This window comes from Corvus kubaryi, unplaced genomic scaffold (genome assembly GCF_017639235.1).
Source record: "Corvus kubaryi isolate FWS band 111438036 unplaced genomic scaffold, C.kubaryi_AGA036_p1.0 split3-73, whole genome shotgun sequence".
Lineage (NCBI taxonomy): Eukaryota > Metazoa > Chordata > Aves > Passeriformes > Corvidae > Corvus > Corvus kubaryi.
This window is the reverse complement of record NW_024582091.1, coordinates 44,042,184-44,166,889: the sequence shown is the minus strand read 5'-3', so window position 1 is coordinate 44,166,889 and position 124,706 is coordinate 44,042,184. Positions and strand designations below refer to the sequence as shown.

General features: G+C 41.4%; 3 protein-coding genes and 1 long non-coding RNA gene across 13 annotated transcripts; 1 reads left to right on the top strand and 3 right to left on the bottom strand.

Annotated features, from left to right (window-relative positions):
• Window positions 1-12,567: 12,567 nt before the first annotated feature.
• On the bottom strand, window positions 12,568-31,469 carry IL20RA (interleukin 20 receptor subunit alpha). 7 transcript variants are annotated; one of them, XM_042017488.1, is made up of 7 exons: window positions 31,300-31,469; window positions 20,314-20,443; window positions 17,959-18,137; window positions 17,124-17,299; window positions 16,821-16,965; window positions 16,138-16,277; window positions 12,568-13,682 (listed from the first exon to the last, which is right to left on the bottom strand). In XM_042017488.1, the coding sequence occupies exons 1-7, from the start codon at window positions 31,376-31,378 to the stop codon at window positions 12,771-12,773; spliced, it is 1,761 nt and encodes a 586-aa protein (XP_041873422.1). In that variant the 5' UTR covers window positions 31,379-31,469; the 3' UTR covers window positions 12,568-12,770. The 7 variants fall into 7 exon arrangements, with proteins under 7 accessions (XP_041873422.1, XP_041873425.1, XP_041873424.1 ...); XM_042017491.1 differs by having other exon boundaries at window positions 20,328-20,412; window positions 31,300-31,397; XM_042017490.1 differs by having other exon boundaries at window positions 20,328-20,443; window positions 31,300-31,396.
• Window positions 31,470-31,490: 21 nt separating this feature from the next.
• Window positions 31,491-56,515, top strand: LOC121659408. The gene is made up of 3 exons (XR_006014310.1): window positions 31,491-31,678; window positions 54,188-54,278; window positions 55,875-56,515. It is a non-coding gene; the product is annotated as an uncharacterized LOC121659408 (long non-coding RNA).
• Window positions 56,516-57,852: 1,337 nt separating this feature from the next.
• On the bottom strand, window positions 57,853-67,308 carry IL22RA2 (interleukin 22 receptor subunit alpha 2). 4 transcript variants are annotated; one of them, XM_042017498.1, is made up of 7 exons: window positions 64,072-67,308; window positions 62,499-62,551; window positions 61,948-62,051; window positions 61,408-61,586; window positions 59,997-60,166; window positions 59,386-59,564; window positions 57,853-58,279 (listed from the first exon to the last, which is right to left on the bottom strand). In XM_042017498.1, the coding sequence occupies exons 1-6, from the start codon at window positions 64,073-64,075 to the stop codon at window positions 59,409-59,411; spliced, it is 666 nt and encodes a 221-aa protein (XP_041873432.1). In that variant the 5' UTR covers window positions 64,076-67,308; the 3' UTR covers window positions 57,853-58,279; window positions 59,386-59,408. The 4 variants fall into 4 exon arrangements, with proteins under 4 accessions (XP_041873432.1, XP_041873430.1, XP_041873433.1 ...); XM_042017496.1 differs by lacking the exon at window positions 64,072-67,308 and adding an exon at window positions 63,535-64,037; XM_042017499.1 differs by lacking the exon at window positions 61,948-62,051 and having other exon boundaries at window positions 62,401-62,551.
• Window positions 67,309-70,642: 3,334 nt separating this feature from the next.
• Window positions 70,643-92,993, bottom strand: IFNGR1 (interferon gamma receptor 1). Its single transcript, XM_042017495.1, has 7 exons — window positions 92,819-92,993; window positions 83,392-83,506; window positions 82,820-82,992; window positions 81,253-81,401; window positions 80,371-80,542; window positions 79,201-79,316; window positions 70,643-72,900 (listed from the first exon to the last, which is right to left on the bottom strand). The coding sequence occupies exons 1-7, from the start codon at window positions 92,904-92,906 to the stop codon at window positions 72,400-72,402; spliced, it is 1,314 nt and encodes a 437-aa protein (XP_041873429.1). The 5' UTR covers window positions 92,907-92,993; the 3' UTR covers window positions 70,643-72,399.
• Between the last annotated feature and the right edge of the window lie 31,713 nt (window positions 92,994-124,706).

Genomic DNA, 124,706 nt, shown 5'->3' with positions numbered 1-124,706 from the left:
GGAATCACGTTTATTTGTATCTTTTCCCTTCACGTCTGCCTCGCAGAAAATCCGGGCGCGCCGCGACCGCCAGGGGACGCCAAGCCCCCCCAAAAGAAGGAAAGGGATAAATACGGAAATTCGATCGCTGAGAAGTTCGGAGGGAAAGACCGTCTCATGCTAAAGAGTTGTCAGTGGCAAATATTCTAGACAGGCACTGGAGGATGTGGTTATTTATCCTTGACAAGGCATCCTAAGGAAGCTAAATATGAATTTCAGGTACATGCTAAAATAACACCATCACTTTTCATAATTTGATCGAGGATAACATTCTCCGCACCATGTACTTTAAGCAGGCAAAAATACATTGAATCCTTCTTAAAGAAAGAAATACAAAGAAACGCCACATCCTTTCCCACCCACATGTAGGAGCTGGGCAAGCACAGCACTGCAGGAGCACCAACTGGCTTGTCCGTGTGTCACAGCAGAGGTGTGGAGGGGACAAATGGGCTCCGAGAGTTTGGTGGGTTCAATGTCCTAATCTGCTGCTAAACAACTGGCACACCAAAGTACTGAAATGGAAAAAGCCATCACCCCACTTAAAAGCTTGCCAGCAGCCTCTCTTGAGAAAGTGTGGAGCCCCAGGACAGGTTGCTTGTGGGTTTAGACAGGTAAGTCCAGCTGCCGATAGCTGGTTTAAAACTTCCCTTGAATGTGCTGGTGGGGAAGGTGTTTGGAAGCCTGGAGAAAGATCCCCATGGAGATAACAAAAAGGAGAAAGAAAAAAGGTTTGGAAGTTCTTGTAGTTGTGTATGCCAGGTCTCAGAGGCATTTGGGCTTCAGGTTAGGGTTATGATTAGGGCTGAAAAAACCACAAAGCCCAGAGCTCCAGGGACACTGCAACTACAAAAAGCATGCCAAGGGGAGCACAGCACTGCCACAACATTGCTCCCTCCACAACTTTCTCCTTGGCACCACCCATGTGCTGGGAACCTTAGCCTCAGGAAAAGGCTGCTTTTACTGCTGTGCTTAGGGTTAGGGTACAGGTTTACATTAGACATGTGTACTTTTGAAGTTTTCGGGCTTTACTGCAAAAGCCTAGTAATGTGGCACTGAGTCCTGAAACTTTGCAGATTCTTTGACCTGCACGTCTTCGTGTGCTTTGTCACCCTTAACAGATTTCCTCATATAAAGCCTCTTCAAGAAGTCCTCAGTGACATGATTTACTTTTACACCATGGACAGCTTTCTGACCGAGTCTTTACTGAACTCACAAGCAGAGTAGGGAAAAGTATAAAAACTCAGGTGCAGCAAAGTCCTTCTTTCAGTCCCTTGGTGTTCTGGAAGTGAGCACATAGTCCTTCTAGTTCTGAATTTATAGAGTGGTTGAGAAAAAAAATCTTTCCTTTACTTGTCCTGAAATCCAAGGCTGCCCCTGTCCTGCCTGTGGCAGTGTGACCAGAGGCCCCTGCTCAGTACTGCAGTCCCAATCAGCAAGTGCTCATCCACAAGTGCTCATTCCTCCCTCCCCAGTAAAAGATGACTCTCCTCTCTGAATATGAATGTGTGTTCTTCAGACTCGAGTTTCTGCTGGCCTGCTTGCAGACGGATAAACTTCTGGGTGAACAGCTGGGTACCTGTGTCCAAGCTTTCCCTTCAGTTTGCTAATGAGAGGTTTCCAGTAAAGGAAAATTCCCATGGATGTTGGACATATCATAGAGGAAACTACCCAGGTAGATGAACCAGCTAATGCTATTTTGGGTGAGACACTAATTTTGGTGAATGGAAATCAGGCAAGATTATAAGCAGTCCATGAGATTGGATGCAAAATCACAAGTTAACCTTTTCAAAGAGGTCTAATTTGGAAATTAATACAAATGGAGGGATGAAAGTGAGTCTGAGCAGTGTGCGTTCTCATGTGTGGTTAGTTACAGGGCCAAGACTGCTCCAGGTTTATGCAGTAGCCTCAGTTACGTATCACACTCATGCTCCTTCAGAACAGCCTGTCTGGTTTAGCCTTCTAATATGATGTTTTTAGTCTTATTATATTATATATTGTAATATATTCATCTGGGAGACATCCACTTGGTTTATGTTTTTAGATATTGAAATAACATGTGGATTTCACCCACTGCAAGTTTTTGCCTCCGTAGATGTGCTCATTATAGACCAGAAGGTTCATGCTGAATCTACCATTGCCATTTTTGCTCTTTTTGTATTACTGACAAGATGCAGAGGAAATAAGGTGAGTCTGAACTGTGCTCTCAAACTCTTACAACCTAGACAAATAACACCGAAATGGAGTAGCTGAGAAAAAAGGGAGTGAACAGTGGGGTTCAGCATAAGTCAGAGTAACCAAATTCTCAGTCATCTGCTCTTCTTGAAACTGCGACCGACACGTATCTGGCTCTCTACTTCCTCTTGCACTTCTGGCAACACCTTTAAAATGTTAAAAAGATGAAGCAGGTTTATTCTACCCATTTAGTCCACCCATTTTGTGATTTTAACTTCCTATTTTGTTTGTGAAGATTTTCATATTCAATGAACAACTTCCCTTGGTAGGCTTCCCTCTGCATGGGAAGACTCGAACATCCTTGGTTTCTTTAAGGCACCTTAAGGGGCCTGGACTCCAATCCTTCCCTCTGAGAAAGCAAGAGTTTTGGAATGTTAGGGACTTCTTGTCTTGGCGTGTTCATGAACCTGCAGACAGGATCTCAGGTGCTGCCCTGGCCTCACCACACAGTGGCGTGACACATTTCTGCCAGTTTTCACTGTTTAGAGAATGAATCAATGGATTTCCCCTGTAGCTCCTGGTGTTACTTATAAGAAGTTGCAATGTGTCTTGGCAGCCAAAATGCTCCCACTTCTTCAGTGAATGAAAACTGCCTGAGGCAGAAACTGAGTCCCTGCATGAGTTGCACCAGGCAGACCAAAGCTGAGAGAGGTCTGGGGAGCTTTCTAAATACTAAACATGGAGTAATAGAGGCAGAAGTAGAAAACAGGAAGAAAAAAGATTGATTTGCCTGAAGTCCTAGTGAAGTGTGTTGCAAGTCTAAGGATTAAATGCTAAATCCCTGTCTGAATTTGAAATGCTAAGAGTTTTCCATCTCTAACTGAAGCTATATCTTGGTATTTCTACTGTGCTTGTTGCCATGAGATTTCTATTTTTAATAGATAATATTTACACTACCTATTTCAGGTGCTCAGTTTAACTGAATTTCAACCATGTACACTGACTTTTGATGTTTTGTTGCTACTAGGAGGACTGGAGAGTGCACTGGATCATGGAGTAATGAGACATCCTTGGTGAGACTGTTAGGACAAGGTTCTTTCCATCTAATTCAATGTGGGGTCTCATGTGCTCCCTTGCAGAAGAGACAAAAAAAGTAGTAATCAAATGAGACTGAAAGTAATCTTAGCCATCTGCCCTGTGTCATGGTGACCAGAAGTTAGAAGATAAGCAAATTTACAAATCTAGTCTCAATAAAGTTGCTTGGTTTGGTCTTTATTTGTATTTCCTGGGAACTCTGATGGACTCACTATAGCAGATAGCTTTCAGATAAATGTTAACAAAGTTATGAGGAACAGATCTGCCTTCTTACTAATGAAAAACAGAACAGTAAAAAGCTAGGGAAAACAAGCCCCAACTGGTCCATTGACTTAATGGATTTTGATTATTGCTATTTACTGGAATATTTGGCATTAGATCAGCCATGAGCAAAATGCTGATTTTTAATGGAGCCAGTAGTAACATGATCACTGCACAAACTAGAGAGGATAGGTGGGATGGTTTTGCTTTTACAGGATGGACTTCAAAACAATCATAGTTATTGCAAAGAAACCTAGTAGTGAGAGATTCTGCATTGCTGAATGCCACAGAAATGCCAGGAAATGATCAATTGTTAGAGAGTGTTCCAGGCATTCAGGACAAAATCTTCAGTTCCTATTCATTATCTGCATTATATCAAATGTAGCACTGAGCCCTCATCCCTGGGGAAAGGGGGAATTTCTATTCCAAATGCTCCAATCCTTGGCAGGAGTGTCCAATGCTCAGTGATCATAGGATTTTGGGTGCTGACCACCCTGTTTTTCAGACTACTCAGCCCTGGCAAGAAGCCATGGATTTCTCTCTCTCTCACATTTTTCATGTGGTTTTGAGAAGAAAGCTGGCAATTTGGCACTGGCTTCTTTTAAATGCCCTACACGCTCCGCATGTGGCCAGGTGGCACAATGGATCTCAAAGAAGCACTAAAATGTCAAGATTATGCTGTGATTTCCTTTGAGGTTAACTAGGAAATGAAAAGTGGTGTTAACCTCAAAAGACTTGAGGAAACAGAGCATGGCACGAGCAGCAGGGTAAAACATCTGTTGTAATAAGGTTCCATTGCCAGGAGAATGGGAAAAATAGAGCCTGTAGTATTGAGACCTAAGGCCAGCTGCAACGTAATATTGCCCAGCATTCTGCTGTAGAAGAAGGCTGTGGCTTGACTGCTCTCTGTCATTAACCTTGGTCATCTTATTTCTGTTAGTGGCATTGATGCAATCTTGGGAAAACAGGAGTGCTTTCTGATCCATGAGCATACTCTGCAACTTGAAAATGAAGAGGATTTGAGAAGCACGCTTAGATTGAACTTGTGTTGCTTATGGAAAGGTTTCTATTAAAGATAATGGTGTAAGTGGGGTAGAACTGGTCTCTCCTGAGAGACTTGTTTATAAGAAATTTATTAGTTTGCATAATGGAAGCAAGACCCTTTCTCTTTGCCACACAGATCAATTGTGTTTACTAATTGGGTAAAAGGTGTTGGCCTTGCCACACCCCAGTGTGTTGGACCAGAATGTGTTTACAGAGACGTGGGACTGTTTTGACAAGGGCTTCAAGGCTGGGTAGTTCTGACATCTGTGTTTTTGATGATCTAGAAGTACAATTGTCTTAAAAGATAAAAATTGTGATCAAATATTTGTGATGGCAATGAGAAATTATGGATGCTGCAAATACAGGAAAGACATAAATGAAAGTAAACTAATGTTTAACTACTGATATAAGGTACAAAAAGCTATTGCAAACTAGCCATCAAGAGACAAATGCAGTAGATAATTTGCAAGGCTTTTTAGGTTCATGCTCACATTCATGTATTATAAGCCATGAGATCAGTTTGCTGACAAACCTTTGCTTCCTTAGTAGTACAGGAACATACAGACCAGTTCACTGCTGATTCCAGAGGCTCAGCAGAGCAGGTGACATTGCTGCAGGTGACATTGCTTTAGGCCCTTTCTTAGCAGCTGCAATAAAGTCTCTTTGCAAGACTGAAAGAAAGGAGCAGAAGTCAGATTTCTATCACTACCCCTATTATTCCCTAGAAGCCTCTTTGCTTACAGTACTTACAGGAAGAGTTTGAGTGTCAGGTTCAGGCAAAGGCAGTAGCTGTAATTAATTTGGACCTCTCTGCCAAATGCTGTCATTACTTCATGCTGAGGATCCTGGTAGGTCTGTTCTGGGATGCAGACACTCCGATTTTCAGCAGGAAACAAATTCCCAGCAAAAGGAAGAAGGTAAAAAGCTCCTGCTGTTGCCTTGGGATATGTACAGGGCCTCTTTGCTCATCTTTAGCATCATTAAACTCCTGATTCCATAGAACAGAAGACAACTCTTAAACAGCTTTCACTGTTTTCCTTTGCTCTTTGGCAATGCACTCTGCCTTTACTGCAACCACCTGCACTGCCTGACATTAATTTTGCTGTCTGTCCGTTGACAATTGCTGACTGTCCCTTTCTGACTGATAACTGCTGCCCTACTGCCAGACTGCTTTTTGGCTACAGATTAAAAATGTGAGCTCCAAGGAGACTTGAGTGTAGGAGGAAAGCAAGAATAGCATTGAGCAGCAGAGCACACTGCTACCCATATTATCCCACAGCTAAGAAATATGGTGGGGTTTAAAATTTCTGGTTGGTCATGAAAACTCTACGGTTTCTAAACTCAAGGTTTCTAAACTTTGCATTATATCCTCATATAAGGATATAATACATATCCTGGGTAAATAATAAACATTTGTTTCCAGCAGTCTGTGAGCTATGCAAGATCAATCTTGCACGCCAGGGAGAAGTCCACACCGATTAAGATTTATCTTTAAAGCCTATTTAATTGTAAACATTAAATATTTCTTTTTGAATGCATATAATATGTAATAACTGCTTAAAGAATAAAATGTCTCTGTGACCACATAGGAAAACTTAAGTATATTCAGTTCAGGAGAATTATTTTGCGGTGTTTGTGTAAGTCAGTTTAGAAGGAGACAAATAGAGCACACAGTGGTTTTAAGTCCAGTGGGAGAAGAGTAAATAAGTCTCTAAATTACATTACACAGGCTGAGTCCCTCTGATCTCTTTGTAGATGTGATGGTGCTTGCATTACAAGGAGCAAGGGCTAATCTTAAGAACATCGTTTTCCCAGAGACAGGGTGAGAAGCAGTTGTACAGATATATCCTAACAACTCTTAATTTTGCACAGAGAATAATTAAGCAAAGTCAGAAAACACATAAAACCATTTTCCAACAGTGTATTGGTGAAAGAAGTTTTATATCAGAGAGTTTGCAGAGCAGAGCTCGCTCAGGGGGAGCAGCGGACTAAGAGTGAAGTGGCTATTCAGAGCTTAAAAGATCAGATGCCTGGAAGGTGGCACAGATAGGGAAGGACTGAGGAACCTGAACACTGGTGGAGAGGGTCCCAGGAAAGAAGTTTGCAAGAGTGGAACCACTTCCCTCAACCCATGCTTCATCTGAGGCCAAGAGCAAAGGAGAAGTGTAGAAACAGTCTCACCAACATGCCCTGGGATTTTTCTTTGCTGTTTGGATTGATGACATTTGCTGTATAAAACAGGAGCAGTTCATTCGATTCTCACCCTGTGACCTGACAAGATTGACTGTATTTGAACCACTCCAACTGATGTTTCTTTTTTTTTTCTTTAACTCCTAAAGACTGTCCTCTCTTCCCAAATTACCTACTCCACTGACCCAGTGTCCTTCTTGGAAGAAAGACATATTACAAAATAAACTAGCAAACAAACCACATCCAGTGAAACAACTTTAGTGTTAACATTAAGGAGGCTGTGGAAGAGAATGGGAGAGCATAGGGGCAATTGGAGCTCACTCCACTCAGCATAGCACAGATTAATGCCACCTTAAGATGGCTGCCTGGCATGACTTGTTATCTTTTCTTCCTTAGAGAGTGGTTTACTTAGATCCTTTTGGCTGACTTTGCCCTGAGGGTTGGGTTTGTCAGACTTCTGCTCTTGTTGGTCTGAACTCTGCAGCTGGTTCACATACTAAACTTTCACCTTAAAATTTAATATTTTTAATTTAAACCAAACTGGAGGTGTGTCTAGCCTTGAACATCTAACAACTTGGAGTAACCTGCACTATGATGATACATTGCTGGGGAACTGTGACTTTAGCAATTACTACATTGGGGAAGGATCATCTGTGTTTTGTTGTCTCCTGCCCTGCACCCTACACTTACTGTATGATGGGTTTCAATCCATTTTAGCCTTTCCAGGTATCAGTTGCCCGGTCTGTAAAAGTGGAAGATCAACTTCTCTTGCTTTATGTTTAATTACTAGTGCAGAAAATGCTTAAATATTTTGGTGTCTTTCCATCACACTGGAAGGGTCCAGGTATTTTTCAGTATTTCTTGCTGTTTTCAGCAGGGGGTCTTGCTGAACATTTTGCTCCACTCACAATGACATTATCATTGAGAATTTAGAAAACCAAAACAATTTGCTGCCCTGCTGCTGGGCCACACTGCTGTCAGCTTGCTGACTTACTTTGGACATCTGGAAGATGTTGTTTCTTAATGGCAGTTTTTGGATGGCAGAGCTGATGATGCGTGTTTATAGCACAGGCTGCTGCTGCTAAAGCCAGCACCTGGGTGAGTTACTGTGAAATGAGAATGCTCTGGCACCATGGGAGTCGCTGCAGCAATTTCGGGTGCTAGCAGACAGCATTTGCTCAAACTGCTGACAGAGGGGAGCAGCAGTGCTAGATTTCTACTTGGATGAATAACTTCTCGTAACTTTGACAAGGTAACAAGGTGTGAGAGATCTAGGAGGCCACCTTGCAATAATACAGAATTAGGACAATTCCCCTTCTGCAGGTTTCTCAGCCTGTAGAGACCGCGTAGTGTTTGAAGAGCAGTGGCAAACAAGAGGCCTTCACGGCATGGACAGTGTAATTGAAAAATATTGTAATTCAAGATATTGCTTCTCCAGCCAAACAGAGGCAAAAGCAGAGAGCTGAAGCAGCACTACTGGAATGTGTGTCTTCACTCAGGAGGTGAGAGTTTTCATAGCTGTGTGATGCTAAGGACCGAGTCCTCTTCTTAAAACCTAACTTAGGCCAGAAAAACTTGTCTTAGATAAACTGATACTGGAGGTATTAGAAAACAGAAGTACTTTTTGTTCTTTTTTTTTTCTTTTGTACCAGAAAAAAAAAAAAATACAGTGAGAAACTATGGGGCCAGCTTGGTGTCACTACCAGGACAAACTAACAAAAATCTTGATGGTTGCTAAGAGGTAGCATTAAACATGAAAATTACTTCCTACACTTACTGCTATGTGCTCCTGGGCTGATCAAGCTTGAAACCTACATGCAAAACTAAGGCAGAAAAATCTTGACATGTTGCTGTGTCTTCCTTTTAAGGAGAACTTTGGTGTTTTGTATGGACAACGTGAGACGGCTGAGCAGGTTTAAATCTTTGACTTCGCAAGGATGAACCACATCAGACATAAAAGCTTCAACTGTTCAAAAACATGGTGCTTGGAATAACTGTTCCTTTAACTCCACTGCAGAGATGAGCAAACATTTCTTATTTAAAGAGGAAACAAAGGGATTAATCAAATTTTAAGACTTGACAACATATGAACATCATTGTACCACTTAGCATATTCCAGGCAAAAAATGTCACCCAACTTTTAGCATTATTGTTGAAGAACAACACACTTGTTTGAAAGGCCTACAGGCATTAGGGAATTTTCACAGGCCTTGGTAAACAATCAATTGTCCATATTGTAAAATATTCAAACCATACTGCTCTTCTGTTTTAAATTTCAGGTGTTTCACATCCCAGTCATTTAGTCTGGTTAATCCTGGTTTGCAGGTTAGACCATAAGGAAGTCATGACTTATTTTTGTTTTGATATGCTTTGATAGATTTTGTCAGTCCCAAATTCAGGAATTCACTCCATTTTAGGGAAGTGCTAAAGCATTACTTAAAATTTAACTTGACATCAGCAGAAATTGAACATGTTTCTGTGTATTTGTTAGTAATGTAATTTGAAGTATTTCCTTGCTCAGGATGTTTTCATATTGTGCAATTTCTAGACCCTGAGAATGTTTCTCAGGGCTTTTGCTGGACCTTCCCTACTATCTGTAGGAAGAGCTGTGCTAAGTAATAGTGTTAGCTACTCTTTCCAGACCCCACCTCTGGATCCCTCTTGATCATTTCCCTGTCCTTCATGTGATCTTGCATAAAGTACTAGGGAGTTATCATGGATCCCTCACCTGGCTAACCTCATGCCCCTGGGTGGGCACTTTGCAGTCCTTATCACACCAGACATACGACTCACACTGCACATTTCCCTCATGTATTTGGACTTTTCCATCTGGTCATTCTCATTCTGCAGTAGCTTTTCCCAGGCTGCTCTACATCAGGTCAAAGGTATCTTGCACTCAGTTCTGCTTCAGTTTCTCCTTCAACACCCTAAGTTGAAGGAGACACCCTACTGTCTAAGTACTAGGCAGTAAAACCACGCTTGTAATTATAGTTACTTTTCCAAAACTGTGTGCCCACACCTAGCTATCAGTTTCATCACCATTAGATCTCATTTTGATAGCTAGGTTTCCTGTTTTTCAAGCTCTGAAGTGCATTGCTTTGGCCTTTTATAGTAGCATTTGCCTTTCATCTTCATGACTTATACTGTAAACTGGAGGCAGTTTTTCCAGTAGTAGTCACATCAGGCCTGTAAACACAGCCAAAGGTCTGGTTTTACTGCTGTTACAATCAAGAAATATACATCCTATTGTCCTCAACAAACCAGTTCTTCATTCTATTCCTCTCCCATGTAATTTTCAAAATCACTGATTTCCCAGATCCAGGTAACCTTGTGTTTGAGTATATCTGTAGTCTAGGTGTATGATTCTAGATATACCACCTTGCTTTTGGCTGCATTAAGTCTACTAAATGTGGCTAAGCAAAGTTTCATAAACTGCAGTAAGAGTAGGAACATGTCAGCTCTCTTACTGCTTGGCTCTTCCCTCTACTATTTTACAAATTTACATGGCAGTATTTTTCTCCTTGCTGACTGCTTTGCTGAAGGTACCATGCCTGATCAGCTTCATTTGATTAACATAATTAGAAGATTTTAAGGAAAAATATTAGTAACTTTGAGGATATTAAAAAGGCCATCAACAGTCTACTGGCCTTATATTGATGGAAATTGGCACTATAATGTCTGCTTCATCAATTCCAGAACTTGACTAGCTAACCTGAAAAATTCTTTTGCATATAAAAGAAAGTTCTTATCTTCGTTAACATCTTTTCCACCAGTGCTTTTTTTTTTGCATAGATCATTCTGAAAACACTTTCAAAATGTATCTGATAAACATGAAGGACTGTTTGCATAATCTAGTATCAGTTCTGAATTTAATGCAAATTCTGATCAAAAGGAAGCAACACCGAAAGTGCTGCAAACTTCTATCACAAATATTTTGGTCCAAAAATTAACCACTATTCCTAAGCAAAAATCTATGGTGAAAATTATTGCAAGAATCTCAGCATGTTGTACCTTAATCACAAGTACTGTTAACTAGGAAGCTGCTGCCTTTTCAAGTACAAGAGGAAATAAATGCTATACAACCTAATTGTTACTGAAAAGTAAAAACACCCCAAAACCAAACCAACCAAAAACCAAAAATCCAAACCAAAACAGGACAAGATGCAGTGAAAGATTACAACCACAAAAGAACTTAAAGAAGTGAGATTCTATGGATAAGTTACCAAGTCTTCAAATTTTAATCAGCAATGACTTGATTATGGTATGTTAAATATCCTTACAAGCAGATATCCTTAACTGCTGGTGCAAGGTTTGCTCACCAAACAGAAAAAGCAGCAGCAGACACCAGCAGCTGGCAAATAAGGCCAGGGGAAATCCACACCGAAAATAAGGGATACGTTCCTCTTCAAGGAATGTTGGTTGACCTATACCAACGTATTTACAGAGCTGAACCATCCTTATCTGTCCATATGTAAGAACTCAAGTGATTTGTCTTAGGGCAGCAGTAACTGGGTAATTTTTAATGGGCTACTGGAAAAAAAGTAAATATTGTTTCCTACCTATGAGTTAGAGGTGCCACATTGCAAAAGAAAATTACAAGATCATGGACAAAGAGGATAGTTAAGAAATCTTTAGGAAATACTGAGAAAGATTTTGGAGGACTGATTTTTTTTGGAGGAAAAACATTCACATCTCTCAACTATTTTCTTCTTTCACACTAAGCTATAATTCTCCTCTGTAATCCTCCTGATACACAAAGGTGTTTATGTAAGCTACATGTAACACTATACCTTTATTATAAAAGCAGCTGAGGACAGTTTTTAACTGCCTGATAAGGAGTCATCAGCATATTGTAATGCTGAGATTAGAAAAATTAGAAATATTCTAATGTAATTTCTGGTTTTAAAGTCTACGACTACAATTGGAAAATTCAGAGGATGAACAGTCACAGAGAATGCCAAGGCCAAGCTCATGCAACAACAACTGCTGAGAAAAAACATTTAGGTAAAGGTCTTTCTTTAAAAAAACACCTAACCATGTACTAGTTTGGAAGGTACAAATTTAAAAACAGATTTTTTTTTCTTCTTTTGCTTATCCTCTTCAAAACCAAACAAATCATTACTGTGAGGTTTTTTTGTGTACTGGGAGGAAAAATAAAGATTCAGTAAGTGAAAAAGTGACAAGTTTTGAAAAGGAAAATGCCATCTGCCCTAGTAAGTCATTTCTAGAATGTCCTGTAATTTTGCTATCCTAAATGTCACACGACATGAAGACAAAGTGAACTTGCATCAGAAGTGCTGGTCAGGACATCAGGCAATAAAAGCAAGCCCGCAGGAAGCCTTTCTTGGTGTGCCCCAGCAGGTGTGGAGTGTCTGAAGCAATGATGTGTCTGGGGCAGACCTCTCCCTCTGAGCTGGCCCTGCCACGCTGCCACTGAAGTCATCGGAGAGGAACAGACACTTGCAGGGCAGAGCCAGACAGATGCTCTGCTGCCTGCTGTCTGAGGCAGGACAAGGCATGGTCCAGCCAGTAAGATTACAGGCATTTCACCAAACCCCTTTGTCCTACAATTTTTCCAATATTTTTGGTTTGTTTGGATTTTGCCTCTAAAAATAAGTGCTTTTAAATGCTAGTAATTTGTTTTTGCAGGAATTGCAAGGTGGAAGCATCATCTGTAAAAATATTTATTTTAAAATATTTTTTTCTTTTTACTTCATTTTAAAATTATTTTATTTTTAAAAAAAGAATATAGCCTCACAACAATCATATTTTACACAAGAGGTTTATGATTGATGTCAAAATCATTTATATCACATCTGGAAACCATTATGAATAACATATAAATTGTTCGACTGAGATGGTTCCAAAAATTACAGCACATTAAGACGTGTCTGTTCCCCTGAGCCTATCACTCTCTTTAGCAAAATAAACAAGATTTTGCATTTTTGAATATTTTAGAAAATTACTTTTCAGTCTTCCATTTCTATGTGAAGTCCCCATTGTTCCTTGAACCGCAGGAGATACATTTTTTGGTCCTCAGATGATTCACCAGATACCTGTTTCTCATACAGTCTGAGCAAAATTCCTTCTTTGTCAGGATCATCATACTTGAATACTCCTCCACACACCTGATTTTCAACACTGGACAAGGTAGGAATATACAGTCTTCCACTGTGAGGATCCCAATCAACTAATGTGGTCTGCACACCTTTCTCTGTGAGGCCCTGTGTGATTTCTTTCAGCTGATGATAGGATGTCTGCCCAGATGTTTCAGTATCCAGGTCCATCAAGTTGATATGGGTCTCACCTGGCAATTCATGTGCTGCATCAACCACCTGCAAATTAAGTTCCTCTGTTTTCTGTCCCAAACAAAGGTCTGCTACCCTTATCTCCAGTTGGGGGGAATATGGTTGTCCTGTTTCCATACCAGCCAAGTCCCCCAAAGCAATCTGTGGCTCACCCTGTAGTCCCCTGGGGGCAGAACATTTCTTGTCTAGTTTCTGACCAGGAGTGAATCCTTCAGCCCTTACATCATGTTCATACTCTACTACCCCTGGATTTTTATCTTTCCAAGTATTCTGTGTTCCAGACTGGCCATGAGATGTCCAGTGTCCAGTCTGGTCCCCTTCCACTAAAGTATCTTCTTTCAGTGAAATCTCTTCATGTGAAATACCAAGCAAATATTTTGCTTTCAGCAGTTGTTTAGAAGGCAAATCCTTCCCTTCAGTGGCACTGTAAACAGCGCAGTATTGGGGACTTTTCCTTTCTGATAGACGGCTGGATTCCTTACAGTCATCCCCATTAACAGTGATAAGGTTGAGAACTATTTTTTCACTTGGTATGAAAACCCGTTCCTTGCATTTGTCAGTGTACTGCCATACCTGGAAAGTAAGAAATACTTTGAGTGAAGTATAATAAAAATACCATCTTGCTGCTTCTTATACCACCTTGTATTCTTAAAATATAAGGCTATGTTCGACCTTATTAGGAGGCTATTTCAATTTAGAGAAGAAGAAAGTTCACCACATAAACACTCAGGAGTGTCAACATGCTCCCTTTTTTTATTCTATCTAAAGTAAAACTATATTATGACCTGTTTTAATATCCCTTTCCTCACCTTCCCCATGTCAAAATATTGGTTAGAACCATTGTGTCAAATACGGGATTTGTTTCCACCAGCATAAACTCATGTGACTTTGGAAAAAACACCAGTTGTCTTCTCGGATCAAAGATTCCTGAATATATTCCACTCCTTTTAACCAGTGAAGAGAAAATGGTCGTCACAACCAGTTCCCACAAGCGGTGTCAGGTAACATGTTAACGTATGGCTGACACAGAATAAATTAGTAGCAGGTTTCCTTTCAGAGAGGAAGCTACACATCAGGCTGAAGCACTGTCTACGGAGCCTGCACTGTGCAGTCTGCCACAGGCTGCTTCTGTGACTCTCTGCAAAATCATCGAATTAAACAATAGCGATCTTCCTGAAATGACAGGAACACGTGGGCACTGGTGGAGTGAACAGGAAAAACAACCAGAAGCCGCATTTCAGTGTTTTCAAGCTTGAATGGAAGACTGAGACCATTAATTGATGTACCAAGTAGTCTGAAAGGTCCCACAGGACAGAAGTGCTGGACCAAAACAAACGGCTTATTCCACGTCCCCCCAACCACACAGGGTGCACATGTGGAATAGTCTGTATGTTGGGAAATCCAGAGCATCATTAAAATATCAGGTCAATATTCATTCATTACCTTAACATTGACTGACTCCAGAGGTGGAGAAATAAAATCGAAGCTCCAAGATGGTCATTAAAAAGTGCAATGAACATAAAAAAAATTCCCAACATTGACATTACATCTTTACTGGAGAAAAAACTCCAGGAGTTAAGAGTTTAGTCTGCTACTGAGGGGGAATTTTTCACTAGGTAGCCCTTCATGTTCTTGGATTTTAAAGAGTTCTGTCCTGTTAGCTCTCCAAGAGACCGAGCTACCTCCCCATACCATGCCCCACATCCCAGGGATAAAGCGTAAAGAATAAGACAGAGACAGACTTTTTACAAGGGCCTGTAGTGACAAGGGACAATAGTTTTAAAATGAAAGAGGGTTCATTTAGACTGGATATAAGGAATAAATTCTTTACTGTGAGTGTGGTGAGGCACTGGAATAGTTTCCCAAGAAGCTGTAGATGCCCCATAACTGCAAGTGCTCAAAGTCAGGTTGGATGGAGCTTTAAGTAACCTGATCTAGTGGCAGGTGTCCTTGCCCACGCCAGAGTGGCTGAACTAGACACCTTTGAAGGCCCCTACCAACCCAAACCACTCTGCGATTCCACGGTTCTGTAATAAAAGCAGTGCCTCATCAAGCGCAGATGTTTCCATGCACATCTGACTGCAGCAGCAGCTGCTCCACTCCTTCTGAGCCTTTCTGAACCCACAGTCCACCTGTGAAGACTTCTCCTGTCACTCCTGCACTGCTCTAATCTTCTTCAGCAAGATCAGCATGTTGAAACCAACTCCCTTGTATCTCCCATCCCACGGTGTCACGCAGATTGGATTAACATTGAAGTCTTTATTCATTATTATAATTGCATGCCTATGGTTGAGCAACTTGCTTAAAGATACCGGTGAGAAAGTTCTGTTGACCTCATGAGCTGGAAACCAGTAACATTTCATAGACTTTATGTGTTCTTTCTAAAAATCAACAAACTTTGCAGCACTAAGAAATTTGAGAACATTTTTTGCAGAAAGTGTATTTGGGCTGTCTAAATAACAGCATGTGTTTTTCTATACATTTTTGGGTGCTAGGAAATGGTACAGTATTTCGAAGTATTCTTGAAATCCAGGTTAAATTATCTGTATGAAACACGCGATAAATCCGTCACAATTAAGTGGAAAAATCTGGTAACACCCAGTAATAGTCCAAGAAAACATCATGGTGTTTCCATACTGCTTAATTGTCTTCCCTTCTTGTTTCTGAATTCAACAAATTAATAACTTTTTTCCAACTGAATTTACACAGTGCTTCATCTTAGATAAATTTATGGAGTTCTGACATCCTGACAGACCTTGCCTAGTACACCCCAGACCTTGCTTAAGGCAATGACTCTTCCCAAACCAACAGCTCTGTTCTGATCATTGCAAACTTGAGTAATTACTCTGTTTATCTTGCATTTAATAACCCTCAATGTGGTTTTCTTCTCTTGATCTCAGTGGCAACTAGAGCTTTTATTTGGAGCTAGCCATGTTTTCCTCCAAGACTGCTTGGAACCCTGGAAAACACACAGCTCTGCTGTGAGTGCCAAGGCTGGCAGTGAGCTCCTGCAACAGAAGACACTTACCAGGTTTGTTGGATGTTTTTGTTTGTGGATGTGAATATACTTGTGCACACAATAGCATATCACAGAAATAAAAAGGAGAGCCAGCATGGTAGGCATAACATATCCAAATGTGATTGTTATAGTCTCGTCTTCTGTTTTATCTGTTAATAAAACAAAAGTTTTCATTGCAACGGGCAACTTTTTCATGCATGCAGACAGTAATATGTGCATTCACCACACTGTCTTTTGGATACTGAATGCAGATGTTTTAGATAAACAAGGAATTTGCAGGAAATAAAAAAAATTATATTTGAGCTACAGGACGATGTTTATTATTGTCTAAATTATGAATTAAATTGTAAAAAGAAACAACAACCCCTCCCTTAGGTTCTACTGCTGCTAACTTCAGATTGACCCAGGTCTGCCACTCCCAAATCTCATTCAAGGAAAAAAAGCATTCTCCATGCACTAAAACTCCAAGAATGCAGATACTTTTCTTCAGAGGTACTGATGTACCTTCCAGACAGTCCCAGCTATGTGTTATTAGAGGCAATGTTTTTTTCATTGGTACAAGTGCACAGAGGAGGAAGAAACCATGCCAATTATCACTCTCAAAATGGATACATAAAAAACTCACTAATTCAATCACCATTATTTTTTCTAACTTGCATCTTCTTTTTCTTAATTTGCCACCTTACACATACCTCTCAATGTAGCAATGCAATGTTCTTTGGAAAAGCTGCTGTCCAAAACTGGTGTGGTGACATGTATCTGTGCACTGACACAATAAGCTGTTCCAGGTTCTAACCAGGGCACAACCAAGGTGTTGTTGTTGATGGAGAAGAACCACTGGAAGACATTAAAAAAATATTTTTCTCCCCTTTAACTCCTCAGCTACAGAAAGGTCACACATACACATTTTCTAGAAAGATTAATGATACTTTAAGAGCTGCCAGCTGCATCCTTTTTTCCAAATGCAATCAACATTCAACCTTGTCAAAGCTTACCCGCTTCCTTGTTTTTTTGTTGAGGACAGACACGTTGTACTGTAGGCCAGGATACACCTGAAGCAGAGATACGGATTCTTCCTCAGGACTTCTCTTCCACTTCTCAGGAGCAGTCAGAACGATTGAAATAGATTTGTCAGTAGAAGATACACTTACCATGGGTGGATCAATTTTAGCTGGAAAAATGAACATGTACAAAAAGCAGTCAGATTCAGCAGAGGCACGCTGATTTGACCAGTTTTGAAAAATTGATCATATTACATTTTTGCCATGTTTGGGGGAGTTTAAGTAGAGCTTTGAATAATTTACTTATATTGGTAAAAAATTGTTTGATCAGATAACTAAGAGGATCTCTATAGTGAGAAAGTGAACACTGACTTGCAATTTTGCCAAGGAATTCCTGGGACTTCACAGGATAAACAACCTTGAAACTCAATTTACTAAAATAGGCTGAATTAGCAATAGGTTCTTAGATTATCTGGCACAGATAAGAAATATTGGGCTCTAGAGTATGCTGACTGATTGGTTTAATAAAGCCTTTTCAAAATGAGTTATTTATACTGTGAATGTGCCACAGCTTTTATTTGCCTTGAGTAAGGCTTTACCATAACATTACAAAGTATTCAGTATATACCAGACTATATATATATATCTCCAAATTCCAATTTTATTATTTCAATTACTTCTGTCAAAAGCATAACTGTAGAACAACTGCAAAAAAGTGTAACTTCATGTTAAAATTAAAATACCATACACTATGAAGGCACATGCAGTCTGAGCACACATTACAAATCAAGGCCACTGAATGCCCGGCTGTGTGCTTAGCCCTCCTTACTGTCTGTTAGAGGGTTGAATCGTGTGGTCTCCATCCAGTCAGAGCATGTCCCATTTAGGAATGCTTTAACACTTGCATAGTATTGTTCTTCATAGTCAGAGGTCTCACTGGAGAGGTCACACCATGTTCTGTTTATATTCCTGCATTCTGGCTTTCTAATCCATTTGCCAACACCGTATCTATATTGAAAAAGAAAGAGAAAGGAGCTCTACAAAAGCTATTTCCATTATATTAGTCACCTCATAATAAAACTTTCTCTGCTTTATTACAGCTGATAAAACAGTTCCCATGTTTAGCAGAAATCTGAAATTTCAAGGAATCCCAACTTCAGCTAAGATGAAGCACAAGACTTCCACAAGTTTTTAATGCAAAATAGATTAGAGTAGGTCCTATCCAGAAGAAGCCAGATGGAGCTAAGTGGGATGTTCGTGATACCAATCTAAGTCAAGCTTTGCTTGCTCAGACCAGAGATCTCTCAACTTCAGTCTCCACAGCTTTAGTTTAAATTCTACACACACAGTAAGAGAGAAAGGATAACTATTTACATGGAAACAAAGAGTTCTGTCAGAATGGTCAGTGACTCAACTATGGACACAGATGATGCTCAGGGTCTCCAAGATGAATGACAGGAGACTACTCATTCCTGCCTGTTGCCTCATTTTCTAGTTTCAAAGAAAGCTTCAATTGGAACACAATGAACTTCAAAACCCTTCTAGTTGAAAAAAGGCCATGTATCTGCTACCAACAATGCTTGGTACTGACCAGCTCTTATACACTGGTAGAACAAACCAAGATTTCCTTGGAAAACTCCTGCTTGGATTTGCTCAGAAGCTCCTGCTCCTCAAATTCACCTTAAGAACTCCCCTTTGGCTGCTAATTAGTAAGGGCGAGTGGCTGTTTCTGCCTGACTGCCAGACAGGATCACTCAGCAGCATTTTCAAGCTGTCCCAAGGCCTTGCTCTCTGGGGTGGGTAGAGGCACGAGTGTTTTTTTGTTCAGTATAGCCAGTGCTCTCTGAACATTTTACCTCCTACACAATAGTCCTGGTTTCAGTCAAGGACAGGGTGAATTTTTTGCAGTAGCCATGAGTGGATGGAGCCTGGAGCCATGCGGGCATGGCCAAAATCTTAATGTTATTCCATACCATCTTTTGTCATTGCTGAGGGCATGGGAAAGGGACTCTCTCTCCATTCCAAGAAGAAAGGCGTTCCTTTCCAGTGAAGCAAACGAGGTGGATGGAGCAGTGTGGTAACATTCGTCCAGACCGGAGGGAGCTGTTTTGGGTGCCATGGCTGCAGTCAGGTCGAGCTCTGTGCTCTCTCTTTTGTGTATTTTTATCATTAATATTGCTGCTGTCACTGCTTTTTGTCTTATCTCACTGCTGTTTCCAGTAAATTGTTCTTATCTCCATCTGTGATCTTTGCTTTTTGTGCTTCCAGCTGGAGGTGGAGAGGAAGCAAGTGGTGCCATATTTTTTTAGCAGAACTACTGAATTGGAGAACACTGTTCCCAAACCATGACAACAATTATCGTTCACTCTGTAACTGCTGAGCACTCTCAAGGTACAAGAAACTTCCAGAGATCTACATTCATTTTGTTGATCTGAAAATATTCCTAGATTGAGGGAAGTGTAAATATTAGAGGTAAAGATTGGGAGCATTGCATCATCTGTCACAACAATGCTACACCTATTTAGAAGCCAAACTTCTATCACTGCCCTTCAGAATGACACAGTGCTCTCTCAGCGGGAACAAAGGAAATGCAGGCTGGTTCTCAATGCAAATTCCTTGACACCCTACTAAGGTGCAGACCTTGACAATGTAAGCGCCTGATTCCAACCACATTACTTGGTTTTGTACAATGCTTGATAACATCAGTGGATTTTCTCCTAGAAAGGCTTGCTGGATCAAAAAAAATCTGGGGGAGTGGGTCTGTCAGGAAAGAGCAGTGACACACTGGGTGTTATTAATATCGTATTAAATACTACATGTCCATTTCCATTTAAACGTCTACAGAGGACGTATGTGGACAGATACCAGTCCCCAGCACAGCCCTTTTTCATCCCTCTGTCTCATTTTAGAAGAAACGCCTCTGAAAGCTTCCATAGTATTAGAATGTTGCTTCCTACACTTCCTTCATAGGAAGAACATCTCCTTACACATTTTCTAACTTGGTGTGAAGTAAACAGTGCCAGAAGTAGAAGTTAAAAACCACACTCCTTAAGTCTAGCTCACACTTTAGTTCTTTCTTTACTTTGTATCAGCAATACCTTGCATGAAGTTGGGGTTTTTTTAAATTGTTATTCAAAATGCTAAAATAAAGTCAGTGGGAGATAAAATAAACAAGCCAACTTACACTGCATACTTCACCTTGTAGAGTACTCCATCACCTGTGCCTTCTGGTGCTGACCAGTGAAGGACATTCTTCATGTTTATAGACTCAAAATGGACATTCCTAGGGTTGGGCAAAGAACAATACAACTCTCCTGAGAAAGAAAATAAGAAAGGAACAACACGCACTAAGAATCCGCAAATACATACACTTCCAATTTAGCCAAGAGAGAGAGTTATTTTTGAAAAGGCCATAAATTCAACCTTTTTTAGCATTCAAAGTGTAATGTACTTGGCTATGGGAAATTTTTTTACAAGTGTCCCTACCTAGTGCAGTCTCAAATTCCATCTTTACAAGTGTGTTTTTTCTCTAGCAAAAATGACTTTGCCATTTATGACGGTCACTGGCATGGAAATATTCAGGGACTGGAAGCTAAAACTAGGAAAGCTTGGCCTAGAAGAGACACACTTTTTAAAAATTGTAACTGCATTCGAATTGAAGAAAAATTTAACACTGAAAATTAGAAAAATATCCTTTAATACTTCATTAGAATCATCTTGTATCTGAGTGGATTTTTAAAAGACAAACCAGGCATTTTTTAAAAATACACATAGAACCTACTGCACACACAGCTTTACAAACTGAAGTATGACTTTAATCTGGAGAATTGGACTGGATGATTCACAATAGCCCCAGTGTCATTTGACCACCCCTTTTGATTCTCCAGAAAGTCAAAAGCAAACATCTACTGGTAGGTCACACATCTAAATTGCTGTTCATTGAAATTTTGAAATAAATAAACAGGCAAATCTGGCTGTCTTAAGAGCACAGTTTCACATCTTTCTAATACCCACTACTAACCTCATAAATGTCATGAAGGTGCTCGCATTGCTAAATTGCTTGCAAAAAGAAGCCTGTGGGCCCAGGGGAAGAATCCCAAGTTCAAAGTTATGGCTCACGCCCCAGCTACTCCTGCCATGCACCGGGGGGAACAAACCCGAGACCAGCTCCGAAGCTGCCACTTCCCATTGCAGGTAGCCACAAGAGCATAATAGGGAAGAAAAAAAGTGACTCTGTGGGTTTTCGGGACTTTTCAAAACCCTGTCATTTCCTCCTCTAGGAATGCAATTCTAGTTCTTGAGATAACAAAAAGAGGCAAAGAAAAGGGGAAATAAAATCTATCAACACAAACAGTGGGAACCTGTTCAAATGAATAGTCCTTGAGCTGTTACTTCCGTAAGCAGACCTTACGTTTTTTTGTAGTATATTTCACTATTACTAGAGCAATAGTGTTCATCCTCCTGTGTATGTAACATGTAGCTGCTTTTGTAAGCAAAAGTCACCACCATTTTCCTGATTAATGTGCAGACTCCTATCTGTCTTTGAGCCAAACAGTAAAAGTTTTTTTCTCTTCAGCACATTTATTAAAACAATCTCCTTGCAATTCCATAGAGACCTATTACTTTAAACTGTCTCAGTGCAAACTCTGGGTCTTCCAAGCCTCTAGCTGCTCATTAATGCTGTAGTGGTATATGCGTGCATCTGTATCTTCAGATCACAGCACTGTTTATGGAAGGTATTTCTAATCTTGCTCTCTTTTATCTCTAGCTCTTAGTGTTCAGTAGCTTGCATATTCTAGTCAGAGAACAAGTTTTGTCAGGTATAGTCCTTAGGGCAAGCTTATCTATTTAAAAAAAGTAGAAAGTCCCATTTCCTTGACTCTTGGATGCAGAAATATCCCATGACAGTCAGCTTGTAAGAAAGACTTGGTTGTAACAACTATAGACTTGGTTGTACCAACATAAAAAAAGTTCCAGGGTGCCAGGGGATGTAAAAACAGCAAAACAGATTCTCCAGGAGTTTGCCTTACTCTAACACTTGCTTCCAAGTGGGAGATACAGAATCTAGAAAATCAAAGGTTTTCATTTCCCCAAAATAAATGTCCTCTGCAATTGCTTTAAGTGAAACCAAATGTAAAGATGAAGCTGCCCAGGAAAGCTGAGAAAACAGTTTGATTTTCTGAAGAGTTGTTTGCCTGTACCTTTCCACATTTGTCCACCCTTATTTTAAAACATTTGTATTCCTCAAGTACATTTTAAAGTAGCAAGAGTAATGCGTTTGGCTGTTACATTAAAATATTTTTAAACTATTAATGTGTAAAACTGGCTCTTTGACTTTTTAAGTTTTTTTTTTTTAAATTTTAATTTCCCTCCTCCCAGTGTGGTTTCTGCTGTGGTAAATGAAGTTTCAAAACAGAAACACTGACTGCAGCAGAGGAGCCAATCTCAGTATGCAGAAGCCGCAGACTGTATCTTTACAAGATCTAAAGCATTACAACACTGCTGGTTGTGCTCCCAGCTACCCCCAGCTCAATGAGATTTGGAAGACAGAGGGAACGAGACCATTAACTTTCCATGAGAAGCAAAAGCAGAGATTTGGTTTTTACTCCTGGTTTTGCCCCTTTACTAAAGGGCTCCTGCCCTTACAATAAATCGTGCAAGTTAGTTCTACCTCAATTCTGCACGTGTAAAACAAGAATAAAACTACCATACTCCCCTACGTCTCCAGGAAGAGTTAAGAATAAATTCCTTCCTGGCTATTCGGTGATCAGCAGTATCAGGAGGCACGTGTAGAAAACAGATTATACACAGAGCTTGAATGTTCCATGGTTATCAGTCAGGAAAGGGCTCAAGAATATGCAACAGCTGCTTGTTTCAATCCTTTAACTTGTCTTCAGTCTTTCAGTTTCTTGTCTTTAAACACAGTACATCCACTTATATTCTGATTTTATTTCCATTTTTCAGGATTAATGGCATGGGTGTCACATAGAGCATTTTCAGTTTGTACTGGCCTAGGAGCAGAAATCAGTCACACATGTTGCTTTGCTAGGTTAGGTCTGCGTCATTGATTGCTAGCAATGGCTGTCATTCAGTTCCCAGTACAACTAAGTCACTTTATTTATTTATTGCATGGAAAAAAATGGAACTCGTATTACTGTCTTTGGAAAGGCTGTAAATCAAACCTTGAGTAATATCATGGTTTACACCTTCATGATTGACATCTGGACTGGAATTAAAGTAATAATATGGACTTGCAAACTTCACCACCACAAGGAACAGCCAAGTCCTGATCTTAGAATAAGCTATAGCGAGACTCTCCAATAAGCTATAGCGAGACTCACTTTGCATGTGAGTGAAAAACCCCGCTGACGTCAGTGAGATTATTCACATGAGTAAAAGTCTGCATGGCAGGTGCTCCATCTTCTCTTTATGAAATCACCTGCTATGTTTAAAAACCTGGTCAGTTTGAATCACATAGAGCTGCCTGCCAAGTACCTGCCTTGCTGAAGTCAGTACAGTTCACAGCTCAGTTTTGGTTATAGCCCTGTCTATCTATCTACATGCACACACAGACACATACATACAGACACAAGGATAAACACACATGTTTTCCATGTTACAACCATTACCCATTCAGTGCATCTGTCTTTTACCTGCTAGGAGGTCCCCCTGCCTGCCTCTGTGACAAACAGCTGTGTTTAATGGCAGTGCTGCGGAACAAATACAGCTGCAGCTACCCATGTCCTCTGGCTCTAAACAGATATTTTAGCTTTGCACTTCAGTTGGGTAACCCAGCAGCTGCAAAGCATAAAAATACATAAATATAGAAAAGTTTAGATTATTTTTTCTGTGCAGTGGCAAAATTTCTGGGGTGGGGAGAAGGCAGAGGACTCACTGAGAGCTGACCTATTGGTATCCAAGTGCCTCCTTGTGTGATCACTGTTGGTTACTGTAGCCCTCTCAAGTAGAGTGATCATCTGCTATATTTTACTGTGGCATGGCACAAAGGTGCAAACACCAAATTATCCAATCAAATACAGCAAGAAGTATCACAGAACCCTCTAGACAACTGTAAGATAAAATTTAAGACAGTGAGTGATGTGGAAAGCATTAAGACAGAAAGATGAGCCCTACTGCAACAGTCTTGCTAGCCACAGCAGCAAAACCCAAGAACTCTCCCCCATAGTCCTCTCAGAATTCAACAGAGGAACTGCTTCTCTGACAATGGCGCAGACTTTGGCTTCAATTGCGGTCGTATTTTCTTATAAAGAAGTGGCCCTTGGTAGCACCTCTGATGGAAGCGAAACCTTTGTGCTGGGTACCGAATTTGTGGGCATCACTGCAGCTGTGCCTTGGCATTTGCAGCTGCCACTTCAAGGCCATGCATTGAACTCCCACTTACACACCTCAGAGAGGGGACAGCCTTTCAAACAGGCAGAGTCCCTGATTTACCTTATCCCACTGGTAGCTTAGATCCACCAGTGAAGCACCAAGCAATTAAGGATCAATCTAGGATACACTGCATCTGAAAATGAACACTCTAAACCACTGCCCTTTCTTTAGTCTTACAGTTCAGCTTTGGATGACTTCAACCATATTCCTCTGAAATCTCATTTGCTCCTTCTATGCTGTTGCTCTTATTTTTTGAGGAATTTTTTTCTCTCTTCTCTTCCTCCAGCTCATCAGTTTTGATTATGTTGTTCTCAGTGAAAAAGAGTCTCTCAAACACATGCCTAAGCATAACATAAAAATAAAACTTGTCATACTCAGAGTAAATGTCCATTTAGCATCATGTCTGGTGTCCCTCACAAGCAGAGGGTTGGGGTTTTTCTGGCACATCTCCAGCTTCAAGCAAGTCGGCACTGGCCATGCAGGAATGTGAGGGACTGCACCAAGTGGTAAACAGGGGGACTGAGCCAAAATTGTAGATCATAAGATAGACAGAGGAAGGGAAACCCAGCAAAACCAAGAATATACTTTAGCAAACTTATGACTTACTCATTGTCTTAGCAACAATTTAAGTAAATGAGTAAACTTCTTAACAATTAAGTGATCCTGAAAGCTTTTCTCTGTGCAGATTCTTTTTGACTCAAACTCAGCAGACTGAATAATGAGGAAGAGAAAAAAGAGCGGGAGGAGGAGGAGGAGGAGGAGAGGTACATAGAAGCCATTACAGCTCAGCTGCCTTTCTCCTGGTGGGTTGCTGGGTATGAAGTCAGGTTAGTGAAACCCTTTGACCTGAGCGGCACTGGTGGGAATGTGGGGAGGAGCACAGAGGTGATTTCCTGTTCAAGTCATAACAGCACTCGAGAGCTAGCCACAAAGCACACTCTTTGCTCTCCCACAAGAGGAGCCTGTCACTCCCTACACAGCTTGTTCAGAAGGGGCACACGGGGAAGAAAGATGGGCAGAAAGGGAAGCATAAGGCTGCATGAAAACCAGTTGGTGGAGCAGATGGAAAAGCTTGAGGGAAGAGGTGTGGAAAGGTGGGAGAAGGATGAGACTGAAGCACATGGGGTTTGTTTTTCAAGAAACGGGCAGGCTGCCATTGGAAACAGGGAGCCTGAGGAGGTAATTTTGTCAAAGAGTGTGAGTGGAAATACAGCCTGAAGAACAGGAGATACAGAAGTGGGACTGAAGCTATGGCTTGCCCTGACAGGCTCTCCTCCTCCATGTCAAGCCTTGTTGTTATTTATCCAAACCATGTGCTAACTTATAAAAAACACCTCTAAAGAGAATATTGGTCAAAGAACATTTCAGACTCAGTCCAGAAATACCCAACTTCAGAGAGGAGGAGGAAGTCTTCCCAGTCCATCGAAGGCTTGTTAGGAGAGAGCTGGAGAGGACCATGGCAGCTGACATCCATTCCTTTTTGCTAACTTTTATGAAATAAAACAAACTGAATTTTCTTCCCACTGCATTGCAAGTTTGCAAGTACAAGAGTAGAGCTCCCACTGTCTTCGCCATGCCCTGCTGCAAACACATTTACTTGATGCACTCCAGCAGGCAAAAGTTACTGTAGGTATGTTTTCTATTAATTCTGAGTGACCAGTACTTGCCTGAAACAAGCAAACAAGGTGAGTGAAATTCAAAGTGAGCTTGTCTAAAATTAGTCACAGCCCTTTCAAGGCTTTCAGAGTTGTAATCTGATGGAGGTGTTTTGTGCTTTATGGTTTGGTTTGGTTCCAGCTTGGTTCTTGTTATTTTGTTTTTTAATTTAAAATGCAAAGAGGTTTTGTTAAGTTTGTCATGCAAAACCATTTTTTGTCAAAAAGAGCTACATTAATTTTAAAAGCCCAATGGTGACACAATGCCATGACATGATAGCTGTTTTTTAAAACAGATGTTTTGAAATTATATGAAATATTGAAAATTGCCTGTCCAGCATTTAATGTTGAGGATTTTCTTTTCTACCTAGAACATGTTTAGCATTACCCATTTATTGCTGCTTAGATCAATCACATCAAACAGCCAAGAAAATGCAAGCTTAGTTAAAATACCTCTGACATCTTACATTTGTTTTCCAAAATATCCAAGAGTTAAGCTTTCTATTTGAAATATTGTAAAAATTATGCTCTGCGGCAGTTATCAGCCAAATTGCCATACACCACATTTTGGTACACTCCTAATCCATCTTTACATAAAATATCTATTTTTTACATATAAATTGAGCCAAAATTAGGTTTGGCTTTCATCATTCAGCACTGACTAACAGCTATTAGGCGACAACAGTCCAGTTAGAACTAACAGCATTGTATTTATTGCCTAAGAGATGTTGCTCGTTGCTCTGTGACCTACTGATGGCTTTTCTAGAAAAGGGATTTATGCTTTTCTTGGGAGTCAAAACAATTTTAATTAGAGAAATCCACAATTCTCAATCCACATTTTGCCTCGGACAGGAGACTGAATGTAGCATTGATGGGGGATGAGCATTTGCCTTCCTTTCTGAGGGAAAGGCAATCCTAAGAAGATGGAAGTTGAACACCTTCTTCTGCACCCGAGATCTCAGAGGAAGGACCAACACTCCCAGAAAGTTTGTAATGCCTCACCTCTCGCAGGCAATGCCTCTGGGAAGGAACTGTTTGCAGAGAACTCCTGGGGCATCCCCTCATTGGTGTGAGACTGAACAGAAATACGGTGCCTCTGAACAATACCCAAGTTACTGGCACACCAAGTACAAAGAGAAGAGCTGTATGTAATTTTAAATTTTTATCTAGAGATGGTCCTGAGTTCCAAAATTCAGGCTCTTACCAAGTTAAGCCTGTTAAAATATGGGAGCTCTTGTTCAGCTGGCTCATAAGGGTGGTTTTTCTCTCTCTTTTTTGCAGATAATCAATACCATTTCTCGGGGAGAACTCAATCAGCAGAAATCAATCTGTACAAGCCAAAACTATAAAACCAAACATAAACAGGAACCATACACACACAAATGACTTGAGTAATCCTAACCACTTGCTTGTCTTGGAATTAAGACTATAAAGGTCACTAGACAACAAGAGGCCCAGAAAGGAATGGTTATCAGCTACAGTGGTGAACCTGAGTGTTTGCTGAGGAACTGCAATGCACATCTAGGGTTTGGCCTTTAATCACAAATCCCAAGAGTGTTGGAAGTCCCTCTATGGAATGAACTGCCTCCTTTAACAATTTCCATTTCTTTTTAACAGGCAATATGAACTTGTCAAGTTGAGTCATAAGCAAAGCCGAGTACTAGGGCTAGATCGCAGTGTTGTCCAGAACAGCCTAGCATGATATTGGAAGCTGGAGATGAGAAAGTAGGGATGAACCTTTCAACTATATCAACATGCCACTCCTTCTTCATATACTGCAGTTCTCCTTATGCCAATATCCATTTTTATTTATTTCTATGTTACATTTATTCTTCTTTCCTTCACACTAGTGGAGAGCAAGGAAATACTGTGTAAAAACACCGAGCTCAACCCCCCCCATATACTTCCATTCTTATTACTGAAGCTTTATGCCCTCTCTGGTAAACACACAGATTATCACCAACACACATGCATTTCAATCTTGCAAAGTATATAGATATATACTAGGTTATACAAAATACTATATGCACAAGATTTTCAAGCTGAGAGTTCAAAAAATCATTCTGTTTTACAATTTTTCCCCACTGCTTTTCCTATCTCTAGCCTTTTATTCAGTATTTCCCAGAACAACATCAAAAGGGATGTTTTGTACATTCCAGTACAGTTCTAGTAACTGTGAAAGAAAACACATCGAAATTTGCTTAAAGGAAGGCCTGAAGCTGCTTCTCAAATTACTATTTATTAGTAAAAATATGGTAAAGTGTAATACGAAAGATGTAAATTAAATCAGGTATGTCAGTGCAGAAAAAGCAACTTACACTGCTATTAGAAAACATCAAAAGGGGGAAGCTTTCAAGGTTGCATCATATGAAATGTAGTTGATATAGCCACATATCAGATCCAGTGGGATCTAAAGCTGGGTGTATGCCAGCAAGGACTGCAACCCAGTATGAGCAGGTCTGTTAGATTAAAATGTTTATACTGAGAAAACCTTGTCTACATTATATACATTTCAGGGTTTTGCTTTTTAACACTGGACCACCTGTACTTGGCACTACATGAGCGGATGAAGCACATCTTCAAGGGCAGCTTCATCCAGAAAAAATCCAGTTCCAAGACTGTGTCACAATATACACAAAAATACAGTAAGGGAAATGATTGAGATTTGCTTCAAAATCACATACCTTACCTGAATGAAAATAGTAAAATATGCCTTAAATAAATCAAAATGCTCCTAGTTTTGCTGTACAGCATTCAGGCTCATTTCCCTTTCCTCACCATAGTATAGATATAGATACCATAGTATCCAGTGCATTCTTTCTTCTGTATGGATCTACAAGAGAGATACTGGACTCCACAGGCCAAAGATTTCAAGGATTCTCTAACTGCGGAAGAATGCGGTTAGGGAAACCTCCCCTAAAAGCAAGCAGAAGGATTTAAAATAGAGCTTGGTAAGTTAATGGATTAATATTCTACCACGTAAAAAATTCAGGCTGTTCCTTCACATCCTCACAAAAATTGCTGAACTCTCCCATGTGGTAAAGAGGAACATGCTTGAACAGTCTCGATCCCAATGGTTAAAAAATTAATTTTCCATTTTATTTCACATTTTCTTCACTTTTTTATTTGTTCTACAGTACAGATTTTTAAACGGTTGAGTGAAACACCAATTTATAAAAATCCCAATTGCAGTGACAAGTGAAATTTTTATCCTTGCTCAGATAGTCTATTAAGTACAGTTCATAGACAGCAGGGCCTGAAAACAGAATGCAGTTAGAGGCTGCTGGAACAGTAGATGTAATCCAGTAAGGATAAAATCATGCCCACTAACACATCACAGCCAAAACAAAAGGTGTTTTGCAAAGGTCAAGCTCTAATTTAGCATTTAAATGCTGCTGCTAAGGAGTTCAGAAAGGAACTTGACAAGAGATCCCAAGGAGACAGGCACAGGACAGATCCCATAAGATCTAAGAATCTGAGTCTGCAAAGTCCTGCTGCAAAACTGCATTACATGGCACTTGGGTCCTAGTTTCTGTTGTTGGATCAAAGTACCCAAAAGGGACTCCTCTACCTATCACTTCCCTTCACAGAAAGCACATGAGCACTGCTATGATGGTTCTGCACTTCATATAATTTCTTCCATTACTAGCAAAATACTTCTAGGATGAATTAAACTAGCATTTAAGGTCTCACGCTGAGAAAGGTAAAAATGGAAGCTCTAAGCCTTCAGTGGAAGGCACAGCTCTCCTTTCCATGCTGGTATTGCTGACTGTCAACAAAACTCTCAAGTTATGTCCAGCTAAAACCTCAGGAATGTGCAAACAGATTCCCTTCTTCCTTGAACAACCACTAGACAAAAGCAGCATAACCCCCTTGACATTTTTCTAAACTTTCTTCAGAATCAAAACCAGTAGTAAACACATTTTAAAGTTTTTTTTTAAAGGGGGACTGAATGCCAGTTGTACAGATTTTCCACACTTGCACTGATGACCATCAGACTTAAATAAGATGAAAATAATGTGGTCAGTTACTTAAAAAGAATCTGGCATTGGTACCTCTGAAAGCAACTCAAAATCACTGATGCCTATTGGAGTAGTTTGTCAAAAGAGTAACTAGGACACAGTACTTAGTGGTACTCAAAGGCATTCAGGGTATGAAGAACTCTCCTCACTGCCTTCCAGCTCTCACAAGATTGGAAAGTTTTGCTGTGGAGTTAAATGGGAGCAGATTCTGTCCCTGTGCATTGAGTTTTGGAGGCAAGACTTGCAGCAGAGAACAAAATCACAGAGTAGGTTTCTTAGAAGATCTGCTAATCCCTCCAAAGCCTTGCTCTGTTTTATAATAGGAGATATATTAAAAAAAGGAAATAATGTATGATTTTAACAGCAGCAGGGGACCCCCCCTGCACACACGTTCCAGGCTACAGTTTATAAGCTCATTCCCACTGGGTAACATCCTTGTCCAAGCCGAGACATTTTGCTCTCCGAGCTGCTCCCACAACCCACTCCAGCTGCCACCTTTTTTGCTCCGGGTCTCTTGTGCTTGGATGTGTGGCTGTCACCATATGATACAGCCAACCGGTGGGAGAAGGGACTTGGAGCCACTCAGGACACTAACAGGCGGGCTGAGTATCTCTGCCAAAACCCTACCCTTTTTGTTTTAATCTAGCTCTTGACTGCTCAGTTACACTCTTGAGGATAATGCCTGTCAAACAGAAGGGAAGCTACAAACACCAAAGGTATTTGGGGAATTATCGCGATGGGTGTAACAAGAACTATCTGAAGAGCACGCTATCGACTTAGAGGTGACAGCAAATCAACACAGAGCTTTGTAAAACCTAATTCCAGCTTAATTACAGAGAAAAAGAAAAGATGAAGCAACATTACAGAAATACCCAGTTCTCCTCCTCCAGTCGAAAACACCAACACCAAATGCACGGCTGTCCAGGGCGGACGGCACGGGAGCACCTGAGCCCTGCTCCGGTCCGCGGCTCCCGGGCGCCGGCCGGCCGGGGCTGAAGGAGCACAGCTCGGCCGTGCGGGGTCACGGCCCGCACCGCCAGCCCGGGAGGGATGCGCGTCCCCACCGCGACAGGCGGGGGCAGCGCCGGCACCCGCACCCACCTGTGCGCGCCGCGGGGCTCGGCGGCAGCAGCGACAGCAGCGACAGCAGCGACAGCGCCAGCAGCAGCCAGGCGCCCATCGGGGCCACATCTCCCGGCCCGGGGACTCCCCGCGCCGCGCAGGGGGTGGGAGCGGGCCGGCCGGCCCGGCGGGGCAGGGCGGGGCAGGAGGCGGGAGGAGGAGCCGGGCGGGAGGTGCCGCGCTGGGCGGGAGCGCTCCCGCGGCGCCGTGGGGCCTGCGGGACCCGGTGAGCGCCCGGGGATGCTGCCGCGGCCCTGTCGTCCCGCCGTGACACCGTCTCCAGGCTGCGGGGTGATTTCTGCTGCACCCCTCAGTGCTTTCACTGATGAATAATTCTCCCTCGAAACCACCGTGAGACGTGAGTGGGATGCTCTTGCGCACCTTTTTTTTTTTTTTTTTTTTTTTTTTTTTTTTTTTTTTTTTTTTTTTCCGGAGGAAGCTGAAGGCCAACGTGCTACATCACTGGGTGTTCAAAGATATGATTTTCCCTACTACTTCGCATTTAATTGTGTATTTGAAGATGGTAAGAGGCTATGGAGTCCCCATTCCTGGAGATACTCAAAATCCATCTGGTGATGGAGCTGAGCATCTTGTTCCACCTGACCCCGGTTGGAGTAGAGGCGCTGCAGAGGCACATTCCCACCTCAGCATTTCTGGGCTTGTGAGAAATAATATGTTTAGCTCTTGCTGGGGGTGTGTACAGCTGCTCAGTGCAGCCCTCACTGAGAGCAGGAGGTGAGAGAACCTGAAAGGGTGCACGCTGTGCTCGTGGGGTGCTACAGACTGAATACTTGGGGAGGCTCTAGCAGTTGAAGGTGCTGAGACATCAGCCCTTCTTCCCTGAGATAGACCCCAGCCAGCTCCTTTCCTGCCAGCTGACCTGATTCGCTGTCCTCCCAGTTGTTCTGTTCCCTTCAAGTTTACCTCCTCCATCTTGGCACTCTTTTGCTAGTTTTTGGTCTCTTAGTCTTTTCATCACCAACCATTCCCTCGGGCCTTTCTGCATAAAAGGAGTACCATGCAAACAAGAGCCAGGTGTCAATGCAACTGCTGCAGATCAATTCACTGAAGTGATGGTCAGCATGGGTTGACTGGTAGAACAAGAGGCTGTGTCTGGAAATTATTGTCTTGCTTGTTTAACTGATTCTAATTTGCAGAGGATTAGAAGCTGTACATGGTACATGTACAGAGTAATATATATTGTAAGTATCTATATACTTACAGAGATATACACTACAGTGTTCCACACTGGTCTCTTTCCCAGATTAGCTGACTCTGTCACTCTGTGTCTTTCCTGCAACTCCTGCTTTTTTGCCTGCTGTGCTGTTTGTGTTAGGAAGGGGGTACTTGATGCCTTTGTCCGCATACAGAGGCCCAGTCTGAAAGTGTGCTGAGAAAATGAGGTTTCTAGCCTCATTCTGGCTCCACAGACAGCACAGCTTTCCAAAGTTCAAAGCCATGGTCTCAAGGCAAGTAATCTGGCTTGCTCACAGTCTTAAGTATACATACCATGAATGATGAGAGGACCTATAGTGAGTTCAGGTACTCAACTGGACAGTGTCTCTCCTGTCAATAAATTTTGGCCAGATTTTTCACAAAGATTTTGATGAAAGATAACACTACTTTCTCTAACTAGAAATGTTTCCACATTCAGCTGAAACTTCTTAAACTCTTGTGGATAAATGGCATTTTAAGCAGAAGTGGGGAGAGGAGGCCTTCTGGTGTTTTTTTTTTTTATTCTCCTACCCTTGATCTTGGAAATGTCCCAGCTGACTTGACTTTTGAAGACTGGAGCCTGGCTTTAGACGGGAAACCTTGTCACAAGTGGCTGAAGTTTCTGAGTATTACAAAGAGTGGAAGTAGCCCCTCAATTTCAGTGTCTCATTTTCCATTTTCTTTTTTATCTTGAAGAGAAAAATTAATACCCTTTTCCTGCCAGAGTTTGGCACTGCCAGTACTATTTGCTATGACCTCTGACTGCATCTTCACCCATGACAGTGGAGCTTTTTTTCCATTGTATTTTGATCTTTTTCCTCTCCATCTTCATTTTTTCTGTCTGAAATAAAGGATATACATAAGAGATTAATGATGGAATAATCTAATTTTAGCAGGACAGGATCTCTCTCATTTGCATTACAGCAAATTTGCATATAGCCCTTAACTTCTGCAGATTTACTCCAGATTGATTGTACAAGAGAGGGGTTTTACTTAGAATTTAACTGCAGTACAAAGTAGCTAAAAGACTGAATAGGTTGAAGAATTTACTCTTTATTATAAAAAAAATTAGCTCAAGAAGTTAATTTAGCTGTACAATGGAAAAAGTCAGAAGAACATTTAGGATTATGTATCATAAATGGAAAAAAAATCCAATCCTTGACATTTTGATTTATTCTCCTTTTTAACTGGGTGTTGAAATGGTGTTAGGATAAGCTTCTACCTTTGTAAAATAAGTGTGAGAAAGAGATTATAATCTTTCCTGATAAGATGCTCTGTGACAGGTGTTCAGCAGCAGTTTGCTTCTCCAAGGAACTTGCTGGCAGGCTTGAGGTTTTTTTTTCACCTGACATCCTTAGCCCTAGAAGCCCAGCAGGAGGGAGGAAATTCTGTGCTTGACAGGGTGGGGAGTGTTGACTAGCTTGATTGCATCAATCTGGGACTGTGAGTGCCCTTTTTATTTTCTTTCTCTTTCCCTGGTCACAAGACCTGCAGTTGAAATCAAGTCATAGTTGTGCTTTTCAGCAATCTCCCTCTCATTCTCAGTACTGCTCACATTTCTTAGAAATATGTTTATTTTGTGGAACAGTGCACACACGGCTTTTGGCTCCAACACTACCTGTAATCCCACGCTCCTTTCTCAGTCTAAGTTGCTGTTGGCTTTCATTGGAAACTTGCCTGAGTGAGGCTGGCAGTGTCTGGCCTTGTGTTTCTGCCAATTGATGGTGATATGTTGACTGTGCTTGGGTGGTGACTGTTGCTGGGTGTGCTAGCAGGCGAAGAGTGAGGTAGATGGACTGCACAGATATTTCTACAGACTATATTTACTGTCTGCAAGCAATAAGAAAGGCCCTGTTTGGACAAAAATAGAGTTTCAGTCAAGAGAATCACAAGATGCATCCCACTGGATCTGGGCCTGCTATTGGTGAAGACAAGAACTTTTCTGAGATGTTTCCTCCTGCCAGCAAATAGAGAGATGGTCTTAGGAAATCAAGGGCCTATGCTTTACTCTGTAAATAGTTTAACTCAGGAGTGTAAATGAAAGAGTCATTTCAATGCATATAGCATGCGACATTACCAAATGTATCCATAAAGAACAACATGAGTACTAGAAGGAACTGGAAACTTCAGACATGTGGCCACAATCCAATCCAGCCTTGCACAGCTGATCTTTCTATGGAAATTTTTTAATTGTTTTAATTTAAGGTGCAGGTAGGCTGCCTTGGATGCTTTTTTAAATTATACATGGAAAAGATAAACCTACACTGTTGCTCAGAAAACATTTCAGGAAATTTTTGCCTTTGCATTCTTTCAACAGAACAGTAGCAGTATAGTAATCTTCAGAGGAACTTAAAGAAAAAGTGCTTGAAAATACTAAAAGATGCTATCAGACTATGTTTTGAAATCCAGATGCAGAACTGAGAAGGATGGTGTTTGTGTTTTGTGCTCACTGCAGGAACAAATCTGTGTCTTGTGTAACCTGAACAACCACCTTCCAAGAGGATTTTTTAGGTTTAACCAATTGGTTTAGGGTTAGATTGGGATGCTTTTTTTCTGATACTCTACAGTTTTATGCCTCTCATATCTGCAACGTCCTTTGCCTACTAATCAGTTCTTTGTTGTTGAATCTGTATTCTCCCAGCCAGGTTAAAACTCAGGTGCAGGCTACTAGGTTTTGCTGGTGCAATCAAGAGGCAATGGTCATCTTGCTGTTCAGCTCAGCAGAAGACTGATGGGAAGGTGTCTCTTTTGCTGATCCTGATACTTGTTGCTTTGCCAGAAAGTTCTTCTGACCCTGTTCACATCAATGGGAAGACTGTCTGACTGCTAGCTTTGCTACCCTTCATGCTGGTATTTAAAAACTCCTAAGAAAGTATCCAAAGGAAAATAAACCAGCTCATTTATTTGTGATACTTCCTTTCTGATTATGAAATTCACTCACATTTTGAAAATAAATGTATACTTACACAGGGTATGAGTTATATAAGTTAAATAGCATTTATCCCTTCTTTGATATATGAATCTATCAGAGCTTTGAAAGAGAAAACTGAGTGAAATAAAATTTTTTGAGTGACGATTCATGTTCCTCCAGACAGAGTTTATAGCTTATTCCTTGTGCTACAGTAGTTTCAGTGTAACAACAGTTACTCATCTTCCCCCATAAAATACCTCTCGTGAAAGAGGTTCTTCATCATCTTGTTTCCTAAAATATTTCTGTCATTTACTGTAAAAGATTATATAAAACTTCACAATTTTCAAGGTATGAAAACCAGCACAGTTATTTTCAGTCATAGGCTGAAGGAAAAGGATCAGATGTTTATATTTCTTTAAGACCTTCGATAAAGAGTTTAATAGATCTCATTTAAACAAAGTTCTTTTTCAGAACTTTGGAAGAATAAACGGGCCTGAAAGTCCTGCTTTTGCTCACAGTGAACTGAAACACCTTCAAAATTCCTTCTTTGCTCTTTGTAGATTGATTGACTAAACAAAATAAGCAGTCTTTTAACTCAGAGGTAAAACAATCAGCAGCAATGAAAAATCATTCTTAAACACAGCTGTAATTAGGAATACACCTACACAGCTGTACAGGGAGCTACCTAAAGTTCAAGTTCAAATGAATGAGAGTAGTACATATTCTAAACCCTAGAGATAGTTCAGTTGGATCTTTTGCAAATGCTTTGCCTTTTGTCTCTTACAAAGTGTTTCTAATAAATGCAAACATGACCAAGGAGAAAGTTCTCCTATACCAGGAGCCAACATGTGTGGAGATACTTTGTGTATAGGTTACCTGCAGTTAATAAGTTGAAAATGGATGTATACATCCTTCTGCGTTCCTGTCCCCTTCCAAAGCAGCCAGAATATCAGTCCTGTGTCAAGATGGTGCCACCTGCAGCTGAACCTCAGCTCCACCATGTCATGGGTTAACCGAAGGGAGTCAATTCAAGAGACTCCCTCCAGTGTCCCTGGAGCTCTAGGCTTTGTGACTTTCAGAAGCCTAAGCCTAAGTGGAGCAGTGAAAGCAGCTCTTTGCTGAGGCTGATGTTCCTAGCCCACGGCTGTTTGCTACACATATACTTTTTCTTGATCTTTTTGACAGTGAAGTCACAAAATAAAGGTCTCCTCACAGAAAAAACCAATTCCTTCTGAATATTCCATCTCACCTTCTTTTGACAATCCCTCTGTTATAAACATATAATATTGGCTTCTCGCAAGTATTAAGGTAGATATTATATAATGTTAGAAATGCTTTTTGCTGCATGGATGTAGTTTTCTTTCTTTTTAGCAAGAATGTTAGCAAGTGTGAGCAAGTAAGATAACCTCCAAGCAAACAGAGGATGAGGCCCGAGAAGCTGCTGATCAACACTTTGTCCAGAGAACAAAAGGGCCCAAAGGCTGCTCCGCCCGGAGAACGGGCGGCCAGGAGGGTCCGAGAGCCACTATCACCGCTCTGCCCGGGGAGCAGAGAGGCCAAAGCTGCAATCAGCCCTGACTGTCTGGAGAATTAAGAGATCCACCCTACTATCAACTCTTACCTAGCGGGCCCAACCCCAAGAATCAAAAGAAATAAAACCGCAAGGCAGAAGAATACGCATGCTCTAAAAAGGCGGAACCAAGGAGTGGCCATGCAGAACAGTTCCTGGAAAAGTTTGAATATGCATAGAGAACAGACAGTAAAAATGGTATAAAAAAGACTATTCCCGGGCATCAGGCGTGCTCTTGCAGAGCGCCAAGGCACCTGGCTGTTATCCCTTTGCTTTATTTTATGTGTCTCTTATTGTCTTTATATTAAACCCTTTAAATTCTCACAGGAGAGTGAACCTTGTTTTTCACACCTCTAAAATTAAACTGCTTATTATAAGACTTACACTCCAGGAAAGCATGGTAAGCCTTGCAGTGACCCCACTTGTTAATACCTTTAACGGAGCTTTTCCTTGTCTCTAATTCAATTAAGAGTAGTTATGATTTTCCACAATATTGCATGTAGGAGGATGTGGCACATAATTCTTGATCTGTCTTGGTCTACTGATACTGCCAAAACCAGTAAAGTTAAACCATTGCAAACATAGAAGTAAAAGTCATTCTTCCACTCTCCTAAGTCACATCTGCAGAGCTATTTTGAGTGGTGTATTCACAAATCCTGATTTGCATAGCCCAGAACAGCCGACCAAACCACTGAGCACAGCCAAGACCACTCCTGATTCATAAAACCAAATCCAAAGTGAGTTCACCGAGGTGGAAGAAAACTAACCATGACTGAGAAGTAAAAATCATAACAGCACTATTCCCAACTGAGCTTGACCCAGGACACTCACTGAAGCAGAAAGTGCTCTGGGAAATGCTTGAGTCCAACAGCCTGCAAGATGAAGTTTGATTTAAGATCCTCTGCTGCAGGTAGAAATCAGGTAATGCCTCCTCTAAAGGAAAACAACTGATATCCTTCCTGAAGAGACATCATTTATCTTGTCCTCAGAATGCAGCCTCCAGAACATCAGAAGGTTGTGCCCAAGGATTAAGTGGGATCAAGAGCAGCCTGATTGGACTGACCATGAATTGCATATCTCCCCACTGTCTCTTTGGGAGGAGTTAGTAGAGGAATAATGACTCAGTGTGTCATTTGTATGCATAGGTTTCACTGGGCTACTCAAGTCATTTTATTTCTTTCATCCTCTTCCCTTTATTAATTTGTTGGATAATTAAGTGGTATGATAAGGCATAACTAGAGAAATCCTGCTGTGCAAAAGTAGGAAGGATTAAGCTCCCAAGAGGTCTCTCATAAACCTTCAGAAAATCACGATGACGATATGCTAAAAAATGTGCCTGTCCTGCAAACCAGACTTCTTAAATTGCTTATCAGAAACATTAAGATACAGCCTTGTAGGAGAGAAATGAGTCTAGCAAACACCTGGAACAGGAGGGAGACCTATTCCTGCCTGGGTCCTAAGAGTCCAACCTATCCTTTATACTATGACACCTGGCCTAGAAACCGCAGAAATCTCAGCTACCTCCCCTGCTGCTAGAGGCATCATTCTTGGCCTGAGAAGTAGAAGAATGATGCAATCTCATCTGGGTTTAGATCAGACATCTGAATTTGTGGGCTTACTCTATGTTCACAAATTATTTTTGAACACCTGCTGTTTTTTTAATGCTGCTTGTTTGTAGTGCTACCACATCTGCATGGCTAACATGCCTGAGCTTTAAAAAGTCTGATTTTCAGTCCTCTGTTCACGTGTTTGAGTTTCGAAAACAACACCTATTTTAGGTGTCTTCCTAAAACGGAGGACTGCAATTCACTTGGGGAGATCTTCTTGTGATTAGTGCTGCAAACAGCAAGAAAGTCAGACATTATTATTAACTTAAGTGCCCAAAGTCAGTCATGTCTTTGAAATCAGATAAGCCTGAATCTGGATAATTTATATTTTCAGGACTATTTTATCACATGGGCAGTAAGACTGGGGCCACCACACACAGGGCAGAGTTCACTGCAAACATGTAGATGCAATGGCCATCACACAGGCAGGTGTGACATGTCCAAAACTGTACTTAGGGTGTGCCTGCTGGGGGGATCACCCTTCACATTGTGGCCTAACATGGTCTGCTTAGCCCAGGCAGCACTGCCACCTAGGAATTAGGTGTGCAAAGTACGGTCATACTCAAGAAACTGTGAATAAGGAAGTCAAGCATTCAAAAGTTTACACAAAAGTGCTCGGTTACCTCCCCTTGGGAACAGAGTGGAAACTGTCCTTTTCAAGGTGGTACCACCCTGTTATGATAATGTAACGAAGAAAAGGAAAAACATGGCAAATGCTTAATAAATCATAAGAGACAGATGAAAGTTACTCACATGGATGGAGAGGGCTTTTTCCATATAAATAATGAATGGCTTCTCCTGTGAAAATGAAAGACATGGCACGTATGAAAGAGGGAGCGATGTCACTCTAGCAGTGTTTTGTTAAGGAAGGAGGGATGCCTAAAGGCAGGATTTTGCCCTAACAGTAGAAAAAAGTGCTTCTAAGTGGAGCAGGAGCATGCACAGGCAGTATGACATGGCACTTCCCATCATCTTGGGAATGGTGCTGTGCAGGGCTGGGAGTTGGACTCCGTGAGCCTTGTGGGTCCCTTCCAACTCAGCTTATTCTATGATTCTGTGAATAATCGTTATTATGATACAAGGGACAGGTTCCTTGAAACCCATGGCAGTTGAAGGTGATTTTAAAGCTCACAGAAGCAGGAACACAGTAAATGTATGAGCATGAAGTTTAATACAGAAAAAATTTAATGAGGTTACCAACTAGAAATTACCTATAGGAATCACCGCCCTGTTTTTCAGAGGCTAGAGGATAAGTTTGCATTTATAGTAGTAACAGCAATAACCTGAACAGAAATTTTGCTTCCATTATAGTTGTTCAGAAAATAAGAAAATCTCATAGCTTCTGAATAAAGTTTCTGTTACTTTCTTCTTCCCTGCTTAACTCCAGTATCAGACTATCAACTCTTGAAATCAAGTTTTTACAAGTATTTTGTTGCTTGAGAAAATTGAATGAAGAAACAAATAGCCTATAAAGAAGCAATAATGGTATCATTTTGAAAGCATTAGCTATAACTCATGCCACTAACTTCTGAAGTAATAAAGCATTGTTGCTACGTGGTTTTTATGTAATGGTAAAGAAATCAATATGACCACACAAATGCTTGATAGCATGAATACTTGAGTCATTGTAAATTCTATGAAATCTATTTTCTAAAATGTCAACAATTCATCTCTGCAGGAAACTGCAACTTCTGCATTATATTTATCAACATCAATGTCATACAAAACATATTAGAGCATCTTAGCTCTAATAAGAAAATAAGTGCTAAATTTATATTTGCTACAAAAATCTCGAAGAGTTTAAGGATAATTTTTATTTTTGTTTTCTTACCATACCAGCTCTAATTTTAAGAAACTTAATGAAAGGATATCTGTATTTATTGCCTTAGGGCAGTGTTATTTAGAAAAGTTGCACTCAATGCATCAGCTTACATTTAAAATTAAATACTAAGAGAATACAATGAGAAAATACAAAGAGAATACAAAGAGAAAATACAAAGAGAAAATATACAGTCAAAGCTGAAGTTGCAGCTCTGAGTAAGATTAGTCTCAAAATGAATGTCCAATTAGCCAATTGATGAGGATGTGCAAGCCCTTTGCAGGTCTCAGCAGTGGCCTGCCAAATAGCTGGTAGTATTCATCTCACTGAAAAAGCAAGAACTACTTAAATGTAGAGAATGGATATGTGTTCTAAGTTGGCTTCTCTTCTTTGCTGTTAGGATGTGAAGAACTATCATTAATTTGTTTTTCATTTTTGCCTTTCCACATAGAAGATGCTTTAATTTTTGACTAATAAGCTTCCTTCTCATAGGAGTTTACATGTCAATTTGAGAGTTATTCCTGATTTCTGCTGGATTTGCTGAAGGACAGTAAGTGTTGTTGAGTTCACATCTGCCTTACTATGTGCATTTGTCTCTATGACAAAGTGGTTTTTTCCTGTTACCCACTCTACCACCACAGGCTATTTCTAAGCTTCTGCAGCTGTTTAGTACTCACATAGAGTTTGCTGACCTGGCTCTTTCCCGGTGCAAAGGTTGCAATAAACGAGTCCACGAAGATGTGTTGAAACTCCTTCTGATTATCCCACATTATGCCATTTTATCAAATACTTTCATCTCATAAAATATTTATTCAGATAATAGTGGAAATGTAGTCAGAAATCATTATAAGGACACAGCAGGATTCCATGATTCCATCTTTTTTTTTTTTTTAGAAGGCTGATGCTTCATACTTTTTTCTGGGATGGAATAATTTTCTCAGTCAGAAGGAGTCTTAGAGTAAAGGTTAGAGTTTCTTACCTTGCTTAGATAGATATATCTTCCCAGGATGGACTTCCAATATAAAAGGTTTTGTCCTCTATCAGTGCCCTTGCTCCTTTCCCTCTTTTTCCAAAATGTTCAAATGAACTAAAAAATTTACCAAAGTAGCAACTGGATGTCACTGTTTTCTTTTAATATCTACTCCACCTTTTTACTGCAATATTGCAACTTTTATGGATGGCCCATGAACCCAAGCTTAAAGTCAAGGCAGATCAAGATACTGCATCCCAACCAATGAGGTCCTTGGGGACTCACTTTGAAATTAAACTAAAGTAATTTTCAATATGGAATCATTTTATTGTGTGGGTGCATCTGCGCATAAAGTTTACATTGGGTTCTGAGCAGCATATAAAGGCTTGTGAGAGATAAATTAGGCTAAGTAAAGCACTCATCATTAATCAGAGTACTAAACAAGCATGAGCGCTAGAGAATGAACACAGCTGCCATTTCATTTGTCTTGCTGTCAGAAGGTAACTCTCCTACAAAGAGAAGCTCTGAAGTTGTGGCTTAGGTTCTTTTGTGTCTCTCAGCTTGCACAGAATATATATGCTCATATATATTAAATCATCTTATATATCAACATATATATATATATCTACATTACACACATAAATGTTTTTATATCCAAAAATATACCATATATAAGCACATTTTTCTACTGGTGGGTGTAGACTGATGTTTGTGTTCTCAGTAGTCCTAAACACTAGTTTGGAGCTTAAAAGTGAGAGATATGCCAGTTTATTTCAATGAAAACATATTTATTACTGATTTTTGTATACTCTGGGTTTCTAACTCAATAACAGAAATCTTTGCTACTGTCTTGTTATCTTCTGTGATAACTTTCATCAATTCATCCCTCATGGAGGTGTGATGTGTAAATAGCCCATATGGTAAATCAGAGTATCTTGGCTTCCATTTCAGAGTGAACATGTGATGCTGGAAGGTGATAGAACCTATTTTCTCATTTCCTTTGGAAAAAAACCCAGAAAAGTGAAATGCAAGTTACTGAAAATCTCCAAGTGTTATTTTTATAGTGGCTGTTTGTCAAAGGATGTTTTGAAGACAAGCTAACAAACAGCTTGTAATATACTAAGTTTATAGGGCAACAGACTCTAGTGTCTGGTCTTCCTTAGTCTGACCTTTTGCATGACAGCAATAAATCAGTAGCCTTCCATGTCTCTCGTATTGTCCCAAGCTCTTGGGAAAAGGATGATTGAATAGGAAGAATTAGTGCTGCTGCACAGGATTTAGCATAATAGATAGATCATTAACCTTTTAAGTCTGGTATCCTGGCTTCCAAACTGGCCTACCATGGCTGCTTCAAGGAAGCAAAAATCTCCATACAATAGCAGGGGTGGTTTGTGCAGGCAAGGGGAAAGATTTCCCCAACCAGAGTAATGAGAATGGGTTGCTGTGAGGCCGGGTGGCACTGCAGCCACAGTGGGACAGCACTGTGAATTACACAGACCTCAGGGACATAGGCAGCGACATGTATGGCTTTCACCACGCTGCACAACCAGAGCTAAGCACTCACTGTGCTGGGGTTATGCTATCTCGTGGTGTCATCTAGACCTGTATCCGAGGTACCTGAGATGCCTATAGCAGTGTGTCTGAGGGAATATGAAGCTCTGTGTGGGCTGCAGTAGTCAGGGGGTTTGCTTTTGGGGCATACTGCCTTGTTAACAGCATCCAAATTAGCTAGCTTCAAGTCAGCCTAGGAGTGGGCACCTAAGCACTGATGCAGGACCTGCACTCATTGTGATGGCAGTTTTCAGTTTATGTGAAAGAGGGTGTGCGATTTGCTGCACCTCATCCAAGAACTTGCAGGAGGGAAGTACATCACCAGCTAAAAGGACAGAGATATCAATATGCAGCACTCTGGTAGCTGATAATATCAGATACTCAGGGTACCATTTCCTTGAGTATCCAGGACACCTGCAAGGACAGGTATAGGGAGACCTATGTGTTACAGGAAGGCCTGAAATCTCTTTTGCAGTGGCAGCTGAAGACCAGGCAGGATACCCTCAGTACCTAAGATGTACCTGCTTCCCCAATTTAGGCAACTACATCCTGTCCCAGATGTATGTTTACGATAGAGTCCTATTAAAATTGGAATTCAAAGTTGAAGATAAATAAAGTTTCTAATCTCATGTTGGATATTTGGCCTGAAAGAGGCTGCTCAAGGGTGCAGTTTCAATTCCGTTTGATTTGAAGTTACCTCACAGGATGTGTTGCAACACTTGAAAACGTATGTCAGAGGATTCACCTTGACAGGGCTTTCCATGAGAGAGAATAACTAGATGCAGACAAAACTAGATGGGTGACACATAATCAGATCAATCTCAAAAGTACCAGCTAAGCATGTTCTTAATTTCTGGTAATTTTAATGAGCCCACACTGAAAGCATGTGTCTGTAATGTAGTTCATACCTATAAAATCTATTAAAAAAAAAAAGGTTTTCCAGTCCAGGAGCTTTAATTCATGTCTTAACAACACCCCACACTGGTCATTACAATGCTTTGTGTGTTGTCTTGCCATCTGCCTACAGAGAGAAGTTACAGTCCCATTACATTATACTGTTGTTACTGTGCTAAAATGTAGGAAATTATCTGAGAAGTTTTCAGCTTAATTGATGCCGTGATATTTTCTAAAATAATGGTAAAGGTAGCAAGTGTGCCAGTTTGAGCTGACTTACACCTCACGTTAACAGTGCCATGGAAATCTGATTGTGATATTTTGTACTTCCTCATCTCTTACAGCATGTTACTGACAAGCAGCAGTAGCACAAGAGGTCAGAGCAACAGTCTGACTTTAAAGGGAACAGAAATCAGGCATAAACTTGTTTCCAGTCATAGTAACACCTCTTTCTGGCAAATCACATGGGAAAGTGGGGAATTTACAGGTGAATCAAAGCTGGAGTCTGACTGCTGAGGCTGCCTACTTCAGAAATGATCGAGTATATAGCCAGCTGCTTGGCTGCCTGAATTCTGTGTGTTCACAAAATTCTGTGTAAAACCTCTGAGCATATATTAGGTAGAGATTTCTCTTTTAAAAATTGGCTATTCATGCTTAACCCTGCCCACTATTATTGCCTTTATATGGTCCCCTGGGCTTTGCTGTCATCCCTGAGCAGGTATGCTGCCAGTTGCCCATTGCCTGACTAATCTTACCTCAAGAAACCTTCTACTTCTGTACTCTGCTCAAGTCATGTCCTTACTGGTCTGGTTTTGCTGCTGTGCAGAAGTTTTAATTAGTTTTATTAACAGTGTAAAAGCAAATGGTTTAAATAGCAGCAAGCATAACAAACATCTGAGTTTCTACCAGTTATCTTCTGTCGCTGGCATGTGTGCTCATAGTGTAACAGGCTTCACCCTCAGGAAATCCAATTTTCAACTTCTACATTTGTTTTGTGCTTTGCTGATTTTAGAAGATCAGGGAAGGAGTCGGGAGCGAAGCTTGTCCTATAAACAAAAGTGAAAAAAAATCAGAGTGTAGAGCTAGCTGTCTGGGAAAACTTCATCAGGTCTAAAGTTCATAGCTCACCCACAGAAACTTCATTGCATGGTCAAGGTGTGAGTGTCAAGAATCCAGAGGACTGTCACATTGTCACTCCATGACTTCACCTCCGAGGAGAAGCAGAAGTTCAAGAGGAAAGCAAGGCTTTTTGCCTCTTCAGGTTTCTCTGGAAAGACCATGGATACTGTACCTAAGGGCCAAATTTGAAATGCTGATAGTTTTCAAAGCAAGTTGTCATTTTCAAGTGTTCAAATGATAAATTTTTCAAGATAGCACATGTATTCTTTTGGCAACTCACAAGATGCTCTGATGTGGTCTGTTTTTTCCTCCTGTCTGCTTCCTGCAGAGGGTTGTTGGTCACCACATGGCTGCAAAGTTCTGCACTTCTGACAGGGCTCCATGGGGTAGGGAGACAAATGGGATTCATGCCCTGCAACATTCAGCATTGCAGCATTCGGTATTGTAGCACTTAGTTTCTAGGCATGGTGCTTAGCACAGTGCACAATCTTTGGTGAAGTGCCTGAATTACTGGAGAGAAGTCTTTCTTATTACCATAATCCCACACTGGAATTTTCTATGTCTTGCCTCTCTGGTTATAATCTGTACTGTTGGCACACCCTGACTGCTGCTTTCATGCCTTGCCTTTGCCTTCCTGACATGCTGGAGAGCCTGGAGGGAGTCTGAAGCTGTCTGTGCATCAAGTTACTGAAAGGGAAGGGTGGCAGGGCAGGGCCTTCCCTGTTGTTTGCAGGATGAGGAGTCCATGGATGCTGGAGGGATGCTACTGTTCCCGTACAGCCTTTAGCACAGTCTGAGAGGAGACTCTGCACTGCTGACAGCTGTGCAGCTCCTTGGGAGGTAAAGATGGGTGTCACCAAAATCAGGCTGCTGGCACTGCAGTGTGTGCCAGGGGCTGCTGCAGGCTCTGCTGGGCTCCACCCAGACAGGAGCAGCCCACTTATGCAGTGGTTCAGCGCACACCTCTGGGATGTAGGCAGTGGCATGTGCAGAGTGGGAGGGTGAAATTGGGCCGTGGTGACCAGCAAGTTGGCTGGAGTCGCTTTCTCTGGTCTCTACAGTAACATAAAATACAAAAAAATTTACCAGTGCAAGGAAACACAATGCTATATAAGCACCAGAAGCACTGGGTTGTGAAGTAGCTTTTTTCAACTTTCTTGTCTCTGACCAAGGAAGTTGTAAGTATAATACAGAAATACTGATTTAAACCCTCTCACTGCTGGTACACTTTGAGTGTTTTGCAGATAATGCTTTTTATTTTTCTTGTGAGTAAACTTCAAGCCATTTGGTATTTGTATCTGCATTTATTCTGGTAACTAACATTTATGTCAGGACAGAGAGGAGAATTATACACAAGACAGTGGGAGGGATGTGAAGCAACATTGTGAGTTTCCAGCAGCCACAGAAACATTATTCCTTTTACTATAGATATCCTTTATACTACAGATAATAATACCGCACATAGTTCACTTCCAGAAAACATTTCCTCAGTAGGCACGACAGGCATTGCCTGTGCATTTTCTGTGGACTGCAGGTTCTTTACAGGAGTCACAACTCTTTTTTAGTTGTATACTTCTCTGTGCCTGAGGAGCCAAGTACTGTGCAAGGTAGCAGGGAATAACAAAACTAATTTCACCTTAACATAAAGTTCAGCACAGTCAAAAGTGCTGCTGCTTCTTTCAATTCCCTTCGTACATTGTTGCAGTGGGGATTCTTGCAACACGTGTATCAGACAACGAGGCCCATGGAAAAGAAATATATGGACCGATTCTTGGTAGATATTTTCAGAGATGTTTATTTTTCCAGCTACCTGGTTGGCAACTTGGCCAAGAACTGAACAATCACGGGACCAGAGGGTCCTTCCCGGGCAGGGGAACACAAAACAACCGGGGGGGAATGAGGTTGACCAGGGAGTAGGGAAACCCCATAGGCCCTGCCTCTACCCCGGGGCCCTTCTCCCACAGGACCACATGGCAGGGGGGAGGGCCCCAACAGTACATAATAGTGTCATTAATAGGAATCTGTTTTTACATTGCAACTGAGGTTAAAAAGTCAAGACATAGCAGTGGTTGGCACATCTCAAGCCGTAGGCTGAGTGTCTACATTTTTGCTGGCCTGAGAAGTAAATGAGTCGATGTTTTCTGCTGAAACACAGAGCACACTTTCTTGGGGAAGAAAGTGAAAGTGCTTTTGCACAAAAATGCTGCTTTTTTCCCAGTAGAATAGAATAGAATCGCAGAATATTCTGCGTTGGAAGGGATCCACAAGAATCATCAAGTCTAACTCTCAAGCGAATGGCCCATACTGGGATCAAACCCACAACGTTGGTATTATTAGCACCATGTTCTAACCAACTGAGTTAATTTTGGTGTTTTCTTCCAAGTAGCAAAAAAGAAGGAATAGTCTTTAGTCATTCTAGGGCTGAATCAGAGAAGGGAGTGTCCTTTCTGTTGCTGAGCCAGCTGTTCTGTAACTTCCTGCATCTTTTGAAACACAGCTTGCCAGAATGGATATTTCCCCTTAAAATAACTTGGCACTTATGGCACATTCATGCCAAATCACATTGATGATTATTTTTGTGTGATAGGCAGTATCACAGCAGTCTAGTATTTGAGGTCCTAAAATCTTAGAAAACAAAATCCAGTTCCCTGCATTGCCCACAAGCTTTCTGTGTAATCTTAACAGTCAGTTCAAAGGGGATTGGCTGCCTGTAAATCTTTACAAACTGATTAATGCCCTTCTGTATTTCACATGGATACTACAAAGATAAATACATGAAAGTATTTAAGGCACTCTGAAAATAGGGGTATTTAGATGATTAACTCCCACTTAAGTCAATATTTTTGAATAATGTGTTCCTCACAGGACCGTGTTTTTTCTTACCTAGGAAAGATGAGCTCTTCTAGCTGCCTTGCTGTTTAAATGACTGTGGTCTTCATGGTCCGACAAAGATGCTCCATGTTTCAAACATTTCTCATTGCCCAGAAAGAAAGCACACCAAGTAACCATGCAGAAGTCCTCCAGCTTGTGCAGCTGATGACATGGTGGAGCCATGGGTGGTCAGCCTTGGTTCATGTCACCCTTTACCTCCCTACCACAACTATTCACTGGTTAGGAGGAGTTGTAGCTCTCCGGCACTGAGACTGATTCTTGTGGATCCATAGATGGAAAGGCTTATTATAAAGCCTCCATACTTCAGGAGCTTATTCACTGCCACAGGTCTGTTAATTATTTTGTCTGCACGGCCATTTTCCTCTGAAAATGTCATGTCTCAGAACACAGCTTGTCCTTGAACTTTTTTCCCCAATGTATCAATGATATGGGAAAGATTATTCAGTGGAATCATTTGGGGATATTTTTTTTTGAAAACAGAGAGCTTTCCGACTGGCTGAAAGCTCATAGGTTGGAGGCCTCCAAATGCACATCTGCAGCTGTGTGGGATGAGGGTTTCCAACTTTTGATTCAGACAGGGAAGCAATCTGCTCTGCATCTCTCCAAGCTAAGATGTGGAAATGACTTCACTGTTCCACATACCATGGTTGGAAATACTGGACGGATCCAGTGATAACATCTTGCTCATACATTTTCTCAGTTTCTTTGTCCCTGTCCTCCGTTTGGGACTGAGGATCCCAGACTTCTCTCTGCTCTTCAAGCAGAGGAAAGAGCGTAGCAGAGTAGCTTATGGTCACAGATGTGATTAAGGCACTGCATTACTTCCATCTTGCCACAACATGTCAGTATAATCCCATACATGGTTCAGCCACACTTCTTTTTATAGTTCTTTGGTTTATTTAGAAAACATTGCCTTGGGATTTGGAATTTAGCTGTTATTCTTTTCAGCTTTATTTTGTTTTCCAATCTGTGAAGTAATAACTGCGTGCACTGAGTAGAAATGTACCTCTTCTGAGAAAAGTAATACAGATTTGTTTCAGGAATAAATCCCTCCTTTTTATACTTTTCTTTTAAAAAGGAGTGTTCATGCATTCATTAAAGGCTCAGTTCGGAAATGTACTTTTCCAGGACTGGCTCCTGCCAAGCTAGGCACACTTATCAATGAGAAATGAAATTATACCTTGTGACTGTGGTTTGATTTTTTTTTGACTTGTAGTATTTAAATTGGGATTTTCTTTACAATGTAATTCTGACTCTTCTCTGGTAGTGAAACATTCACATCTGGTGTTTTTATGTGGACTCTGGCTAAAATGCTGTCCCTAAGCAAGTGAACAGATGACCTGTATCATTGCGCGAAGTTAGCCTTTGGACTGTGAAAGCTGGCTCTGATTTTGGCACAGCCCATAGCAAGCAGAGAGTCTGTCCCTACTTCTGCTTCACAGCCTCTCCAAATAATTGTGATACCTCCCCAGACTTACGGTCATCCACACCCATTATGTCCACTCACCAGTGCCTGCTCATTCCTTGCCTAAAACCGTGAGTAAATTGCTTGTGAGGGTTAAATACACAGCTTCCTGAGCCATGACAGCAAATGCAAAATGGCCAAGAGGGAAGAGTGAACCTCTCGCTCTTTTCTCCTGCTTTGCCACTAAGAAACTGAAAATAGTTTTTGAGAATTCTGTCTTCTCCATATCCCAAGGATGCCCTAGGACTTGAACCCACTGGACTGACTGTCTTTCTCTTGTTGATTTTGTCCATGCTGTTTTCCAGTTAACTGAAATGCTTTTAGGCTGGAAGGGATATAATCTGCAAAGGTCTAGGGACATAATCTGCCTCAAAACTTGATTCTACTTAAGAAATATTACATTAATACTGTATGCTCAATAATATAAGCAGCTATTTTCTCTGTTCTGTTGTGCCTGCATAATGTGGGTGTAATGTCTTCCAGTCTCCTCTTTTGGCCTGCTGGTTGTGACACTTCAGTCTTCAGCTCACTCAAGTCTCAAAAATCATTAGAAATACTAGTGTTTGGATCATAAGCATTAAACAGATGTTTTTAATCCTGACTGTTCATGGAGGTACACCCATGTCTCTGTTCTGCACTGTTCCCAGCTGAAATGAAGTGCAGGGTGGGAGTTAATACTCAGTTTGCTGCACGTAAACTTCAGTAAGCTGTTTGGACCCTCATGATTACACAGCAGAAGTTTCTTGGGTGTTGTTTTTTCTTTTCTAGCCAGCACAAGGAAACAAGGTGTTGTGAAGTGTAACTTGTGAAACTTGCACAATGGGAGCAGGAGCAGAGCCCCTGGAGCAGGGAAGGGGCCTGACCCAAGGCAGGGGAGACTCTTTTGTTCTCTTGTCAATGTAATGCTGACCTGTCAGTCTCTGTTGGTAAAATCACAGGGCTGTCATTATTAACAAGAAGCTGAGGGTGGCTGATGAGTGTGCAGAGCAATGTCCTCTTTTTACCTCCTGCCTCAGATTATGTGTATGCTGCATTCCTGGCAGGAGCATTGAATATTATATATTGAATTATACTGCTTTCAGAGAAATAGCACCTCATGAAAAGCATTCCCAAAGGTCACTGATTGCAGAGTGAGTTCTGACTGGATGTGTTAGATAAAGATTGATCAGAGCTGTCTAGGACAATTTCCATTCCTGTCCTACTCCAGGAAATGTAGACATGTCATTGGAAATCTCACAGCCTGGAAGATTAAGGACACAGGGGTTTTTTTTCCTACAGAGAAGAGAATCTTATTTTGTTTTTTCACTCAAAAACCAAAATGTTACGAATGGTATTTTAATAAGTAATATTTTTTCCTTGCAGCAAAATTCCAGTTTTTTATTAGAAATATTTCTCTGGGTGTGTTTTTGTTGATATTATCCACATGCATTGCAGAGGCTTGTGGAAAATCAGCTGAAGCTTCTGGGCTGTTCAGTTTCCCTCCCGTGTTTGGCTTATTTTCCCACCTTACCCCATAACATGACTGGCTATCCTTGCACCTTGAGAGGTCATGTTTCTTGCCACAGGTTGCCAGGTGTTGGTTACACCAATGCATGGCTCTCTGTTTGGTCAGGTTGATGGCCTCACTCTGAAATGTTACTTTTCCTACTTCATCTGGAAGTAGAGAATCTTTTTTGTTGTAATAGTCAGTCATGGTAAAAATATGAACAACATAATGTTCCTTTAGAGGACCAATGGTAATTTGAGTTGGTGCTTTCAGCTGTCTTTAATATACAGCAGGTATAAAAATTAGGGAAAGTACCTTTTCCCAGCACAAGCCATTTTGGCCAGCTTTTCTCCAAGGCATCACAGATACTCTGTTTGCACACACTGAGAGGATCACACAGCTGCAGTAGCTCTTGCTTGTTTGTGGCTCTGGTTCTTTTTTGAGGTCACAGCACAGCTTGAAGAGCAAGGAGGTGTATGACTGGAACATACAGAATAAACGATCTTACTGTGTCTCCCAGCTGGATTTCCTAGTTCTGTTCTACTCAGGTCTTCCCATTGCTTGTGCTTGATCCCAGCCTGTTGTGTTTCAAAATCTTAAGCACTCAAAATACATTGTACTTTATATCATTGTGTCTCCTGTTGTTTCTGGAAGTCTGTTTTTCTGTAGCAACCACCAGTGAGGAGCAAATTGGCAAGAAATAATGTCCTTGTGTGCTCAGGGATGGCATAATGATACTTCTTGTGCACCTGAGAGGATTTTACTATTTATTTAGTAAGCTTCTGTACTTTTAACATACATTTTCATGTTATTTTTGAGAGTGGAGCAATATTTCAGTGAGGAGAGAACCTCAGAAAGTATTCAGAATGAATGTGATAAAAAGAAGCACCAAACTGGGAACTCAGTCAATTTCTGAAATCTCTTCACATTAATTTTCCAGAGTTTCACTCATCCTACTCCGTTTTCCACAAGATCGTTCAAATTTAAAAGTGATCATTCAAATATAAAAGTAATCACTCAAAGGCAAAGAGAAGATCCTTGGCACTAGAAAGGCTATTGTGCCCAAGGCACCCTGTAACTCCAGTGTACACATCAACATGATCTGATCTGCATTTCATCCCCATAACCAGGTTTTCTCTTCAGATTTGTCAGTGTAACCCTACAAATCAAATACACATGACTTCAGGGTCCAGCTCGTACCTGGTAAATATCCCATTAGTACATTACAGTGGTATTTCAGTGACTGGGGTAGAGCTTCAGTCACCCAAGCATAGATGCTGTGTGCATGGCTTCAGCTGCCACCCTCAGGACGTGAGGATCTCATGCAGATCCCTCACTGTATCTGCTAATCACGTACGAATTTCTCTCTCTGGCTTTAGAAATTGTCTCTGTAATGTCTCTTCTCCCTCTAAGGTTGCTTTTGAAATAGCTGAAATTGTCTTTGAAATTCTGAAATTGATCAGAATACATCTATGTTGTGTCCTTATAGGTATATCTTCTCCTTGACATAATAAAGAGTTTTGCTCCATAGGAATATGGGTCTCCTTTTCCAAAGCAGAAACTGCTTAATGTCTGTGTTGTACGTCAAATTACTTTGCTCTTATTTTCTACACTTGTTGAAATACACATTTCTGCTCTAATGCTGCATGTTCTCTGCTTCCCAGCCCCTGTCTGTGTGCACTTTGTCTTCTTTCCTTTTCTGTCTTTTCCAGCAGTTTCTTCTCCAGGTTTGTGTCTCTGAGTCTCATTCCACTCAGAGCATGATTTCACTGACCCTCTGGAAGTGTTTAAGTTTGATTTAACAAAGACAATGCTATTGTTTGTCTTTTTGCTGATATCTTTTTTCTTCCAAATGTTAGAATTTATATTTACAAGTTAGCCTAGAAATAAAACCTTAGCCCTGTAACAATCATGTACTTGTCAGCTATTAAACAAATCCAGCGTCACATAAAAAGCAATGTTAAAAGAATACTCCTCTTGTAAAAAATGAAAAACAAGAGTTTATTGCTGTTTCTTGGGAATTGGGATGATTTGTGATTTCTTATACCCAAAAAAAGAAAAAAAAAAGTATTAGGAGCACATTACCTGGAATAACTAAATTAAGTTAATAACAATTTTATGATGCTCTTTTGTGGGTATAACAATTAGCACAATGACTCTTCATTGCCATCCGGTTCTTGAGTTTAAAAGGACATTTGTGAAGAGTCTAGTCCTCAGTGTGATACTCCTGGGCTGCATTTTGTCATTAGTAATGATATGTAGGCAACTCAGCATCAGAGCCCCACTGCCTTAGAAAAGAGCAAAATATTTAAACATTTAAAACTGTCTTCAGTATTTACCTCAGATCACTGAGCTTTTTCAGGTATTCCTTTCCTTGTAAGCATTGGGGCTCAAGCTTCCCATTTTTCCCCATCTCAAGCCAAAATTCTGGTAGCAATCACTTCTTTAACTGGGTTTTCAGTGGAGTAAACATGTAACACAATAAAACAACCAGTGACTTCATAATTTCAGGAATTACATTTAAAAGGTTTTTTTCTTTCCTTGGGAACCTTTTACAAAAGATTCTGAAAACAAGTTGCAACGGAGACTATAACTTTCCTGATCATGAACACCAGTGTCATTTCTTTCCCTTCCCTTCTCTGCAGAAAGCACCCTTGTTTTGTGTCTTGTGTCCTTTGTGGCAAACTAATACTCAGGAGTTTGAGATTTCTCCTTTTATTTTTTAAGACGAGTTTTACAGATTTGTATCTTTGATCTTTGTAGCAAACATTGAAGTCCATAGAAAACCCCACCTATTTATGATTAATTCCCTGCAGTCTGGAATACTTGATAATGTCTAACAGATCTGTGGCAAAAGCCAATGTTATTTCACAACAGAACCCCACCCTGGGCCGCAAAGTGATTCTTAGCTGAGATCAAGCCATGCAAGTAAATAAACCCCAAGTCCACATCTGATTAAAGCAGATATATGGGAGGTATGAACAGGACTGGCCAGATGCTGCACCATATGATAAACACGAAGGACCATGGCATCCTATAAAACTGGGCATTTATATGGTACAGCTGGTTATGCATAATCTCCTAATTTATAAGGGTGGAGCATCTGGTTCATTGCTGTTGCTCTATCAGCTTTTCTGGAGGCCTGTTCTTGAATTTCTGGTAGCTGAATATTGCTCTTCTGAGTGCCAGCAGAATGGGAAGTTAAATCCATTTATAGTAGGAGATAAGCGCTTATTCTGTCTGGCAGATAAGATATGTTCAAACAAAAGAAAGAAAGACGGTTAGGCCCTTGTGGGATGGGTTCCACTTCATGACAAAATCCACAACTGCAAACTCTAAAAGAAATAATATCTATTTCTCATTGGCAGGACCCTCAGCCGTGACAGAGAGGCTCAGCCAGAGGAGGCCATTGTGACAGGCTGTGCCTGTGACTGCAGACATCCCTCAGCAACGTGGCAGGTGAGAGTTCACAGAATTAGGTCTCACAAGTCCTGCTTTTGTTACACTGCTTGATATTTCTCTCCCAGTGCCATAGCCCTAGAAGGCAGCATTTCTCTTTCCTGAAACAGAAGCTGGCGCTTGGCACTTGGTTAGAAAATGCCTGCTGTGTAAGTGACTAAAAAAACAAGAGAAGTGTTTTCAGCAGCGTCTTGCAAACTTTTTGCCAGAAGGAGCCAAGCCAACAGTGTGAAAGCATCCTGAACTGAATGGTGTGCATGTGCACAACCCACTGTGGAGCTGTGTGCCAGCCTGGGCAGTTCTGGAGATGTGGACCCACAGCAGATGGTTTGCTTGTTCCCATGAGGAGAAAGAGAAGGGAGGGCTAGAACTCACTTTTCCAGGTATTCCCAAACTGACTTGCCAGCAGGAAAGTCCCAGCTGTAGTTGAGAGAACTCTTTCTCCATTCCACCCTCACAGAGTTGTAAACAGCATTGCAGCATGCAGTCTAAGGCACAATAAGATGTTTTTTAAAGTTACAGCATTACCAAGTCTATATAGAAGCTGTGAGTTCAGACCACTCAGCCTTTGGGGAGAAAAAAATACAGCACTAGTCATTCTACCAAACCCTTCCCCAGTAAAATTACATGTCAGAACAGCACTGAAAGAAAATTTGCATTTCAAATGGAAAGGGAAAATTTGCTTTTGCAGAACATCATGGGGTTGGCAATAATAAATCACTGTCAGAATGGAAGTGGGTTCCTGCAACTCTTGCACTGCTTTCTGTAAGCCTGTGTTGTTGCTGAGGAAGTGAAATCTGGTTAGCACACAACTTAGCACACAACTGTGCAAGACTTCTTCAGATCTTTTATTGGTTTTTTGCAGCATACATGTGCATTTTTCATAATTTTATCAAATCAAAAAACTTTCAGATTTTTAATGTCTTCATAGACCTGTAGCATGGCAGCTGCTATATTTCCAGCTAGGTCTGAATGCTTCAGGTACTCTTATGGCTCTGCCTCCTCTTTTTTCTCTCTCCTTTTTTTGTTTTTATGTTTTCTATAAAACATTTTTACCCTCTGCATCTGACATAGACACAGTATCTGAAATTGTCAGAGTTTGTTCTCTGATAAAGCTTTATCTTTGTGTAGCAATGGCAACACAAGCTGTGCTAAGGAAATAAGTGAATTTGAGAAAGCACTTCAATTACTACAGATACTGTTTTCAGGCTGTGATAACCCACAAGGGGATGAAGTTACCACTGCTGAAATTAAGACAGACTATTTCTTAATAGTTTGCCTGGATAGTTTTTCTGGCCAGTGCAAGATGTGCAGGATCTCACACTTGTCTGGGCACTAGATACTGCACAGAGATTTAAAGGCTTGCTTCTCAAAAAAAACCTTACCTAAATAAAGAAACTGTGGGATATGAGTGGGCAAAGCAACTGGAAGAATTGGGAAAGGAGCAAAAAGTAGTGAAAGAAACCTAGTTTTATGGACTAGATATGTGGATACAGCTGGATGTTGTCTGCAAACCTAGTTGTTCAAATATATCGTGTAATAGAATCAGGTGGTGGAAATATTTGTTATGTAATGACCTCTTTCATTTTGTTATAGGCAAGAGTGACCAGCATTGACTTCCTTAAACACAACCTCTTCTCAAATGCCTACTGCCAGCATCTTGATGCAGCTCTCAGCTCTGATGCCTCCAGGAGAGGTGCTAGTGACAGACCATGAAAAATGCTTTGGATGTGGATTAAGAGAACTCAAGGTCTGTTACTTACACTGAATTGATCCACCTTTGTGTACGTGAATTAAGGGAACAGTGGATAGTGATTATGTAGCTGGGATCTCCATTTTTCCCAGGGCTTGCTTTGCCCTTTTGTGTCTGGGCCACTCTCACCTCATCTCATTTAATCTGCAATAACACAACATAGTTAAGCACTAAGATTCTCATTAATTACAGACCTTGAAGATGTGGAAAAGCTATTTCACTTCTCCCTCCTGGCATGGTTTAGTAAGTCACTACCCAGACCTTGCCCAAGCAATTTTTTCCCTTGTAAGATGAAGGACTAAAATCATTAGAAATCACAGGTGATGGTCAGCACTCAGTCACCATTTACTGTGAAATGGCTGAAATAGTGGTCACAGAATCACCGAATTCTTAGGGCTGAAAGGGACCTCTGGAAATTATCCAGTCCATTCCCTCCTGCCCAGGCAGGGCTACCTAGAGGTGACACAGGAATGCATCCAGGTGGGGTTTGAATGTCTCCAGAAAGAAAAACTCCATGACCTCCCTGGGCAGCCTCTTCCAGTGCTCTGCTGCCCTCAGTGTAAGGAAACTCTCCCTCGTGTTGAGGTGCAAGTTCTTATGTTTTAGCCTATGGCCTTTTCTCCTCCTCCTGGGCACCACTGAAAACAGTCTGGCACCATCCTCTTGGCACCCACCTTTGAGATATTTATATGCATTAGTGACATCCCCTCTGTCTTCTCTTCTCTAGACTAAGCAGGCTCAACTCTCTCAGATGCTCCTCATAAGAGAGATGCTCCAGAACCCTCATCATCTTTATGGCTCCCCACTGGACCCTCTCCAGTCACATCTTGTCTTTCTTGTACTGAGGAGCCAGAAGTGGACACAGCACTCTAGATGTGGTCTCACTAGGACTGAGTAAAGGGTCAGGACCACCCCCCCTTACCTGCTGGCCATGATGCCTTAAGAGGCCTTCTAGAAACAGAGACTAGAGAGGAGTAAGGGAAGAAAGGTAGGTATTTATTTGAAAGGCCTTCAAAGGTACCCCCTGGGAAGCCAGAGGCTATTGCCAAGATGGACCCCAAGATGGACGACAGGTCACGAGTTCTTCACCCTTTTATAGGTTTGGTTCATTTGCATAGCAGGGTTAATTCTCCAATTAAAGCTTCAGTTTTGCTCTCAGCTTACCCCCCCTTTAGAGGCTCTTTGGTTTATACTTTTTGGCCTAGGACAGTCTTGGTGTCCTTGGAAAGCAGGCCCAGAGAGGTTTTGTTATGTCTACCTAGCACGAGAGCAGAAATTAACAGACTACAAGAAACTTTCAGAGATACACACTAAGCAGTAAAGAATATGAAGAATATAAAAGTTAAAACCTAATAATGGTATCCTGATGCACCCCAGGATACCATTGGCCTTCCTGGCCACAAGGGCACTGCCAGCTTGTGATCAACTGGTCATCCACCAGGACTCCCAGGTCCTTTTCTGGAGAGCTGCTCTGTGGGAGGTCAGATGCATGCCTATGCTGGTACTTGGGGTTATTCCTCCCCAGGTGCAGAACCCTACACTTGCCCTTGTTGAACCTCATTAAGTTTCTCTCCACCCAATTTTCCAGCCTATCAAGGTCTCACTGAATGACAGCACAGCCCTCTGGTTTATCAGCCACTCCCCACAGTTTTGTTTCCTCAGCAAACTTGCTGAGGATCTCTTTCCTTTAACTGTCTTTCACTGAATGGAAGAGAGGATCTTTCCTGTTTTAGTTTACATGCATTCCTGGTTTGAATGTCAGAAATTTGACTGTCAGAAATATTATGTTGAGGTACTATGAAGACACTGTGAGCATGGAAATACTCCTGTATTGTACATTTCTTATTTTAAAGAAAGGACACTTTTTTCATTTTCTGTTTTAATCATTGTAGAAAATATAAAATATTTGAAACTCTATTTCATAGATTGTATTTTAATTCCAAGACTTAAAATACAAAACCCCTAGAGGCAATCTTAAGGATATTTCCACAAAGACTTTTTTTCATGGTTTTGTTTTTATATTACAAGACTGTTTCCTTTGAAAATGCAAATATGTACCATCATAAATTGTAATACGGGACATACAAAGAATCCTTGACCTTCATGTAGCATTAAATGATTGTGATGAATCAAATAATTTAATGCAGCAGAGGTTAAATCAATACATCCAAGTATGTATTCCAGACACAGACAGCAGATGTTGATTTACAGCTGGACCTGTGATGGAAGGCATCTTCTGCCATTATCCCTGCAATGGGGAAGAGAAAGAGAATTGCTGCTGGTGTGTGCATTTAAGCTGGGTGGTATTAAACTGAACTGACATTCAATACATGCCATTCACCTGCATCTGTCCTGTCCCTCTGCAGGTTGTTTGGAAGTCCAGCTCTAACCTGAGTTTCCAGCTCTTTACAGTACAGGCAAACCAAGAAAAAATGCAGGAAATTACCCTAGAAAGTGACTCCCTCCTTAGCCTAAGCCCACTGACCAACACTCAAGAGACATCAATGTTATGCACCATATTATGAAGCAGAAGAAAGGAAAACTTTTATAGTTTTAGGGTAGAGAGCCGCGAACAGAAGCCCAGGTTCAAACTCTGACACTTTTCCAGTTTTCCTCTGTTACCCAAAATCTGAGCTTTCTAAGGCCAATTCCAATCAAGTCAAGTTTGGGTTAGATCTTTGTACACTCCATGCCTTTGCACCTGCAAGGCAGGATTGATTGATAGCAAATCTTTTGGCTGGGCAAATGATAGGTGACAATACTCTAGTGACTGAGGTAATTAAAAACCAGATTTTTCAGACCAGCCAGTGCAGATAATTCTTGCATTTTGGCCCATGAGAACTCATGACATTTGATAATTGATTTATTTTTAAACACACTACACCGAAGAGTGGCCATGAAAAGGGGACAGGCTCATTTTAAGTAATCCATCAGATCAATTCCTGAGCAGAACGGGCTGGAAGAGCTTTCAGGAGAATTGCATGTTAATAAAGTTGGAGGTCACTCATTTTTCTAATTAATTATTACTTGACAGAAAAAAATTATGAAAGCCATACTATGTATAACTATTTAACTATACTATGTATAACTGTTTAAAGAAAGGGAAGAAGCAGATATTTCTGAGGACAGTGCCAGCATTCAAATAAGTGTCTATCCCATTCCTCTAATCATCTTGGCCTTATCATTCTTACCTGATGTGCATCTGAGATTATGTAAGAATTCCAGCTAATATTGTCATGTGGGATGGCAGTTTCTATGACACACTTTTTTCTCTGCTTTTGGAGAGTATCTGCCTTTGGTGAGGGGATAGATCTTGACTTCCAGAGTCATGTCCAGTTTCAGCCAGTGACTTACCTGTCTCAGAGGTGCCAGCCCTGTCACTGCAGCACGGTACATTGCCTGCTGCTGTAGGCACTGCTGCGGTCCAGCATCGGCACGTACGTTTTAGCCACGATGCAGTAGCTGACTCCAGGCCTCAAGTCTTGTATTTTAATAACCTTGTCTTTCCCTTCATACACCAGGACTCTGTGTTGCTTCACACAGAGTGGAGAGAAAAGAGCCAGTCAAGCACATTTCCCTAGCAAGTGTGTCTGTGAGTCAAGTTTGATGAGAACAGAGGATGCAGAACAGTACATGGACTTATACAAACTCAACAGCATTAAAAACTTACCTATGCTTTTTTAAGAAAATCCCTCCCTCCTCCCCCCCGTTCCTCTCCTGTCCCAATTTTTTAATCTAGGTCATAGATTATGAAGTATTAAGTTGATGGAAAATAATACAGGGAGGAATTACAACTCAATTCAATCAAACTCAATTCCTAAAAAATAAGCTTTGTTTTCAAACACTTGCACAGTCATCACTGCTCTCACAATCCCAGAAGACTGTTTCAACAGTAAAAAGTATGGTGTGCCCATACTTTCCTGGCTTTTCAGTGGTAATGGGTTCATATCCAAATATGCTCTTACCTCATCTAGCAAGTTGTTAATTATGAAGACTTGATACAGCAGATCATAATAATTTGTCATTGTTATTTTGCTGCCTCTCTTCCTTTTATAAGGGGACTGTGGAGCCTGGAGCTTTACTATTATGGATTTGTTGCTATGAACCACAGTTACCATTGGAGGTCCTACCATAGCTGTGGAAAAAAACCAAAGCTATAAACACAGTTATAGTTTATTAATATTTCATAGATGCAATTTGAATCCATTCAACAAATGCTCACATTACTAACAATATATATGCTGTATTTACTCTGCAAGTGACACTTCATAAATTCTTACTTTTTGGTGTTTATTGGCTATTGTTATTTTGGAGGTGACATTTCTTGTGTTTGTAAATCTATCTTTGAGCCAAACTTTTTGAAATCCCTTAGAGCTGCATGTTGTTAAGTGCTGACCAGTCAAACAAAATTCCAAAATTGCCCTGATTTTCTTTTTCCCTCATATTTGTCTGTGTGCTTGGACTGCACAAAACATCCATTTGAACCATTTCAGCTATGCCAAGGATGCAGTTTCCATCATCACTTTCAAATATTTTGCAATCAGCTTGGTAAAACACAGCTAAGGATTCGAGCTAGTGCCTGCATACATGTGTGTGCAGCACCAGAAATGTGGGGACACAGGGCAGCAGCTGCCACATGAATCCCTCCAGGAGGAGGAGGTGGCACAGGGCAAGATGTTCTGGTTTTGCTGCAAGGTACTGCTTTATGTCAAAGCTTGTGGTTTCATCTGTGCAGGAGGCTCAAGGTAGTTTGCACTTCGAGGCTGTGAAGTGACCCACACTGACAATTCGATTTTGCATTGACCAGTGGGGGAAAATGAGTTAATTCATGGTGAACTTACTAGGTACACTGCTACTGTTCAGTGTTTGGGCAGTCCTCTATTTCTAACATACTGTGGCACTATAATGACAGTACTAACCAAAAGCTTTGCATATGTCCTTTCTATGTCCTTTCCTGCAGTCAGGAAAGTGAGAAGAACAGTGGCCACACACCATGCAGCTCTGTTCTCTCTTTTCCCCCCAAGCAAAGAATGCTTCCTTTTTTATTGTCTTGAGTCCTGTCCTTCCAGCAGCTCCAAAAATGCCTGAAAATAATTTGTGTAGTTCCATGCCCAGAGGAAGAGGTTGAACTAAAGGGATCTTTTGATCTCCTAATTACTGGTAAATGGCTATTTAGCCATAATTGCTTGGCTTTCAAGTGTGTGGAGAATTACTTTGGCATAACACCTCACCTGAGAGCTATTGACTCACTTCTTTAGGTACAGCTTCATGGCTAGAAAAGGATCACTCATGTTTGCAAATTGTGAGCAGAAATGATGCATTCCCTGCCACAGAAGATCAAATTCCTTCCTGGGGGACACATATGTCTGCACTTACTTTCTCGCCAGGGAGTGAATCTGCAGCTGAGGCTCCAGCTGGAATAGACACCAGCCAAGGTGGCTCTCACCCTGCCGTAGTAAGGCTCCTGGATGTCAGAGGTCTCATGTGTTAGGTCACAGACACGGCTGGGAATCCCCCAGCAGTCGTCTTTGTTTTGCCACGTGCTCTGCCCATACCTATGGAGAAAGAGGAGGAAGGATGTAAACTTTAGGGATCACTGCCTGTGTCCATGCAGATTCTTAGCCATCTGTTTTACTCCAGTGGCACTGACAAGCGTTCTGCCATGGAAATTAACTGCCTTCAGTTTGCAAACAGGGAAGGCTGATTTCATGGGCGTTTGGGAGCTACAGGTTTCTGTCTTTTCTGAAAGAAATCTAAAGCACAGACATGGGTCACCAGCCCTGTAGGAAGCCACTTCTTACTTGCCCCATGGGAGAGGCACTCAAGCTTCGGCTTAGCCAGGGTGTTCAATGATGGGCAGAATACCAGATTTCACCGGCCAGTTTCCCAAGGGCGATAATGATTTCAGGCACTCACCAGTGTGCCAGGGATGGGAGCAGACCCTGAGGACCAGCCCCTAATGTTGCCTCAAGCTTTCCATGCAAGGCATCTTGAGGCAGTGTCGTGGGCAAGGTAGGCCACTGAAATAAAATAAACGTCCTATTACAGAAGAACTTGACCTACCTAGACCTGCTTCAGGCAGGTGGCTGGACCCAATGACCTTCAGAGGTCCCCTGAAAACTACATTTTTCTTCAAATCCTTGGTGCAATGAAGGTGCAGAGCATCAGCACAGAGGTGCTTATTCCTTGCCTGCCTCATGCTGCTTGACTGCACCTTATGGAATTGGTAAGTGCAGAAACAACTGAGAGCTGGCAGCCAAGCAGGACGTGGCTGTTCCCCGGGAATGAGAGCATCCTGTCACCTGAGAAATCCTTGTGACGTGCCCAGCAGGGATAAGGCCCAGCACAGTAGAAGGCCCCGGTACTTACACTTTGTACTGCACAAAGTAGAGCGCATCTCTCGCCTCTCTGGCCCACCCAGGCTGCCAATGCAAAGTGGTGTTGAAGTTTAACGAATGAAACTCTACCTTCTGCGGCTTAATCGAATCTTGCAGGTCTTGGTTTTCCAAAACTAAAAGCGCTGCAAATAGGAAGGAATGATAACAGAATGCATTTGTCACAGACATGCTCCTCTGTATTGGAATCAGAGGGTATTGCTACAGACCATTTGGTTTCATGACCACAGGGAAATTAAATCTCCTGGACCTCACATTCAAAACTTTCCAAGTCATGAGATCAAACAATTACAGAAGAAGCACATTTAGAAGTACAAAAGGAATACTTTTATGTGGTCTGAGAGTTTGGAGGTGAGTTTTTTTCTGTTTGTTTTGGGTTTGTTTGTTGTTATTTTGTTGTTCTTTTTTTTTTTGTTTGTTGTTTGTTGGTATAATTCTCCTCAGTGAGTTTGCTGCTGTGCAAGATGCCTCATGAACATCCCAGGAAACAAACCCTTCAGATCTATTCAGAGTCTGCAGTAAGCAGCCCCATCAATACTTAAAAGTCAAGTCCCCTTTCTCTCTTTACTCCACATCTCAGCTTTAACCTGAAGAGATTATAGCTCTTTTAACTGTTGGCACAGTTGTGTTTACCAGCTCCTGCCTAATAAACAATCACCTTAAATTCACTGCTTTTCCTGTCTGTACCACTGGAAAAGCTGACAGTTTTTCAAGATCATCTTTTTTCAAACTGCAATATTACTTATAACAGATTCAGTTAACAACCTCTCTGAAGCATTCAAATCCTAGTATTTTTGTGGGTTTTGCAACCCAGATGACAGCAGCTTTTACTCTGGCATAGCACAGAATCATATAAGACTTGTACTGCCTGAACTGAAACTGGCAATACAGCCATGAAAAAATCTAATGGGCAACACGTTCATTTTATCTGCATTTGACAACCTGGAAAGATAAAATAACAAACTAATTTGAAAGTGACTGGGTTTTGAAACCCAGCAGAAGATACAGAGATTTCTTGGCTCATCCAAAAATTCAATAACAAGCCCTGTCCTCTCACCCCCCACCCCCCACTTCCCACACAGGAAAAGAGAGAAAAACCCTTACTTACAAGTTGTCTCAATCTGAAGTAGGTGCATCAGTAAGCAGAGGAAGGACAGCATGATCCTCCTCATGCTTAGGAGAGCAGCTCCATGACTGAAAAGCACCTATCTTCCTCTTGGGCATGTCTTATGAGGAAGTAATCATTAAGCACTCCAGAGTTCCCCTTATTTTCAGTGGTTTCCAAATTCCCCGGTTTGGCTTTGGTTTAATTTAGCTGGAGAACATATGAGTAGCTCTAAATTAAACATGAGCAATTGTTCTTTCTTGGCAGCTGTGGTCATGCAGAAGTTTGGAACTAATTATGAACCAAGCCATTATGAAAGAGGTCCTTTTTTAAAGACACTAATTCCCAAATGACGTCTGCCAATATTGCTTTATCCCATAAATTTGTCACAGAAGCTTGCTTGCTTGCCATGCTAAGATTTTTAATAGTTATTTATTTAGTTGTTTGTATATTATTTGTATGTTTGTACATTTTCAGTTCACTAGTTGCTCAGAGCTTAAGAACACAAGAAATTTTGCTCCAAAGATATAAAATACCTACCCATGGGATGTCCTCTGGTTTGATGGACTGCCTCTGGGTCAAAAGCAAGAGATGGAGTTTGCAGGTGTGCTGGTGGCAGGACATCATCTTGGGGGCTGTCACTGGAGGACTGAGGGGCTGTGAAATCGCTTCTGGCTGTTGGGCAGCACGTTCACCCCACACTGGCTGCTGGGAGATGCTGGGAGGCCAGGGAAGTTGCAGGACTGACTGCCTCCGGACAGGGATCGGGAAGGTAAGCCCAGCCCATAGGGCCAAAGTGCCACTCTGGGTTGGACTTTCAGACTGCCCAGTCATATGCTCCAATTGGTGCAGGTGTGCTCCAACACTGCCTGCACAAATACTGGCATTTGTCAATGTTATCCTCTGGATCCTGCCTGCCCAAGATGTACAGACCCCCAGGGCTGGGGATGCCAGGGCTCCCCGGCGAGAACAATCTCACTTCGTGCTTGCAAATGCTTTAATGCCATGTGCACGCCTGCCTGGTGGGAGATGAGTTTTGTGCTCCTGGGATGCATAGAAAGCTCAGACTATTCGGTTGCTGGTGGTGAATGTGGTGCTACTGCTGAGCCTTGCCCCTCACTCTTCCCTCCCCAAAAGCTCCCCGATGCTGACACCCACTGGTACTTCACTGCTCAAGCACTAGTGCAACTAAGCAAAAGTCAGGATGCATTCTCTTTTTGAAAACTCATGATGATAAGCAAGAGGAGAAAAATGCTAATTTTGTAAGACTTAGCACAGCCCTGCATAACAGCTTCCACAAAAGGAGTAATGGATATGAAGACTACTTGTCTGCAAACAAACAAAAATGTCATGAAATCATCTTTACTTTGGGAAAACATGGAAACAGAAGACTTGTCAGGTCAAAAAAAAGTGCAAGTTCTGGTTCAAATGAACTTATTTAAAGGCCACCTGTTATATTGAACAAACCAAACAACATCTAATCAAGAAGCTGACCTTGGTCAGATAGACGGGCACAGGATCTCAGTTCAGCTGATCACCTATACCTCATTATACTAGCACCAAACCTGCAGCATATATAGTAAAATGCTGACTGTGTAGCTTTGAGTAATGAATTAGTCAAACCAATTAAGGGAATTAAAGAACTGAGAAAAAATGAAGAACACCACGTCACCAAAATGAAGGCAGAAGTCAGAAAGTCTATCTCTAGCTGCAGATTTTTTATCTATCCATTTCCCAAACACATCTTCAAAATCCAGTGACCTTTAAGTAGTTCCCCATACCAAATTCAATTAGTATTTCATCATGTTATATGAGCTCAAGTACGGGAATAGGGAACTTTTACAAACCAATCACTAGTCTGAAAGGTCATCAATGTTTAGTCACAGGTCCTGTATTTGTTTACTTGACTTGTACACACCTTCCCATATCCTGGGAAGCAGCCCATTGCCAGGAGCTGAAGTGTGGACCTTTGTCAAAGTTCCTTTTGATGGTGGTTTCTCCTAGGAGAGCAGAGCTGAGGGCCAGCGTGCCGGCGCCAGCAGGTTTTGCTCGGAAAAGGCTGCACTGCGATGTGGTGAAACAGGGCAAGAAATGCCTGTCACATGGGGAAACCCAGGGTTTCCTGTGCACTGCACTCTGGTAGTGTTTAATCGGCAGCTGGGCTTGGCATTCTGCAGTAATCAGTAACTCTTCACATAATTTCTGTTGTCTTTGAAACAGCCGCTGTTTCAATAGCAGGCTATTAGCACCTGTAACACTGTGCTACTCATCAGCCTCAGTCACGCTGCTTCAGTGCTTTGGGTGATAAAAATCACTAGAGTCAAAGAAGGACCAGCTGCACACACACACACATACACACACACACACACGCAGACATGGACATACAAATATGTCTGGAGTCTCAAAGAATATGCACATGGCGTATAGAGTGCATTTCAAAACGTAAACTATTGAGGAACGCAGGATGATGCACACTGCAATGGTATTTAAAATACAGGAACTTTTATAAACAGTATTACGGGTATTCTGAACAGCACTTTAAGAAGTGGAAAGTTAAAATGTGTTACTTAGCCCAGCAGAATCCACATAAGTAATTATGCTACTAGCTCGTCCTAGCTTACACTGCAGCATATTTCTGATCCAAACCATTGTGAAACAGCAGAACTGGTATTTTTGTGAACCAACATAGAAAACCACGGGTATGAGAATTTTTTCCATTGCTGAAATAGAAACCTATCTGAATGCTGGGTAAACAGCTTTCTTTCTCCTGAGGACAGATTATTGCTACACAGAGTTAAAAGGCAACTACATTTTTGCTGAAAGCTGCTTGACCCATCTCATTTGACAGGACCACCTCCTTGTTACTCTTTTTTTCTTTTTCCCTTGAATGAGGTGTTTCCCATACATAAGAGGAGAAAATGTAACCCTGAAACTGCTACTGTAGCACTACCTTTGGCTTTTCAGATGCGAGTCTCTGATTACTTGCAGTGAATGTGAGATGGGTTTTGCTTACAGGCCTGGATGAGGATGTGGGAGGATGAAGAAAGCATACCCAAAGCATACAGAGAATACTTCTAGTAACTGGCAGAGGCCAGGCAATTCTCTCTCATGTGTAGCATTTCACACAAAAATAAAAAAAGTGAGCGGTTCATGTTACTCTCGACCTAAAGACTATTCACAATTGGAGCCACAGTTTTCAGTCTTTTCTAAACAGCCAGTGTGGACTTAGAGGAAAACCTGTATTGAGAGGGGGCTCTGGAGGTCACCCAGTCCAGCCTCAGCACAGGGCTAGTGGCAATTTTATCCTAGAGTTAACCGCTTTTAATGTGAGTTTCCCCCTGCACATCCTAGGGGGATTCCTCTGCTGCAATTTATGACAGCTGTTTTTTGTGGTTTTCCTGGGAGCTTCAGATAAGAGCCTGCCATTTCTGCAAATGTTACAGTTGGCTGTAGTTGGCAATTAGATCTCTCCCGAGTGCCACCTCTCCTGGCTGAAGGGATCCAGCTCCCTCAGCTTCTTCTGATGTGCCATGTGCAGCAGGGCAGCCTTTCACCAGCTCAGTGGGGATTGGGAAAATGAATCACTACACACAAAAATTAAAACAAAAGCAAACACACAGTCAGGCCGGAGGGACTTTTCAGATTTTTTTCCCCCCTGATCTGCAGGGAAGAGATATTGCATCACATATGTTCTTGCAGAGAAGGTTTTGAGGAAGCGACACAGACTTTCACTGCACAGTGTGTGCCTTCCCTGCTTCCTGCCCACAGGTACAAACTGTTCACCTCTCACTGTTAAAGAGCTTGGGTCAACATTTTAAAGATTACAGTTAGAAGTTCCCAATGCTGTAGCTGCATCTACATAGTGAGACATTTCACCATATTACAGATGAAGATCTGCTGAAGGCTCAAAAGTAGCAAGTCATTATTGGCACATGCAGTATTTATTTAACAATGTGCAACACACTGAATTGACTGGGAAGTTAGTAACCAACACTAACATTCATTAGGAACTGAAATTAATACCAAACCCCAAAATAGCTCAAAGCCTTTTATTTAAATGACAAGTTCCCTTAAAATGGTCAGTTTTTCTCACTTGCAAAGCCATAGAATTATATTTTTTCCTACCACTAAGAAGTGCTGTAGCTTGTTCAAGTCCATTAAGACCCGCTTTTTAGGTTGTGGATCCCTCACCAAATCATCAGCAGACAAAAAACTACCAGCCTGGAGACACGCAGAATTAATATTCCATAATTTGTCGGTTTTGCTTAGGTAATCTTCACAGCATAGTAAAGGTGCCAAGTGTTCACTCAGCCAACAGAAACCACAGATAAGACTGGAGAGGTACAACACAAACATTGCTTATGCTTTCTTGGTCCGCCTACTAAAGTAAAGAAAGGTTCAAAGCCTGGTAGGGCCAATGCTCTCTGACACACTGCCACCAGAGGCAGCTGAGGCAACTCCTGGAATATTGGTGAGTAGGATATGACCCACACACTGATTTTTGTGTAGGGGGTGGTTCGAAGCCTCTGCACCTGATCACCAAGGTGCTGTCCAGGCTACAGACCACACAGGGCTGACTCAGCACACAGCACAAAGAGGGCAAGGGGTTGGCGGGCCTGCACTCAGGAACTGACTCACGCAACTGGGATGCCTGCTTCCGTATCTGTCATTAAAAATTGAGCTGCAGGAGGAGCAAACATTCCTGGTAGCTACTTTGGGCAATAAAACATGGAAAGATGCAAACTCCAGGGGTTTCCCTGGCCAAGGGAAAGAAGTAATAGAAGAAAAAAAAAGAAATTGCCTTTCACTCATTTCTTCTGCAAGGCGAAGTTTGCACACATCGCACTTTCTAGCCTGTGGCTCCGTTCTGTGATTGTCTTGAATTCTCAGTATCATCTCTCCACCATCCAAGGAGTGCAAACTCTAGACCAGAAAGTCCATTCTTACAACAATCTTTACCACCACCATCTCCAAATACCTACTGAATTTGTATATACACTGTAGTTTTACAAGCCTGCATTTTTCTTCCTTAATAAATACAATGTCGAAGATCTTGTGTGGATAGTCTCTGAGCATTGAGGAATCTGTGTGCTGAGCTTTTCACGACAGAACCCTCCACACTTCACATAATTGGTTTTCACACCTCTCAGAGGTGTTAGTTTCGAGTCTACTGAACGTGACCATTTAATCATTAAGATCACCCTGTAATTCTTACAGACAAAAAAAGCTTTGTTCTATATTCTTTGTCTTAAAAGAAATGAAGTTTGGTGTATCTCAAATAAAATTGCTAGGTTTGCTACGCACCCTGAAGCAATTGAAAAATTAATTCTTTGTATTTCACCATCCACATTCACAGTATTTTATTGCAATTTTTATTCAGATTTGGGGGATGAGTACAAATTGCTACTATACTAAAAGCTGAGATAAGGCCAGACTGATATCTAGGATGAAGCCACACGGAAGAATGGACTGAGAAATGGAAAGATGCTCTCTACCTCCTTGCTACCACTGCCCTCTAGCCTTTCAGGCAAGCTTTTGCAACCCTTCCTTACTTGTTATAATTTATCTCACAATCACAAGTGCAGCACATTATCACAGGCTTCAACTCTGCCAAACCTGGCAGCAGAAAGCACACGACAGTTCCTTTCTTCTGGATTGGAACAGCACATGCCCCCCACCCTTCCTACAATTCACTGAGCTGCTATTAACTTGCAAAATATATTACAAAACATAACAGCCATACCCAGAAAGAAAACAGTGAATTTATTTTTGTTCTTTTTGCTCTGTATTTTCAATCAGAAAGGATTTTATTTACTCTCTTTGAAAGGGCATTTTTGAAGGGGAGTAAGTTGTTGAGTTTGAAGTTGTTTGACTTTGTGTTATTCAAGTGATGTTGGCACAGAAAAAAAGCTGTATCAGAGTCAATACCCTTCCTGCTGTACCGTTCACATTGCAAGCATTTGACAACTGCAGGACACATTGCAAGCTGGCTGGCAGAACCTCCTGGTTTGCCTGCTCATCGTTTGCTCTGCTTGTAATGCTTTTCCTCTTTCAAGCTGTGGCTGGACAGCAGAAAGTAAAATATCACACAAATAAGAGTTCAGTGATCATTTAAAACTTCTAATGAACAGTTACAGTTTCAAGGAAGGCCAGCTTCCCTCACTCTGTAGCAACTAATCCATTCAAATGGTTTGACCATTTAATCCTTGTCCACAATTTTAAAATAGAACATAAGGAAGCATCCCCAGGCCCAAGCAATAGAACTGGACTTAAGTTACTGCAGGCTGCATCAGGAGTGCCAAAGGGCAGAAGAGAAATTGCAGCACCGAGGATGAAGATGGTCAGTAGGATCCAGGAACTGGCTGCACACAGCCACAGACGAGCCACACACACCTCCCCCAAGCAGGGTTTTGATTCTCAATAATGTTCAAGCATACACTACACACATAACATGAACTGAGAGAGCTTCAAAAGCACATTTAATCTTCAGAACAAAAGACACCACTCATAAAGAGGCAAGGACACACATTTTTCTTAATTTTTTTATTTTCATATAAAACATTTAAAATGTACAGTATTTACAGGAATTTAATTACAGATTTCAGCCCAATGATTGCATCCATTTAGAGAACATGGGGCGTTAATAAAAAAGAACTTCATAGTTAAAGGACTAAATTATAAAAAAAAATCCCACTCAAGAAATCTACACACGCCACCTTTTCCTGAGATGCAAGGTGCCTAGAAGAGTTCTTATATTACTATAGAGTGTTACATCTTAACTTCTAAAAACTACTCTTTGGACCCCTTCTGCTGAGCTAGTAGGGTCTGCTCTGACCCTTGGACCTGCCTGCAAGCAGAGGGTATTGTTCAATCAAGAGGGGATTACCTTCAGTCGGCCATACCATTGTTTTCCAGTTGTTCAGTAACTAAGACTTGGTATCTCAAAGGTGGCCTTCATTTCGATGTCGCCTGTAGTTTTCATATTCCCAAAATCTTTTGTCAGGCAATCATATTTATAAGGCTTTCCTGTTTCATCTTCCCCAACAACAGCCAGCTAACAATTACTAATTGGGCTTTCCATGGCACCGTAACTACAAAATTCACCTGCTTAATTTGGCTTTTCCTAAAATTATCAAAACCCTGCTAACCAATCTGTTACCTTCCTGTAAGTAGATATGGGAAAAAATAGCTATTGTCTTTAAATCTTTTGTATCTTTGTGGTCAGTATCTTGATATATACAAGAATGGAAGCACTCCTGAAACTGCTGTACAAACTAACTTCACCTTAAGAATACTCATGGCACTGAGAAATGTAAGGACAGAAGTACTGGTTTTCCTTTAAAACCACCTGCTGTAACATACTAACAAGTCTGATAATCCTATAAAAACACCTTTTAAAACAAAACCACAATTTTGTGTAAATGGACCAACTTGTACCCGTAAAGTGTTCTTTTTTTTCCTGAACTAAACTTCATTAATGATTGCTCTAAACATTTCCTATGAATAAAAAATACCTATCAAATCTTGACCAAAGGGAAATAAATGGATTACATGCATTTCAATATAAAGCTATAAAATTCTTATTCCTCAGTTTTCAAAACTACAATCTCTATGATACAGAATTCAGAAGGCTGTCAGATGACAATAAAACTTATGAAGTACAGTTTAACCACACTATTTTTCTATTGTCTTGAAACATACTTTTGGAGGGTGATTTTATGTAGTTCCTAAGTTATGTTATTAAAAGGGGGGGGAAATGGCAGTGATTTTCTTCCTGCTAGAAAACATGCTTGGAAAAAATTCTATTGATTTCTGTTTAAAGAATATATTGTTTTAAATATTAGGATAAAATGCCCCAGAAAAAAACAGGCTTTTGAATTTTGAAAACATTTTCTAAAGAATTTGTGCAACCATCCATCAGACTTTTTTTTTTCCTTCGGTGATGATCAGTCAGCTTGCTAATACATTCTGGAGTTATCCAGAACGTGACCTGGTTACTCACGTCACTAGGTGATCCAAATGGATGCTGCTGTACTCAAGTAACAGCAAAGCCTACAAATAACTGGTACGTTCACAGAATTTTTAGGGTTGGAAGGAACCTCTGGAAATCATCTAGTCCAACTCCCTGTCAAGGCAAGGTCACCGAGAGTGGGTGACACAGGAATGTGTCCAGGTGGGTTTTGAATGCCTTCGGAGAGGGAGACTCCGTGACCTCCTTGAGCAGCCTCCTCCAGTGGTCTGCCAGCCACCCTCAATGTAAGGGAGTTCTTCCTCATGTTGAGGCAAACCTGTATTCTTAGTTTATGGCCATTACTTCTTAATTCTTTGACATGGAATCAAATTCTTAAGATTTACAGGAAGAGCTTATAGGCATAGTCTTACTTAAAAGAAATAGTAGCACCTAATTTAATATAAAAATACTCTTCAAGAGAGGAAGATAAGCAAGAGGATACCTCCAATAATGGTAAAAACTCTCAATTCTTGCACATGCCTATCCTAATCAAGTGAAGGATTTCTTAAGCATTACATTCATTGAACTGACTTTGAAAAAGGATTTGAGGCAGAAGTGAATAATGGTACAGTTGCTGTTTTATAGTCAATGCTATGTTTTCTATAGAGTATTGTTAAAAAAACACAGCACTATTTCAAATAGGAAACAATGAGTTATGTCATATAAAAAGGCATTTCTAAAAGTGGTTATTATGAAACTTCCCCACACTTTTTATGTCATTTTCAGGTACTACTTTCAATTGTCAACTGAGAAGAACAAGTATGACTTTTAGATGTTCACAATTTTACCCAGACTTTCCATAACCTTCAGTAATGCTGTTCTTTCTGAGTTGTGGTTAAATACTTCTGTTATCCTGGTTACTCAGTTGGCCTGTAAGCATTCACAGGCTGTTCTTCACCAACATCTATCATTAACACATCTAATGGAACATGAGGCTTGTCGTAGCCAGAAAACTTGAAGCAGCTGCTTGGGATGACTGTTTGCTGTGTTTCTGTGGTAGAAATCTCTGCCCCTGAAGACTTACTGCATGTATCCATTTGGCTACTGCCAGAAATGAAGTAACTCTCTTTTACTTTACAGTTTTGTTCATCAGCATCAGAAGATACCTCCTCTGTGCTTTCCTGCACAGGCACCTCTTCTGCCTTGGGTGGTGCCTCTGGGGAAGGGACAGAAGGGTCTCCGTCACAGGAAGTCACAGGACTAACAGCTTCTTCTTCTGGCTCTATCTCCAGCAATGTTACTTCACCATTCACTGGCAACTCCGAGTGACCTGATGGGAAACTAATTACGGATATATACTTCCCCTCTGATTTTGGTCCCAGTAAGGCACCTGTGCTCAGATTTCTCATCACATTGACCTTAAATGGGGAAAAAAAAAAAAAAAAATCAACTTTGAGTTTAAAAGTTGAAAAAAAAAAAGTGTGTTGATAATAACAAATTTAACATTAATATAACCAATTCCAAAACAAAACTGCAAAATTAAAATCTGGTATGGTCATGAGGCTATGTCCATGAGTTCAAGTGTTCCAGTAACACTTGTATGCAAGATCTCAAGAATTTCTTTGGGCAAGCACATTAACAAGGATCAAATCCATTTCATGTCACTCAATGTATTTTGAAGTTTCCAGTGTAGAGGAAAACAGCAAAAGAAGGGAAAGATGTAATACTCTTCGGCTGGGAAAACCTTCCATACTTTGTAGCTAATGAGTGTAATTTACAGTGGCCCCTGTCTCAGCCAGGAGGGAAGTTAACAACATACCCAGTAACTGCACCCATGCTGGAGTCTCCCAACTTATTTCACAGTGTCACTAAGTCCCTTAATGCTCCAACAAACTTTAATGTTTCACTTTGAAATCCCTCCACAGGATGACCATATGAATTCCTTCAATGGCCAGGCCCCAGCTTGTTTTAAACAATTATGATATGCCTTCAGGCTGTTTAAATTCTTTAGTCTTTTTTTTTTAATGTCTTTTCAAGAATACATACATATGAAAAACAAAATAGGGTAAATTTTCAGCTATTTGATGGTGTTCCCTAAAGATAACAGAATGCCTAGGGAGAAAGAGTTAATAGTGCCCTTTTCCAAATTTCATAATTCACTATGTATGTGTATCACACAATACCAAGTATTATAGATACCTGAACTTCTTAATAAAATACATAATCACTGTTTTTTCAGATACTTTACAAAAAAAAAAAAATCTGCCTGAAAATTTAGATGGAGGCAAATTTGGAAGAAAGGGATGTATACAGGAGGAGGAAAGAAAGAAAAATAATATTAAGAGAAATTACAAATAGGCACAAAGAACCTCCCAGTCTGTATTAGTGTAAGAACTGCAAGTGCCATCAAAACCAGATGATCCAATCTGACTGTGCTTTTCAAGAGTCTTCCCTGATTAAAAGGTTGTGAGGCTGTAGCTTTACATTCACACCTTCAGACTGTGCTGACTTCACTAGAAATTGCCTTCATCTCTCACTTCAGTCCCATTATCTTTCCCCTCAGTAGCCCTGATACCTTGTTGATGCTACTCTGTGGTTAAGGCTGGATCAATGAAAACATTACAATTTAGGAAAACGAACCAGCTAAACAACAAGCACCACCACAAGTCAAGCAAACACTACTCCCTGAAGAGCAGTTACTGGTCATCTTAGAGTTTTTTTTTACAAACAGCCGTGTGAACATTGAAAAGGTGAGGCAATCCCCCGGGGAATCAAGGGTTGCCACTGAAAAACTAGTAAAACTGCATTCAGGTGGCTCCTGACACACTAGAACCCAGCTGCCATTCACCCATCAGTGTCTCTGGATTTTCATTTTCTGTTATGGGGAAACAGAATACTATATAAAGACTATTCAGAGTAATTTCCATGAGAATTCATGGAAACCACTCATTCGTAAGAAGCAGATGCTTAAAAGTTAGCTGCAAGGAACAGATTACAATCAATAATGGATAGATACTGAAAATGTTAAGAACAACTTAAAGGACTAGTGTACTAGTGGATATATATCCAAAATATGGGGTACCTATGCTATACAACACTGATCTTCAAGGAACCAGCATCTATACTTTTTTGGGGTGGGGGTCAGCAAAAATTTGACTCCAATAATCACACAGCAAATGACAAGAGAAGGTAATCCGCTGTGTAAGGTGGAATACTTGAGGAATGTGAATTAAAACAAAGTATTACAGAAACCATGGCCAAAAGCTGTATTTTCAGCTTTCCATCTCTCCCCATACCAGTACATGCTAAACTGAAGTTAAAAACAAAACCCAATGAGTTCTTGTTTCTGTCCTTTTAGGATTTTCACACAGCTCTAAAAAAATCACAGTCCTAAAATGTGTTAAGGGATCACTTTGTATTCTACACAGGTCTGGCATTTCACAGTGAGCACTGGCAATACTCAGAGACTTTCAGGATAAAATACATATTCTCTGTACAACTACATCCAAGACTTCTCAAAAGAGGAAATCCATTTTTCTCGGGGCAAGTTTTTGACCAAGTCAAGATGGTGCAAAGACACTCCTATTCCCATTCACAAAAGGAGGAAGTGATCAGAAGAAAAAACTCCTGTGTGAGTTTCCCGGTACCAAAGGTTTGTTAAGAGTCACTGAGTCATGACTACTAGACAATTTAGCAACACATGCAGTTGTTTCTAGCTTCAAAGATAAAAATCATAGCTTATTACACTAACTGGAAGGCCATTCAAAAGATCTTAAGTAACAAGGGTAATTAAGATACAGTTGCTATTTGAAAGGAAATATTTACTATAGGAAAGTTAATATTTTTCTTTTATGCATATTACCTAATACTAGCAAACTGACAGCCAGTGATCTTAAGATGGACATCAGCAGTATTTCCTGGCATGTGCAGGTACTCACATGACTTCCTGTCTCCAGTAACAGCACCTGAGCTTTCAGGTCTTTCACTGTTTTAACAGACTAGGGAAATAAACTGCTGAAAGTCAGGCTCAAGGACACAAATAAATAACATATCCCAAGGAATTCATAACAGTTAAGGTAATTAACAGATTCTTTCTTAACTTCCTTTTCTAATGATGTGTTCACCCATGAGATCCAAGTAATTTTCAGGTGCACGCTTCTTGGAGGAGAGTTTGAGAACTCCATGTCAAATCTTATTAGGATGATGGCAAAAATCTTTGTGGGCTTTGCATGGTTCCTCAAAACATTAATGCTGTGTAAATTCATGAAGAGAAGACTATGTTACTGCCCCCTATAGATGCCCACAGGGAAAAGTTTTCACAAAAGTAATGAAGCAGCTCCTCTCTTCTAAGATGACAATTATTTGTGGTGTCAGTCAATATTTACAGGAACAACTAGTTTCTCCACATCAAAAATTTATGTAGTATAACTAAAAAAAAAAAACCAGATGCAAAGAAAATTCTCAAGTGTTTTGTGAATATCCTTAAGTGTTCTACAAATACAAAGACAGAACACAGCTTTGTCATTCCTGTCAGAATCAGAAAAAGCATCAGCAGATAGCAGAAAAGTTGGCTTAAGCAAGACTCAACTTTCACCTTTAGCTCATTCTCTTAGAGAGTGGATCTTTTCTACCCACAAAAATATTTGCCATAATTTAAGGACAAAAGACACTGAAGAAAAAGACAGTGACGTTAAAGCAGAGAGAGAGATACCCACAGCGTATCAGTAAATTAGGGTCATGTTCCTTTAAAAGTGGGTGAGCCCTTATCACAAATCTTAGAACAAAAATCTAGTACAGGAATAACCACAGGCCAAACTGCAGTGACTGAAGGTGATGGGCGGAAAGAGACAGCCTCTTGTAATACTTTTTGGGAGATAAATAAATGAAAGTTTTAACTACAGCTGAACTGCTGAAACATCAGATTCCTCTGATCCAGGCAGAAGACTAACATGTTCTGTCCCATTTCACATATGCATATTCCTGGTAGGATCCTACTGTTTATAATGTTTAAACATTTAAACAAACATGTCTTCTGATGAAGACAACCATCCATTGCCTATACCGAATGACAGCTGCACTGTGGAAGCAGGACCTAGACATGACTGACATGTAATTCTTGGGAGTCACGAACAGCTTAAAAAAGACAGTATAAAAGCTCTGGAGCTCTAACTGGCAATGGATTTTTTTTCTTTTCTCTAAGTATGTGAGACTCACAAAGGTAGCTGCTTGATGGTTACTCTTCCTTATTTTCCCTTCTGTTGGAAAATTCCAAGTTGCTGGAAGTCATTCAAATGATGTTTTACCATCTACTTAAAGTCACCAGGAAGCAGAATGCTGAAAAACAGCAGTCCTAAGGTAGGAAATCTTGCCCAGCCTTTTAACAGATGGAAAAACTCCCTAGATGTTTTATTTTCAGACAAGCTCAGGTAAGGCGCAATGATCATAACCTGTACAGAAAGAAATGCCTTGTGCACATTCAAAGGTCAGTGACAGGCTCCAAGTGCCATTAAGTCTATAGAGATAATGTAATATAATTAAATTTATCATTAATATGAATTATTTAAATTGTTTGTTCATTACTCTAAATGATTAACCATAAAATAATTATTCATAAGTTACTAATTGCTCATTTTACATTCCCATAGTATTCATATTACCTGTATTGAAACTACCTCTATGAGCTCTACAACTTATATTTGTCATTAGAGACTTCAATGAAAATGGACAGAAATATAGAATATCCTGATTTGGAAGGGACCCCCAAGAATCAGCATCTACCTCCTGACTCCACCCAGGGCAACCTAGAATTTAAACCATACATCTCAGAGCATGGGCCAAACGCTTTTTGAACAGGATTTGGACAGTAACCACTTCCCAAGGGAGCTTGTCTCATTGCCTGACCACCTAGCTAACAATATTTATAAATAGTTATAGGCCTCATTCAGCTCCTTAGCAATAAAATATGATGCAGCGTGTGAACCATACAGTGGTGCCAGAGCCTAGGAACCACAAAATAACATACAGCCCAGTAAAATGAGAATATGGGCACACAAATGAGTTTCTACAAGGTGAGCCTCAAGCATGAAGTTGGAGCACGTATCAGGAAGCTCACAGGCATTAAGAAGCACACATTCTATTTGTGATATTCTTTTTCCTGATCCTTTAGATGGGATATCACAGTGGTACTGGAAAGCTAAAATAACTACGGATCCATTGAGCACTACACTGTAATCCTAAACACAAACATTATTGTTGTGTGTACACAGGACACACTGTCACACATTCAGACAATTACACACTGGTGTGAAGATGACAAAAAGCCTCCAGCATCTCTACAGGCCTGTGTGTTTTGATATTGGGGCCTAGCTGCAGATGCCATCAGAGAGGCTGCTCTCATCCAATTTTTTTAAAGCCTACAGTGTGAATGGCTACCTCCAAACTAGTCCCCTGGCTCCACCACAGTCCATGGAAAGAAACAGGAATTTTAGAGAACATTTTGTCTGACCAGAAGTGTATATAATTTCAGAATAAGATGAATCATCTTGTGCTGCACAAGTTGGTGAACTAGATTACTGCTTTACTACAAAGGGACCACCTCTGGCTTAGATATCTCCATTTAGTCAGAGCAATCTCACCTCCTGATACTCTATTCTAAAGAATGCAGATTCCAGAGGGATCTTAGGCATTGACTATGGGGGAGTAATTTTAAAGGATTTTGAAACTGAAGAACATGGAATCAAAGATCATTGCCTACTCTTTATATACATGAGACTTTATCCACTGAGAAGACACACTTCCTGTGAGTCCTGTTTACTACTGCCTCAGGTGGCATTCTCTGAAGTTGTGGTTGCTCATTTATTGTGAGTAACACGACACCAGGAGAACATTACAACCATAGTTGTTAGATATTCCACTCTTACCTGACATGAAACCAAGGAGTGCTGCTGCTCTTTAAGGAACCTCCGCTCTGTTTCCTAGGGATGGCTACAGGGAGTTTTTAAGATAGAGCAGTGGCTGACCTCTCTTCCCTGTAACTGCTTAGTGTGAGAACAGATTTCCCCATGTCCTTCTCTCTTCCTACAGCACTATTAGTCCCTCCCCTTACTCTGCACATCACTAAGAACATTGCAGCAATTAGCACAATTCCAATACTATCATTTAATGAAGGAATCTCAGAGCTCCTGTGACAGGATGAAAGGAAATGGGCACAAACTGAAACACATGGAATTTTTTCTGAATGTAAGAAAAACTGTGAGGGTGGTTAAACACTGAAATAGGTTGCCCAGAGCAGCTGTGGAGTCTCCTTCCTTGCAAGTATTCAAAAGCCATCTGGATATGCTCATGGGTAACCTGCTCTTGTGCTTGAGCAAAAGAGTTTGAGTAGATGACCTCAAAGATTCTTCTCCCATCAGTGATTCTGTGGTTTTGTGTCTCTGCTACTACAATGAACACAAACCTTCTAGGTACACACACACACACACACACACTGAGTTTTTAAGAACCAAATTCTCAAACTAGATCAACTACTGCTACTTCAGGTAAAGAGACACTGCAGTCTAGCCCTAAAAAAAGTAAGAGGCAGCTAGTTGCAAAGCCTATCAGAATATTAGACTGGCATAAATTCTAAATATCTATGAGACAACAGTAAAAAAGCCAAAAAGACCCAACCAAACAAACCCAAGAGATTGGCATAAAGATACAGTAGTTATAGAACTTACCAAAGACTTAGGCAGCTTTATGTTCCTTTTCCTTAGTTTCTTGCAGCCACAGTATACCATTGCTATTATAGTCAAGGTCCCAATAACAACACACAGAATGATGATAAAATGTATACCTAAGAAGTTAAAGCAAAATCTACTAGGAATTTTGGAAAAACAAGCCACTGCTGTTATCATTTAGAACAATTTCAGAAATTGTAATAGGTCAGAATGCTTACCTGTTATGTGTGAATTTGTCAATTTACTACCTTTTTTCACTCAAAAAAACTTAATCCATAAAACTTTTATGGAGTAAATAAAAATGAGAATGACAGAAGCTTTTCAATTTATATAAACATAATCATGTTTTTATAGAAATAAAGGAATTTTGCAACTAATTTTTTGTTCCTTAGAGATGACAGATGGAGATGATGAGATTTGTGTATTTTCCATGTGATAGTATATTAACTAACATAACTGCACAGAGTTTATGTACAATAAAAGTAAAACGTGGAATCTTCCAAAACACAGAATTGTTAACAATTACTAGTAGGACTCCACTAGTCTGACTCTCCTTAACACCCTCCTGCCTCACTCATACAGCTGCTCCTGTGCATTCAAGAAAACTGCTTCTATCAACTTTAACTCTTTGCTGAAATTCCAGGCCATAATGAAGTACAATTACAACGTCTCAAGAGGTTCAGATATAAATTTGGGTCACTATCTGCCTTTTGTTCTCTTTAATTAAGAAAGAGTTCAATATCTTAATTTAATGGCTGTAAGTTTATAGTTGCTTCAAATTAAAAGTCTATATACATTTTCCTCAGTGAGGAGGCTGAGCAAAAAGCCAGCTGCTAGAAGAGGCAATGCATATGAAAACCACATAGCTCAGAGAATGATCCATGTCTTTTTTTAATCACACCAATGATCACATGCAATGGAAACAGGTTTTGTGATACCAACAACACAGGAAAAACACCCCAAAAAGAGGTCAGGGTCACTTGAAAACAATACATGATCTGTAAAGGTCAGAACTGTCAAAGTGCATTTGGAAAATAATTACTAAGCTTTCCCTATTTTTTCTATTCTCCCACAGGCATCCAATGGCTATTATCAGACCTCAGATACTTGCTAGATCAGATCTGTCTTCAGATTCAGTATGTTCTCACTATAATATAAGAATCCTCTTACTCAGTGTCTGCTTGAGAGGAACAGGAATGCAGCTTTCCTCTGATGGAGTGCCAACCATCAGATCATCAAAACGTCCTTCTGCTGAAACACAGTATGTGGAACTTTCATTAGGAACTGGGATTTTGAGGCTACACTTATGCATTGTACAGTTGTCCTCGTAGAACTCTTCAGTCTGCAAAAAAAGTGGAAGACATGTTATAACATGTCACTGTTCTGTGACTCACTAGAACAGTGTTACAGTACCTTCTACCACTTCAAAAAATGTTAAAACACCATGTGTTTCCTACATCAGCCACATGCCTTGCAAAAGCTGTGTGAACATCAGCTTACTGGCTACCTCAAGATGTTGTATTTGATCAGACCATGGTATTTTCCAGCTAAAATTTGTGCTGTTCATAGTGGAGATTCACATTTCTAATTCATTTATAAAACTTGTACCTGGATCCATATGAATAGCTAACTGTAAGTAAACACACCTATTGTAATTTTCCTTGAGTTCACCCTCCATGATTGCTAAATAAACTGGTATAAATACCTTGAAAGGTAATTTTCTTAAATTAAAGGTCTCTTTAGACAAGTGAGAGGGGCACAAGTAAAGTTACCAATGTTCAGCATGTACACAGAAACACCAGCATGTGATCAGGTAACACTTACCTTGTGTCCAGCTAATGCAGTAATCTAATTTTTGTTGTAAGCATTAATTTGGTCAACTAAAATCCAGACCTTTCATTCACAAATCTCATTGTAATGTGCTCAACATTTAAGGTGCTCAACCATTTTCTTGGTATCTGTTAGCTCCGTGTGTCATAGGAGTAAATCCCTTGTATAGGCATTTAAGGTAAACAAGTGTTTTTAATCTTGAATTTTATTTTTGGAACTTACCTCATTTTTACTATTCCGAGCACTCACGAAGTACTCAAGCCTTGAATAAATGTCTTCAATACAAGAAAGAGGGAATTCAGGATGGTAAATATCAACCACGATTTTATCACCGTGTCTTGAGAGATTCAGTTTTGGCGGTCCTATTTTTCCTGCAACACATTGATTAGGCCAAAGCTTTTAACATAAAATAATGGTATTTATAGTTAGCTTTCCAAAATTCATCACAGATTTGAGAAGACTTATGTATTTATTCCCATGCTGTTAATATTCCATAGCTGTGGTAAGACCTCTTGGTTGCTTAGAAGTAATGGAGGCATTTGGATACATTAACTAATTAATATTAATTAACTAAAGTTTGTAAAATAGAAACAGATTGTCCATGAAGAATTTCACTATTAAACAATTCAACTTTCCTACACACATAAGTCCATAAAAATTCAGCTGACAACAGAAAAAGCTAACAGCAATTAAACATATACACGAATGAGAACCGAATACAAGATCCTGCTGACTAGATCCCACCATAAATCACCTCAGTTAAAAACAGTACTGTACTGAAACAAAGGCTATACAAAAAGCTAAACAAATCTCACTGTAAGCAACATTTGGAAACTTTGGATTTCCCATGGCAATGGTTTATGTGAATTTTTCGTGTCTAATGGTCTGACTGAACACGGGTTTCTTGTTCAGTGGGAAAAGTGTTTTGTCTCTCTTCTCCATACATGGCCACCAATTTTCTGGAAACTGTCACACTCAGCATTACTACCCTGACTTCTGTCCCCTTGTCAAACTCTAGAAACCAGCCACTATTTCAAGTCATAGGACTGTTGGGTGGGGACAGAATCATAGCAGAAAACAAAGAGGGACTCCACTCCTTCAGCTCCAGCAATGTAGAAATCCAGCTCTAGCTAAAGCATAGCCCAAGTCAGATAGAATCTCATGCACCAGGTTTCCCCTGAAAGCTCTATGTTGGGAATGGAGCAAGCATGGTAAAAAAACTCCTTGTCTTTTCTCATTCTGTTGCATTTCCTTTGCACTGCCCTTGGAATGCCAGAGCCTGCCACACTGGATTGTAGACACAAAATTTACTTTTACAGTATTAATGCTGAAGGCTAATTTTTTCCAAAGCAGGCCGAAAGATTTACATGAAAAACTAGTAACTTACAGTACCTAGATACCTGAAGCTATCAGTACACGGCATTCTAGTGTCAAGCAAGGCATCATTACTTCAATGATGCCTAAAGGTCCACATTGTCTGGTGACAGTTTCCCACCCTAAATTGGTTTCTGGGGCATCAGGCAAGAATATGGGAAGGATTCAGAGTGCACCATCAGCATCACCTTCTTGCCTTTAGACATTTTGAAACAAATATTCAGATACCACAGAGTCAGGGCTAACAAGTACTGTGAAGTTCCTACTAAGCAATCACGCTTCATTTCATCCTGGACTCCTGGCTTTAAGATACTCCCAAATGCAGTGCAATAAGAGAGCAAAAATAATAATCAATTACTAACTTTCTAAATTTTTGGAAAAAAAAATCACAAGGTTTAGCTTAGATACAACTTACCATGCCTTTGCAAAATAAACTCATTTGCCTCGACATATTCAGACTGTTGTGACCCAACAAAAGCTTTAACTCGAAGCCAGTGAGATAAATAAGGGTCACATACTTCCTCTGAGAGATCACAAAAATGAGCTGAAGTGTTCACACAGGTTGAGACGTTCTTATAGTAACCTAAACTGTAAAACAGATCAAATAATAGTAAATACAACTTCAACTGCACAATTCTGTACAATACACTGCCTGTAATAAAAAACTGTGAGAGTGGCCAGGACCCGTGAGGGCACAGATTACCCAGGGAGGTTGTGGAGTTGCATCCCCTAGGGATATTCAAAAGCCAACTAGACACAGTCTTGGATGACCTGCTCAAGCAAGGGGTTTGAACCAGATGACCTCCAGAGATCCCTGCCAACCTCAGCCATTCTGTTACTTGACAAATTTCGCCTTAATTTACACTTGGGCAACCTTCACCCTACATGACTTCACTACATAGAAACCAAAGAATTTACCACGGACTGACTGCTTTTATATGCTTCTAGAGAATATCAGGCATAGGAAATAAAATAGTAAGAACTTACTTGTAAGGCTTGATTTCCACAATAAAACGAGGCGTTTCAGGCACAGATGGGTACTGCCAATGCAAAACTGTTTTGAAATTTTCGGATGTTACTACAATCTCTGTTGGTGAAGGCACTAGAAGAAAGAACAATTGCACTTTGACAAACAGACCTTTGTAAGCACAAGAACAGCCAAATGTACTTCTAAATTATTTGGAAAAGGCAACACACTAGACATAAAAATCACAAATACTTGCCCCAAATGAGCTAGTCTGTCACCACTACAGACACCTATGAGCCCTGTACGCTGATTTATTACTAATCTCTCCTTCAGAGACAGCTTTTGTCCTCTTTGCAACAACATCAGATAACCCACGCTCACTGAAAGCAAGTCCATCAGACAGCCCATATCAGGTCCATAGGCAGTGATGATTATACCCCTGTGTTGGTCTTCTACAGATGTACCAGCAAGACAGATAGTAAGACTTTACTCAAGTTAGAGGAGATTAGCTCAGTTCCTGTAGATTTCTCTTGCTGTTCATAAAATGAATTGGAGGAGCTGGGGTGGGAAATGGTACCAGAGCTGGACCTCCAAGGCCAAAATACAACAGGCCTGCTAGGGAAAGCCTGGATTCCACATGAATTTCTAACAGTGATACTTCTACCACTCCAGCAGTATTTTCAGTAAGCTGTGATGACCAAAATAAACTACAAACATTTGTAAGGAATTTGAACACTGAAGCTATAGTGTAGTTCCATATACATCTATATCAGAGGTAATGTCATAAAGCAATACAAAAATAAGAAGCAACACTGACAGTTTTCCATATTCACCAAGTATCTGTTCTAAGCAGCAACAGAGATATCAATGAAGCAGCTGTAGTGGAAGGAAAATTACAGTATGCTGTAACTGTTGAAGGCTGCCACATGATACTCAGGAAGCAAAGATAAATGAAAGTCACTCAACTAAATTTAACTCTTACAACTCAGCTTTTCAACGTCTGGTTTGGCACCCTTAGTATTCTCAATGTAGCTTTTACAACATGTTGAGGGAACTCTTATTTGACCTGCTCTACACTGCTCTTTGTTCACGAAGCAAGTACTGCAACTTCACTCTGTGATATATTCAGGGAAAGTAAACAATTTTCACATCCTGAGAACAAGACCACAAATATAACACATTACTGAAAGTAATACGCAGAGGTTGAGATATGCTATTGACCACAAAGGTTTGATACATGAAACATAGATCACTCTGCAAATGGTTCTGTGGTTTATGTTTTAATACATACAAGAGTGGTATTTCAGCTATTGGAAAAAAAGGAACATAATCATCAAATTCACAACCACAAGAAAAAAAAAAGGTGACAAGCTGACAGAAGAGGTGTCAAGCACACAGATGGGCCAACGCATACAAGCATTACTTCAAATATGCCAGTTTAAGCCACAGTGTAGCTAGCCTTAGAAAAATTTAACTTTTGTGTACTATTATACAAAAGAAACTGCTTAACAAATGGGGATGACCCCAGAGCGCTGAAGGGGGTAGTAAATGTTACAGTAGGACCCCTCCATCAGCTGCCTAAGGTTTCCTGCTGACTGGAAGCCAGCCACCATTCCAATTTACAAGAAGGGCATGAGGAAAGACCCAGAAAACCAGACCTGTTAGCTTAACCTCAGCACGTGGAAAAATGATGGAGAAGATCATGCCGGGTGCTCTTGGAAGACACTGAAAGAGCAATACTATCACCAGGAACAGTCAACAGGGATTCACAAAGTGAAAGTCCCATTTAACTGGTTTATTAATTTATCAGTTGATCATACCTAGTGGATGGAGGGAAGGCAGTGGATGTACCTTTTCTGAATTTTAGTACAGCTTTTGATACTGTCCCTCTTTCTGTCCTTCTGAACAAGTTGGCCCATGCAGGTTCACAGTGCACTGAGTGAAGAACTGGTTGAAAGGCAGAGCTCAAAGGGTTGCTGTGAATGGGGCTGCACCTGGCTGGGGACCAGCAGTGTTCCCTGGGGCCCGGTCCTAGGGCCTGTTCAGTTCAGGATTTTTACCAACGATCTGGGTGCAGGAGTTGAATGCACCTTGGGCCAATTTGCCAACGATCCTGAACTGGGAGGTGCTGCCCCCCCTCTCAAGGCATGTGAGGACTTGCAGAGGGTGCTAAATAAATGATCTTCGTTGTCTAGCTCACAGCCCCTTTACTGAGGCTGGCTATCTGATTTCTAATGGTTTCTTCTCCAGAGACAGTGCCTGGGGATGCCGCAGTCCCATTTCACTCCAGCATCAAGAGTGCAGACCACAGAGAACCCTTCAGATTTTCAAAGTGCCACTGTCTAATCTTTACATATGCCATTTCTGCATATCACCAGTAAAAGGCCCTAATACTTTACAGAAACACTGTTTTACTTAACCCATTGAAATGAACCCAGAATGAAAGCATTCATTTTTCTAAACATTTTATGCCACATTCTATGTTGTTCTGCAGGCATAAGTGGAAGATGACAATAGCAGTTAGTGCCACAAAGGTTAACTATTAAACATAAAACTCCTTTTAATTTATAATAAACATAAATTCAGCAATACTCAAGGTGCAAATTCAAACAGTGAGACAGCAAGCATGGAAAGAGATAAGAAAACTGATCAGCAATTCATGTTATAATGCATGACACAGAAAACTCAACAAGTTCTATTTTGCCTCCAGTTCAAACAAAGTGATTCCCATCTGCAGTTCACCTTGCCTTGTAGGACAGGAACACTGGCTGATGAGAAGCCAACAGAGAACAGCAAGAACAATTTTTGAAATGTGTATCTGTATTGTAAAACAACATAAAAGGAACTGCAGAAAGCAGCTCTACATCCATAGAATAAAGGGCAAAGGTAGGCCAATCAGATATCTTTTTTAAGCATGCCAGGAGAAGAAATTCAACATGCCTGTATTTTGAGGATAAAGAACTGGAATTTTGGAAAGCAAAGGTAGGACTAAGAGAGGGGTAAAAGCAAAGACAAGGACCACAGGGTGACCTGGATGTTTAGCATTTAACAAAAAATAGATGTGGGAATACAACCACACAGTTTATCTCAAGAAACTCACACCTGCATCAGTTTATAACTTGGACAGAAATTTATTAATTTGTCCACATGCAAACAACTCAAACTATTGCTGCCATACTGATGACAAAGATCTCATCAGGTGACTACTGTGGGACACGAATGTGTATATACATAATCAAACACCTTCTCAATGTGCAATTATCTTAACTAATGTATTTAAGATTTAGTAGACGTTTACATCTTCAGCAAACTTGCAGAGCAGACAGTAAGGAAATACATGCGGGAAGAAATTAAAAGCCAAACTCCACTGAAAGACTTGTTTTACTTCAAGTATCCGCTGCTGCTTGATTTCAGGCTGCTAAGAAATAAGGGGGATATTGGGTTGGTTTGGAGGGTTTTTTTCGGAGTAACATAAACAAGTGTACCTAGTGTCTTCTAAGACTAAGACAGATAATTCTTAGAACTAATCCACTACTTGCACACAATATATGATGTAGTTCTGCTTCAAAAGTATACATTATCAAGGCAGAAAATGCTTGTTTTTACCTACAAGACAGGTGTAACTTGTGAAGAACAAGTCTAACTTGTCTTATTTTATGCATTTACTTCTCTGAGTCAAAAACACCCACTGCACACCTCTCACAAATCTCAGCAGGGTCAGATATATGCAAACCATACAGACTTCTTTACCAGCTTGAAACCTGACATTCTTGTTCACTATGTAACGGTTCCTTAACAATACCTGAAAGTACTTATGAAAGACAAGTTTGAAGCAGCCATGTACTCAATAAAACCTATTTTTAAAGCATCTACAGAAGGATTTAATATTTTGTATATATGTAGATGTCTGACCTGTTCACTGAGCCTCAGCAATGCATTGCCTAGAGCAAAAATTAATTCAATGAACTGGACATTTCCGAGATGTAAAAATGAGACAGCCTTCAAGCTGATACGTGTATCTTGTGCAACACTGAAGTTCCTTCCCTCATTCTGACATTATTATATACACAGAGGGATTTGTCACCACAGCTCACACAAGTGGAATTCAGCTGAAGTGCAATAATGTACGCAACAGAACAGGGCCTGATGAATCCACAATGCAGAGTTTATGGTACAGCTATCTGAGACAACAGTGGACCTAAAAGCCATAAAAGTTCATTCAAGTCATATGTGCCTTTTAAACATCATGTAGGCACCGAAATATGGACTGAAAGCACAAACTGAAAGCTTGAAAAGACAAACTGTGCAAAAACAACAAGTAAAAACGTATTTTGAAAATTCGTTCCTGTTTTGGCTTTCCATTAAAAACAAACAAATCCTTATAATCCCCAAGTGATACATCATAGGAAAACACTTACAAGCCATTTCAACAGGCCAAGAGGGACAACAGCTTGAACTGTGCTGTAGAATCATGGTTAACTCATCACTTAAAGACAAACAGCTGCAATGGTAACAAATTGGTCTCTTCTGGGCCCCTGACCGGGAGAAGTGTGCCTTCCTTGTGCCAGCCCTGTGCTTTACCTACAGTTGCTTCACTTCACAGATTAACAGAATGTTCTGAGTTGGAAGGGACCCAACAAGGATCACTGAGTCCAACTCTTACATAAACAGCCCATACAGGGACCTGATCTCACACATCCCCTTTAACTGCACCCAGAAAGGGTAGCAGTTCTGATGACTTCACAAATGTAAAAAAGTCACTCTCCTTACTTTCACCGCCAATGAAAATGAAGACAAGGGAAAAAAGATCAATTTGCACTACCTTTGAATGCTTCTGCATGCCTCTGCAGCCATATGCATTGGAAAAAATACCCAAACAGAAAAAAAGGTGGCAAAAAGGCAACCAATACTGTGAAAAATGGATTCAGAAGGCAGCAAGTCAATGCTAAGGATGAAAAATAACACATAAAAACAACCTAGTCTCTCTCTGAAGGCTGAATTTCCTTAATTTTTTTTTGGTGCCCAACTTGGGATTCAAAGGGTTTGAGATAATGACAGACTTGACCGGATGTACTAGACTGAATTTACAGGTGTTAGTGCTGTTTAGTTAGTAATGAGTACACTCCTGTGTTTGTCCCGGGGCTCACTTTCCTGACTGTATGTTTGAGTCCAGTGCTCGCTGCTTGCTGTACTGCTTATCACCTCACTGTGGTGTGCCTTGGGAGCATTCTGATAACAGCCATGGCAATGCAAGTGGGCTCCCAGGGTATTGCTGCTTTCTGTGTTGCATACACTCGGGACATAAAGTGGGGGGAAGGAGGAGGAAGTGTGGAACATTTGAAGTCATGGTGTTTGTCTTCCCAAATAACCCTCACCTGTGATGGGGCCCTGCTCTCCTGGAGATGGCTGAACACCTGCCTGCCCATGGGTAGCAGTGAATTCAGTCCTTGTTTTGCTTTGCTTATGTGCATGGATTTTGCTTCCCCCTATTAAACTTTCTTTATCTCAATCCACGAGTTCTCCAGCTTTTACCCTTCTGATTCTCTCCCCAGTCCTGCTGGTAGTGAACAAGCAGCCGCATGATGCTTGGTTAAACCATGACAAATGGTCCTCCTAACCATTAATATCCTCACTTCAATCTGCTCTAAATCAAACAAAGTTGGCCCACACTAAAGCAGAGTTCAGCCATCTGGGGGCTAGAGGAGAGCTAGGAGCACTGCCCAGCACCACAGGACAGAATCTGAGCAGGAAGGGGTCACTGCTCACCACAGGCTGCAGGAGCACCAAGCACGGGCCCTGGGGAGAAATGGGAATGTCTGTCAGAGCAGTGGCTCTGCCTTCTGCCACGTTCTCCTTCAAGGCAGCGCACCCAGGTTAGCATGCCTGCCTCTCTGTGCACTTCCAGCAGACCAGGCACTAAACAGCTCCTGCTCCTATCAGACTGCTGGAGGGGAGCTGCCTGTTGGCTGTGCTTGGCTGGGAGCCTGGCATGCTGGCAAGCACCAAGGAAATGAAGAACTTTTGTGCCTGCTACCGACTGGCTTTCTTTTAAGCGGCAGCAGCCACATGGTGTATGTGAAAATATTTGCATGTGCTTGCCTTCACCCACTTTGATTTATCCCTCCAAAAGAAACCCAGGACATGCATTTCTCTGTTAATGCCACTCCCATACCTGGATGGTACTTCCTTAAAAAATTTACTACAAACAAGCTTAAATTAATGCATGTAACAACGATTTATGCAGAAGGTTCTACCGGAAGTACTCAAAAGACCTCAAATTAATTTGTAAACTAATTTATTTGTGAAGTGAGTACTATGACTGGGGTAAAATTTAAAGCTATTAATTTTTTTAATATTTACTGAAATGAACTTAAATGATTTCCTAAGCATCATGAATAAACATTATACACAGTATACAGAGCATTTTTACAGCTTCTATTAACAGAATTGTGTTTTCTCAGGGCTCAGAGGTTTGACACTGTTCTGTGGAGTTTTTAAAATCATTGTTTATGATAAAAATTTCCACAAGGTTGTAAGTTGTACTAACAAGAGAGGCACACTGAGAACACCATCTTGAGAAAAAGCACAGCAAGTTGCACAAGATGGACACTTAAAAAACCTGATGTAATAAGTTAAATTCCGTTTTATCTATTTTATGACTATTCTTCCCTTTTGTCATAGAAGTGTTGTAATAGATGATATCTAAATATAGCACTTTCTACAACCTATTTTGTTTTTGTTTGCAGCTCATCAACTGCTATGAATGCCAATAATCTGAACCATAAAAGAACAACTCAAGACCACCACGATTATCCCATACAACAGGAAGTCAGCTGCATAAACGAACTGCACATGTCCCTGGAAATCTGGCTTCCAATGTGCAGTAAGCACCTGAACTGCTACCACAGCCTCTAAATCTTCTTCACCTTGACCACAGACCTGGTCTTCCATGATACTAAAATACAGAGAGTTCCCATCTCCTCTGTGCCCAGCTCCTCTGACTGTGGAGTCAGAGGGCTATCAATGCAGGCACATTAGGCATCCAGCTGCAGGAAATGCAGGAGGTGTTCCAGCTGCTGCTGGGTTGTCTGGCTTCATTCCTTTTCTAAGGAAAATGGTGTCCTACAACGGAAGATGAAGATAACTGAACATTTCCTCATTACACACTCAGTCTTGAGGTATCTATTATACGACTGGCACATTGAAAGCCCTACAAGACTCAAGGAAAAAAAAATAATCATGCAATTGTTGCCATGGAAATTCTGGGCTCCTCAGTACAAGAGAGACATGGAGTTCGTGGAGCAGGTCCAGCAGAAAGCTACAAAATTGATCAAGGAATTGGGGCATCTTCATTATGAGGAAGGGCTGAGGGAGCTGGGCCTGTTCAGTCTCAAGAGATGACTGAGAGGGGACCTCATCAATGTCTACAAGTATCTGAAAAAGGAGTGCCAATAAGACTGTTTCTCACTGGTGCCAGGCAACAGAACAAGAGGCAATGGGCAGAAACCAATGCACAGGAAGTTCCACCTGAATACGAGGAAGATCTTCTTTCATGTGTGAGTGACCAAGCATCAGAATAGACTGCCCAGAGAGGCTGTCAAGTCTCCCTCACTGGAAATAATCAAGAACCATCTGGATGCAATCTTGTGCCATGTGTTTTAGGATGACCATGATTGAGCAGGAAAGTTGGACCAGATGACCCACTGTGCTCCCTTCCAACCTGACCCACCCTGCTATTCTGTAGGTGAAAGCATCATAAACATGCTTCAGACTCCCCTTCTACCTTAATTCTTCCCCTGTAAGTCACCACATCTGCTTGCACCAATATTATAATGAAGTAAGGACATGTTATTAGTCATTACATATAAAACCAGCATTTTCATTCAACTAATACACAGCAATGTCAATTAGAACTCCCTTCATGATGCTTTTGTTCACTAAAAAAATAAGTTTTTACTTATATGATGAAGTCTCTGAAGGGCATCGTTATAGTGGCTGTGACCAAGCTGAGTGTAAGCCACCAAGAAAATGCTGCTTGAGTTGTCAAAACCTAACTCAAAAATACATTCTGCTCCTTTGAGCTGAGGGTTTGCTGCTTCACTCACATGCAGAAAAATGAGCTTTCTGCTTCTAGGCAGCTTGGTACATCACCTACACCAGAGCACTGCTCTCTACTCTTACAGAGATAACTGTTGTGCTGGACCAGGCTAGATTACAGCAGGTTTATTTCACAAATGATTTACTGGTATTGTGGCTTTTACCCTAAAAATGCTTAATACAATGTAGAAGTGGCATATTTTACTAGCAATAAAAGCATGCCCTTAAAAGAGACTAAGTCAGACCACACAAGACAATATTTAACATATCCACACAAGACAATATTTAACATATCAAGCCACCTTACTGATCAAATGTGGCAAAAAGATAGTTTCCCTGCAAGGTTAGCCACTTACAATCAGACACCAAGTCAAACAAACTGGATATTCAAAATGTAAACTATTAAGGGACAAGAATGCAAGCAGACTACCATTTTTAGCACTGCTAGTCCATATCAGACAAACCTAAGCAGACTTCCAAAGTCTGGTGTGGCCCATGCTCAGGAGTAATCAAGTTCAGTCACTTCACCTGGGCATGGATCTAAACTCCAGGAAATCTCCATCTGCAGAATCCAAGGAGCGTGGGCACACAGCCAGCTCTCAGCAGTCTCAATAAAAATTAAATGCATGTTCCCTTGTGACTATTAGACAGCAATCTCTGTTGTTAATGAACCGTTTCAGTTTAAAGTGACACATGTAAATCTGACTATTTCTTTCGTAATTTACTTGCCACAACTCTGCAAACAGAGACACAACACTGTTCTTCGCTGGCAAGCCACCTCTCCTCCCCAGCAGTGCTTGGCCAAAATATGCGTGTTCCAGGCCGTGCTCCCGATACCTTCTTTGCACTCCCCTGTCCCGTGCTCCCAATTTTCGCACTGAAATTCCCAGTTTCTCTACTTCTTTGGACATAGGAAGCGATAAAGCACAGCGGCGCAGGCCAGTCCATTTGGCTCTGAGTGCCAAAATGTGCAAACACCCGAAACGAAGGCTGATGTCACCAGCGCGCCGCCGGTGCGCGCGCCACGAGATGGCCTCCGGGGCCGGGCTGCACCGCGCACCGGAGAGAGCTCGGCCGGGGCGCCTCGGCGGGACGGCACGGCACAGCCCCGGGGAGCGGGGGCTCCTCCCCGCCACGGCCCGGCCGCTCGCACTGCCCCGACGGCTCCCTGCGCCCGCAGCGGGCCGCGGCAGCGATGCGGGCCCGGCGGCACCACTGGCGGCGCTCGGTCACAGACGACTCCGCGACAGGGCGCGGCCGGTGCCGCCGCCCCTCAGGTGACCCGTGCTGCCCCTCAGTCGGTCGGCCTGCCCCAGCCGCCCCGTCCTCCCGTCCCGTCCCGCCCGTTACCTGCGGGCGGCTGCTCCCCCTGGGAAGCCGCGCTCCGGCGCGGCCCCAGCAGCGCCGCGAGAGCCAGGAGGGACAGCGGCACCCACATGGCGCCTGGTGGGGAGCGAGCGGAGGCCGCCCCGCTCGTGAAGCCCCAGCACCTCCGCTCCGCCCTGGCCGCTGCGGCGCCTGCGCCGGGCAGGAAGGGGCGGGATGCCCGGCAGGAACGGTGCGGGGGCGGGCGGAAGCAGCGGGGTCACCGCCGGTCCGCGCCTGAGGGGCGCCAAGGGAGGGGGAGGAGGCTTGAGCCGTGGCCTGGCGGCGGTCCCAACAATGAACAGGGTGATGACCTCCGCGATGCCCGCCCTGGCTTTGTTAATGCTGTGTTTTAAGGGCCAGTGCTGGGTCATACCTGTCAGCCCCAGCCGCTTGGAAAGCACCATCCACCTCGGCATGTTGTGAGTTGTGCTCTCTCCCCATTTCTTCTGAAATACGAGTGGAGTGTTTCACAAATAGCACACTGAACTCATACGCGTAGAGGAGTCCTAACTTACGCTGAGAGGCCTTATTCTTTCTTGGAAATAACCTAATTGTCTATGCACTTCAAAAAATTGAAGTTCTGACAAGCAGGATGGAGACTGCAGTTTTTGCCACCCTACTGTTCCTTTGTCTTCCATCCAGTGTCCCAGTGCCAGGTAATTCTCCACCTTAACCTTTCAAACTCAAGACTACCCTGGGCCAGATGAGTAGAAGGACTGTAGTGCTAACCTATGACAAGGACACAGAAGAAACCTCTTCTGCTACATGCCTCAGCAGCTGTGATGAGGATGTTGCAGCTATTTAAGCTCCTGTCAGTGATTTTGCAAATAATGCTTTTTCTAGACCTCAAATGGAGGCACCTTGAGGAATCCTTGATGTCCACACATCTTCTCAGGCTTTCAAGGGGACAGGAGAAGAAAAGAGCTATGTACCAGAGCCATTACGCTTCCCCTTTCTCATACCTCTCTTTGAAAAAGTTCAGCTGCTCACTCGCCTTTATTTCCTGTCCCAAGCATTAGCTCACTTCCTAGGGAAAGGGGTGGAGAAATTTATTTTCTTGCCATTTGCTATCCACACTGGCAAAACTCAAGAGACAGCACAATTTGCTGTGTGGGAAGGAATGAGTAGCAAGGAGACAGGAGGTCACAAGCCAGCAATGGATGCTGAAGAAAACACCTCACTGTTATGGCCTGAGAAATCATGGTGTTCCCAGAGGTGATTAGGTGGTGCTGTGGGGTGTAGGATCAGTGTGAGGTGGAGAGCTAACATCTCCTCCCAGCTGTGCTAAGATTGAAGAAAATGGATTGTGAAACTACACTGACGTTGTGTAGCAAATGATATGCGCAGACTGACCTTTGTGCTTAATGCAGTGCAATAACAAGCTTTTTGCAACCAACGAGCACTTAACTGCCTTGACTGAAGTATTGACCACTCACTGGCACGTGGATTTTAACTTCCTGCGTGGTGACATGCTTGCATGGTGTTTTCTAACACAGAATGCATTTTCTGGCACATAATGACAGGATGAGAAGAAATGGCCTCATGTTGTGGGAGAGGAAGTTTAGCTCGGATATTAGGAAAAACTTCTACATCAATGAGGTTGCCAAACATTAGAACACGGCTTCCCAGGGAAATGGTTGAGTCACTATCACTGGATAATAGAAGTGCAGGTGTGACACTTAGAGACGGGGTTTAGTGGTGGACTTGGTAATGTTTCATTAACAGTTGGACTTGATAGTAACATGATTCTGTGATTGAAACGATATTTTATGCAAAATTAAGTAAGAACAAGGAATCACCAGCCCTGGATAGAGTTTAGGCGTTCTGACAGTTGTATCAAAGGCTAACAGTACACCTAAGGTGGCTGTCACATAAACAGAGCTTAAGAAGGTTGTGGGTGTTTTATGACAATACTTCACAGAGTTGAAAAAACATGAAAGGGGAAATCAATGAATAAAAATGAAACCAGCTCTGTATGGAGAAAGTGAATGTAACTCCTCTTAGGAGAGCTGTTCCTGGCATACCCACTGCCTGTGCCACCGGAACCCTGTACACAGCTTTTGGCAGGGGTTGTTCTCACTGTGCAGTCAATGTAGTCTATCACCACCAAAACATTGCCAACCTGCTACATTTATCCTTATCTTGAGGTGTTACACATTGGAAAAAAAAAAAATTGGCTATTATGCAAACTTGTAACTTCCTCCTTTATCTTCACACTCTCAGCCCAAGCGCTGGTCATGTGCCTTTCTGTCAGAAAAGGTCCTGACAAGATAAACAGCTTCACACATTGTGGGACAAATTTCCACAGCCTTTTGCTTGATTGTTTGTTTGCTTGTTTGTTTTCTTAGCTATCACTTAGTTGTGTCACAGAGTTATTGTGCCTTCATGTGCATGTGCAGTAGCACTCCATGTGGTTTTTCTATCCTTGAAGAAGTAGGTACAGGATTTTCACCTCACTTATTCTGAAATGCCTGCTCCTTTGATTCAATACCACAGTCATTGCACCACATTTTCTTTAAATGTTATCATAAAGAGAAATCACAGACATAGAGAAGTTGCCTCTAACCAGAACTTTCCCCAGTGATTAAAAGCACTATCTGTGCTCACCTTCCAAAGGTAAAAGCAAGCACACACCCCGAAAGGCAATAAAATTTAAAAGTGCTCATTCATGATCATTTCACTTCTATACATCCCATTAATCTGTCAGGAAGTTCAGTGATCTTCTCATATAGACTTACAGTAAAAATACACATTTGATCTTCCAGGAGCATCATTCCTAACTCTCCAGCAATCATTTCAAATGCATGTCCATTTCCTTGGCTATCCATTCTTTTTAAATTCACAGTTCCAGGAAACAGAGAGCTCCATTGGAACCCCCTTTATTTTAATTTTAAAGTATTTTAAGAAATATTTTCCAGTCAGAAAAATGAATGCAGTATATTCTCCTTGGCAACAACTGTAAGAACACAGTCATCTCACTGACTGTGCAATGGATGTAGAGTGCTGAGCCAAGCAGCAGGTATATGGCTCACCCTGGCCATTTAAAGTGCTGGTTTTGCATAGTGAAGGTATCATGGGGGACATGGTGTGAGGATGGAACTTGGGAATCAGCAACATGAATCCCTAGGAAACCAGGCTTCCTTAATTCTGCTGTCACGGAAAATTTTGTTATGTGAATATGTGTTTGCTGAAGCAAGTTCTATTACCTGGAAAGGGAGGAGGCCAAATAAACAGTAACTGGAATGAGTAGCAGAGGAAGAAGGTGAAGTGAAATAGATGAATCAATATATTAAAGAGCTGATGTGTGTACTGGTACCAGCCAAGCTTTCATTCTTTTTCTCAAACATTCGAAGAGAATTAAGCAGCCATTGCAATAGGTCCTGCATAGGAACAGGAAGAGGAAAATAAGGATCTCCAGTTACTCATTTGTGCATGATGTTAAGCTGTAACCCTTAGGTGGAGTTGAGATGGGGTAGGGCTCAGTTCAGGATGCCACATGGAAAGGGGTTGTTCCTGAGCTGGACACTGTTGGGCGTTTCCAGGAACATGAGAGATAGCCTCGGAGAAATTTCAGATGGCAGAGACTGACAGAGACACCCACCTTTCCAAATTTATCAACATTTTTTTGTTACCTTGGCCATTTATGAGATATAATTTGTTTGGCTTATGCTTCTGTTGTTTAAAAATAACCAAAGCATATTTGATAAATTAGTGGTGGGTCAGGAAACTGTCGCATTAGCTGAAGCCAGAACAAACGCATGGTCTTTATTCTAGGCGATGATTTATTGTGTTGGGAAATTTGCCGCAATTAAGCTGTGTGATAATTAATAGACTATGAAAAATGTTATCATATGCTTTTTATCAGCTATCAGGCTAATAAATTATAAAGGTGTTGAATCCAGTAGAGAGAGGGAAATAGCAATTCTAGCACTTGAGGAAGCAGATAGATACTTTCTGCAGCAGTGCACTGGACTGCTCATGTCTGTCCCAAGAGGACACTGCAGTCAGGAAGAGGGGCTGAAAGGAGCTATTCTGATCAATAGTTGAAAGTGGGTATTCTGAGGAAAAGATAAAAGTGCTTGTCTTGTCTAGTCTGGTAAAAGAAAAGGCTGAAACAGAAACTTCTCCTCTCTGCAAATATGTTCACGGTTTTTAACCCAAAATAAAAAGTTTACACAAAATCACGAAATACAAAATGTTCCTGCCTGAATTAAGGCTGAAAATTAGAAGAAAGTTTCTAATTTTCATGAGATTTGACCTTGGAACAGTTTCAGGCTAAGATTAATGGGAATAAAAATCTAGTTAGGTGTAATAAAGTTGGTTTATACTAAAAGTAATTATTAAACAAGACAACCTGCTCTAGCAGTGGAAAGGATTCTGGTAATCTATCTGGATTACTAGTGAACTGAAGAATGTGTATAAAAATTAGCTGCCAGGAGTATTGTATTTTAGAGCTGCTTTTTCTTGTAGAGTGTATTATTGATATCCTCCAAACCTTTCCTTTTAAAAGCTGTAGGACAAAAAGCAAACTACATTCCCATAAGAGAAAAAAAAAAATCTTCTGACAATACTTTGAAATAGTGCCAAAAGGGAAATAAAACCTGGTAAAAGAAAAAAAAAAGCGCTTGATTTAATAAGGAGTCTTTCTGATTTCTGCTGGACGTGGGTTTCATTTGTAAGCATACTGAAACAAAATGCCTCGCAGATCTGCACACAGACTGGCGCAATTCTGACATAGTAAGATTAATAAAGAAATGCATGTCTCATTACATCAACTAAGAAATTAGTTGTTAAAATGAAAAATTTCAAGAATGGTTTAGATTGTGTAAGACAAAATTAATTGTGCCTGAGACTGATCTGTAACAAACCTATATAGCATACTGTAGAACATAAGTAAAACATATTGCTTCTCAACAAAAAGGCAGCTAACCAAGCAGGTAGTAGTTTGTGTGATTTTGTTTTCCTCAATTTTTCGTGACAGTAAACTTTTCTACAATTGTTTTTGTTTCCCCTGAAGAACAGCATGAAACCTGTGGTGGTTGTCTGTTATTGGGAGGAGAGCCATTTAAAAACAAGGAGTTAAACATCATGCGTATGTCGGGAAATTGGAGTGGTGTCCAGGTTTTAGAAAGGTAAATTAATTGTTGGTAGAATTATTTTGTTAAAGTTGAGGGTTTGACATGCTTCAGTGATCTCAGTCCCAGGTGGAGGTTGACAAAGTTTGGGAAGAAGGATGTACAACTGATAGTGGACACAAAGAATACAGAATTTACAGGCCACAGGGACATTTGGCAAAACTCCTTTCTCTTAAGGGTGGGTCATCACAAACTCACAAAACAAGGAAGAAACTAACAGAGCCAACTCAGCAACTGTGCTCAATCTTCTCCAACTGGGTAAAAGTCAATTCCAGTGGGGAGAGATCGCGACCACCGACTCACAAACCACAGACCCAAGAAACACAGTGACTCAAAAGAAGAGAAAGACTGAGCATGGTCACTAATTAGCATAAGAAGCAAGGAAATAATTCAACCAATTAAGATAGAATACTAGTTAATAAGAGAACTAGATAACTTGTAGCCAATTAACATTAATGCCTTTGTTTGCTAAAATGTAATAAATAGTGAAAATTTTTGAAAGTCAGTGTGCTGATTTTGTGGATTTGTCACCCAGCACTGCTTTCTGTGCAGAACTGTAAATACATCGAACACCTCAGCTCTGTGTGGGGATCAGCCTCTTGCCCACCAGGTGAAAGAACCCATTTTGGGACAGCAAGAGGATCTCTGAAGTGATGTGCGAAGATAAAATCACTCCTCTAAAATGTGTAAAGCTGCCAGGGCCATGCAGCTATGCTTTGTCCAGACTACACAGGTACAGTTTTTTATTGCTTTTTCTCTAAACTATTGGTGTTCAATCACAGAGCTAATAATCAGAGAGAGAGAGAATAATCTCAGAGAGAGGATAGGAACCAGACATCACAGCGGGGTGTGTGAATACTGTAGATGCAACAGCACTGGGGTGTGACAGGTGAAACTGCAAGTTTTTCATTCCAGTGCATTTTATTTGGGAGAAAAAACTTTCTATAAATCAAACAACAGCCTTGAAAACCATGTTGGAGAGCTGCTGACTATAACATGGACCATTTCACAATTTGTTTCCCTAACCACCCTCTTCCCAAAGGAAAACAGGACACAGTGAATGAGTAAGACAAAACTACCCCCAATCACATCAGAAGATCATACATCAATCTTTGTTCTCATCAAAGGCATTTGTTTTTATGGAAGTCAACCAGGAAAAAAAATACTTTTCTGGTATCTTAGATAAGAAAGGCACCTTTGAATTTGTTCCAGTACAAATGTTCAGTATGCAGGTACATGCACTTGTAGAGACACATGTAGGTTCACAAGCATACAGACTGGGTTGTAGAAAAGCAATTATTTTTGGCCTGATGATCCTAATTAGGGTCATCTACTCTCTCTTGTAACCATCTGCTAAATAAAAATGGAAGATGAGCATGGAAAAATTGCAAGTCAGATGCACAAATCGCTAATTCCTTCTGCTGTCTGGAAGGGACACAAGGTATCAAGTGATGTTCCGTGACCACCTCCTTCAGGTAAGGCATGGCCTTCAACAGCTCACATAAAATACAGACAGTTAAGTCCCCTCTGCTTGGAGGGGCAGAGGCAGAAGGTCACTGGTGCAGGCATATACATCATGCTCTCCAGGTGCATAAGCACACATGCATTCATGGATCCCCTGAGCACCAGCATGACCCCTCTGATGGTCACTTGCCTCCATCCAACCCTCACTTGCCTCCCCCACATTTCCACCAGTTGCTGGTTGGTCCAGATTGAGGCTCACTGCAAATACCTGTGCCCTCACACACTCATTCTACAGACACCCCTTGTTCACAAGGCCCCCAGGCATGGCAGCACTGACTCCCTGTCAGCGTGATACCCCAGCCTGAGACCCTCTTACTCACTGGCTGGTCCAGCTTGCAGTTTGCTGGTAAGCACACACACTCCTTCCCCCCACACCCCCACTTTGAGGGGGATACAGACACTAGCCCCCAGCAGCTGGCACAGGCACCCAGGCTGTGACCCACAGCCCTGCTCCAGCCCCTGGTGCAGAGCCCCTCACTCAGCTCACTCACCCATGGAAGGGACAGACTAGTGGCCATGCACAGGGCTCAGACAGACAAACACACTCTTTGGACCCATTTACATTCAACAGGTCCCCTTCATAGCCTTTTCTGCTTACTGCCCTCTTTGGTCCCTCCTGCGCCCCCTCCCCTGTGTTCCCACAGGGATTTGCACACCTCATCCCATTCCTGCACCTATCCTAGTCCAGGTCTCCCCTTGGCCTACAGTCTCAGCTGTTGCAAAGCCCAGGGACTTGGAACTAGATCCCTTCTAACCCAAACAAAGCAAAGGTGAGCCCAGTTTCCGACACTTACTTAATAAAAAAATTGTTAGCACAGGTAGAATTCATCTGAGTTCTCTGTGAGACTTGTTCAGCTCAACTCAACTTCATGGTGCAAATAAACATCAGTGAAAATTAAGAGAAAGTTTCAAGCTATGGGCTGGAGAGATCCAGGAGAATTTAACCACAGGAAAGTATCTTACTAATCCAGTCTAGGATAAGACATTAATAGGAACCAGAAATTAATCTGACATGGAAAAAAAAAGAGACATAACCTGAAAGTCTAATTGATTTGTAGAGCATTTTGCTTTCCTGGGATACCATATACAAATAAAGACATCCAGATTGGACTGGGAAGAAATGATGGTCCACGGGGATGCAGCTACCTTTGGTGAGGTGCATTTTGGTCTGTTGAAGGAGGCTGACAATGTATGGACAGGCTCAGGGTTGTGCAGCAGAGAGTGAATAGCAGGAAAGTTTGAAGACTGTCCCTGAGAAGATGCTGTTTCCACATATTTTAAGGACACAAGGCACAGCACTGATGATGGCTGGCCAAGAAGGGTGGCCAACTAGGTTGCTGCCACACTGCCACCTGGTATGCTAACAAATAGATAACAAGTGTAATACTGCTATCAGTAAGAACCAGAGTCCAGGTTGACTCTGAAGGACTCTGATCACTGGCCTTCACAGCCAGGCTTCCTCTCTTGCTGGCCAGATGCATCTTCAGCATGGGGAATGGGCAGTGGGGAGTACCACCCTCTGGAATCCTGTGTAGATGCCCTGTTTCTGTCTGGATTGGAGCCCCTTGGGCAACAGCAAAGATTTTGCTCAGGAAAAATGTATAATGAAGGCTATGTGTGGCAGGATGTCTGTACATGAATGCTCTTCAGAGTTTTGACTTCTCTAAAATAGTTGCATTTTTGCTATTTGCAATCTGTTGTTACTTCTTTTTCCTTCACTTTTTTTGGTCCATACAGATTGTCATGCCTCTAAACTTCACTGGGAAGATGGGCAGAACTAAGAGAGAAGGTATTTGAATTTCTGAGACTGCAAAACCTCACTGCAGCTGGCAGACACCACTGCGGGCATGCACCAAGGGCATGCCCACTTTTTATAGCAGAAACAGCCAGAGCTGCTGCTCGAACACAGGCCAATGTGCAAATCAGAAGCTGAGCTTTGTGGACACGGTGGTAAGGGCCGCGTTGCAGAAAACAATACTCGGAATCGTGGAAAACGAGAAGGAAAAGTAGGAAGGAAAGTATTCCCTCCATTAATGGAGGAAATAATTAACAAGGAATGAAACAAAGGACAGGAACATTTTAGGAAGAGCAGTGCTTTGGAGAAAGCTTGACTGTATTAGAAAATACATTTCTTCTTTTTGTTTGCTTCTTGTAATGTTCAGGATCTGTTAGAAAAGAAACCATGTCTCAATCTTAATTTTTTGCTTATAAAGGAAACCAAAATCCCTGAAAGTTTCTGTAAGTTAGAATCAAAAGCAGTAACAGTGTGTTCAGTAAATAATAGCAGATATGAAATAAACAGTGAAGACCCAAGATAGCGTTTCATACACCGTGAATCTTGTTAATATAAAGTAAATATTAATTTTACTCTTACTTTACAGGTCAAGGATAAAATCTTCATTTTCATATTGGTCTCAAAACACCAATAATATGGTAGGAAGAAAAAAATGCTCTTTTAAAATTTTCAGCCTTTTTCTTCATATGCTATGCATTTTGAGAAAAATTTAATAAATGTTAAGACATGTAATAAAAACCTACTCAGCTGTTAAGCCATAAGTATTGTTCTTCACAGGATTTTCTTTGCCAATGAAGATATGTTGGGCTAAGGCTGAATTTTATCAGCAATTTTGGACTGCCAAACAGTCCCTGTATTTTCTGGTTTGTTTTTTTTTTTTTATTTCTGGGTGGAGGCCCAAAAATGCTTCTGTCGTTTTTGGTTTTTTTTGTTTTTTTTTCCTGTGGCTGGGAGGGGGTTGTCTTAGGTTGGTAACACATAAATAAAGCTGCAGGTTACAGAAATGTGGAGTGGGTCTAAAAGGGAGCCAGACGCATCAGAGGGCTGTGTTCATTTCCAAGTCTTTGTATTATTTTCACTAGAGAGGAAATGGCTATTTTTCCCTCAAGAGACTGGAGTTATAAACAGGCACTTGCTTATCCAGTTTCTGCAGTTCTCAAAGATCAGTGACTTGGCTGGCAAAGCTGAATCAAGAAACTGAATGCTATTCTTTGTGCTGACACTTAGAAGTATTAAGCTTCCTGCTCAAAAGCAAATGTTAGCTAGTGATGTTTTGAAGCATAAAACGTAGATTATTAGATTTAATCCTCTATCATAAAGTAGATGATTCAATTGCTTCTGTATTTAAATGAGTGGTTGTTATTGATGCCCCAAGAGCTGTGGTCTTGACATTTGTTGTTGGAAAAGGAAGGCAAGCAGGTAAAATGTAATGATTGAAACCAGCATACAAACTAACACAGAGGAAAATGAATATAAACAGTAACTGATCTTCTTTTCCTGTCTGAACATATGACCGAGTGATCTAGTTTTCAGCCAAAATGCCCATATTCAGCACTTTGCTATGTTATCATCCCAGAGGCATCTGTCAGATCAAACTGAAAAACTATTTGTATGTGATACAATACTTCGTGTGGATTGAGGAAGTACTAAAAACTGGAGTTCTAGTGTTGCAGTATTTATAATGCATCTAAATAGAAAATAAATAGCCTGATTTAGAGAGTAAAGGAGCTAGCAAGAAGAAGGGAAATATGAAAGTCATGATTAAGGAGCCAGAGTTCCATTTCTGGTCCTGCTGCTGGCCTTGTCAAATGACTTTTACAGGTGACATCTTCCAGCACTCCCTCAGTTTTCTCTCTAGTGAGAGGAACAAAGGGGTGCTATTGTTAGCACATATGCCATACAGTAACTATGGAAGAAATCGAATCTGTGTTTGAGAGGCAGTGAAAAAATCCACTGACTAACTTACATTTCTGTCCACAGCTGGGTATCCTTGAATTTCATATTAAAACTCGCATGCAGAGAGAAATGGATGTAGCTACTTCACTGATGTGTATTTTTAACATCGTAAAATCTGCAAGCTAAGCACTGAAGGACTGCTAAATCTAACACAAAGGCTTTACATCACATTTGTTTGCCCGCAGTGTCTTTTTTTAATGACATTATACATTCTCAAGAAATAGTTTCTGTTCTCAAAACAGGGACTGAAAGACTAATAAGATCCCATCTATATGGCCTTCTGAAGGCAAATGTATGTTTGGCTGAAATTACAGCAAGCTTATGTTGTTTTAATTTCATATCATTTCTTTCTGTTTTGTCTGAGTCAGAATATTATTAACATACATAAAGATAATTCTATACAAGAGCAGCAGATAGGCCGTGGATGAATTCATAGATCCATCCCACCGATAACCACGCACAGATCAAAGTGAGCTTTGCAGGTCTGACCTTTTGACTTGCTAGCTTCTCCTTACATTTAGTTACCCTGGTTCCATCCAGAGTCAAAGCGAAAGGAGGCTGAGGCCATCAGCTGGATGCAGTTTGCATTTAGGAAAATCTAGAAGTATTGCCATTGAACTAATTGTTTGGGGCATATGTTCGAGTTTTATTTAACTGTGGGCCTTGTGCTACTTCCAGCAAAAAATGTACCCAGAGGTCCTTATACTTTTATTTTATAGGAAAAAAAATTCAAACTTAGGGAAAAAAAAATCAGAAAAACCACTGCCTGTATGTCCAATCATGACTTCAGAAGTACAGTGTGTTTGTGAGGAAGATGTCCAGAATGCTGTTTAAAGTAACAATATCAAATTGTTTTTGCTTTTCCTGCAAATCAAGTATAGTTGGCAAGGTGTATATCGAGTTGCTTGTGGTGGAAAAAGAGAAGCATTGGTGTCACACATTTTACTTGTTCAACATCGCATGGTGCCAGTAATGGATCAATGGGGGAAACTTAACTTTTGAGTTTGCTGGGGAGGTACTTGTCCAGATCTAGGTTGTGTTATCTTCTCAAACACATCTCTATGTGCCTTGTGTCTAAATGCGTGCACTCCCTAATCTGAGCTTTTACATAGCCTATCCTAAGCGCCACTGAGAGGACAAGGACTTGATGGACTTTTGGTTTTACTTAGGATGCTGTTTCTTACGAGTTCCCACTAGGAAGCTGAATAGCAGAGAGCTACCCTAAATCTGGAATGCATAAGCAGAAAAACACCAGACAAGCATAAAACAGATACTATGTTGTAACCATAGATTAAATAATTGGGGTAGGTGCTTCAATGTCATGACTATTTGTGTTGCCTAGATTGCTTGAAAATTGAAACGCGTCGAGGAAAGAGTAATTTGAGATCTGGAAATTGCTTCTGGTAAAAAAAAGCAAATCAAGTTGGTTAGTACAGTTTATCTGACAGAGGGCAAATTGTGGTCTCCCTAGACATGGAAGAGTTTTCTGATAGAAGATAGATCTTCAGTCTAGGGAAAATGTTGTAAACAGATGCAATGCATAAAATGTATCTACATATTTATTAACAATATGTCCTGTCAGAACAAATTATGCAGAAAACAGACAGGATCTTTAGCACTTAATATTAAATCAAGATCAAGACTCTTTCTTGAAAATATACCATAGGCTAATGGAAGTTCTAGGATGAATCCAGAAACTGAGAAGTGTGATGCAGGAATTAAGAAGTGGTCATGCTGCACAAAGGTGGACTAGGTGATCGTGATTGTCTTTTCAATTCAGTTATACAAAAGTAAATAAGAGCCTGCGAAAATTACCGGCTGTGGCTGGTAAAGAATGCTAAAGGCTCAGGTTGTGCAAGAGTGCTACATAATAGGGAACATTTCAACTACCACTTCCCTCAAGGAGTTTTGAAATCCTTTTTCTGTGTTGTCTGCAGAACTATAAAAAATAGAAGAGAACTTTAGTTCCTAAATAAACTGAGATTATACACCACAGGACATGCAGAAGACACAAGAAGCCTTAGAGATTTCTAGGCTTCTAGTAGGAAGGAGAACTGATGACAGAGCATGTTATTTTCCTGACAAAAACATGTTTATTTACAATGTCTTATAACTTCTTTATTTTGGTTTGGTTTGGTTTTAACTTGTTGTGGGGAGAGTGATAGAGTTCAGACAAAGTTTGTCAGAGAAGCCCTCCTGTTGACTCACAAGGTGCAAAAGGAACCCCTTGCTTTCTAAACTCCTTCTCAGAGAAAAGTCTAGGTGTGGCTACATCCAATCTTAGCCCAAGACTTTGGAAACTTTGTCGTTTAAGGAATTATAGAGGTGTGATCTTGGCACAAATTTGTTCCACAGGCTTAGTGATGGCAAAACAGATACATTTCTATAAAAATGAATTCTTTCTTATGATAAATGATTAGACAAAAAGGTCTTAATCAGAATTATTTAGTAGCAAAAGCTAAAATTACTCATAGAGAATAGGATAGGATAGGATAGGATAGGACAGGATAGGAGAGGATAGTGCACTGTAACGAAGCAATTATATTAAAGCTAGCAAAAAGAAACAATAATTAAAGGAGAGATTGATGTAACTCATCCATACCAACAAGTGAGGGCTTGATCTTTTCCAGTCAGCTTTGAGGGGTCTCCTTGGGGGGCATCCCCTACCCAAGGGAGGAATCCCCACCCACTCCAAGGAGGAATATGTTAGAAGAACCAAACTGTATGAGAGTGGACTGGACTTTCACAGTATAACGTGACTGACTGCCAGTCACACGTCTCCAGTTGCCTCACTATCAGGATGTTGATTTGGGGTTGGTGAGCTAGACTGGTTTTAGCATAAATCAACACCAAAAGCAGCACATGATGCCCCCTCTCAGTCCTTGAAATCAGGCATTGTCCCTTGACCACATTCCAGGGTGAGGAATCCTGCTACACTTGTGTATAAAAAGCTGGAGAAAATCTTCCTGTTTGCTCTTGGGGTTTTGTGTGTGCATGTGGGTTTTTTCCCCAATTCTTAAAAAAATTGCAGTTGCCTCTTGAGACAAGAGGGATGCTGTGGCAATGGAGAGATGCTTGATGATGAGTCCTGGAGGGTTTAGATTACTGCTCTGATGCAACTTGCTTTTGTGTAGAGTAAGTGTAGCTTTTGTACTTTTTTTCTGCTGGGAATGTAGCTTGGGAGACCTAGTCCTCATGCTAGCTCTGCAGAAACAGTGGAAAACACTAATGGCATTTGAAATGCTAGTATAATACCTGTCCCTCAGGAGGCTGGTTTGCTGTCAGCATACCAAACTTATGCTGTATCACTGCCTAACAGTTCACCACCTGACTGCCTTGGCTTTGTGTCCCAGAGTTGTTTGGGCAGGTCTTGATGACTCGGGCAGCAGACTGGGGGGGCTTTCAGCTGTGCCAGAGACTTGTACCCAGAGGCTGCTGACATGGCTGTCTGCAGAAGATGGCATTAGCTCTTTCCCTACTCAGGTGCCCTGGAATTGCAGCACAAATAGGCTGTGTACTTTGCTCACAGCTGTAGACAATAAGTCCGTAAACTGGACCTGGTGTTCACTGAAAGGTGGCTAGAGATCTCTTTTTGTGCCAACTCAGTTATCTCAGGGGCTATGAATGCCATTTTCAGCCCTTGCACAGCTGAGAGATCTGTGTTGAAGAGATATTGATGGCCCAGTTTGCTCCTGACCCACCTGCTCTGACAGGATTTTTCACTCCAAATCTCATCTTGGGGAGTGAGAGCAGCTGGGTGTGATCAACCTTTGGAGGGAGGAACTGTCCAGGGTGGCACTGCCTTAAGGCAGGTATCCTGCCTGAACATCTCTAATTGACTCAGTGTCTGGTGCTGCAGTGCTCTGTCCGACAGAGAGGGAATGGCATCACGCATACAAGACAGGTAATTTCACCTCTGCATTCCTTTTTCCCATGTATCTTTAACCTCTGTCTTTTTTCCTCACCAAGGCTCATCACACTGTCTTGAAGATCTTCTCTACTTCCAGTTGTCAAGAGCATTTCAAATGAGCATTCTTCCTGAATGTTCACTTGTTTGAAGTAGTTTATATCTCTGGATTAAACATTCAGCATAAGTTTATGGAAACACTTTCAAGCCAAGATTTATCTGGTTTAGAAACTAGTTTCTACTCCATCCTTTCTTATTAAAGGTGTTTGCATTTACTAGGATAAAATACAGATCTTTTCCTCCTTCTCCATGATCAGGCATCCATCACAGATGCCTTCCTTAGGTGACACAGCCCCTCACCACAGCACACCTTGTTTTCTATGGCATAATTTCCATTCTGGCACCAGCTATCCATGGCTGTCGCAGTTAAGAGAGACGCAACACTCGTGAATAATGCCCACCAACTCCATCAGAAGGCAAAAGGACAGAAAAGATATTTTATTCTACAAAGTTTCCATTTATATAGTCTCTTGGCACTCGTCCTGTGTCCTCATAGGCTTCTACATTAACACCTCTTAAAACTTATTGGTAGGTTGCAACCACCACCCATAAGAAATGAAATCTAAGCTAAAAACAACATCCCTTGGACAGCTGCATGTTTTCTTCTCTGGTTTTGGTTTCTTGCTTCTGTTGATGCTAAAGTTCCCATGGGTGCAAGCTGAATTCTCAAGGGTAAAGAGTAATTGTGCTCAAATCAATGTCTGTGAAGCTTTCTGACCAGCTGTCAGTTTCCACATATGGCAGCAAGAAACTTAGTCTGCTGGTATAGGTCTTGGTTTTTTAGACACAACTATTGCTTAAACTTTTCCTGTCGTCTTATGCTTCTCCTTCTGGCTTAAGGAAACGAAAATACAAATGCACCAGTCACCTTTGAAAATGTTTCTTCCTCAACCTCGCAAACATGTGATAGCTCTTTAGAATAATATCTTTTTTTTTTTTTTTTGAGGAAAAACAGCAGAGTTAACATTAGCAGAATTAAGTTCAACAGTAGGAAAATATGGAAATTAAATTGATACAGGCTTCCAACACATTTAACATCAGAATGGCATCACTAAAGGCATAGGCTGCCAAGTTCATCTGCTCTGGCAACTGTGATTTGTTTTTTAATCATTCCAATACAAATGAGGCATTTCCAGAAATCAGCATATCCTCTGTGAAGACCTACAGGATAATAACATGATTTCTATTGAACAGTGCCTGTTTTCTGCCTTCTTTCTTGAAAGAAGCAGATATTTCTGTTCTTGCAGAGACATTATTACATAATTGTTTGAGAGCCAGCAGAAGTATTTGAAAAAATTGCCAGCTGTTCATTACAACTTCTCATCTGGATATTGCTCCCCACACAGCTGAGCTGCTGGTGGGTGTTCTCTATATGAAAAACTGGTCATATCAGTGCAAGCTTCAACAGTGGTTTCAGCTAAGTAAGACTAATTTCTCCAGGAGCAGATTGGGGGTGCTCATACAACCCATCAGTGCTCAGCTTCTAGAGCGGGTTGTTACATCTGAGTGAGGGGCAATAAAACAACTTTCCCTCAAAGTTTCATTTAAAGTGTGGATGTTGGGATCAGCTTTTGCATCCTTTGTCATGAGTGGGAAAATTTAATTTAAAAGCTGTTTGGTTCTGCCTCTTCTGTGGCTGAGAACAGCCAGAGACCTCATTAACCAACAAAAAAACTGAGGAGGCAGAGAACAACTGAGGTTTCTGCATAAGCTTTGATCTCTGCCCAGTCCTTCTTCTATTGTACACCCAGTCCTGTTTAATATCTTTAATATCTTTGTTGATGATCTGGGTGAGGGGATCAAGTGTACTTCCAGTAAGTTTGCATATGACGCTAAGTTGGCTGGGAGTGTTGATCTGCTGGAGGGTAGGAAGGCCCTGCAGAGGAATCTGGACAGGCTGGATCGATGGGCCAAGGCCAATTGTATGAGATTCAACAGGACCAAGTGCCGGGTCCTGCCCTTGGGTCACAACAGCCCCATGCAGTGCTGCAGGCTGGGAGCAGAGCAGCTGGAAAGTTGCCCAGCAGAAAAAGACCTGGGGGTGCTGGTTGAAAGTGTCTGAACATGATCCAGCATGTGCCCAGGTGACCAAGCCAGTCAGTGGCATCCTGGCCTGTATTAGGAATAGTGTGGACCAGGGCAGTGACTGTTTGCCTGTACTCGGCACTGGTGAGGCCACACCTTGAATCCCGTGTCCACTTTTGGGCCCCTCACTATATTAAAGACATTGAGGTCCTGGAGCAAGTCCAGAGAAGGGCAATGGAGCTGGTGAATGGTCTGGAGCACAAGTGCTATGAGGGAGCTGGGGATGTTTAGCCTGGAGCAAAGGATGCTCAGGGAGACCTGGTCACTCTCTACAACTGCCTGAAATGAGGGTGTAGCCAGGTGGGGTTTGACCTCTTCTCCCAGGCAACCGGCAACAGGATAAGAGAACATAGCCTCAAGCTGCAGCAGAGGAGGCTCATCAGGAAGAATTTCTGATGGAACAACCCTGGAAAGGGTTGCCAGTCATTGACAATAGACTTCCCGGGAGGTGGTAGGGTCACCATCCCTGGAGGTGTTCAACAAATGACTGGATGTCATGGTCTAGTTGACAAGGTGGTGATCTGTCAAAGGTTAAATTCAATCTTAGAGGTCTTTTCCAACCTAAATGGTGCTGCGATTCTCTGATGTGTCCATGCTCTGAGAAACAGCACAGTAGGGCCATTGCAGCCTGTTTGGCCATGGATCTCTATCTTCTCTGGTATCTAATAAGGCCTTTACTGCAACTGGAAGTGTCCCAATCTGTATATGTGTGCATGTACACATCTCCCCCTTTTCTCAAATTTCTGCTGAGTAGCAAGGGTAGAGCTTGCATTGCAGCTTTCCTTCCAGAGGGAGCTAGAATCTCTTTCTTCCCTCTATCTCTGTTTCTTTTATTTTCATGATATTTGTAAGAATTCACATGGTATTTAATTAAAGTTGTCCAATTAATTTGCAAGCTTTTGGAAGAGAGGATGACCACTTGTGCAGAAGTATACATGGGGGGGAAGGGGGTGTCTGTCATGTGTGCACATACCCAAGCGCTCCCCCTCAAATGGAAATGAGGCTATAATCATTTTTTGTTTTATCTGTAAACTATGTTTGCAGCTATCACAACATTTTCATTTCATTTCATTAAAAAAACCCCAAACAAACACAAACATATAAGCAAAGATACAGCAGTTTGTTTTTATTACTGATTCCAGGTTAAGTGGGAAAACTAGAAATCAGCCCTAATACAAAAAATAAACATCCATTTAACCTTTTGTTTTTGTTGTTGCTGTTCTGCTCATCTAGCATAAATTAAAAAAATAATAATAAATCTTTTGGGGGCTGTGATTGTTCTAACCTGCCAGTAACCCCCTTGAGCTCATCAGAGCAAAAGACAGCGAAAGCCTGTTTATTGTCCAGCAGGCACCTACACATGTTGTAAGTGAAGTTCCATCTGGTCACAACATCGTGGATCATCTGGGTAACAGCCAGGCTTCATTTGCTTCATGTCCTGGACAGCATGAAGGCAGCCGAATAGGAATATTTAAATGACTGACCAACCGCAACCGAGTTTGCCCCTGAGAATTCATTTAATAATGGCTGCTCACTATGGAGCAGTAGCAGCTCTGCGAGTTGTTTTCTATTTTAAATGACTCAATCTGGGCTCCATGGAATGATTTAGCCTTTTTATTAGGTGCCAGCAATTTACTGGAGACACACTCGTGCTCTTTCCTTGGAAGATTGGGAGTTGGATGTTGACTGTGCCTAAAATTCTTCCTAAAACATGTTTATAAGCAAAAACCTGAAGAAACCTGGACAACATAGCACAGCTGACAGAGCAGTTGTATGGGGTCTATTTTACACCTGTGCAGAGGGCACCTAAAGCTCTCCCATATCAGAATTTTCCAGGCCTTTGAAATTATTCATACCTACTTCACACAAGGGCAAAAGACAGAGAATGCAGATGCACCACTTAGTACTTTGCAACCCATGGCCTGAGCACCCCTCAGAGAGACTTTTGGTGGCCAGCACTGCCATCCTGATGTTGTGGATGGGTAAGGACCCCCAGGGGCATACTGCCTCTGTCTCCAGAGGTTCCCCAGCTGGGCAGGGGTAGCTCACAGCTGACTGTGATGTCCTGCTGCCAGATGTATGTTCCCCTTGGAAAACTCTGTCTGCAGATCTGGATGTGGGTGCAGGGCTATGAAAGGGTATCAGACAGCTGCCTGACACAGACACCTGCAGCTTCAATTACAAATGGTGACAGAGGCAGTGCTTGCTAGGTGAGTAATACCCTTCACCTGGGGCTAGGAGGACATACAAATCCCAGCATGCTGCGTGAATGGTAATGAGTGCTTCTAAAAATTCATTCTGCCTATAAGTACTTCGTTAGCAGTGCCCAAAGAAGCCTTTTAAAGCACAGCAAATCTTTTGAAGTTCTGTAGGTTGCTCACTGCTTGTTTATCATAACAAACTTATTCATAAATGATATGGAGAAGTACCTGACTTTACCTTCAGAGGTGGCTGTGAAAGGTACTCCTTTCTGCTTTAAAATGTGGGCATTTTTCTATAAAGATGTCATTCCTGTAAGATCTTGGAGTAAAAATTGTCCAGGAAAAAATGGCTTAGATACCACCTTGACATCTATCAGGATAGTGCATGGGCCATTCCTTTCAGAAAATCTCAGGAAGTAAGTATTTAGATGAATTACAGGGGCAAATTCATGACAATTTGCAGTTGGTTGCTGTAGAGGCCATGGAGTATTTAGGGGATTTCAGGCAGCCCACAGCTGGGCATACCTGTGCCTACCACCTCCCACAGCCAGTCCTGGTGTACAATCTCAGCAATGATGTGCTTAAGAGTTTACAAAATTAGATTTCGGAACCTCTTTGTGTCTGTATCTCTCTCTACATATAACCTGAATCTAAGCACTCGGACGCAGGCATGCGCGTGAACATAAACTCCAGATCGGTGAGGCCAATAACACCAGTGTCGCCACTGCCGGATAAAGCTGCGCAGGAGCTTAAGGAGGCAGTAAAGCGTAGATTGGTTCAAATCAAACTGCACCAAAGTATCCTTTCCTTTCTCGGGCACGGCAGTATCTCCCCAAATCCACTTGGAGTCACTGTAACACAGCGGCCGGGCCGGGGCCGGCCGGGGGGCGGCGGCAGAGCCGGGTGGTGGCTCCATCCCTGCATCCCCGGGCTCCATCCCTGCATCCCCCGAGGGCGCTTCTGTGAGCAGCGGCCCTGACCGCCCAGGTCCGAGCTGCTGGTAAACAACTGACCCTGTTACATTTGCCTTGCATGATGTGCTTGAGTTTATGGTTATGAAAGCAGATATTGGCAGAGTGCATTTTCCTGGATGTTTGAGGAATATCTTTATGTATCACAAAGTAGTGTAAAAAAAAAAAGCATTAATTTGTTAGGAAAACAAAGCAATTATTTCACTACTGCTTGTACACTCAGGGATGTGCTCATATGAGGTGCACAGTCCCATGGAAGGAATGGGGTTGATCATACTATCCTCTTTCTGTAGACATGTGCTTCTGCAGAGCTGGAAGCTTTGGGAGAGAAGGAGACATGACTGGGAACAAACCCAGCTCTCTCAGTGTCAAATGAAGATTGCAAAAATGGACAGAGATTGACAGAGCACAGCTACTGAGAAGAGCATTGTCTTCGGGATGTAAGCTATACACAGTGAACCATGTATTTTACCTAAGAATTTTAATTTAAAACTTCCATCTTTTTTTCCACTACTGTTATACAGTAAATCTCACAAATGTGGCAAAGATTACAAGGGATTAAAACACAAAGCAGTGTACACTGTGCAACAGTCTAAATTGATGCAATGCGTTTTTAGCGTGCCCTTTAACAAGACAACATGCTATATAACAAGTGAACATTAAAATAAGTGATTCTCAATGGTTCAGTTGGCAGAGAGGTAAAAAAGCATTATAGTGGTAAGGAACAGTATTAAGAGTCTATTAAATTATTACCTTACAGTTTCAGTCACTAATAATTACTTGAATGGACATGAATCCATTCCAGTTTTATAAAGAAATCTTAGGTGTATTTCAGTGATGGGATCATTTTCCCTAGGCAGAAACAAGCCTAGTTGTACACAGTCATGTTTCTCATGAAATATTCTGCTGTCCTCTGTCCCTTCTCCACATTGTCATTTGCAATCCAGATATTTAGACCACGCCAGAGTATCAAAAGAGACATTTACAGTGGCTCTGCTGCCATAGTTGCTACGTCTCTTTTTGTCTCAAGCATTCTGATTACAAGGGTATCTTCCAAACAATATCCTAAGCCACCAGACAAATACATATTGAGTTAGTTTAGCAAAGGATCAAACCAGAGTACAGAACTGATGCTGAGCAGACTGCGGTCGCAGGCTGCAATTCTCTGGGCAGCCCCAGAGAGGCTGTGGCAATTGGTATTTAACAGCATTTGTCAGAAGGGTAAACATGGTGTAAAATGCTGAATAGGAAGGAAGCTACTGCCTTTAGTCTATTAATGGCAATACATATTTTGGATCTAACTTAAAACATACATGTTCTGTTTTTCTGAATATGGTTATTCTGAATAAAGAATATATTCTATTTCTGCCTGAGTGATGAAGGAATAATAGTTTAAAAGTCATTTCACTCACCAAAAACCAAAAGGCTGTTTAACAATAATCAACACATAAATTTACTTTTTTTGGGTAAACATTATGATATGTTCAGGAATGATTCATTTATTTGAAATGGTTTTCAGCATTAAATATTGAAATTCAAACATTAAATTTTAATGGTTGTCATAACACTGATCTTGTCAGCAAAATATGCTCAAAGAAACCAGAGGATCCTATTGGGAATATTTACACAGATTTGCTTATTTACCACAGAGTAGAGCATCAGTATTTTGCAATGTTCCAAGGATAAAACAGCCTTCAGTGTTGTGCAGGAGGACATCTAAATGGAGACTCCCACAGTGTCTGGGGGAATCTGAAAACCTCTTCCATATAACTATTCAGCAAAAATACTAGGTTTTGCTCCTGGCTGGATAGGATCTCAGTCAATCTCCAGTAGATCTGAGTCTTAAGAATGCAAATGGCAATATTTAATTATATCTTTTTTTTCCTTCAGCTGCTTACTTGACCTGAATTATGCTTTCCATCTGAAGTCTAATTTGTCTCTGCTGAATGGCATAATTTCCACTATCTGTATAATTAAAAATGAACAAATGCACACTATAGAGTTTCCACTGTGGCAAATGACATATATGATTTGGTTTCTTTGCCTTCATTCTGTATGCTTAATCCAGCCCCAGTTTGCATGCAATCCATTTCTACAGCAAACCCTCTTCCTATACATTATGTATATAGTGGGGTTATACTTGTGACTTTTAGAATTCCATATAGAGCCTAGAAGCAGAGGACTTGAAGAATCTGAAATATTCCCAAGAAATACAGGTCCAAGAAAATGCAGAAGTTTTTTGTGTGAGCATTTTCAAAACGAAGAGAAACCGCTCAATAAACTTCCACAAATACGCGGTCTCTTTTCTAAGAAGTGCTGTTACAGAACTATACTAGCTGCGATTTAGGATTGTATATACTATAAACGTGGTCATTTGGCTCTTTTTAGCAAGTGGTGACAGCTTAAAATTTTCCAAATTGACTGTATCACAGCATTTTTCAAGGTAATTGTTGCATTCATTTTTTATTTGCTCAATAGAAAGTAATAAATGTTCAATAAAACACAACTTAATGAATTGTTGGATACTTTAAGTACATAAAAACTTGCCTTTAAATTGATTAGATCATATGTTCTTAATGACATGGAAGGTGAAGAGGGAGGGCAGATACATTTTGCTGTATGCTGCTGATACCTATTGTGTCATGAAGGATTTTTCAGTGCACAGCCTGGAGTTTAGTAGTTGGCAGTGAAACTGCTTCAAATTCCAGGAAAATGTGTTTAACTCATGTATCCATGATACTGTCTGGGTTAAACTGCCGACAATAATTTAACCTGAAAATTGGTACAAGATTTTAAGGGACATTTGAGATGTTAATGATTTATATAAAGGGAAACCAATTGCCATTTGCATTCTGAAGTCCTCCTCCCCCCCGCAGAAACTTTCTGGAGCTTTTAAAGCTAAATATGCAACACCTGCCTAGGACATTGCCCTGGGGCACCGCAGGGATGATCCCTGAGCTGCTCTGCAGTAATGGGCTGCTCCCTCCTCTTTGCAAGGAGAAAACCACCTGAGGTGAATCCTTCCTGGAAGCAGAAGGAGGATTCGTTAATTAAGAATTAGGAAGTGTCCCGAAAGGGTAAGCACCCTGGTTTTGGCTTCTCATGGTCATATGAGAATGGAGGAGACTGAAACGCAGCTCAGGGAGCCCCAGGAAAGGGCAGGTCTGTGGATGCTCTTGGAGGCATGGCACAACCCATTGCTGCCCTCAAACCCAGTTTGTAAAATGTTGTGGATTAGGCTCATTTTATGTGTGAAGTCTCATGGTGCTTCTCAGTGTTGAAAGAACAGGTTGGGCTTTAGGATGATAGAACAAAAGCCACCTGAGCCCATTGAGGCACAGGGCATCCCCCATTTTGCTAGGGAATGTGTCCTTGTTCCTTAAGCTTTCAAAATTGGTATTATTTCACTTGCTTTGGACCAAGAGTCAGGTTTTGCACTACGCCGAAAGCCCTTCAGAAAGCAGGTTGTCCTGTCAAAAAAGACAGCTACATCTTCCCAAGACTTCAGTAAGGTGAAGATTCAGTCTAAAGGTGTGATCTTGCATTGGATGGAGCCAGGGACAAAAATATCACTCACCTCAATAGGACTGGACTAAGCTCACCAAGTGAAGATTTGGAGGTTGGTCTCCCATGGACTAAGTCATCCCCATAAGCTGTGAGTGCCTTGGCAGTGGTGGGAACAATCACACTTCTGACACTGCAACATCAGGGAGAGTTTCTCCCAAAAACATGTATTTTGCTTTGAATGCCTTAACTTTAAAAAATGTTTCCTTGTAGACTGGGGTCCCTTGTGGGGAAAGAAAATGAGAAAAAATTTAAAATTTTAAATTACCTCTAACAAACAAATTGAAATTTTTAACTGGTAGGAAAGTATTTACAATTTCCAGATGAAAACTAACTTGTTGGATGTTGGAGTTTTTTAGTGTCTGCTTTATTTGCTTTTCAGGGGTTTTTTTAATTATAATAATAATAATCTTGGTGGTCTTATGTGAAAAGATGACTCCTGCAGAGATTTTCAGTTAAACAAAACCAGCAAAATTAATTTTCTACTCATCTATCTGAAGCAAGTGAAGCAACAATATAGATTGCTTATTTGTGGTAGCTCAAATTGTTTAAAGTGCTTAAAACCCTAGACTCATTATGTATACATAAAAATACTTAAGAGGACAAAAGTGTTATTTCTTTTGCCACATGACAGAACCACAACTCATCAGACCAAGGCCCACTCATGCTATCTCTAGCATGAGAGTGTTGCTCCAACCTTAGACATGTGTGTATTGGCATGCATTACAAATACTAGGCTTCATGTAGAGTCACAGGGTGACCATAAAGTCTGCGTCCCTCTTTGGTCTCCTGCAGCCTTTTCCCTTGGCCTTCCCCAGCCAGCTGCTGCTCCCTTGCCCTGCAGCCCTCCTTCCCAGTGCTGCCAGCTGCTGTGATGTTAATACCTCCCTTCCAATCCCTCACTCTGCCACCATGTGAGCACGGCAAAGCCTCAGCTTCAAAATGAGACAGGATTTTTGTCTTGGGGTGACTTTATGATGTGTATCCCCTATCGCTGCTCTATGCTCAAAAATCAATCTTCTGCCTTTCTGTGCCTTTAAACTGAGCCTGAGAGGGGGAAGAGAAAAAAAAACGAGGGAACTTTTCAAAACAGTTGTTCAAGGACACAGACAGCACTCCTCTGCCTTCTTCTGCTGTGGTAGCAGGAGCAGAGGAAGCACCCTTCTTGCTTTTCAGCCAGCTTTCGGCTCCTTTTCTCTGGAGGGAGACAGAGAGTTGAACTTTGTTTTCCTGGGACTTCAGTTTTTCCATTCTTCTCTTCTGGACTGTTTCAACATCAGAACACACTGGGAGAATTTTCCACCGAGGCCCCGGAGGTGGGCTCACACCGACCCAGCTCCGAGGAGGAGGAGAGAGACCACACCTACAGAAGGGCTCTGAAATCTTCCCAGGTTTCTCTCCACAGTGAGAGGTTTTATTATTTAGCATTATTCTCCTTTTCCTGTGTGTTTGTTAAATAAATAGGTTGTTTATCTCTTTCTTTTTTTTTTTCCCCAAACCTACCGGTGCTGGGGTGGTTGTAACCTTCCTTCTATCAGAGGATATTTTCCTTCAGATTTGTCCAAACCAGCACAATTTTCTTGTCCACAAAGGTGATGAAGAGAAGCTGGAAAAGTTGACTCTAAACTTCTGCCCACCAAAAAACTTTCCAGATCTTTTGTAGACATTAAATGAAGCTCAAAATCATGTTCATTTTTCAAGAATTTGGAAACACTCATTATGGTTTGTTTTGGTTTATTTTGCGGTTTAGGGTCTTTTTTAAACAGTTAGTGGCCCAGGGTTTTTCATTATTTCTCTAAGACGCTGACAACAAATGTTTGCAAATCAGCTATTGCTGTTTTTATTTGACATCAGTCTGACAGTTTTGTTCACATCTGCCTGATTCCATAAGCTCTTTCGTTGCTTTCTGGTTTTCACCAGTTCGAGAGAGGAGGCAGATCTTTTCAGTTGTGTTTATTCATAAATATCTGACAGATTAGTTCTGCTTTTTCACCTGTAGGTCCCAAAAATGTTTTATGGAGTCTAAACTGTAACTTGTCATAGATAAAAATGCATAGAAATGTCTGTCATTGTGGGGGGAGAGAGGAGGAAAAAACCCCACCAGTGAAAACACCAGAGAATGGAGATTAGAAGCTCTGCAGACAACCTTTTTTGTGAGCACTGTGAGCATGACACTACAGTAACTTGCTGACCTCCTTATTTCATATATCTTCCTGTGAGTCTTTGCAATCAAACCTGGCAGAGACCTACAGGCAAAGCAGTTGGTTTCAGTCTGGTCTTTTGGGCAGGCTGGGCAAAGGCATCTGCCTGGGAGAGCACCCTTGGGAAGTTTTTTTAATCAGTCTCTAACTGCAAAAAGAGAAAGCACATTTCTGAGAGCGCTAAAAAATTGTAGTGCCACCACTAAACAGTGATAGAACTGATGTCAGCAGCTCTGATATTGAATGGCACTGAAGGCATGGAAAGACAGTTTTCAATACTTCCTCCTTCCTAATGACCTGAAAGGGTAGAAGAAAGAGAAGAGGGGAGTATTAGGATGGCTGTTTATCTTGTAGGGAAAGGAAAAATCTTGACTTCCTATCAAAAGCTCCAGAAGCTTGGACTTTTTTTGTTTAATGCTATTGCAAATATTTTTGCTGCAGGGTAGGTTGAGCGCTATTCCCATTTCATTGCCTGGGATAGGAGTTTTTTAAGTATCATGTCCCACCCAGCTGTGCACTGAGTAAGTCCTCACACTGAGCTGGGAGCAGATCCCATGATGGGGGGATGACATCCCCAGAGGCTGGGAGAAAGTGTGGGCAGGCTGAGTCATTCCCTGTCTCCTTATCCTCCCTGGTGGTGTCTCCGATTTGGGTTCCTTTCAGCCCTATTCATGAGCAGATAACTGAGGGAAGGGCATGGGGAAAGTTATTTGCATTCCAGCGTTACATTTAAAAGCCATAAATTACTGGCAACTATAAACAATCTCTCTGCCGACAGTACAGCTCATAAAAATCTGGGTTTGCGTATGTGTTGCATTCACATGTGTGTCCACATATTCAGCCTTGTGGGATTTCTCTCCTAGTTGTGACAACAGTGTTTATTTTTCTGGACTCTGAATGCAGTGCCCAATGGAATGAAGATTTTTGCTTCTTTCTCTCATTTGACATGGATCTAGCTGAAAAGTACGTTTGTTACCACTGCCTTAAGTTTCAGCTTTAAACAGGGAGAAAAGGTTGTGAAGACCTGGGCTAAAACCTAGACAAACGTCAAGAATATTTTAGATCCTGTGATATTTGCTGTAGCCAGAAGGCTGCATGGTTCAAATCACTGCTGAAGAGGAAAGAGTCTTAGGGAGAAAAAGGAGGAGGAGGCCAGCCAGTGTTTGCTGTGTGTCCACAATCCGACTACTGAGTGCTTGCGAATGGGGTTTGCAAATGGAGGGAAAGCTGCTCCATTTCTGCCACTGCCCTGCCCCAGCCTAAAGATGTGAATGTGAGAGTAAACTGAGAGTGGTGAGGATGTGAGGTCTGTATCTCTGCTCTGCAAAATCTGTCAGGTACGTATGATGGTGTGACATCAATGCAGGGTTCCTTCAGCCTGGTGGATTCCTGGTATCCATGTACACTGATGCATAATGGAAAGAATGAAATTCTGCTGGAAAAAATCAGTGTGTTTCATGTGTATTTTATATAACCATTCTCTTAGGTAAACATACAATAGTAAACTGCCAGATTTTTCCCTCTGGGATATAATTCCTAGCATTGCTTCGTCTTGTACTTGTAATGTCTTGAAGCCAACACAGTCCTCAGTCTTTGTGCTTGGGAGGTTTGAAGGTTTTGATTGTCACAATCCATTTCTGCACTAAGGAACAAAAAAAACAACAAAAAAAGAAGAGAGAAATCCATTGCTGCTGCAATAGACTGAACGTCGTCTGTGTACACCAAGATGGGGCTGCTTTGACTGAAGTGGCCTGACTGATGATTTGGGAAGAAAGAATGTTGCAGCCCACCATTTCATAACCAGATGGGGAAAGGCAAGAGTGCTGTAGTGCAGTGGAGGCATTCATAGCGAGAACCACAGTCCAGAGTTCTTGGCTCAGGAACAGCTGTGGTCTGGGAAAGTTTTCATGTGGTTTCAGCTAAAACTACCCGTAGAAGAACCATGCATAAAACCCTGTCAGGACAAGGTCACAGGGCAAGGATGAAATTCTGCTATGAACAGCATGACTTCCAAGCAGGGCTAGTATTTTCAGTCTTAAATAAGAAGACGCTTTCTGGATCCAGCCAATGCTAAGTCCAGTGTCACAACTCCTCTGTTTCAGTGGCATGTCTTGCGTGAGAAGACCAAGCATGTATGACCCAGCTAACAGGCAAGTTGCTATTGAAAAGCCACTCAGGAGTTAGTGCTGATAGTAGTCTGACTGAGAGTGAATGTCCACACCATGCCTTTGGAGCATTGCAGAGAGCAGTTGAGCCCAGACACAGAGATGGGAAAAATGAAGAGGTGGGGACAAAGGGTGAAAGAGACAGGGAGAGCATGTGCTGTCAGGAAAGTGCTAGAGAAAAGGGTTTTCTTTGCACTGGTCACTCTCTAAAGATGGGGCATCACCCTTCCCCTGTGCCCTGGTCCCCTCTAAGGATGAGCAGGAACTGCAAATGTCATCTCACAGTCTATTTGGAGATTAATTTTTTTCCTGTCTCTTGCTCTCATGTGTCGCAGTAGCAACATTTTTCAGGTCACTTTCCATACTTGTGTTGGGCAATTAACTTGGAGCAGGAGGCATGGCAGGATCATGGATGCCTCTCATAGGACTGCTGCCATGTGCTGGAGACCCACCAGTTCCTCTCCAGAGAAGGAGGTATTGGTTGGCTGGGCCACCACCCTGACAAAGGCAGGGCTATCCTTAATGCACAGGCTATGCTGAGGCCCAGGTGACTCATTGAGAGCTGAAATTCAGTCTGGATCACCTCAGGGCAGTTTCACAGCTAATAACACTGGCAAAAAATTCCCTCCGTTTGGTTTTGTGATGGTTTGGGATAGCAGCATGGCAGGAGCATGAGCCTGGACACTGGGCATCTCCAGCTGGATGCTGCAGTTCATAGAGGATTTCCCCTTCATTTCCCTTCAACCCTATGGGCTGTTGCTGGAGGAAAGCAACAAAATGAAAGTCAAGAAAAAGTAAGCCAGGCTTTTACTTGGCTGGCTGCGTTTTGCATGGCTGTGTGATTTGTCCTGAGCTCCTCCACTGCTGTGCTGCTGCTCTTCACAGCTACCCACAAGATCAGACTGCGACTCTATCGGGGGTTATCAAGGTCTTATCTCCCACACTGTGGGTTAAAGAATGCAGTGTTGTGGGCATTGGCAGATAAATGTCCCTACACTGATCTGCGGCTGAAGCGAATCACAGCAAGGGGTGTATGATGCTCTGGTGGCTCCTAGGCTGGATGGAAGGGACAGGTTTAAAACCTGAAAAATCAGAAGGAGGTCCTGGCCAGCCCTTTGCGGGTGCTGAAGGGGAGAGAGCAGGCCCTATAGATCTCCATGAGAAGCGCCACTCGCTCGGCAGGGAGAGAGGAGCAGGCTATGCCTGCGGTTCACATCTCTTTGTCAATGGCATCCAGCCCCTGGCCTTGGGAACTGACTGGCGGCAGTTTGCAAATGTATGTGCTTGGCTGGGAGCCTGCAGTTCCCTTTGTCCCGGCGGCACAGGGGGGCTAATAGGGAAGCCGGAGCGTGTCATCCCTGACTGCCAGAGCTTCCAAGCAGTAACATGACGGGCAACTTTTCAGACAATATCCAACATGAACATTCAAGGCTGAGTCTATTCTTCTTCTAGACACTGGTACTGACTGATTCCACATGCTGTTTTCCAGACTCTGTTGCTGTAACAAGCTCCAGTCCTGAATATGGACCATCGTCCCAGTGAAAAGTCCCCTTAAATTTGAAAGAGTAGAAACTGTTTGGGATCATTAGAAGTTGAATGTCTTTGAACATCATGCCTGATGCTATAGGTGCAAAAGAAGTGAAGTATTTGTACAGAGTTTCATATAACATACACACAATTATTTGTATTTGCTCCACTCTGCTTTGCACACTCTGCTCCTGGTTCTTACAAGCCCTTTGCATGGATGTGTGTGCAATTAAGCGTGTGCTGGACCTTTCCTTAAGATGAAGTAATTGCAAGTTAGAGAATGTTTGAGATGGGAGTGACAATGGAGGAAACATGCTCCTTTTCATTCATGGGAAAATCTGAATCAGGTGGCTGTAGGGAAAAATCTTTTGGAGCTTCCATTGACCTTCCAGCTTAAGGTAAGAAATTTTGTTTTTCTGGAAGGCTAATTCTTTTGGAATTTGCTAATGGGCAAAGACAATTAGTAGAGAGATCTCGTGCTTCCCAGATTTGATTCTGGGTTCCACTGCTTTGGAGTAACTGAGCTTCATTGTCAGCCCTGCCTGCTACTGTCACCTCTCCACTTTCAAACCGTGTGCTGGTGGATCTCAAGTCATGAAAGCAAGGCAAATGGAAACATCCATAAAGACACGGGTGGGCTGGGGACCTAATGGATGAGCTGTACGTAGACTTGCATCCAATCTCCTGAAGACTGGCATGATGGCCACGATTGACCTGATCCAGGGCTAGAGATGGTCCTGCTTTGAGCATGGGACTGGACAGCATTCCTCCAGTCCATGTGTGAGCTGCCTACATTTGCAATACGGCGCAATTCCCTTAAACCAGCTGCTACTTGTAAATAGCTTGGAAGTCCTGCTGAGTTTGATCCTTTCTTGCTTCTTCTTTCCTTATTGCCAAAAGCTAAACATAAAAGCATCCCAAACAATTTATAACTAAAAGACTCAGTCATTGGAGACACCAGCCTGAATTTCTTCATTGCTTCCCTGGAAGAAAAGCTGCAGTCTCATACCCCTGTCTGCAAATGCTCTCATGTGCCTGTGAAAAACAGACATTTTTCAGTACTGCAGTTACAGCTCCGTTTTCTTCTGCCAGAAACAGAGTAGTGGTAACATGTGATTTGCAAATCTGGCATACAGGCATCAGCCTGGTTGAAAACAATCAACAGAAGCCATTTCCTCAGTGCAAGTAAATATATTGACATGTGTTGACAATAAACTGATTTTGTGCAGTTTTGGAAGGGCAGACGGCAGCTCACATGTTTTAACTGCTTAGTTCCTCTAAAGCAGTATGCAGAAAAATGTCTTTCATAGGCTATATTAGGCAGTTCATCTTCCATATCTCTGGAGCAGTTGTGGTGTCCTCTAATTATAAAAATATGATTTTTACAGACTATTCATGCTGCACTGACCATGACGATAATATGTAAAAAAGTACATCCAAAACATATGTTTTAGGGTATGTGATGGAGTTAGGGTTGTTAAATAATAATTTTTATCCTGTTACCTCCACATAAAATGCATAAAGTATTAGCAAAGGCTTAGAAACCATTTGCTATCTTTGTTGTGTCTTTAATGTATTTGTTCCTTGCTGAATGACTACAACCATCCTTCCACTACTGTCAATAATCAGGAAATATGGGACTTTGTAATAACTGAGGCCCCAGTCCAGCGAGGCCCTGAATCTCGTGTTTAATTATACTGCTCTTGCTTTGAGACAGGCTGGCAGGCAGGCAGGCAGGCACCACAGCATGGCATGGAATTCAGCTGGCAGCCCAGAATGGTGGGAAGTGCCCATTGCACCCGGCTCTGCCGGCAGCCGGCAAGCCCCAGCAGGGCAGCTGAGCTGAGCCGCTTGCCCTTGGGAGCCAGACACCCAAACCCTGGCTCCTGGGACAGCACCACAGCCTGAACTGCTGCGCAGTCACGCACCTCCAGAACAGGATAGCCCCCATGTGAGCGCACATGCAGCCCCGGGGGAGATGCCAACAATGCCCTGGGTGCGTATGATGCCAGTGGGGGATGAGCAAGGCTGAACATCAAAATATCCCCCCTTTCCACAGGGCTGTTTTCAGACTGCAACCTGGCATCAGCCTGCTGAAGGGGAAGCTGCCTTTGTTACAATCACTAGATGACCAGAAAAGAACCAAAAGAGAAAAAAGAAAAAAAAAAAAAAATCCAGCCTAGTAGTTCTCATCACTAGATCTCAAACTGAGTCTGTCCAATCAAATGGTCACCTCCATGAAGGTCTGGCTTCCTTGGGAATCAAAGGTTTAGTGACCTGAGGGCAGATTAAAGAAGCAAACACGGAAAGAGCAGCTTGTGCTTGGATTTTGTGGTAGAGATCTGACCAAAAAAATGTCTGCTGAATCCTACCCAGGTAGGGAGTTGCAGGGGAGGCTGTGGCCCTCCCAGGGGAAGCACAGCTTTGCTGCTCTAATTGCAGGCTCTTCCACCAGCATTCACCTGTCAGCACAAGGTTGTGCCAGCACATCTATATTAAGTGGAAATTGGAACAAGTCCCTAAAATGGTACTTCTCTACTGTAGGCGTGCTGTGCCTGCTTGCCTTTGGGTTCCCAGCGGCTAAGCTGGAGGGAGCATAACAGTGATTTTTTTGAGGTGAAATTTGTATTGTTTATGGACACAGAATTATTTTTAAAACCAGCTGAAGCCTGGAATAAAGTTGGCTAGAAGGAGCCTTAATGTGGGTAAAATGGCCTGCCACAACAATGGAGAGAAGTCCTGGATCTGAGATTCTGACTTCAAATGGCCCAGGATTTGG

Bases quoted from the DNA above. Each gene is read 5' to 3' on its own strand.
- IL22RA2 (XM_042017496.1), bottom strand. From the start codon at position 63,598: ATGAGGAGGATCATGCTGTCCTTCCTCTGCTTACTGATGCACCTACTT. The intron at 62,552-63,534 runs GTAAGTAAGGGT...TCCTATTTGCAG, and splicing joins ACTTCAGATTGAGACAACTT to CGCTTTTAGTTTTGGAAAAC. The intron at 60,167-61,407 runs GTAAGTGCAGAC...TTTTTTCCACAG, and splicing joins ATTCACTCCCTGGCGAGAAA to CTATGGTAGGACCTCCAATG.
- IFNGR1 (XM_042017495.1), bottom strand. From the start codon at position 92,906: ATGTGGGTGCCGCTGTCCCTCCTGGCTCTCGCGGCGCTGCTGGGGCCG. The intron at 81,402-82,819 runs GTAAGTTGTATC...AATGTGTTGCAG, and splicing joins GTTTATTTTGCAAAGGCATG to GAAAAATAGGACCGCCAAAA. The intron at 80,543-81,252 runs GTAAGTTCCAAA...CTTTTTTTGCAG, and splicing joins CTCGGAATAGTAAAAATGAG to ACTGAAGAGTTCTACGAGGA.
- IL20RA (XM_042017488.1), bottom strand. From the start codon at position 31,378: ATGGGCGCCTGGCTGCTGCTGGCGCTGTCGCTGCTGTCGCTGCTGTCG. The intron at 20,444-31,299 runs GTGGGTGCGGGT...TTTCTTTCTCAG, and splicing joins GAGCCCCGCGGCGCGCACAG to GAGAGTTGTATTGTTCTTTG. The intron at 17,300-17,958 runs GTAAGGAGGGCT...TCATTTTTCCAG, and splicing joins ATTCAACCCTCTAACAGACA to CTAAAATTGATCCACCCATG.